Raw genomic sequence first — 144179 nt, forward strand, 5'->3', positions numbered from 1 at the left:
GTTTCTCTGCTACACTTTTCTTTAACCCTGTCATCAAATATGTTTACCAAACATAAAATAAACAACATAAAAAGAAACCACAGGGGGGAAAAATACCACGCTTGTGACACACAGTCAATTAAACTCAGACGAGTACAGCAGTGAGCATTTGGGGCATGCTACCCACATACGCTTTGCCATGAGCACACAGATTATAGTCGGTTATGCCAGTTCTACCTGTCTGCATCTGTAATAACAGCTAATATTATATAGGGCATACTGGGTGTTAGCAGGTTAGAACCAGACCAACCACCTCCATGCATCATGCCAAACTCAGAACTGGAAGAACTACTTCCAGTTCCAACTGTGAATGTCTTAGGACTCACATAAGCCCTCCCCTCTGCTCTCTCTCTCTCTAAAAAACAAGCAAAAGAAATAATAATAATAAAAAAATTTTAAAGCAAAAAAATAAACAATAAAAATAAAAAAATATGAAAAAGAAAAGGACTCACATAAACACTTACATCTTCGTTCAGAACCAGAGTCAATCCCCACACTAAGAAACCAATCAATCCAAAGACTTTCCCCACTTTTGATATTTCAAGATCAACCACTGAACAAGAAAAATTATGCAGTCATTTTCCCTGATGTTTCAGAATTGAAATGTATTCTCTTGGGTCTGTAAGTTATGAAGTTCATTTGTTTATATCATAATACTATTTTTTTTTTAATGTGAGAAGCAGGCTTGTCCACAGTTTAGAAAACCCAACAAGGTTCAGCTGCTACCAGCCAGGACCCTTGAGCCAAACGGCTTTGGCGTGCATATCTGAGGGCCCTGTACACCTCTTCTGTTTGCAATTCCTGCCTTATAGTGGAGAGATAAATCATATTCTGGGTCTAAGATATGATTTCATTGAAGCTTCCAAGCACTGAATTTGATTTTTTCCTGAGAAAATTATATTTGACTGATATCTTTGGACTTTCTGATTAGACTTCTGTCACTAAAGGATCTTGGTCTTCATCCAAACTCAACTTTATCTTGTTCTGTCATCTCATAAATATTATTTGTCAATAATAGGAAAAACAATAGAGAATGATCCACAGATGGAGCCCTAATAAATCAAAGTCCATGACAAAAAGTAGCCCACCAAATTTGTGCTTATGGCCAAGATGAAGTCGTAAGAACAGATTTACCCTCTTGCCTGAAACAACCAACACAAAAGGACGAAATAGATGAAACAACATATTTTAGGTTACTAGGTATCCGGCAGCAATAAACACCGATTGCTGGCAGATGGGAAACAAATAAGGCGTGCGATGGTTGCCTCGGCTTTGGCCCGCAGCGCAGAAAACAGAACCGAAGAAGAGCTTCGAAGCATCCCTGAGTTGAGGAGATGGAGCTGAGAATCTGGAGAAGACAAAGTAGCTAGACTTTACAGGACAGAGTACCGAACACTGTTGCGGGGAAGGACCCATCCAAAATAATTAGAGCTAATAATAGTTGGTACTGACACAGGATGGGGAATAGTGCCCACTCCCACTAGTCAAAATTGACAAAGCATTTGGTAAAGCGTCTTGCCTTAGTTGTGAAGAATAATTAACCCTGCCCTAAGACCAATGAACAAATCTTAAAAGTAAGCCATGAAAGGATCAGACTGTGTTCAACTAATTTAACTACATCCCCAAAAAATGCTCAATAATCTATTATTATTATTATTTAATATTTTCTATTTCAATAGCTTTTGGGGTACAAATGGTTTTTGGTTATATTGATGAATTGCATAGTGGTAGAGTCTGAGATTTTTGTGTACCCATCGTCCAAGTATTATACATTTACCCAATATGTAATTTGTTATTCCTCATCCCACTTCTGCCCTCCTTTTTCTGACTCTGCAAAGTCCTATTATACCACTCTGTCTGCCTTTGTGTACCCATAACTTAGCTCTCACTTATAAGACAGAACATATTGTATTTGGTTTTCCATTCCTGAGTTACTTCACTTAGAATAGTGGACTCCAGCTCTATCCAGTTGCCGCAAAGACGATTTCATTCCATTTTATCACTGGGTAGTATTCCATGGCATATAGCCCACATTTTCTCTATTTACTCAGCGGTCAGTGGGTGCTTTAGTTGGTTCCATGTCTTCGCAATTGTGAACTGTGCTTCAATAAACATACCTTGTTGTATTAACATACAAGGTATCTTTTTGGTATAATGGCTTCTTTTCCTTCGGGTAAATACACAGTAATGGGATTGCTGGATCGAATGGTAGATCAACTTTGATTTATTTAAGAAATCTGGCCAGGCACAGTGGCTCACATCTGTAATCCCAGCACTTTGGGAGGCCAAGGTAGGTGGATCATGAGGTCAGGAGTTCAAGACCAGACTGGCTAACATGGTGAAATCTCACCTCTACTAAAAAAAAAAAAAAAAAAAAAAAATTAGTCGCACTGGGTGGCAGGCACCTGTAATCACAGCTACTTGAATGGCTGAGGCAGGAGAATCTCTTGAACCTGGGAAGTGGAAGTTGCAATGAGCTGAGATCATGCAACTGCGGTCCAGCCTGGGTAACAGAGCAAGGTTTTTTCTCAAAAAGGAAGGAAGGAAGACAGGGAGAAAGAGAGAGAAAGAGAGAGGGAGGGAAGGAAGGGAAGGAAGAAAGGGAGGCAGGCAGGCAGGCAAGAAGGAAGGAAGGGAGGGAGGGAGGGAAGGAAGAAGGAAGGAATCCCCATAGAGGTTGTACTAATTTATATTCTGACCAGCAGTTTATAATTGTTCCCTTTTCCCCACATCCTTGCCAACATCTATTGTTTTTTGACTTTTTAATAAGGGCCATTGTTGCAGTAATGATGTTGTATCTCATTGTGGCTTTAATCTGAATTTCTCTGATGATTAGTGATGTTGAGCATTTTTCATGCTTTTTGACCATTTTATATCTTCTTTTAAGAAATGTGTATTCATTAAAAAAATGTCTATTCACATTATTTGCCTATTTTTTGATGGGATTTTTTTTTTTAATTGCTGGTTTGTTTGAGGTCCTTGTAGGTTTTAGATATTAGTCCTTTGCTTAATGCATAGTTTGCAAATATTTTCTCTTATTCTGTGTTGTCTGGTAACTCTCATGAGTATTTATTTTGCTGTACAGAAGCTTTTTCATTTAATTAGGTCCCATATATTTATTTTTGTTTTTGTTGCATTTGCTTTTGGGATCTTGCTGGGCATGGTGGCTCACGCCTGTAATCCCAGCATTTTGGGAGGCCGAGGTGGGAGGATCACCTGGGGTCAGGAGTTTGACATTAGCATGACCAACATGGAGAAACCCCGTCCATACTAAAAATACAAAATCAGCTGGGCATGGAGGCACATGCCTGTATTCCCACCTACTCAGAAGGCTGAGGCAGGAGAATTGCTTGAACCCGGAAGGTGAAGGCTGTGGTGAACTGAGATTGCACCATTGCACTCCAGCCTGGGCAACAAGAGCAAAACTCCATGTCAAAATAAAATAAAATAAAATAAGGAAAGAAAGAAAGAAGGAAATTCTTTGCCTGTTTCAATGTACAGAAGTTTTTTTAGGTGGTCTTCTAGAATTTTTATGGTTTCAGATCTTAGATTTAAGTCTTTAATCCATCTTGAGTTGATTTTTGTGTAAGATGAGAGACAGGGGTCTTGTTTCATTATTCTGCATGTGAGTATCCAGGTATCCAGTTTTCCCAGCATCATTTATTAGTGAGGGTGTCCTTTCCCCAATTTATATTTTTGTATGCTTTGGCAAAGATCAGTTGACTATAAGTATTTGGCTTTATTTCTGAATTCTCTTTTCGGTTCCATTGGCCTATGTGTCTACTTTTATGCCAGTAACCATAACTTTGTAATGTAATTTGAAGTCAGTTAGTGTGATACATCCAGGTTTGTTCTTTTTTTTAGGGTTGCTTTAGCTATATGGGCTCTTTTTTTATTCTATGTGAATTTTAGGATTGTTTCTTCTAATTCTGTGAAAAATGATGCTGGTTTATTGATAGGAATTGCACTGAATCTGTAGATTGCTTGGGGCAGTATGTTCATTTTCATGATATTGATTCTTCCAATTTATGAACATGGGATGTGTTTCCATTTCTTTGTGTCACCTATGATTTATTTCAGTAGTATTTTGTAGTTCTTATTGTACTGAATTAACTTATCAATTAAATTTGGAGAGGTCTTTAGGGTTTTCTAGGCATACAATCATATCAACAGCAAACAGTGATAGGCTGACTTCCTCTTTTCCAATGTGGATGCTCTTCATTTCTCTCTCTTTCCTGATTGCTCTGGCTAGGACTTCCAGTATTATGTTGAATGGAAGTGGAAATTCTTGTCTCGTTCCCGTTTTCAGTGGGAATGCTTTCAACTTTTCCCTATTTAGTATGATGCTGGCTGTGGGATACATGGCTTTTGTTTTTTTGAAGTAAGTCCCTTCTATGCCAAGTTTGTTGAAGGTTTGATCATAAAAGGATACTGGATTTTATCAAATGCTTTTTTTCTATATATTGAGACGGTCACATGGTTTTTGGTTTTAATCCTGTTTATGTGATGTATCACGTCTATTGACTTGCATATATTAAACCATCCCTGCATTCCTGGGGCGAAACCCACTTGAACATGATGTATTATCTTTTTGATGTGCTGTTGGACTCAGTTAGTACTTTCTTGAGGAGTTTTACATCTATGTTCATCAGGGATATTGGACTATAGTTTTCTTTTTTTGTTATATCCTTACGTGGTTTGGACATCAGGGTAATCCTGGCTTCAAAGAATGAGTTAGGTAGGATTCCTTCCTTCCCTATTGGAATAACTTCAGTAGGATTGGTACCAATTCTTTGAATGACTGGTAAAATTCAGCTGCGAGTCCATCTTGCCCTGAGTTTTTTTTTGTTGGCAAATTTTTTACAACTGATTCAACCTCTCTGCTTGTTACTAGTCTGTTCAAGGTTTCTATTTCTTCCTGATTTAATCTAGGAAGATTAAATATGTATGTTTCCAGGAATGTATCTATTTCCTCTAGATTTTCTAATTTGTGTGCATAGAGGTGTTCATAGTAGTCTTGAATGATCTTTTGTATTTCTGTGGTGTCAATTATAATGTCTTCATTTTCATTTACAATTGAGCTTACTTGAATCTTCCCTCCTCATGGTTAAATGGTTAATCTTGCTAATGATCTATCAATTTTGTTTATCTTTTCAAAGAATCAACTTTTTGTTTCATTGATCTTTTGTATTTTTTTTCTTTGTTTCAATTTCATTTATGTCTGCGCTGATCTTTGCTATTTTTTCCCTCTACTCTAGCTTTGGATTTGGTTGGTTTGTTCTTGTTTATCTGGTTACTTGAGGTATGATGTTAGATTGTCAATTTTTGATCCTTCAGATTTTTTTATATAGGCATTTAGCATTATAAAGTTTCCTCTTAGCACTTCTTTTGCTATATCTCAGGGATTTTGATAACTAGTGTCATCATTATTATTCATTTCAAAAAATTTTTAAATTTCCACCTTGATTTTGTTGTTAACCTTGAAATCATTGGGGCATATTGTTTCATTTCCATGTGTTTGTATAGTTTTGAGGGCTCCTTTTGAAGTTGATTTCTAGTTTTATTCCACTGTAGTCTGTGCAGATAATTGATATGATTTCAATTTTTAAAAATTTACTAAGAATTCTTTTATGGCCTATCCTATGGTCTGTCTTGAAGAATGTTCCATGCATTGATGAGAAGAATGAATATACTTCAGTTCTTCTATAGAATGCTGTATCTGTTAGATTCATTTGTTCTAGAGTAGTTTAAGTCCATTGTTTCCTTGTTGACTTTCTATCTCAATTTCTCTAGTGCTAGCAATAGAGTGTTAAAGTTTCCCACAATGATTGTGTTGCTGTCTGTCTCATTTATTAGGTCCAGTAGAAAATGTTTTAGGAATCTGGGAACTCCAGATTTAGGTGCATATATATTTAAGATTGTAATTGCTTGTTGGATTGATCCTTTTACCATTATTTAATTATTTACTGTTGTTGCTTTAAATTCTGTTTCATTTGCTATAAGAATAGCTACACCTGGCTGGGCATGGTGGCTCATGCCTGTAATCCTAGCACTTTGGGAGGCCAAGGCGGGCAGATCACCTGAGGTCAGGAGTTTGAAACCAGCCTGGCCAACATGGCAAAATCCCATCTCTACTAAAAACTCAAAAAAAAAAAATTTTAGCCAGGCATGGTGGCAGGCGCTTGTAGTCCCAGCTGCTTGGGAGGCTGAGGCAGGAGGATTGTTTGAACCCAGGAGGTGGAGGGTTGCAGTAAGCCAAGATCACACCACTGCACTCCAGCCTGGGCAGCAGAGTAAGACTCTGTCTCCAAAACTTTTGGTTTCCATTTGCATGGAATATCTTTTTCCATCCATTTAATGTAAGTTTCTATGAATCCTTATGTGTTAGGTGAGTCGCTCTAAGACAAGAGATATGTGGTATGTGATTTTCTATCCATTTTGCCAATCTGTGATTGTTTTGTTTTGCTTTTTTTTTTGCAAAGTCTTGCTCTGTGACTCAAGCTGGAGTGCAGTGGCACAATCTCAGGCCACTGCAACCACTGCCTCCTGAATTCAAGCAATTCTCATGTCTCAGCCTCCTGAGTAGCTGGGCCCACAAGCGTGCACCACAATGCCTGGCTAATGTTTTATATTTTTAGTAGAGACAGGGTTTTGCCATGTTGGCAAGGCTGGTCTCAAACTCCTGCCCTTAAGTAATCCACCCACCTCCACCTCCCAAAGTATTGGAATTATAGGCATGAGCCACCAAGCCTGGCCCAATCTCTGTCTTTTAAGTAGAGCATTTAGGCCATTTATGTTCAACATTAATATTGAGATGTGAGGTATAATTCCAGTCATTAAGTTGATTGTTACCTAGGTATTTTGTTTTCTTTGTTGTGTTATTTTTTTATAGGCCCTGTAACTGTTATGCTTTTAGGATGTGCATATCAATGTTTTGTTTCAAGAGTTAGAACTCCTTTTAACATTTCTTGTAGAACCAGTTGGGTTAAGTGACAACTTCACTCAGCATTTGCTTGTCTGAAAATACTTTATTTTTCCTTCATTTATGAAACTTAGTTTTTGAGGATACAAAATACTTCTTTCATGACAGTGTTTTCTGTTTAAAGAGATTAAAGACAGGCCCCTGATCCCTTCTGGCTTGTAAAGTTTCTACTGTGAAGTCTGCTATTAGTTTGTTAAGTTTTCCTTTATTAGTTACCTGAGGCTTTTTCTCACTGCTCTTAGAATTCTTTTCTTCACATTGACTTTGGATAGCCCGATGGTTATAGGCCTTGGTGATGTCCTTTTTGCAATGAATCTCCCAGGAGTTCTTTGGAAGTTTTTCCCAATTATTCTCTCAAATAAGTCCATTTTACATAATCCCATATTTCTTAGAGACTTTGTTAATTTCTTTTGATTATTTTTTTAAAAAATTTTTGTCTGATTGGGCTAATTCGAAAACCTTATCTTGAAGCTCTGAAATTCTTTTTTCTACTTGGTCTAGTCTATTGTTAAAGCTTTCCGCTACATTCTATCATTCCCCAAATGTGTCTTTCATTTCCACATTTGGTTTTTCTAACTGGTTTTTCTTTAAAGTATCTATTTAGAATTTTTTTAATTCAGCTGGGTGCAGTGGCTCAAGCCTGTAATCCCAGCACTTTGGGAGGCTGAGGTGGGTGGATCACGAGGTCAGGAGTTCAAGACCAGCCTGACCAGCATGGTGAAACTCTGTCTCTAGTACAAATACAACAATTATCGGGGCTTGATGGCACATGCCTGTAATCCCAGCTACTCAGGAGGCTGAGGCAGGAGAATCACTTGAACCCGGGAGGCAGAGGTTGCAGTGAGCCAAGATTGTGCCACTGCACTCCAGCCTGAGCAACAGCATGAGACTGTCTCAAAAAAAAAAAAGAAAAATTTTAAATTCATATCCTGAATTAAAAAAAAATTATTTATGTTGATTTTCACCTTTCTCTTGTATCTCCTTGAGTAGCTTAATAGTAAACTTTTTGAAAAGCTATTTCAAAGAGTTTACCTTAGTTTTGATCCATTGCTGGAGAGCTTGTGTGATTTTTTGGTAGAGGACGGTGTTATAGAACATGGTTTTGTCATATTGCCAGAATTTTTTTTCTGGTTTCTTCTCATTTGGGTAGACTATTTCTTGTAATTATTATTGAATTTATTTTTGATTTTACTCTTTTTTAAAATTTCTCCCCCACCCCCGATTAGCAATATGACTTTAATGTTTATAGTTTACTGTAGCCTAATATGGCTCTTGGTGCTTCAGGGATGAAGACTCTGTTCCTTGGTTATATAGAGTCTTTGTATGATAGCCTTCTCAGATGCTGGTTATGGTAGCAGTGTGCTTATGTGAGCAAGTTCACTGTCTCCTATGAAGTTGGAATGGCAGAGGTCTCCTGAGGCTTTCTCATTCCCCCATGGTGTGCACTTTTAAAATTCATTTTTTACTCCAGTATTTTATTTACTGGATTGAATAGTTCAGGCTTCAGGCCAGTAGAGGAGGTGTCTCTGGGTAGAAACTGGTTATGGCTAAAGCAAGTAGGTAAATGCAATACCCAGTAGTGGGTAGAGGTTTCAGCTTTGGCAGAGGTGGCTGGGGTAGCTCTCAGTGAAATGCACTGAGGTCTTATCAGGGGGAAGAGCAGGAGCCACCTCAGCTCGACTGCAGGGCCAGCAGGAAAGCCATTCACCTCCCAATCACACTCCTGATCCAGTGTTTCAAACATTCAAATCAGGCAGATACCTCTTTTCATCTGCAGGAATGTTGATGTTCCAAGTAGACAGACTTTGTAACTCTACCTCTCATGCAAGCCTGAACCTCATGGGTACTCTTCCTGTAGTGATGCAGTCACCCTGAAGTTTTCTAGAAAGGCTGTCTATAGGTGCACCCATGCTAAGCTCCCATGGGAGAAGACCCAGATGTGTCTGCATTGATGGACTAGGGGGAAAAGAAATCCCCTTCTCCAAGATCTTTCACAAGTGCCAGGGCTGCCTGACTACGGGGGGAAAGCTGTAGACATCCCCCCTGAGCCCAGCACTGCACCTGTGCCTTTCTGAAAGAAACTTCTTGCCAGCAGAGAATTCTGGAACTCAAGGCCTGCTGTCTGAATTATTTTGTCCCACAGGGTGTTTTCTTGTTGTGATACACTCCCTTTTCTCCCAGAGGCAGAGGTCTCTGAGAGTCAGACTACTGTGAATGCTGTTGCTCCTCTGGGTCTAGCCACCCAATGGGGCTGCCACACTCCAGGCTGGTGTGGGGGCATGTCTGCAAGGGATCCAGTGATATAATCTGTCCTTAAGTCTCCCAGCAGTGGGTACCAGCACCAGCTCTGATGGGGATGGGCAGGGGAGTGACATAGATTGTGAGATTCCTTGGTTATAAATAGGCTTAGTGTGTTGACTTTTTCTCAAATGCTAATGTAGTAGTAATAATAATGAATTGGTCACGTGGACAAACTCAGAACCTCCTGGTTAACCAGGGTGCTGCAGGCAATGGTGATAGCTGAGGTCACACACAAATTTTCTCCATCCTAGGCTCTGTATTATTCTACCTGAGAACGCTGTAATCCAGCCAGGAGGTCATGTTTGCAAAAGAATGTCAGCTGTGGTAGTAGTGGATGGGATTTGTACTTGCCTTATGTCACTCAGGAGAGGTATTCTAGAATCTCAGGCAATAGGTGGGTCCATAAAGCTCCCAAAAGTTTGTATCCCTCATGTTAAGCTGCCAGGGTGGGTGGTGGAGCAAAGCCAGGTGGGAGCTGGGTCAGGCAGGTCCATGCTCTGGCTCTCCACATGCAGGGCAAGTAACCCCAGTAATGGCTGGGGGCCAGTTCTCTGGCTGCTCAGGTAATGTTCCAGGAAGAAGTGGAGCTGCCTGTGTTGCACAGAAGAGTTTGACAGCAAGTGGGGAATAGCAGGCAACAGTAAGCTGACCCACCTCCCACACGCTTAGAAAGGCAGGTCTCAGGCCAGTTACAGTGGCTCACACCTGTAATCCCAACACTTTGGGAGGCTGAGGTGGGCAAATCACTTGAGGTCATTAGTTTGAGACCAGCCTGGCCAACATGGTGAAGCCCCCATCTCTACTAAAAATGCAAAAATTAGCTGGGCATGGTGGCACATGCCTGTAGTCCCAGCTGAAGCAGGAGAATTGCTTAAACCCAGGAGGCGGAGGTTGCAGTGAGCCAAGATCACTCCACTGCACTCTAGCCTGGAAGACAGGGACTCCAACTCAAAAAAAAAAAAAAGGAAAGAAAAGAAAGTCCGGTCTCTCATACCTACAGTGTTACACTAGTAGCAGCTAGCTAAGTTCCAGGCAATCTGCACTTAAAACTCAAAACTGCCCCAGGCCATAAACCTTCCCTGTGGAGACAGCAACAGCGGCTTTCAGGCCATGCTCCTCCCAGTCCCAGCTCCTATACTTGTGGCTGTAGCATACTTCCCACTTGCCCCCAGTTCTGGCCAAGGGAATCTGTCCCCACTTGAAATTATATCATGAATTTCAGCTGGGAGCTATTCTCCACCTGCACCCACCACTTGAGTTAGTTGGCAGACTTCTGGGAGGTCCCTTGTGAGGTAGGACCAAAAATGACTTCCCTTAGTCTGTGCTGAAGACTGGGAGTGCACACAAGGCTCTTCCCACTGCTGGTCCTACTTTTATCCTCCCCATCACTCCCTAAATCAATTCCAGCACTCAGTAGGGTTATGCCCTTCCCCCATGGCCTGGATTAACTGGTTCCCCAGTGGGAGTGTATAACCTGGAGGCAGTTTATTTGCCTCTCAGATTCTGTAGACTTAGTTTTCCATCTGACTCATGGTGTAGGCTGCAACCCACCACTTCTTTCAGAGGGCCTGTGGTTTCTTTCAGTTTTTCTGTTTAGTTCCTGTGTTGCTTCTTGGAGAAAAGTTCACAGTGTGAAACATTACATGCTATTGTGTCTTTCCATTGGGGAGGAGCATGCTAACAATGTCTCCAATCTACCATCCAAGAAGAGACCCAGAGTCTTTTTAGGAATATAAAACTATCCAGCACCAAACAAGGAAAAAATCTAAAAATGTCCAGCATTCAATCAAGGATTACCATACATTAGGATCTCAAATCTAATAAAACACAACTTAAAGAAAGAAAAGATTACCAGTCATGAAGGAAACAAAACACCACCCTTAATGAAGAGAAAAGTCAGTCAATTGAAAACAACCTGGATATTAGAATTAGAAGACAAGGACATTAAGACACTTTTTGTAACTGTGTTTCATATGATCAAAATTTAAGTAAAGATATGGAAGATACAGAAGAGACCTAAATCAAACTGTAGTGATGAAAACTTTAGAAATGAGATGAAAAATTCATTGGATAAAATTAGGAGTAAATTAAATGTTTCACAACAATGTGATTATACTTAACTCTGCTGAACAGTACACTTAAAAATGGATAAAACGGCAAATTTTATGTAGTGTCTTTTACCACAATAATTTTTTTTTTTGAGATAAGGCTTCACTCTGTCACCCAGGCTGGACTATAGTGGCACAACCACGGCTTACTGCAGCCTCTACCTCCCAAGCTCAAACAATCATCCCACCTCAACCTCCCATGTAGCTGGCACCACAGACACATGCCACTATGCCAACCTAATTAAAAAAAATTGTAGGCTGGGCATGGTGGCTCAACACTTTGAGAAGCCAAAGTGGGTGGATCACCTGAGGTCAGGAGTTCGAGACCAGCCTGGCCAACCCTGTCTCTACTAAAATACAAAAATTAGCCCGGCATGGTGGCATGCGCCTGTAATTCCAGCTACTCAGGAGGCCAAGGCAGGATACTTACTTGAACCTGGGAGGTGGAGGTTGCAGTGAGCCAAGTTTGTGCCACTATATTCCAGCCTGGGTGACAAAGCAAGACTCTGTCTCCACAAAAATAACTAATTAACTAACTAAATAAATGTTCTCTCTCTACATATATCTATATCTATCTATCTATCTTTATATATTTCTTAGTCAGTCTAGCTAAAGATTGACCAATTTTACTGATCTTCTCAAAAAGATAATCTTCCTAACCTTAATAAAAGAAAGCTGTAGTGACTATTACAATCAGACATGATAGATTTCACAGCAAAGAATATTGTATGGAATTTTTCAAGTTTATTTCATAATGATAAAATGGTTAATTCATAAGGTAGTCATAAACAAATCTAAACATTTATATGCCTAACAGTAAAATACATTAAGCAAAAACTGACAGAACTACAAGAGAGGCAGACAAATTATGGTTGGAGATTTAAATATTCTTCTCTTAGTGGAAATGATCTACAAACTAATGGAAAACTGATTTTCAACATAGATGCAAAGGAGAAAGGATAATCTTTTAACAAATTATGCTGAAATAATTGGATATCCATATGCAAAATATGAACTTTTGTATATGTCTCACCGTATACAAAAATTAACTCAGGCTGGGCGCGGTGGCTCACGCTTGTAATCTCAGCACTTTGGGAGGCCAAGGCAGGTGAATTACCTGAGGTCAGGAGTTCGACACCAGCCTGGCAAGGTGGCGAAACTGCGTCTCTACTAAAAATGCAAAAATTAGTTGGGCGTGGTGGCCGCCTGTAATCCCAGCTACTTGGGAGGCTGAGGTAGGAGAACTGCTTGAACCCAGGAGACGAAGGTTGCGGTGAGCCAAGATTGTGCCACTGCTCTCCAACCTGGGAGAAAGAGTGAGACTCTGTCTCAAAAAAAAAAAAAAAAATTAACTCAAATGCAAATGGATAAGACCTAAATATAAATGTTACAATTATGTAGCTTGAACAAGAAAATATAGAGAAAAATCTTTATGAACTTAGGCAGAGGTTTCTTTGGTATAACCCCAAAAGTATAAAGCATTAAATAGATATTCAAGACATTCTGCTCTTTGAAAGACACTGTTAAGAGAATGAAAAGAGAAGCCACAGACTGGAAGAAACCGTAAAGCACATTTCTGATAAAGGACTTGTGTTCAGATTATACAAAGTACTCCCTTAACAACCCAGTTTAAAAGTGGACATAAGACTCAATTGAACAGACATGTCACCAAAGAAGATATATAGATGGCAAATGAGCTCCAAAGGATGTTCAATATCATTAGTCATTAGAGAAACACAAATTAAACCACAATATGATACCACACACCTGTTAAGGTGACTAAACTTAACAGATAGGCCTTGAAAGTGTTGACAAGAATGCGGAGGAATTAGAGCTCTTATACACTCTCAAACCCTGCTGATGAAAATATAAAATGGTATAACCACTTTGAAAAACAGCTTGACAATTTATTTTCTTCTTCTTCTCCTTCTTTTCTTTTAAAACAAAGTTAAACAGTAAAACAAAACTTGACAAGGCTCCCTGTCCACCCCGGCCTCCCTCCCCTGCCCACAATCCTTGGCACTGCCTTCTTTCCTTCACCCCACCCACACAGAAACAGGGTATCCAACTGAGAAAGAAAAACTGTTCTTAGTACATGGAAACATGGGGAAGGGAGGAGGTGAATTGTGTCCACATGCAGGATTAAACTGAGTGACTCTGCATTTTCTGGATTCTGGGTCGTTGCCCTTCATTAGCCAATTGACGAAAGAAACTCCTTGGACCAGATGCTTCAAAGCTGAAGCCCCCAGGACCGCGGAAGAATACCTTGAAGATACTGTTTGCATCAAAATCACCCAATTTCATGTCCTCCTTATCCAGGTCCTATCCACTGTGATAATGAGTCATTTTCTTGGGATCAAAGAGAATGGTTAAGACCTTGCCGCTTCCTTGATCTTCTCCTCCTTCTGAACCCCAGCACCGGCCTCAGCATGCCGATGTGGATGGTACATCAAGGCCTGTTTCCAATATGCTTTCTTGATCTTGTCCTCAGAGGCATTCTTGTCCACTCCCAGAACCTTGCAGTAATTTTGCCTCTTACTCTTCCTCAGTTCCACCTGTGCATTTTTTAGGAGCTGTTTGCATTCTTTTGTATTCCCCATCTGACATACGTTTCCATAGCCTTGCACTGTTTCTTCATACTGTTCTGTGTCCATGGAACACTGTGCTCTTCTCAAGTAGGCTTTTAAATAAGTGTCGTGAGCTTCACTGCAATTGTGCAGGAATCTATTGCATCATCTAGTTTCCTAAGCTTGGAATTAACCGTATCCCGGTTACAGTAGAGTTTGGCAATTGTTTCTATGTTGTCGGGGGTCTATCCTGGGGTTTCTGTGCACAGTTCATCAGCTAGTTTGTAATTACTTTCCCTAAATGCTATTCCAGTCTTCTTTCTTTGTGTTAAGTGGTCTGGCATTTCTGCAAGCAAGGCAAGCCTTCTTATGGTCAGGAGTCATTCTGAGAGCCTGAGCACAAAACTGAACTGCCTACTCAATACAGTCTTCATAAGGAAGGCAAAGACCGCATGGCACGTACATACCGAGCATCCACACTGGTAGAATCCATTTATAAAGTGTCACTGACCACAGACTGTGCTTCTGGGTAAAGACCCAGCATTGCTAAACATTCTGCTTTGAGCATATTGAAATGATAACAGTTGGGGCAAATTCTAGGGCACAGTCCATGCAGAAAACAACCTTCTGAAAAGCTCACTTCTCAAAACCTGTTTCTGTGATTTTCTGCTATTCCATGACTGCATTAGCATTTGTGAACTCCTGCTGTGAATGAGCATTGTTGTGATCCGGTTTTAAGGCTCTCTGAAAACTACAGTGGGGTGCCATTGCATTCCCTGGAGAGAGGTGGCCCCTGTCCTCTTGTAGATGTCCCCAGAAGAAACAATCATCCAATTTCACTGACTGTTGTGCATCTCCAAGCGCTTCCCAGAACCTTCCACGCATCATCAATGTGACTGCTCTCTTACCATACTAACTAGCGTTTTAGGACACATATCTGTGTCTTTTGTGTAATAGTTTTAAGCTTCATCGTAATCTTTCTTGGCATAGCATGCATTTCCTTGTTGCTTCAAAGACTCTGCTTCAGCATTTTAAGTTACAAACTGGCAAAAATATCCTCCTTTTGTTAAGGTGACCCTACCTTCTTGTTCTTTTCCATCACTGGCAAGCCCTCTTCACTTCCTCTTCACGGAGCAGCTCTGCCTTGGTTGCCGCCATTACCACATTGCACTTTAGGGTGACTGACAGTTTCTTAAAAGGCTAATTATACCCCTGCCATATGATGCAGCAATTCCACTCCTAGGTATTTACTCAAAGGAAAACAAGCATATATCTATAAGCACACAAACTTATAGATGAATATTTATAGCAGCTTTCTTTATAACAGCAGAAACATGGGGAAAAAGCGTCAATGTTTATGTTCAGGTGAGTGGATAATTTTTGGTATGCCCATATAACAGAATACAAATCAATGTGAAAAGTGAACTATTGACTCACATACCACATGGAAGAATCTCAAAATAATTATGCTGAGTGAAAAAAGATGTATTTTTTTCTCAAAATGCATACTATAGTCCATGTATATAAAATTCTAGAACGCCAACTAATGTACAGTGTTAAAGAACAGATCCGTGACTAATTGGGAACTCAGAGTTATGGGGATCAGGGAGATGGAGGTATTACCAAGAGGCAGGAGGAAACTTATGATGTGTATTTTCATTATCGCGATTTTTATGTTGGGTGCATAGAAATGTCAAAAATTTTCAAGGCTTATATTTTAATTATGTGCATTTTACTGTGTATCAATTTTATTGTATGTTAATTTACTGTATGGCAGTTTAACCTCAATAAAGCTGTTAATAAACATTTTGTCAAGCTGATGTTCCCCAGTAAATGAAATTTACTTCACGTTACCAACCAAAAACCCTACAAGGTTTATTTTTCCTCTGTTCTGTGTTTACAGCTCAGAATTAATATAAGAGACACAATCTCCAAAAATTCCATCTGCTGAGGGGCACAAATTATCAAGCGTCTTGTCAAGAGTGGCCAACCACTGGTTAGGGACTCAAGACACAAGAGGCGGAACCAACACCTGCAACTAACTATGATCGTTTCTCCAGGGGTAGTCTCAGTTCAAGTGTGCGCTTCTGCCAGTCCAGACACCTGCGTCTTTGTTATCATCCAAATGCTTGCACACATCCCACAGACTGGCACTATTTCACCAGTGATGATTTGGAATTACAGTGGCCACTTTGGGAGAATTCTGCATATTTCCAAAATTGTCCATCTTACAGTGTTCTTAGAGCAAATGAAGTAGCTCTTCATTAGGACAGTAAGGTCCTAACATTGAATGTATTGTCTTTATTAAGATAAATAAACTTCTAAATAAAATTCCAATTCTATAATAGCTTTAATTACAAGGAAAGCACCCAAAATCCATAGCTTATTACAGCCTCTCCTTTGATCCTGTCGCAAAGGCCTACCTTGCCTCAAGGCTACAGCAGCCACTGCCAAATTCACGGCCGCTTCTCCTGGCACAATTCCAGGGGCTTCCTGGGAGCTACACAATTTTGGCACTTAACTGAAAATGCGTATTTCCAGAAAGCTGGTTTACCCCCGTAGGATTGTCTTACCTCTTTGCAAATTACTAGTCATTATCATGACACTTTATACCTTGCTGCTTTCATTCTCAGAAAAAGAAGAAATGCATATAAGTTGGGGTTGCCTAATTCATGACACCTCCCTAAAGTTAGATGCCACTTGGGTGAATTGAAATTTGGGGGAAGAAGCCTAAATTGAATGATTTTCCTCTGAAATAATGTCTTAAAAATCCTAATTTGACTAGGTTTATCCTGAATTAGAAGAATTAAATTTGTTGTTACTAGGTAGAAATTTAGCATTTATGACAGAGATTAAATTTGATTATAGAAAAATTTTAAAAATCTCTATTTCATGCATAATTAAGTCACTGATTGATCCACTTACATCCACCAAAAAAGCATCCACCCTACTAAGAGGAGGATCCAGCCTCCTGGTCTATCTCATTTGGGTAATGATGGAATGAATCATGTAAGCTCCCAGACAAGGGTCTCAACTAGAATTTAAAATAATTCCACTACAAGGATAAAGGAGATTATAGACTAGATCGGGACAGAAATGAGTAGGCTAAGCCAGCATTCACACAGAAGTTCATTTGAATCTAAACCCAAGTTTTTTTTTGTTTGTTTGTTTTTTCTGATGAGATGGTTCAGAGTTTTGAGTTTCAACTCACTAGCTTAGGGTCCGAGCATTATTGTCTCTTACATAAAAGAGGGGTTATAACGACTTGAAAGGGTGAGAGAGCCTCTGTAAATGCCTGACACTAGTGGTTGACTCATCTTATTTAAAATTATAACTCTTTGTGTAGCAGAATGTCAGGTGATGTTGTGGAGAACCTGAGGAACCAATTTAAAAAAATGTTATATACCAAATGATAAGTTTTCTGGCCAGAGAGAGTTTGTATTGAAATTGGCAAGAAAGCAGCAGCAGGATTTTTGAACTGCCTGTATATAATTCAGTGAAAGTCAGAGGGAGTCAGAAGAGAAATTATACCTGCTTTCAAAGTCCCATTCTACAGCATTCTTGTATCACAAAAAGCTTGCAAGTGCTTTGTTCAGACCAGTTCTAAATGCCTGAAGAAGTAACGGCCCCACCTTTTGGAGATTATTATTTTGCCTAACTCTAATGGGAGAAAAGGTAATAGAACTTCCCATTAAGAGTATTTCTGGATCCTAAATTTACTTATTTTCCTCTGTAGTCTGATTCCATTTCCTTTTATTGTTACCAATGTTCAGAGATGTTGCTTTGACTTATTGTTGCTGTTGACGTTGATTCATGCTTTCAGGCTATTCTATTCACCATCTACCTTTCCCTAGTTCTTCTCTGTCCCCTCCCCAAAACAATTCCAAGAAACCTTTCTGAGAGTACGTTTCTAAGTAACAGCCCTGCCTGTATGTTACAACCTGTAAGATGATGAAATCAACACTGATATGCTTCTTTTGAGACAGATTTCATCATCACAGCAGTAAAAGAAACACAAGATGATTTTTGAGGGTGATTTTTTTTAAGATGAAGATGACTAGGAGATGTCTGTTGGATGGAAGATGAGTCACATTTGGCAAAGGATTAAATGAAGCAGCAAGATTGATAAATCTGTTCGAGGCTTAAGAATATTCAGACAACTTTTCTTCCCAAGAAAATCCCCACACATCTCTTTTAGAACAAAGACTTCTCTACAATGATTCCAGATGATTCAGACATAACTTCCTGCATCTGCCACCAAAGGAATTTCTTCACTTTTAGTAAGAGCATTAGCCAGCTTGCCAAATTTTTCAGCATAACAAAATTATATGTCATTTCTCTCTTGGGCATGCTGAAATGGTGAAAATTTCCCAGAGAAAATGGAAACTCCGATAATTGATTTTCTTACTGTTTTCAAAAGACCCAAACCTTTCTCTTACTAAATCAAATCTTTCAGGATGAACACAGTCAAAACCATGGGGAATACCTCTATATTCTTAGAACACTTTCTCGCTAAAGTTTACAGATGATATTTCTTCTATACAGAGATTTAGAATTAAATTATTTTTCTGAAACAGAGCTCTTCTCTCTGAGCTTATGCAGAATCAGCCAATTCGACTATGTGATTTACTTTGTCCTTGTTATCTAAGGTCCAAGAATTAACGATTTAAAAAAAACCCGGGTAAATATTGACCGTAAAACAAATCCTCGTGTAATAAACTTGATGCTGAAAAGTAAATCTCTCTCCTCATTAGTAAGCCACTTGAGGTAGAGACTGTTGACAAAATGGCCGAAACGCAGGACCTCTATATTCCTCATAAAATATAGTTTCAAATGATTGGATAATACTGTCAATATGAATATGTGGTATATATATTTCCAAATCAAGATGCTTTGTCGTTGTCCATAAGATGCAGATGGGTTGCATGATACCACTGTTAGCTACATATGTGAGAAAACATAATGAACACTGAAGAACATTTTTTTTTTTTCTTTTTGAGACAGAGTCTCACTCTGTCGCCCAGGCTAGAGTACAGTGGCACAATCTTGGCTCACTGCAACCTTCGCCTCCCGGGTTCAAGAGATTATCGTGCCTCAGCCTCCTGAATAGCTGGGGCTACAGGCACGTGCCACCACACCTGGCTAATTTTTTCATTTTTAGTAGAGACGGTGTTTCACCATGTTGTTCAGGCTGGTCTCGAACTCCTGACCTCAGGTGATCCACCCACCTCGGCCTCCCAAAGTGTTAGGATTATGAGCATGAGCCACTGTGTCTGGCTGAATATTTTACATTTTAAAGTTCTTCCAATAGAAACACTTGATGACCATTTCTAGAATAACTCTTTATGTAGCAAAAGAATATCTGGGCTATGAAGACAAGTTCTTTGAATCATTCATTTCCTGGACATAATTGTATTAGTCTGCTTGGGGTATATAATAAACTAGAGGTGGGGTAACTTAAATCAGAGACATTTATTTCTCACAGCTCTGGAGGGTGGGAAGTCCAAGATCAAGGTGCCAATAGAGTCAGTGTCTGGTGAGGGTCCACTGCCTGGCTTGTGGTCAACTGCCTTCTCCTGGTTCCTTTACATGACAGAGTAAAAGTTCTTCCTCTTCCATTTCTTAAAAAGCCACTAATCCTGGCTGGGCGCAGTGTCTCATGCCTGTAATCCCAGCATTTTGGGAGGCTGAGGTGGGCACATCACGAGGTCAAGAAATGGAGACCATCCTGGCCAACATGGTGAAACCTCGTCTCTACTAAAAATACAAAAAAATTAGCTGAGTGTGGTGATGCACACCGGTATTCCCAGCTACTCAGGAGGGAGGCAGGAGAATTGCTTGAACCCGGGAGGTGGAGGTTGCAGTGAGCCAAGATCTTGCCAGTGTACTCCAGCCTGGGCAACAGAGCAAGACTTGATAAAAAAAAAAAAAAAAGCCACTAATCCCACTCTCATGACGTCATCTAATCCTAATTACCTCCAAATCCTCACCTATAAATTCTATCATATTGGGGGTTAGAGCTTCATCATATGAATAAGGATGACAGGACAGATAATGTAATTTAGTCTATAGCATTAATATGACAATAACGTCTCAACTAATATAAATGCCCTTCTTTTCTAAAGTTCTATATCAGAAAAAAGAATTTCATGAAGAGCCCAAGAGATGGTTGACCTCGAGTTCTGACCAGCTCTGCTGCTGCAACATCTGAGTTCTATCTTAGGTGAATATTTGTTCTTTTTGCCCTGGGCATGCACTCTTCCTTATGATGGTAAAATACCCCAGTTTTGCTTAGGATGAACAACTGCACCTCCAATTCACATGCTTGGGAAAAGGTGACTCCTCTTTACTTTGAGGTGGAGCCTAATCGAAGGAGCTCACCTGGCCACCATCCTCCCACCCAGCCCCCAGCCATATGATTGTTTAAAGGATGGGATGAGCACATTGACCCAATCTGAGCCAGAGAGAAAGAGTGCGGAAATCTCTAGAATTACAAAGAAGCTGCAGGAGGCAATTCTCCCTCTGCAGAGCTTGAAAGTAGAATAATGTAAATTCGAATGTGCTATGGGACACAGTGCAGAGCCTAGAAACAAATCCCGGTGGTATTGTCTAAGCACAGAATCAAGCAGTATCTAAAACTAGCTCTCTTCCTGGATGAATTCATTTAATCCAAAAGAGCATCAAATATTAAGTCAGAGTTCAATTTTTAAATGGCTGCAATTTAAAAAATTCAAATTGGCATTTGAACTTCTCTACTATTCAAGAAGTAACATTTTATGTCTTAATTAAATTATTGTTAAAGACAAGTTTTTGGTTGAGCATGGTGGCTCTTGCCTGTAATCCCAGCACTTTGGGAGGCCGAGGTGGGCGGATCACAAGGTCAGGAGATTGAGACCATCCTGGTTAACATGGTGAAACCCCGTCTCTACTAAAAATACAAAAAAGTAGCCAGACATGGTGGCATGAGCCTGTAGTCCCAGCTACTCGAGAGGCTGAGGCAGGAGAGGTGCTTGAACCTGGGAGGCGGAGGTTCAGCTGAGACTGTACCACTGCACTCCAGCCTGAGCAACAGAGAGAGACTCCGTCTAAAAAAAAAAAAGACAAGTTTCTGTGTTTTCTTTTTTGTTTGTTTGTTTTGTTTTTTTGAGACAGAGGCTCGCTCTTGTTGCCCAGGCTGGCAGTGCCATGGCACGATCTCAGCTCACTACAACCTCAGCCTCCCGGGTGCAAGCAATTCTCCTGCCTCAGCCTCCCAAGTACCTGAGATTACAGGCATGTGCCACCAGGTCTGGCTAATTTTATATTTTTAGTAGAGACGGGGTTTTGTCATGTTGGTCAAGCTGTTCTCGAGCTCCTGACCTCAGGTGATTCACCCTCCTTGGCCTCTCAAAGTGCTGGGATTACAGGCGTGAGCCACCAAGCCCGGCCTAAAGACAAGTTTTCGGAAGGAACTTATCTGAGAAAAAACAAAACAGCTTGAAGGCATCGATACATATCTGTGTGTGCAATTTATAAATTATATAGATGACTATCAATTTTATAGTTAAATTAAAATGTATTAAATTTAGATATTTGATCTACATTTTCCTCAAAAAGAACTAGAAAGAAAAGTCTTGAATACAGAGAATAGAATCAGTAATGAGTATAGATTTGGGGACATGGTTGCCTAGGCTGTGGCTTTTACAAGAGCACCATGAAAGCACAAATTCCAATTCTGACCTGCTGAGCTATTCTACTCAACTTCCCAGGCTCACAACAATCTCTGCTTATTGCATAACTCCAAGAACTCTTCCCACGCAATAATTTATTGGAACAAACATTTATAGTTAGATGATGGTATCTACTCAGTCACCTGAAAAGGACTAGAGACTCAAGAGACAGTCTGTCTACAATTCTTTAGAAACTGCCCTGAGTGGCAAATCTCAATCCCGATCACCTGTTCACTCTCTTTAATATTTTAGGTAGTTTCTTCAAATTGGATTCTGTGTAGCCTCAATCCCCGCAAAAAAATAACTCCGTTGTTCCTCTAAGTTACAAATGCACACATCTGTTCTCTCTTCCTTTGAAAGTGTAGGACAGATTTCAGACTTCAGGTCTGGATTTCTCAATCTTTTACAAGGGGAAAATAAAACATGAAACACAACCATCTGATCACTGGACACTTTTATTTTTCCTTTCAGTCTCACGCAGTAGTCAAATTAATGTCATAATCATGTTAGCATTCACACATTTTTACTGTGTGTTTTTTTTTCTTTCCATGTGTAGGATCTTGGTATAGAAACCAGCCCTCGAATTTTTTTTCCAGCTGGTATCTGAGATTCTCGCAGGATGAGAACGAATAAGAGTGACATTGTGACAGACAGCATTTTAATTTTAAGTGTTTTAGAACTTGAGTATATTTTAGTCTTTTCAACTTATACGTGTATATGTGCATGTGTAAAAGATAGTATTGAGATCTTAGTTAAACATAAGTATTCCTATCTTCTGAGTAGGAAGATGTTTTAGTTAGACGTTTAGTTAGGTATATGTTGGTTGCATGTAACAGAAAAATGAACCTAAATTGGCCTAAACAAAAATGATATTTCTCCAAACATGGTTGGATTCAGGGTTCAAAAGCTGTCATCAAGCTGTCTTTTTACTTAGACTTCCCCTGCACAGCTCTCTGTCTTTGGCTTTTCATGGAAGCAAAACAGGGCAGCCGCTCTCAACCTTCCATTTCACGAGGCTTCTTGTTCAGCTGGGAAGCAGACCTTTTCCCAGAAGTCAGTAAATGTCAGCACACCTGCTTGACTCAAATTGGGTGGCTGGACAGTGTCTGAACCAATCAGAGAACGCAACGTGGAGATTGGTTCCACAAATTCCTGTTGCCACAATGATGCATGAATGATAGGAAGCCAGAAAAACAACCTTCTTCTGTGAAAAGTTCATTATAGGACATAAGAATTTTCTTTCATTTTTGAAGTATTTGTGGTAAAATCCATGAGGGCAGTTAGAAAGCAGCTGCACTATCTACTTACGGTCTGAAGATTCAGCTTAGGATAAGCTGTCTTAAAATATTTTGGGACGTATTTCAAATCTACAGGGAAAATTAATTAAAAACTCCACTTAATAGGTCAGTTTATGGTGCAGGTATTGATATATTTTGCAAATAATTCTCAGAATGTAATTATAATCAAAATTAGATTTGAGTAATGCCCTACTTAACCTAAGTTGGAAACTTGAGTATGAGACATAGGGGAAATAAGTTTTTCTGTTTCATTTTCATTCTATTACTATGCATGATATTTAATAAGGACATGTTGACCTCTATTTGTTTCTTCTTTTTTTTTTCCTTGAGCTGGAGTCTTGCTCTGTCACTGGAGTGCGATGGTGTGATCTCAGCTCACTGCAACCTCCACCACCAGGGTTCAAGCGATTTTCCTGCCTCAGCCTCCTGAGTAGCTGGAATTACAGGCACATGCCACCGTGCCTAGTTAATTTTTGTATTTTCAGTAGAAACGGGGTTTCACTATGTTGACCAGGCTGGTCTCAAACTCCTGACCTCAGGTCATCCGCCCGCCTCAGCCTCCCAAAGTGCTGGGATTACAGGCGTGAGCCACCGCACTGTCTATTTGTCTCTTTTCTTAATAAACTTTGCCTTTCTTTTAGACTAATTCACCAGAAAGCAACGTGAATATACTATCTTAACTCTTCACTGAATGCCTGCATGAAAGTTTAATATTATCCTCTTGGAATCCACCAAAGGTTAATGCAAAAATGGCCATTCATAGACCTTTTTAAAAAATTTCATCTTACTTTAAGCTCTGGGATACATATGCAGAACGTGCAGGTTTGTTACATAGGTACACCCATGCCATGGTGGTTTGCTGCACCCATCAACCCATCATCTAGGTTTTAATACCTGCATGCATTACGTATTTGTCCTAATGCTCTCCCTCCCCTCATCCCCCACCCCCAACAGGCCCTAGTGTGTGATGTTCCCTTCCCTCTGTCCATGTGTTCTCATTGTTCAACTCCCATTTATGAGTGAGAACATGCAGTGTTTGGTTTTCTGTTCCTGCATTAGTTTGCTGAGAATGATGGCTTCCAGCTCCATCCATGTCCCTGCAAAAGGCATGATCTCATTCTTTTTTATGGCCGCATAGTATTCCATAGTGTATATATGTCACATTTTCTTTATCCTCATAGACCTTTTTGCACCAACCTAATATCTTCCATAAAACAATATTTAAAGGTACTGCTTACTGTGTTATCAATTGCTTCCCTGCTCTCTATGAATCCATGCAAGGAATTCCTCCTGGAACAGAATTCCTGCCTGGCACACAATGTTAGGAATACTGAGGGGTTTTGTTTGTTGTTTGTATGTTTCTTTTATAATATCTAAAGGGACCTCTAGAACCCATTATGTTTTCTTTTAGGTCTTGTCTACAAGGAAACTAAAATATTTATCTATATTGCTAAATTTATGTTAAATCTAAATCATACTTACATATAAAGTTACATTAATGATTCAACATTAAAGTTGTTTTTTTTTTTTTTTTTTTTTTTGAGACAGAGTCTTACTCTGTTGCCCAGGCTGGAGTGCAGTGGTGTGATTGCAGCTCACTGCAACCTCTACCTCCCTGGTTCAAGCAATTCTTCAGCCTCAGCCTCCCAAGTAGCTGGGATTAGAGGCACATGCCACCATGCCCGGATACTTTTTTGTATTTTTAGTAGACAGGGTTTCACCATGTTGGCCAGAATGGTCTCAAACTCCTGGCCTCAGTTGATCCACTCACCTCAGCCTGCCAAAGCATTGGGATTACAGGCGTCAGCCAGGGTGCCTGGCCTCAACATTAGATTTCTGTAGTAATCAATTTTCTTTTCTTAAAAGTCTAACTATTGCTTTAATCTTTACATGAACTTACTTGTCTGATGTTTGAAAAATGTGTTAGTATTATGACAGTGGCCTCAAATTTTACTTGGAAGTAAAAGTATGATAATAAATTTTAAATATACATTAATTTCTGAATTCACACATAGTTAAAGTTGAAGAAAAGTTATATACACAAAGTTTTTCATGCTAAAGCCAAAAGCATTGTGGAAATGGAGAGTACTGGGAAGGTTCACAAATCATAAAGCATAGGTTTAAACTTTTTTCTAAAAACTGATGAGGAAACACAGCTCCCAATTAAGTAATGATTAATAGCAAGTGAGATAACCGGAAATGAAATGCCACTTGATATTGATACTCTAAATTTTTCTCCAATGTATCCATTGCTTAATTTATATTGTATCTATACTGCCATCCAAACAAACAAACAAAAAAACACTTTTAACCTACATCGAGCTGTTCAGTCATTTATTCATTCTATTTATTCAGTCACTAATTCATTCATTCAACAGATATTTATTAAGCACTCACTAGGTACGAGGCAGTAAATTTTCAACCCCATTCTTATGAAACTTCCAGCCAAATGAAGGAGACAAGCAAGAAATAGTCAACTAACTATATAGTGATAAGATAATTAGTGCTATGCCGAATTCAAAAACAGAGTGTTAGTAGGGAAACAGGGGAGATCATTTATGTCAGAGCATCACAGAAAGCAACTCTGAGGAACTGACATTTAGGCTGAATTCTGAAAGAATGGTGAGAGTTAGCTAAGCCAAGGAGGGCAAGAGAGAAAACGTCCAAGCTGAGGAACAAGCAGCCAGAAGAGCCAGAGGCAAGAAAGAGGCTGGGACGTTTGCGGAACTGAAAGGCCAGTATGGCTGCAGCTTGAGGAGTGAGGGGGAGGTGGCAGAAACACGGTCTAGAAATGAACACCTGTTTAAACTGCCAGATCAGTCAAATAAAGCCAGCAGTGGCGTAGGCAGTACAGGGGCTACAAGGGTGAACAAGAGAAAAGCATAACAAATGTGTTTGATCGTAGCTTTAGGTAACATGAGAGCCTTTGGGATGAAGACCCAAAAATACGGGGGAAATTATCTATTTTTATGCTTAGGTTGGACAAAAAACGGATGGCTATGTAGAAATATGATTGGACCAAAGGGTTTCCCCCAAAGACTAATGTGATGAACTGAAGGGAATCCCAGGAAGGCCTGCAGACTCAGATTCTTGGCTTCTCTGTGTGGCATTCCTTCCGCCAGGTATGGGGCAGGACCCCTCTGGAATGAGTCTTAATTTCTTTCTTTCTTTCTTTCTTTTCTTTTTTTTTTTTTTTGAGGCAGAGTCTCACTCTGTCACTCAGGCTGGAGTGCAGTGGCATGATCTCAGCTCACTGTAACCTTCACCTCCCAGGTTCAAGCGATTCTCCTGCCTCAGCCTCCCGAATAGCTGAGACTACATGTGTGCACCGCTACGCCTGACTAATTTTTTTATTTTTACTAAAGAGGGGCTTTCTCCATGTTGGTCAGGCTGGTGTCGAACTCCTGACCTCAGGTAATCTACCTGTCTCGGCCTCCCAAAGTGCTGGGATTACAGGTGTGAGCCACGGCACCTGGCCGGGTCTTCATTTCTTTATGGCCAGCTGTTACACAGAAAGGTGGGAGAAGGTTAGAGTAACATTTTTAGTCTTTATGCTTGCTTTGGGGAAAGGGAGTTCTGGTTTCTATAACCCACCATGAGGGAGAGAAATTCTAGTTTCTTCTAGTTTCTATGACTTGCCTCAGTGGACTATGAAGGATGAGAGACAGGAGGGCAAGAGAAGGTCAGAGAGAAACTTTGCTTCTGAGGCCTTCTTTCTGAGGTATCATTTTCTGAGCTCCTACAAGAGCAATAGATATGGTGAAGCAATTACCCTTAGACTCTCATTGTTAGACTACTGCATGAGAAATTAATATATGAGCCTATGGTGCTGATTTTTTTTAAGTGCATTTTAATAAGAGAAAAAAAATACATGACTGCTTGCTGCTAATTTATGGTGAATTATTCCCTCATTTAAAAATCATTTATTGAGCACCTACTTGGTACTGGGTATACAAAGGTGAATAAGAGAGACACCTCTCCTGCCTTCATGAAGCCTGGAGTCTAAGGCAAATAAAGACCAACACATGGGACTTATTCACAGGTCAGAGTGGGAGTAGAGGCAGCCACTCCACAGAAGGAAGGGAGAAAGTAAAGGCAGACAGTGGCCACAGCAGTGTGGGTAAGGAAAGCAGTGGTGAAGACTGAGCAGGAGCCCAAAGTGCTGTGGCACAGGAAATATTCCCCAGCCAAGAGACACGGACCCAGGCTGACCCCCCTCACTTTAGCCAGCTGTTGGGCAGGAGCTGTTTTGGTGTCACCACGTCAGCGTTGTCAGGAGCAATTCTGTCCTAATTCTTGATTATTCATGGATGATTGATTTTATTTCCTTCATAAAATGAAGGTACTACTGACTTGGAGAAACAGGAAGCTTAGAGGTTGGGTTTTTAAAAGAAAATGATTTATGTTTTCTAACTACAGTGTAAAATAGTTGACAAATGTCAAATTATTTGACTGTGTGCTTGCATTTGAGAAAAATTGTAGCCATCAGCATGCATAAAATTAACACCCCTTGAAAAATGAGGAAGTAACGATTGCAGTTAGTAAATTGTTTCCCTTTCTGACCACAGAAGCAGAGGCTGGCAACAAATTTGATTTACAGAGTAAATATAATTTCTACAGTTGGGCTGAGCCTGTTGTTTTCTTAAAGGAAATATATTTTCGTTTGCTCTATGAAAAACACAGATTAGCATTTTTCAGAACATTAGGAACCAAACACAATATTATAAAAGCAGAGGAAAAAAAGGAACTAATTTTATCTTCCCGTCACAGATGACGTTCAGAATCAAAATGGCATGTGACTAATACTCAGATATCAAATTAGCGCGGCTCTGCTCTTAACCACGTATGACTACATCTCTGTTTCTTTATGGCAGCAGAAGACAAGACTCCTGCAGTGGTTCAGCTGAACAATGGAATATGAATATTCCAGAACTTTCTCTATGCCAGATGATTGAGAACAACAGTCTCTTACTATTACCTGGCTTGGAAAAGTGTTGGCATACATTTGAACCAAACTTAAGATTAAAAAAAAAAATCTAATCTTTTAAAGAAAATTATTTCTGCATTCAAGTTAAAACCATTGAATGTAGCCCCATGGGCCCCCGTCCTGGGAAAACCACTATTCAGTTAGCAACTGTTTATAGGGGATTCAACAGGGAGAAAAACTAACAAAAATTCCTGCCCCCCTGCAACATACAGGTGAGAGGAGAAGGCAGAATAAACAAGGAAATAAAACTTCCCTTTCCAGAAACAATGTCAGACAAAAAAGGGATTTTATAAAAATGTCATCACTAGTCAGAGTAAATATATGTGTGTGTGTGTGTATATACACATATATACATATATATTCAATGTAGATATATCCATCTACGTGTGTATGTGTGTGTGTGTGTGTATGTAGATAGATAGATAGATACTGATATATCAACATCGAGTACACTTCACAGAAGAGGAGGCTCCTCTCTGTCCCCAAAGCTTGGAAGGAAGCTAGAAGGTTCAGGCAGAGGATCCTGAAAACAAAGCTAAGCTCAAGCATCAATGGGCTGCATGTTTAACATTTAGGGCTAAGATAAGGTGGGCAGAGATGGGAATCGTAAAACAATGTCAGTATCCCAGAACACTTTTCAGAAGTCAAAGTGCAGTTGAAACATTTAAGCAGACAGTCATCTGAATAAACAGGAACCCGTTTCTATGGCGATGGCAAGAGGGGAGGGGCGTGACTCCCCTCTACCTTCCCTGCTCCAAGCTTCTGGGGGCATGTTTTGCTTTAGGGGACCCTTTCCAAACCCTGACCACAGCAGACAGGACAGGGGTGAGCACTGACTGGAGCAATCTGTGGACTGTCCCCTGTTGGAAACCAGAGCTGCCTAATTTTGAGAAACAGGCTGAGCCATCAGATGTAGGAGAAAGAAAGCTGATGCCAACGGAAGCCCGGAGGTAGACTAAGGCCCCGGAAAAACGAAGAGGAAACAGAAACTATGAGTAAGCAGCGGAAGTTGGTAAGTAAGCCTAGGGAAGACAATGGAGCAGATGTGCAGAGACAAACCATGTGCCTCGTGATTCTTGGTGACTTTCCTGCTTGTCCCCAGCCCAGGTCCACATGTTTCTTTATTATTATATAAGTAAGTAAAAAAAAAAACTAAACGAGGCCTGGAGTGGTGGCTCACGCCTGTAATCCCAACACTTTGGGAGGCTGAGGTGGGCGGATCACTTGAGGTCAGGAGTTCGAGACCAGCCCTGGCCAACATGGTGAAACCCTGTCTCTACTAAAAATACAAAAAATTAGACGGTCATGGTGGCAGGCGCCTGTAGTCCCAGCTACTCGGGAGGCTGAGGCAGGAGAATCCCTTGAACCCGGGAGGCAGAGGTTGCAGTGAGCCGAGATCATGCCACTGCACTCCAGCCTGGGAGACAGAGTGAAACTCCGTCTCAAAAAACAAACAAACAAAAAAAAACAACTAAACCAATTTTCTTGGGGTCACTATAATACATCTCTAGATGGTTCTTGCAAACAAAAGAGCCCTAACCACACACTGACCCCCATCCCTTCTTCTTGTGCGGAGCAGAAATGTCAACACCAAGAAAATGAGTTCCTATGTATTTAAGGAAGGATAATCATAGTCACTGGTCCAAAATGAAGCTTCTTGCTGAAATAACAATTGAAATTATTCCCAGTGGTTCACAGAAATGCTAGTTTCTCGTTTTACAGTGAGGACAGAACCAGAAGAGATAAACGGATTTAGGGAAATGGACAGTTTAAAAAGTGATAGCCTTTGGGCCTCTGTCCTGGTGAAGGCGCTATTCAATTATCAACTGTTTATAGGGGATTCAGCAGCGGGGAAAACCTAACGAAAATGCGTGCTCCCCTGTAGCATGCAGGCGAGAGGAGGAGGCATAGAATAAGCAAAGCAAGTAAATAAAAGGTACAGAAAATATGCAGTGTGTTTTTTTCTAAAGAGAAAGAATGAACAATGGGGCCATAAAGCTGGGCTGGGGAGGGGCCGATATTTTAGGGGCGTGGCCAGGAAAGCAGTGGTCACTAAGATAACTGGGATGAGAGGTGGTTGAATCCTGCCCTGTATTGAGGATGGGGCTGATGGAACTTTTGTGTTGGATCAGATGCGGGACGGAAAAGAGAGGAGTCCAGCATGACTCCAGATTTTTGATCTGAGTAACTGAAGGATGGAGTTGCCATTTTCTACTGTGGGGAAGACTGGAGGAGGAGTTTCTCTGGAGGGGAGGTGTGGGCTGATGCGAGGTGTTTCATTCATGAAGGCTCTGCTTTTATGAATGGATTAATAACGGATTAATGTCACTATGAAAAGATCTGGCAGGAGTGGGTTCGCTCTCTTCTTCCAATGTGAGGACACGATACTTGTCCCCACAACCGTTGCCTTTCTACCTTCCGCCATGTGAGGATGCAGCAGGGAGGCCCTCATCAGAGGCCAAGGCCTTGATCTTGGTCTTCTCAGCCCCCAGAACAGTGTGAAATAAATTCCTGTTCTGTATAAGTTAACCAGTCTGCAGTATTCTGTTACAGCGGTGCAGAACAACGGTGGGAATGCGGAAGTAGATGTCAGTCGGCTGTGGAAGCCAGGCACGGTGCTGCACCTGTAGCCGCAACTCCTCGGATGGCTGACGTAGGAGGGTTGCTGGCGGCCAGGAGGTCAAGGTTTAATGTGCTGTGTTGGTGCCTGTGAATAGCTACTGCACTCCGGCCTGGGCAATTTAGTAAGACTCCGCCTCTAGAAAAGTAAAGTAAAAAGCTAATGAATCTGTAGTTCAAGGGAGTAGTCTGGGCTAAAGGCATAAATGTAAAAGTCTTCAGAAGTCTCTATAGATGAAGTCGCCATAGATTGAAAAAAAAGAGAGGGATCTGTCATAGCCCTTTTGGGCTGCTATAACAAAGTACCACAGACTGGGTATTTTAAAAACAATAGAAATGTGCTTCTCATACTTCCGGAGCCTGGAAAACCCAAGATCAAGGCATCAGCGGATTCAGTATCTGGTGAGGGCCCATTTTCTGATTCACAGATGGTGACATCTCACTTTATCTTCACATGCTGGAAGGCACAAGGCCACTCTCTGGAGCCTCTTTTATAAGGGCACTAATCCCATTCATGAAGGCTCCACCTTCATGACACATTCACCTCCAAAAAACCCCAACTCCTAATGCCACCATCTTGGTGGTTAGACTTACAACACTCAGATTTTGTAGGGGACACCAACAGTCAGACGATACAAGGTCCAGTGACGGAACCCTGGGACACTGCTGCACTGACAGGCTATATATCAGTTACGATTCAATCCACTGGATAAGGTAGAAAATCCAAATAATACTGTTTGAAAGAACGTGGAAGTCTGGAGGTATTTCAGGCCTAGATGACATTAACAGGGGTCGAGGTTCCTTGTACTTCTCATCTCTGCTATCCCAAACCCATGGCGTTCATCTTCACAGTTGCCTTAGAGGTGGAATATAGCCACTGTAGCGCCAACAAATACATCTGCTTCAGGTAGGAAGAAGGAGAAAGTGGGAAAGGGTAGAAGAGCTCTCTTAGGAGTATTACCCAGTGACCTGTGCCTACGTAGCATGAGAGGAGAGATACAGACTCGGAAGTTACCTTGTCGAGTGAGAATCCTGTCTCTACCAGTGTATAGCATATGTAAGCCTTGAGCAAGTTGATAACTTGTCTCTGCCACAGATTTTTTTTTTTGAAAATGGAAACAATCATACTGCTCACCTCTAGGTTGGTGAAAAAATAAGATTATATGCTTAGAAAATTTTCTGCCCACAGAAAATGCCCCAAAAGTGGAGTTGTAAGAGTTAAGTAAACAATAATCAAAATAAAAAGGAACCCATTTGATTTCTAGTGTCTCATCTCCAACCCAGTCCCCTGAGTTTGGACTGTCACCCAGGCTGGAGTGCAATTGCATGGTCATGGCTCGCTGTAGCTTGAAAGGACAACCCACAAAGAATGTGAGGTTTACCTCAATGCATGTCCCTTGACTCCAGAATTTGTACAGCATTAATTGCAATAGTCTTAGATGTTTTCAGATGTCTCCAACGGTTGTTTTTTAAAAATACTTTTTACTGGCTTTTTTGTTATTCTTATGTTAAAGAAAAGATCGTTCAGTGATACTTGTTAAAGCACAGTAAGGAAGACGTTACTCAAGATCAGCAGCATATGTTTAGGGACCACTGCAAAGGGGTCTTATAGTATGAAAGATTGGGGTCAATTCCAAAGACAGCCTGGGCAAGCGGGAATTTATAGCTAAGGAACAGGGTGAGGGGTCTATGATTAAAAAAAAAATTACTAGCAAGAAACATCAGGGGTAAGGGAATTCTGACTAAACCAACCTCACAGGATTCTTGTTGAAGACAGGCCAGGTTGATGAAACCTTACCTGGGGTGGGAGGGGAGAAGATAAGAAACCTGATCACATATCAAGGGTGATCAGATATTAAAGGTGGGGGGTTCTTGGTAAAATGACTTAATAGTGTTCTTTACTAAAGCTGGGTTTTATAAAAAAGTGCACAGGTGGGTCTAAGTGAAGGTTCAGAACCCTGACTAAAGGTTAGTCAAGCAAAGAATCTTTGTCCCTTGTCAGAGAAGAGGCGTTAGACCAGTATAACCTACCGCATCACAGATCAAAGTGGAAATTTCCTAACAAGATTCTGGCCTTCATTGTATATTCTTACCAAGTACTTTTTCTCTCTGTCATTTTTTTCACTTATTATTTATACTTAATGAAATTTTACTATTATCACTATATTATATAATTTAGTTTTCACATTTTTTATTTATTGAAATATATATTACTTTAAATTCTGTTTCTTTTTGGCTTATAACTTGACTTCAGAGTCCAAAGTCTCTTTGTAAGTTCTCTGTGTCTGAAATAACATCCATTCTAAGTCTCTTGATTAAATGACTTTATTTATAAACTTATAAGAAAGTAATTGTGATTTTCTAAAAAGTTGGCCCACAGATCAACTTTTATTCATCTTAGTATACATTCCTTTTCTTCTATCATTTACTTTATTCTCATGAAGAATTTCAAACTCCCTTACCTGAATATTCATCCTTGCCTCTCACAATTTTTATAATGTATTTTACTTAAAGAGAATCTGAAGCTCAAGCTTGTCTGGAATATGATAAATATTCTATTTGTATGAAATCTGTATTCAAATAGTTGTTTCTTCATGACAACCTTCACGTGAGTGCTATTCTCAGCCAGAGGTCTGACATTACACGGATGCAGATTTCATTCAAAGAATGCAGGGATCCATGATTTTTACTCGTAACTTTTTCTCTTTTATGTCAGTAACAAGTGGAGGAAAAAAGGGTAACTGCTCAATGGGTTCACCTTATCCGCAGCCTAGACAGAGATGATTTATCAAGACAGGGCAATTGCAATTGTGAAAGAGTAATTCAGGCAGAGCCACCTGTGTGGGAGACTGGAGCTTTCTTATTACGCAAATCAGCCTCCCTGAACTTTTGGAGATCAGAGTTTTAAAAAGTAATGTGGCAGGTAGGAGCTTGGGAAGTGGGGAGTGCTGATTGGTCAGGTTGGAGATGGAATCATAGGGGCTCGAAATGAGGCTTTCTTGCTGTCTTCTCTTCCTGGGTGGAATGGCAGAAGTGGTTGAGCCAGATTACCGGTCTGGGTGGTGTCAGCTGATCCATCAAGCGAAGGGTCTGCCGAATATCCCAAGCACTGATCTTAGGTCCCTGGGAGCAATTTGGGGAGGTTCAGACTTTTGGAACCAAAGGCTGCATGACCTCTACATTGTAATTTCTCATCTTGTAGCTAATTTGTTAATCCTGCAAAGGCAGACTGGACCCCAGGCAAGAAGGGGGTCTTTTTGGGGAAGGGCTGTTATCAATTTTGTTTCAGAGTTAAACCATGAACTGAATTCCTTCCCAAAGTTAGTTCGGCCTACGCCCAGGAATGAACAAGGACAGCTTAAGGGTTAGAAGCAAAATGGAGTTGGTTAGTTCTGATTTATTTCACTGTGATAATTTCCTCAGTTATAATTTTGCAAAGGTGGTTTCAAAACTACTTAGTATTGTTCCAGATACAAGTAATCACTGTCAATGGAAAAGAGTCAAACTCTGTGGAATATTTGAAAGGACTTATTCCAAGACAAATATGAGTGGCCAAGGCCCAAGGCACAGCCTCTAGAGGTCCTGAAAACATGTGCCCAAGGTGGTTGGAGTTACAGCTTGGTTTTATAGAGTGTAGGGAGATACAAGATAGCCATCAATGCAGGTAAGGTACACACTGGCGTCATCCAGAAAGGCAGGACAACTCAAAGCAGGAACTTACCGTTCATAGGTACATTAAAGATTTCTCGATTGGCAATTGGGTGAAAGAGTTAAGCTTAGCCTGAAGAATGGGAGTCAGCAGAAGGAAATGTTTGCAGTTAAGACAAAGCTGGGGTGGGGGGTTGTGGAAGCCAAGGTTCTTGTTACACAGATGAAACTTCCAGGTAATAGGCTTCAGAGGAATGTGTCGTAAATGTCTCTTATCAGACCCTAAAATGTCGCAGACTCTTAGTTAAATCTCTTCTGCATCAGGAAAAGACCTGGAAAAGGAAGGGAATTCTCTACAGAATGTAGATTTTCTCCACAAGAGATAGCTTTGCAGGGCCATTTCAAAATATGTCTAAGCAATATATTTTGGGGTAAAATACTTTGATTTCTTTCAAGGGCTGCTTTCTGTCATGTGATGCTCGACTGGGGTCAGGCTGGAATTTGGTATCTTATTGCTACAAGGAGTTTTCTTTGTCTTTTGCTGTTGTTGTTTTGGTTTGTTTTATGAGACGGAGTTTCACTCTTGTTGCCCAGGCTGGAGTTCAATGGCGTGATCTTGGCTCACTGCAACCTCTGCCTCCGGGGTTCAAGCGATTCTCCTGTCTCAGCCTTCCAAGTAGCTATAATTACAGGCAAGTGCCACTATGCCCAGCTAATTTTGTGTTTTTAGTAGAGACGGGGTTTCTCCGTGTTGGTCAGGCTGGTCTCAAACACCTGACCTCAGGTGATCCACTCATCTTGGCCTCCCAAAGTGCTGGGATTATAGGTGTGAGCCATGGCACCCAGCCCTTTGTCAGGCTTAAGATCTCTGTTTAATATTAATGCTGGTCGGTTGTACCCGAATACCAAAGGGATGAGAGTAGAAAGAGGCACAACTGGACCCCCTCTTTCCATTATGGCCTAAACTAGTTTTAGTTTTTCAGGTTTTCTTTGGAATGCCCTTGGCTGAGAGGAGGGCTCATTCAGTTGGTTGGGGGGTTTAGAATTTTATTTTTGGTTTACATCACAAAGTTTGAAATCCTGTTTTGTGAAAAAAATAAAATCTTATAAACGAATACTGGAGCTGCCTGCCACAGGGTGACTAAAAAGTAATATAGCGGCTCATTTGATAATTACAGTTTACCTTCCCAGCATAGACTCTCCAATAGCAAACTGCCCTCAGTTGTTTCTGAAATCACACAGAGCTCTTTCTCACAGGTGTTCAGCAGCACCTCCTGCACCTGGTTCTTCTGCCCCAAACTCCTGGTCCAGGCATGCTTTTCTTGTCTCCTCACCTGATATACATGCTGAAATTGCTGTGATGCAAGAGCAGCTAAACTCTGGAGGGAAGGGGAACATTTTTTTTTTCTTCCTGCCTTCGTAGGTTCTTGGCTAAAGCCCATGTAACAAAAGATAGATTTAAAAGAGAAAGACAAATAGAAGTTTATGAACACGTACATCACATATATATACATTGGAGGAACTCAGGGATGAGTAACTCAAAGAGGTGGCTAGAATTTGGGCTTAAATACTATCTTCAGTTAAAACAAATGGTGTGCAAGAGGCAAGTTACTGGAAGAAAAGCAAGCCACCCAGCCTGTGGTACTTTGTCATTGTTACCTATGCTGCCCTTCTGCAGCACAGGCAGAGAGGACACAGGCTGGCCTAACCAGCTCCACATTGGAGGCTGGAAAGCTGTGTGTTTGCCTCAGCTCCAGATGACATGACTGACATTTAAGTCACGATTTAATCAATTATTATACCTTAGTGCTTATACACAAACACGATAAGATTTAACAGTTGTGTGGTATTGAAACAGAATGTGCCAGGTTCGATGCTCATGCCTGTAACCCCAGCACTCTGGGACCCCAAGGTGGGTGGATCACCTGAAGTCAAGAGTTCGACATCAGCCTGCCCAACATGAAGTATATGACCCGTAAAAGTAAACAAAAGTAAGATTTGTTGTGCAGACTGAAGTCAGTGCCTTCTTCACTGATACGAGTCTCTCAGGACTTACATTCATCCTTTCCTTAGTACAGAGAGGCAGACACCCTCACATGGATAGTTCCTTTATAAAATGTAAATTTTCCTTACAAAAGGGCAACTTTTTTCAGAGCTTCTCCTGCATATACTATTTCTCAAAGTAATCAGCTTAAAGTAACCCTTATGCCAGAGGCATATTCTGGGGTTCATATTCAGGTCTCCTACAACTCCAAGGATGATGGCCATTGCTAACTCCAATCAGACCTAGGGGTTAGCCTCTTCCCTTCAGTCTACATCATACAGCTAAGTTCGAATTGTAGCACTTAACAAAATTACACTGTTGTTTTGAGGCAAGGACCCCAAATGGAAAGGTGTCTTGCTAACACTGCGAGAGGTGGCAACCCTCACAGTTTAATCTCAACTTAACTTCACAATCCTCATAGGGTTGCCTCCAGCCAACTTAAACAGAGTAAAGATCAGGTTATTCCAACTAACAGGAATTAATTCTTTGATTATAACTGTGCCTAAGAGTCCAGATCACCTAAGACAGGTTGAGAGAAAAAAAGAGATTGATTTTTACCTTTCCTCAAGTCTAAAGTCCTAAGATTGGCTTCTTCTTATTCAAGGAGAAGAGACGTCTCCTTCACAGGAAAGCCTACTCCCTACTCATTGGAGTGTCATGTTGCATCATGACGGCATCAAAACTATGACACCAAAACATAATAGTGTAGTGTTTATCATCTGGGATTATTCACTCTTAATTCACATAGCATATAGGACATATTATGGACTACATGTTTGTGTACCTCCAAAATTCGTATGCTGAAATCCTAACCCCCAGTGACATGGTATTAGGAGGTGGGGCCTTTGGGAGGTGATTAGGTCATGAGGTTATGAGATTAGTGCCCTTATAAGAAGGAGAGAGACCAGAGTTCAGGCTCTCTACCAGATAACACACCGTTTATAAACCAGGAAGTGAGCCTTCACCAAGAACCCGGCCGTCCTAGCCCCGCTGCTCTCGGATTTCCAGAACTGAGAGAAATAAATGTTTGTGGTTTAAGCCACCCAGCCTACGGTACTTTGTTATTGCTGCTGGAGCTGACTAGGACAGGACACAAACAGTCCAGTTCAGGTGACTCTGCAGGCGACGTGGTCCTGTTCCCTTGATTGTTTTCCCTCTACAAGAGGTGAAGTTTCCTTCTGGATGTCCTTCCTTCAGGGTTCTCCAGTTTAGTACATCTCCTGTAAAAACAAAACTAACAACAATAAACTGCTTAAAGCAGAACGTTTGCAGCATCACAAGGTCAGCTAGAGGCTGTTTCAGCAATAGACTCCAAATTCATAATCCGCCCTCCCCGCCCGTCAACACATATACACAACAAAAATCACAAAGTAAAGGAGCAAAGTCTTAGAAGCATGGCTCGGGCTTATGGACAAGTTATAGTTTCACCACCAAATAGAACACTCTGCAGCACAGGTCCTGCGTTCAGATCTGCCCACAGATTCTTCATTTACGTTTGTATAACTAAATTACCCATTCAAGAGGTTTTATGCAAAATAAAAGAACGATGTGGCTCACAGATAAACTGAAGTCTCTATTTTAGCAAGCAGACTTGCTTTCCGCTTTCTGAAAAGTGTCTCCAACCTCCACTGATCAAAATGTCAAAAAGTATTAGGGCCACATTTTCAACCAGCATTTATACAAAGTGCAGCACAGGCAGAGAGGGTATAGGCTGGTCAAACCAGCTCCAGACTGGAGGTTGGAAAGCTTGTGTGTTTGCCTCAGCTCCAGATGAAAGAACTAACATTTAAGTCATTATTTCATCAATTACTATATCCTAGTAATTAAACAGAAACACAGTAAGATTTAACAATGGTGTGGTATTGAAACAGAATAGGCAGGTGCAGTGGCTCATGCCTGTAACCCCAGCACTTTGGGAGACCGAGGTGGGTGGGTCACCTGAGGTCAGGAGTTCAAGATCAGCCTGGCCAACATGGTGAAACCCTATCTCTACTAAAAATACAAAAATTAGCTGAGCGTGGTATCAGGCACCTGTAATCCCAGCTGCTCGGGAGGCTGAGGCAGGAGAATTGTTTGAACCCGGGAGGCTCACTGTTTGCAGTGAACCAGGATGGCACCATTGCACTCCAGCTGGGGCGACAGAGTGAGACTCTATCTCAAAAAAAAAAAACAAAAAAACAAAAAAACAAACCAAATCAAATCAAAACAAAACAAAACAGAATGACATGATAGTCTACAGTGCAACAATATTAAAATTTACCCAAAAGACATATACATGTCATTTTATATAATTAAAACTCTTCTTCCTTAGGTAGCTGGTGCTCTGAACTTAATCCGAAGGCTTCATAATTAGACAGACAGATAGACTAGCTATCCTTAAACTGCCAGAAATTTACTTCTAATAGGTGGTACTGTGTGAATTAAGGAAGAAAACATTTGTATTTAGGATAGATACTTTCTGTTTTGGAAGGTATCACTTAGTGAGTGTATAAAGTTATTCCTTATGATTAGTGATGTTGCATACCTTTTCATACACCTGTTGGCCATTTTATGTCTTCTTTGCAGAAATATCTGCTCAGATCCATTGCCTATTTTTATAAATCAGATTATTTGTTTTTCTGCTATTGAGTTGTAAGAATTCTTTATAAATTTTGGATATTAACCCCTCATCACATAGTGGTTTGCAATTATTTTTTTCCCAGTCTGTAGGTTGCTCTTTCATCCTGTCAGTTGTGGCCTCTGCTGGACAGAAGGTTTTCATTTGATGGAGCCCCATTTATTTACGTTTGTTTTTGTAACCTGAACTCTTGGTGTGTTATCCAAAATACCATTGCCAAGGCCAGTGTCAAGAAGCTTTTCCTTTATGTTCTCGTCTAGAAGCTTTATGGTTTCAGGTCTTACATTTAGGTCTTTTATCTATTTTGAGTTGATTTTTATGTGTGGTGTAAGAAAAAAGTCCAATTTCATTCTTTTGCATATGGCAATCTAGTTTTTCCAGCACCATTTATTGAAGAGACTGTTCTTTCCCCATTGTGTCTTCTTGATGCCCTTTTCAAAAATTAGCTGTCCATGTGTGTTTGATTTTATTTCTGGGTTGCAGGGGCCTTTTTATATTTTTATTTATGTCAATTAATTAATTTATTTACCTAAATAGAGACAAAGTCTCACTATGTTGCCCAAGCTGTTCTCAAACTCCTGGGCTCAAGCAATCCTCCCTCCTCAGTGTCCCAAAGTTTTGGGATTACAGGCATGAGCCACTATGCCTGGCCCTTTTTGTATTTTAACGTCTAGAATCTTTGAGGAGTTAATGAGGAATTCCACTTTACTAAGTGTGTAGTTTGGACAAGAGGCAATATTGACTACTCTCTTTGTACAAGGTCACAAGCTGAGCACCTTTATGCTTATGTTAGTGAGGACAAATAGGCCCCTAAAGGGCCTATAATGCAACTGGGAAAGGTAAGAAGAAAGAAAAGAAATTAACATTTAACATGCATCTGCAAAGGCCTGTGATATGTACTTGGTGGGTGTGCACAAGATGTACTATTCAGAGATCGTGTTGCAAACAAGAGAAACTGATTTGGGCATATTTAAACAGAAAGAGAATTCATAGCTAGCCTACCAAATCTAAGAAATATAACAAATCAGGTTTGGGAAATGGTAAGGAGTCAAATAAATCTAAGCAGAAGAGTCCTGGCCCAGAAATACTATGATTAACATTTGCTGCTGAAACCTCTTCCCATAGTACTGGAGCTGCTGGAAACTCTCCACCCCACTGGACACTCACCAATGCCCCAGGAAATAATCTCTACTCCCTGCATCACTGCATAACTGCCCAGCTGGAAGTGTGATTGGACAAGGCTAGGCCATATGCTCCTCCTAGCTGTCAAATAGAGAATGGAATGTATGCCCCTCTTTACCTTTCACAAGGGTAGACAGAACCCTGCCCATCACCAAGACTTATCCTTAATCAAGGTTTGAAATGGAAAGAAGACTTGGACGCTGGGCAGCCAACACAATGGCAAGCATTCACTGTTGTTTTGCTACTTTGGTTTCCTAATTTCTATATTTGTCACTTGCCCTTTATGGTATAAATTTGCATGTTAAAATAAATGTTCCTGTTTTAACATAGTATGATGACTCATTACCTAGTGGAAAATTTACACACCTCCTCAAAGGGAAATGACCCAACGTCTCAATAGTTTCTGCCTTCAATTCCAATCTAAGATCTCTGGGTGATACTCATTTCTCCTCCAGTGACCATAGAAACCCATCTCCATGTAATGTAAGTATGGACTAAATTGAAAAGTAAACTAACAACATAGTCCATACACAACATACCAAAAACTTTTAAAAGAAGTATTAGTTGGAATACATAGCGAAACAAGGAAGTGAACACAAATAAAGGCTACAGTAGTCCTATCTGTAACTCTCACAAGGTATTTATGATGTGTGTAGTATTTACAACTTCCCTCTTCCACTATCTACTGTGTCTTGTCTTTGCTTTCAGACAGCATCTGAGCTGGTCAGGGTTTGGCTTTGGAAGTCCTTCCAATATAATGATGCAATGGTCTTCATTAATTTCTGCAGCCAGGCAGGTAGCTGTATCGCTTAAGTTCCATCCATACTTTCCTCTGTCCTTCCAATATAGCAATAACCCAATATGCCCATGGTAGCCAGAGTCAGTGACTCCAAGCAGTTTCTTGACAACCATCAGCCCTAATGCTCTGCCTATTTGCCTCTTCGTTTAATAGCACCTAGAGCTCTAAGGAGCTAGGTGTCCAGTTAGGTTTCATTTTAAAAGAGCCATTGCAGCCGTGTGGAAGCGTTGATCACTTGGCTTCTGAAATCTTGAACACAAAAGAACCCAGGTGTCAATGTGATCCCCCACTTCCACTCTGGGTTCCTAGACCCATGCGTTTTAATTAATCAGGAGCAAATTTGTGTTAAAACACGTCTGGATAAAAATCAATTTAGCAAAATTGTTTTTAAGATATTTAAACAGATAAAATTATATAATTATTTCTTAGTCTTTCGTAATGAAGCCAACATTTAAGAATAAATTCAATATTGCCTTTAAAACATCATTTGTTTAGATATCCAAAGAATACCCAATACTATGTTGAACAAGAATGAATAGGAGAGGAAAAAAAATGAATGGGAATAATAAGGTTGTTCTGGAAATCTCTATACAGGCCAGAAAACTATCATTTGGAAAAGTATGTTGCATTCTCTTATGAAAATAATTGAAAGGGCATAAGCTCACCTGAGTATGTTACTATAGACAAAAACTATGAGGTTGGTATAAGTAGAATTTTGGGGGAACAATTCTTAAAAGTGAATGGAAAAGGTAATTAAAAATATTTAATTTACACTGAATTCATGATGATGATTTCAAATTGCTATTTCGTAATATTTCATATTTTTCTCAGCCAAATTTATGATTTAATTCATAAATATGTGTTGAGGCCAGGAACAGTGGCTCATTCCTGTAATCCCAGCAGTTTGAGAAGCTGAGGAAGGAGGATGACTAGAGGCCAGGAGTTGGAAACCAGAGTGAGCAACACAGCAAGACCTTGTTTCTATAAAAAGAAAAATCGGCCAGGCGTGGTGGCATACACCTGTAGTTCCAGCTACTCAAGAAGCTGAGGCAGGAGGATTGCTTGAGCCAGGTCTGAAGCTGTAATGACCTATGATTGTGCCAGCCTGGGCAGCAAAGCGAGACCCTCTTTCTAAAAAACAAACAAAAAACCCCAATCATTTGTTGAGAACTAGTAGTGTGCTCTGGGCTCTCTGTTCAACCTGTCTTGATCAATACTTTTATCAGTGAAGATGTGGCAATAGGCTTATCAAAAGTATAGGTGGCAACAGGGTGAGATTTAAAACATTTAATAGTAGAATCATGATTCCAAAATGTCACAATAAGCTGGAATAATGATCCAAATAGAGATACCAGTTAAATTATTAGGTTCAAAATAGCAATTACATAAGCACAGAATTATAGAATCGTGTTTTTAAAACATCACGGAAAGAGGGCCGGGTGTGGTGGCTCATGCCTGCAATCCCAGCACTTCGAGAGACCGAGGCGGGTGGATCAAGAGGTCAGGAGTTCAAGACCAGCCTGGCCAAGATGGTGAAACCCCATCTCTAGTAAAAATACAAAAACATTAGCAGGGCATGGTGGTGGGTGCCTGTAATCCCAGTTACTCGAGAGGCTGAGGCGGAGAATTGCTTGAACCCAGGAGTCAGAGGTTGCAGTGAGCCGAGATCACACCACTGCACTCCAGCCTGGGTGACAAAAGCGAGACTCCGTCTCAAAAAAAAAAAAAAAATCACAGAAAAACAATAACGTAAAGCAGAACACAGGGATTTGAGTTGGCTGCAAGTATGGTGAGAGTCAAGAACATGATAAGGCCACCAGGTAGACTATGGCTGTTGGCTGCTGTGGAAACACAGTGCCCGGAAGCGGAGGAGGGTCCCCTGCTGCCTACCTTGGTCAGCCTACATCCCACATGCTGTGCTCACTTCTGCATCTTTGCAACAACACAGGGATGAACTGAAGCAGGAAAATCAGGCTGAGGAAAGGTTTGGAGGCTACGTCCTATGAGGAACAATTGAAGAAAGCGGGAATATTTAGATCAAAGGCCCATATCGTTTTCAAACATTCAAAGGGCAGTCACGAGGAAGTGGTTTGAAATATCTTATCTGTGACTCCTGATTACAAATGCTTAGGCCGAATCTGAAAGAAAAACGGTCTGCTTGCCTCGACCATGTGCCATCAAGCTCAGTTGCTGGCAGGCACATTATGTATAGCACATCCTTTCACAGAGAATGTCAAGGGCCATGTCCCTGGAGCATCCCAGAAGTTTGACCCTTTCCATCTGTGAGCATGCCCTGGAATAAACATCAAAAACATTAGAGAAAACTTTTCCTCTGTCTCTACTACATTCTGATGCGGCTGCAGGAGGGAGCCTTCAAAAATAGGGGCAGCTCAGTAGGACTGGAGGAGGCAGACTTTTCTCTGATCTCTGTGGAAGGAGACACTGATGGAAACCAAATCTCATTACAACCTTAAGGACCTCATGCATTCATTTATAGTCACTGGGAACTGACTCTGGGCCAGGCACTGTGTTGAGTATACTGAGATAAAATAAACCATTCTTATTCCCAAGGAACTCACAGTTTTTTGGGGATGTAGGCAAATACATCATTGCAATGAAAATTGATGAAATGCTACAATCAGGGCTATTTTCCTAGGTAGATCTAGTTCCCCACTTGACACAAATATTAATAAATTATTTTGATTCTTTTAAATTGTTCTATACTTAATTCCAAATCTTCTGAGGATTAAAAAATGCATATTCATTAAGGAGGATGAATATCTTCTTAATTAATTGAGATTATTTACTATCAGAGACAGATGGAGGGTCAGGATCCCTTCCCAAGGCCTAATGATACATGCGAAAGCCTACTTAAGTTATTATATTAATAATTCCACAACTCTGATAGAAGCTATCAGTCAGCCCACTTCCTTGGACTCACATTATACATAGCGCCTAATTCTTCCGTCTTCTTGTAGAAATCGACGGCTCCTGTTCAGGATGGTCCATTCAACGTGTTTGGGATTTTAAAAATATATGAATATCTTTCTGACTGTAACAATTTATAAACTGATAACATTGTAAAAGATTTAGATGCCTTCTCATTGAACTGTTTTTTATAAGTGAGACTTTGTTCCATAGTCAATATACAGATGTTATATAACTATGTGGAGGCAATTCTTAATACAAATACCAAAAAATTGTAAATGCATATAGTTACAATCCATAGCAATTTTTCTGCTGCCTTCCTTTCTATCTTAAAACTTGCAGGCAAATTGTCCTTAAACAGATGACTGTAAATACAGATATTTTAAAATGTTGGTAAGCTATTAGATCTACTTTCCCTCCAATTTATGACTTAATCCTTACACATCACATGCTCAAACATTTCCAATCTTTCACAACAATCAAGTAATAAGAAAAACTGGACCACCACAACCAAGATGTCAAAGTTTCAGTGGGAGAGTTACAAACAATGGGGAGGCTTTTGGGGGAACAATTCTACTTAAAAGTGAGTGGAAAAGGTAATTAAAAATGTTTAAGTCACACTGATTTCATGATTATGATTTCAAATTGCTATTTAGTTACATTTCATATTACAGGCTATCAAAATTGCCCTTCTGCAGGCTGTGGGACGTTAAGTTGACACACAAGACAATTATTTACCTCTTTAAAAACATAATTTACACACAGAAAAGCACCCACCTAAAATCTTTTTATTTTATTTTATTTTTATTTTTTTTGAGATGGCGTCTCACTCTGTTGCCAGGCTGGAGTGCAGTGGCGCAATCTTGGCTCACTGCAATCTCTGCTTCCTGGGTGCAAGCGATTCCCCTGCCTGAGGCTCCCAAGTAGCTGGGATTACAGGAGCTCACCACCACACCCAGGTAATTTTTTGTATTTTAGTAGAGATGGTGTTTCCCATGTTGGCCAAGATGATCTCGATCTCCTGACCTCGTGATCCGCCCTCCGTGGCCTCCCAAAGTGCTGGGATTACAGGCATGAGCCACCACGTCTGGCCTAAAAAAAAAAAAAAAAAAATGGACTGAGGTAGTATCTTCTCCTTTCAATTGTTTTCCTAGAGCTACCAAAAACTTGCATTTATGAAAGAGTGGACACAAATACCTCTAGATGGATACAAAGAGATATACGGAGACCAGCGGTGAGAGTTGGTGTATGACACTAATTGGACTTTGCTTCTTTTTCATTTGCCTTCATTAGAGGCTGGACTCTTCGTTGTTGGTTTCTCTGGTTTCTGCAGAGGAGTCTTAGGTTCTTGGATAACCACCTCTGCCTGTTTTATCTTTGTTTGCCTATTCTGTTTTGTTTGCACTCATTTTTGTCTGAAGGTTGGTTCCGTTCTGTTGCCTGTTGTCACTTATTTCAACTTGCATGAGCAGGCTTGGATGATAACCTTGCTCATCACCTCTTGCGCCTTACTGCTCTTTTAGAGGAAATGACCCCCTTTTGTGCATCATGGTGGTGACTGCTTTTTCCAATATCTCTAAAGACATCTGTACGGGATACATTTCTTCTTATTCTTTGCATCATTTAAAAACGGATATAATCGAATTTTGGATACTTTCCATGCCTTTGTCTGTCACAAATTATGGAGTCTTTCCACTGATAGTCTCACCTTGTGTCAGAAAATGCCTTTAACTGTTATGTTTAGAGCACGATTCATTTCTGTATTCTTTATGGATACAATAGATGAGCCAATAATGCCAAATAAATAACAAAGCTCAGCAGTAATAACTTCTTCACCTTCTTTTCAAAGACTTCATGTTATTTATTTATTGTTCATTGCTAGGGAATCATGGCCGTCTAATAGATTTAATAGATTTCAGTTGACTGGAGGATTTGTTATAATTTTTCATGACACAACTTTGGCTAGTGGTAGCTTCTTTTAGGTGGGTTCTCATGTCTTTTTGACATTACTTTAGAAAGTTTTCTTGCTTTCTAGCACAAGGCGATTTAAGCTATCTTGTGCATCTCTGGGCCAAGCAAAGACTGAGATGTTTCTCTTACGAATCCTTAGTTTCTTTTAGTTAAAAAAAAAAAAAAGATCAGGAACTGGATGGTTGGGTGCAACATGGATTGATGTCATTCCTAGATTATTTGTGTCAAAACTACAAATATTTTCTTTTAAATTTTGTATTTATATTGATACTTCTAATTCTGTTCTAAAATTACAACATTCCTCCTTAATTTGAGAAATTCTACAATTGTAGCACATTTTCTCTTATGTAAGAATACTTACTTATATTTACTTTATATAAATGTTCAGTAATTTATCATTACTTATATTCTTCATTTGCCTAAAAGTGCCAAGATGCTAACACCAATGTCAGTGTGTACAATAAAGTACTGAGTTAAGTTTAACCTTTTCTGCACAGTTACTTTTGTTTTTAGGTTTTCCAGAAAAAACGTGCATTCCACCCTAGTACTCTGTTCTAGGTTAGTTCTTCAGCCTTCATTCTCCGAGTTATGTAGGTGCTTATTTGACAAACAGTTTGTTTTACTTGTTTAAATCAATTTTGAGTCTGAGATCTTTGGCATCCTCACAGCTGCTAGTTCTGCACTCTCATTAGGTGGAGGCATAGGGCTACTCCTTTTGCTCGCATTAACAGCTAATAGAAGAGCGTCCAAGAGCCAGTCTGTCCTCTTTGAGAGGACAGAATGAGTGTGCTTGTGGCCCACAATAACGTACTGCACAACTAAAAGTACAAGTTCATTTATACAAGTTGATGCTAGGCAAATTGATTCTTCCCACTCCTCTTTAACTTCTAGTAATTTTTTTTTTTTTTTTGAGACGGAGTCTTGCTTTGTCACCCAGGCTGTAGTACAGTGATGCCATCTTGGCTCACTGCAACCTCTGCCTCTCAGGTTCAAGCAATTCTCCTGCCTCAGCCTCCTGAGTAGCTGGGACAACAGACACTTGTCACCACATCTGGCTAATTTTTTTTTTTTTTTTTTTTTTTAGTAGAGATGAGGTTTCACTATGTTAGCCAGGATGGTCTTGATATCCTGACCTTGTGATCTGCCCACCTGGGCCTCACAAAGTGCTGGGATTACAGGCATGAGCCACCGTGCCTAGCCAATTTCTAGTAATTTCTATTTCACACATTTAATTAAATTTTGGTTCTCCTAAATTTTGTCTTTATCTCAAAAAATTTTAAATGTATCTTGCTCCCTTTCCTGAGCCATAAACATTCCCATGTATATAGCATGCAGTATTTCCTTATTCTCTCAGGAACCTAATATATCATGGAATGTTTTATTTGCATTTCATAAATTCAAGTGATTTGCCCAGTGAGTACTATGTATATGTGTACTTCTAGCCAGTGCCAGGCCGGTTCAAAGTGTTTCATTTTCTTGCAGGAAGATCAAGGAAAGACTTTGTAAGCAAATAACATTATATGCAAACTCAGGCTTTTGAGGTTTAGACTGAAAGTCACTTCTTTGGCCCGGGATCCAAAATTCATATATTTTAAATACGTTATCTGATGAATTATCACCTATCAAAACACATTAGTTAATTACCAATGACACTACTATAGAACTCCAATTTTTCAGTTCTTTGGATAAAGCAATATATCTATTACTTTAAGATTTTATGAATTCAAACTTTCAAAAACCATTTTAGAGTATCAGAAAATAAGCAGAATGTGTCAAAATAAGACAGTTAATAGAAATATTACATGCATTTACATAAGGTAATTGCATACTTCTCTGTCAACTTTTATGCAGAAATCTGAATTTGTGTCACTTATCCTTCTACAGAAAAACCACAAAATCATGTTAATTTTTCAGTTTTATTACACAATATAGATGTAGTTACCTTTCAAAGCTTAACAGGTTTTATTTGTTTGGTTTTTTTTGAGATGGAGTTTCGCTCTTATTGCCCAGACTAGACTGCAATGGCTTGATCTCTCTAATGGAATCATCAAGAGAATCAAATTGCACTTTTTATTTTATTTACTTATTTATTTATTTTTGAGATGGAGCGTTGCTCTTGTTGTCCAGGCTGGAGTGCCGTGGCGTGATTTCAGCTCACTGCAACCTCTGCCTCCCGGGTGCAAGTGATTCTCTTGCCTCAGTCTCCCAGGTAGCTGGAATTATAGGCATGCATTACAACACCCAGCTAATTTTGTATTTTTAGTAGAGACAGGGTTTCTCCATGTTGGTCAAGCTGGACTTGGAACTCCTCAGGAGATCTGCCCGCCTCGGCCTCCCAAAGTGCTGGTATTACAGTCATGAGCCACCACGCCCGGCATTAAAGAGTATTTTTTAAAGCTGCTTAATTCACATAATATTCAACTTTATATACTACATGTATACTATCATTCTATTTTTAGCTAAATATGCAAAAATTCAAAATACATTTTTATCAAATGCTTTCATCCAATAAAGCATCATAGTTTCAATTAAGCGTATATATATATATATTATATATATGTTTGTTTGTTTGTTTGCTTCACCCCCAAAAAAGACATTCATTCTTTAGATCCTAAGATCTCTGAATTTAAAATTTTGAATTCTAAGAAACTGTAATATGTTAGCAGCCTGTCAAAGGTTGCTTGCTTTGCTTTGTTTTTGTTTTGTTTTGTTTCAGGGGAAGGGACAAGACTTTTTTTCATTAATACACACAGAGTTGTTTGCTAAGTACTAAATAAATACTAAAATATGTACCTTGGTCAGGGGGTGGGGATTCGTTCATTTTAATCTATATTAAGTTACCTTGAAAGTAAGGTTTAGGCAGCGGGAGCCCTGATTTCTGTGCACACTCTGCCGGGGGCGCATTGCCCCTTTCGGTGTGGGGCACTAGAGTACGGCACTTTCTTTGGTGAGGACTCTGATCATTCCAAACCCATCCTATCTTGGGTGTGCACTTCTAACCCATGGAAGACTTAGTGATCACACCTCAAGGGCTTACTCTTTTTTCCAGACCATCTATAGAAGATTTCCTGGCAGCACTGGAGGAAATATATATATGGAGGTTTATGGGTTCCTCATAGAAAGGCAGCTTTGGAACTCAGGGCAAAACAATGGAGGTTGCAGGGGTTTACGCAGACATTCACATCCCCAGTAGCAGGTATAATAGTAATACCTACTTTTATACTACTACTACTTTTAATAATAGTAATATTTACACCCCAACAAGGTCGTCTAAGATGTCATCTTTTGTATTTAGTGGCGCTATACAGATACCCAAGGAAATTTCCCTGTGATTTTTCCTTCATATTTGTTAATGATTTTGCAACCTCTCTTGGGTGTGTATGAGAAAGGCAACTAGGAGTTTGCCCTTCCCACAGAGACCATGATTTCATCTAGCCATAGTTTCTGGTATCAACGTCCCAAGCTGAGTCTAGGAACACCATGTTCCACAAGCCCAGGGGTCCCACACCTATTCTGTTTGAACAGTGACCTCTGGAGTAGGTAACAAGGCATCTCAGCCAGGATCCAACTACAATTTGGGCTCCTAACTGGCACAATTCCAAATTTATACAGGACAGGGTCCCTGGAACAGTTCAAAGAAGAATGGAAGAGATGTGGCGCTTCCTTTGCAGTCTTTGAGCTTGAAATAAGGAACAACACAAGGGAAGTTATTCTTTTTCATTTTTTTTTCATTTTATTTTTTGAGACCGAGTCTCGCTCTGTTGCCAAGGCTGGAGTGCAGTGGCACAATCTCAGCTCACTGCAACCTCCGCCTCCCAGGTTCATTCATTCTTTAGATCCTAAGATCTCTGAATTTAAAATTTTGAATTCTAAGAACGTTTAATATACTAGCAGCAATTCTCTTGCCTCAGCCCCGAGTAGCTGGATTACAGGCGCGTGCCACAACGCCGGCTAATTTTTGTATTTTTAGTAGAGACAGGGTTTCATCATGGTGGTCATACCGGTCTCAAATTCCTGACCTTATTGTCCACCCATGTCGGCCTCCCAAAGTGCTGGGATTACAGGTGTGAGCCACCACGTCCGGCCGAAATTCTTCTCTTCTGAGGACAAACCAGTCATATTAGAGATATTAGGAGCAGAAAGGCTCTGAAAGCCTTTAGAAAGTCAGATAGGTTCAGGTAATAGGCTCTCTTTAGGACAATGAAGCCTATCAATGGACAGTTAGACTAGGCATCCCCTCACCGTGAAAGGGAGGCAAAAAAGAGACATAACTGGGAAGATAAAGGGGCAAGGTAGGAGGAGTCTAAGCATTTGCTCACTCGGTCCCAAGCCTGCTGACGATCTCTGCCATTCCCAAGATTTGTGTTGTTCTAGATCCTATCAAAGCCACACCAAATGATTACAGAGGAAAAAGACCATACACAGAATTTAAAAGTTAGTCCATGATCTTTGATAAGACCTGCATTGCAAGAAGGAAGGAGTGTCCACCAGCTCAGAACTAGGTGACCACCACACACTTGTTTTCTGTCACATCAGAATGACAGGTTTTCCTTTCAAAACAAGTTCAACCTTAGACCCCTCCTGAAAATTGCTTTGTGATCAGCAGGGGAGGAGGGGCTTCGTAACACTCACATAGGGGAAAGACGAACTCCTGACCCTTAGAGAGGGGAATCAAAAGAACCTATGATACTACACAGGGAAGAGAAAAATGAACTTTGTACTTAGTTAGAAAACCTCAAAAAGGCTATTTGAAAGGGATGTTTTATCAAACCTTTGAAAGGAGTCTCACTCCTTGTATGGTAAAACAACATGGATCTATTATCTTGAGATACTTAACTATTGGCAAGTGGTGCTGTTTTATTGAACAGAGCCGATTATTTTTTTCATCAAATGTCATCTACCTAAGGACGGATCAGGGTGGCTCTAGACAGGACCTCTGAGTCTGAGGGAGGTGGGGAGATGATCTGTGAGGTCCCTTCCCTCACCAAAATTCTGCAGACTCCATGATAGCTGGCAAACCCCAGGACAAGGAGGAATGAGAAGAGGGGAGGGAGGGAAGAAATATCCCTGTCCAGGAGGTCGCAGTCCAAAACCATGGGTAGCTTCAGGACTTCAATGCTGGGATGATTAGCATGTGACATATCAGTTCATCTGCATCATTGCCTCCTTCTTGTCATTAATGAGGTGTATTTGGGTATCTTGTGGCCAGAGCTCTTTCAGGTGGGACATATTTCCCAAATTTCCTATAGGGAACATGAGCCAAAGGAAGCAGGATGCCACAAAAAGGTGACCTGAGCCCTTAGGGTTCAGCAACTTTTTCCCTCAGGGTCGTCGAGTATTTACATGCCAGCTGGGCTCTCCTACCCACGCGCAGCAACAAGGCGATGCCTCTCCAGGAGCAGCCGGGGGCAAGCCAATTGGGGCAAGCCAATGGCGACAGAGATTGTCTTAGTCTGTTTGTGCTGCAATAAAGGGACACCTGAGGCTGGGTTACTTATCAAAAAAGAAAAGATATTCATTTGGTTCACAGTTCTGAAGGCTATACAAGAAGCATGGTGCCAGCATGTCCTTCTGGGGAGGGTTTCAGGAAGCTTCCACTCATGGTGGAAGGTGAAGGGGAACAGGCATCACATGGCAAGAGGGAGGAAGAAGGAGAGAGAGGGGAGGAAGGTACCAGGTTCTTTTTAGCAATCAGTTCTTGTGGAAATTAATAGAGCAAGAACTCAATCCCAGGAGAATGGCACCCAGCTATTCATGAGACATCCGCCTCCATGACCCAAACGCCTCCCACTGGGCTCCACCTCCAACACTGGGGATCAAAGTTCAACATGAGACTCTGAGGAAACAAATATCCAAACTGTCACATATTTTAATCAGGACCAATCACTTGACCCTCAAGCCCTCTTTCTAGTATGCAGGGGTTGGAAGAGTGGAGTCTGCTTTAGGGGAATGTCATTGCTACAGCCCATAGTAGCCACTAAATACAACTGTACCCTCAGTGGACACTCTGGATGAACAAGTCAACATACCGTCCTATGCTTCCGAATCTCTACTACATCCAGCAAGAGGATAAGGAGGAGCTCTTCAAAGATGGGGAGGTCTAATATTCCTGCCACAGAACACACCTTATTCTGATCTTCCTTGACAAAAATATTGGCATGAGCCAAACATCCCCTGTAGAATGCATGCAGCAATGTCTTATTAATTTGAATTCAACAGAGAATTGGTATAAAGAAGCCTATCCTAGAATCTGTCTGCGTTATTTATAAAAAGACTTCCACAATGAAATTGCTAATATAAAAATGTAAGAGTAATAAGGCTACTTTAGAAGTGGAGCTCTTTACAAGTGTAGCACCCAATATTTATATAAATTTCAAGCTGTTTATTTTATTTGTGAAAGTTAGTCCACTCTACTCTTTACTAGAAATAATCTTTGCTTGCCTAATTTTGCTGAAAAGTGATCAAACCAAAGTCTTTCACAGGGTGGGAATCATATTTTACTTCTAGAGATCAACTGTAAACCCCTAGTACAAATGAAAGAGTTGTCACTGTGGAAATTGATTATTGTAACTTGCTGTTTGGTTTTGTATTTGGATTCATATGAAATAATCTCTGTTTATTACAAGCTCACATTTCCCTTCTTTTTCAAAAGACAAAGGTGATGTCTGCTAAGTAAAAGCAATGTAAAGCGATGTGCCCCCACCACCCCAAGCCAGATCTAGCCTAGATCAAGAATATAAATACCACAGCCAAGAGATGATACAATAGATTCCTTCAGCTTGGTTCTAGGCAGTAACAATTCAAAAATGTTATTAATGTAGAAAATATTATTTCCCTGATGGGCGCAGTGGCTCACACCTGTAATCCTGGCACTTTGGGAAGCCAAGGCAGGTGGATCACAAGGTCAAGAGACGGAGACCATCCTGGCCAACATGGTGAAAACCCGTCTGCCTAAAAATAAAAAAAATTAGCTGAGCATGGTGGCGCACACCTGTAGTCCCAGGTACTCGGAAGGCTGTGGCAGAAGAATCGCTTGAACCTGGGAGGCGGAGGTTGCAGTGAGCCGAGATCACGCCACTGTGCTTCAGCCTGGCGATGGAGTGAGACTCTGCCTCAAAAAAAAAAAAAAAAAAAAAAGAGAAGAAAATATTAATTCCCATTCACAAGCTTGATTTAAACACATGATTATTGAAATTAGTCAACAAAGATTATGTGTTTATATTAGACCACATTTACTGTGTTAATTTCATAACAATCATGTACAATAGGTAGTTCCCATTCCATGAAGTAGGACATTGAAGCTAAAGAAATTAAAATATAGCATAAGTAAAAGACAGATCTGGAATTCACATGGAAGCCATTTGATTTTGAGGCTCATGATCTTAATTATTTAATGATTTCTGCTTCCCTTCAGCCCGTGGTAGAATTAAAGTACAGATTTATAAACTTGTATACTTGCAAAAGACCTTAAATGAGTCATTTAGTTTGTCCCTACCCCCTTTCCAGACGTTTCTTCATTAGTATTCCTGAAAGAAAGAACAACCAAGTCTCTACTGGGTACTTCCAATGCTGACACTTTTTATTTTGAAGGATAGGTCATTTCATTACTGGACTGCTATAATTGTTAAACACATCTTCATGGTAATGAAGACAATTCTGACCTCTTTCTCCTATAAAATTCACCAGTAAACAAGCAGAACAAAAAGCAAAAAAAAGGGAAGCTCTAATGTTAGGGAAGCCAGAAGAATTGAATCCGTAAACCCCAAACCACAATGGATGAGGACTAGAACACAATAAACAGTGGTAAATGATTCAACAGGAAGTGCGCTTCATATGGATGGGGCTGGATGTAAGTGAGACAGGCTAGCAGTGAGAGGCAAGCTAGTTTGCCTGGTAGACTGAAAAGACTAAGGAATTTGAGGTTAATATTCTGCAAGTGGAGATACAATTGAAAGTGGCAGTAAAGCCGGAGCCTATAAATACTAAGATGGTTTGATGGCTGTTGGGTTTGTTTGTTTTCAGAGTTGGGGGTCTTATTGTGTTGCTCAGGCTGGGTTTGAACTGCTGCATGCAAATGATCCTCTCGACCAGTCTTCCAAGTATCTGGGACTACCAGGAGCACACCATCATACCTGGCTTGTTTGTTTGTTTTCAGTTAGGAGAAGGAACAATTAGAAGAAAGGGTCCTCAATGCCACCATTCAAAATCAAGTCCCTTTCAGGATACCTGAGGATTGTTCTCTGAAGTTTAACCAGAAAGGCTCTGAACTGAGGGATATGAGGCTAAGAGGCGGATGAGAGTGAGCAACAATGACAAAAAAGAAAACAAGTTAAATATTTGGGTCTCCAGACTTTAAAACCCAGTAGGCATCCAAAATAATAAATGAATAAAAAAGATCCACATCAAATTTAATCTTTGTGAAACTTCAGAACATCTTGGTAAAGAGAAGATGCCAAAGGGTTCCAGAGATATATCCAAAGGATAAGGAATAAGAATAACCTTGCATTTTTAAGAAAACTATTAAAAACTAAAAGACAGGGGAAAATTAAGATTTTTGATAAAAATTATTTTCAACCTAAAAGATTACATCTAGCCAAACTATCAATCAAGTAACTATAAGGGTATCAAAAAGACATTTCAGGCACATACACAGTCACCCGTAAGTGCTTTCTCAGGAAGTCACTAGAGGATATGTTTTCCTAAATGAGGAATTAAACCAAGAAAGAGGAAGAATGGGAGCCAGAAAACAGCAGAGAGGTAAAGGGAATTCCCAGAATGACAGCCGGGGAAGTGCCAGGACCACAGCTGTGTAGCAAGCGTAGAAGCCACCAGCCCAGTTTAGAGAAGAGGAGTCAAGGTTCTGAGGGTGTTTGTATGTGGGGATAGTATCTCCAAAAAAAAATCTCAGAACACATAAATTATTTGACAGATTTGACCTTGGGAATACTGTATAAAGAGATTTAGAGGTCTCTTATACTATTTGGGAAGACAGAGTATTCCCAATACTAGGCAAATGAAAAAAAAAGGAAATTATCAACTCCAGGAAAAACAGAAAGTTGCATATGAATAGAACTATAATCACAATGCTCTACCTGGTTAAACAGTAAACATTATTTGAATAAAGACAATATAGAATATGAATTAAACTTTGATATGCTAATTTTATGGGGAAAATGAAAAGAGCAGAAGAAAGGGAGTGTAAATAATGAAAATCTTCATCTACCGTTATGAGAAGGCAATAAGTAATGTCAAAAATGAATAAGTTGACAGATAGCAATCAAGGCATTTTATTTACAAATGATAAAGTAAATCCCAGAATAAAAAACATCTACTTGTGGAAGGTAGAGGAATAAGGAGTTATTGTTTCTTGGGATAAGCTTTTTAGCATCATTTGAATTTTCAAATTATTTTCCTGTAATATTTGCATAAAAATTTAAATGTATTTTCAAAAAAAAACCGTATTCTTTACAATAGCTTAAAGCCTTAGATGTGTAATTTGTGTTCTCTTAAGGTTGATGAACAACAAAACACTGTGCTCTATTAATTTGCTGTCTTTCCTAACCTATCCCAGTTTTTTGGGCCCCTATCAGGCCACAGGCAAATTCTTGGGAGTCACAGTTTTGCATGTTTGTATTCATTTCAATTATAATTGAAAATGCATACATCTATTTTGGTTCTGGGTAACCACTGTGTAAGTGTCATTTTGATACCTCCACTATCATGTGTGTACATATTCAAGTTAGAGCCAATTAGCACTACTCTAATAATTGCAGGACAATGACAAAGAATACGATTTCATCTATACAGGCTGCTATACCAAAATGCCATAAACGGAGTGGCTTATAAACAATGGAATTTTTTTTTTTTTTTGAGACAGAGTCCCGCTCTGTCGCCCAGGCTGGAGTGCAGTGGTGCAATCTCGGCTCACTGAAACCTCTGCCTCCCAGATTCAAGTGATTCTCCTGCCTCTGCCTCCCAAGTGGCTGGGAATACAGGCATGTGCCACCATGCCCGGTTAATTTTTGTATTTTTAGTAGAGACGGGGTTTCACCATGATGGCCAGGCTGGTCTCAAACTCCTGACCTCGAGTGATCCACCTGCCTTGGCCTCCTAAAGTGCTGGGATTATAGGTGTAAGCCAGCATGCTGGGCCAAGAATAGAAATTTATTTCTCATAGTTTTGTAGGCTGGAAGGTCTAAGATCAAGGTACAGGAAAATTCTGTGTCTGGTGACCTCCTCATACAAGGCCATCTTCTCTCTGAAACCTCAGATGGTAGAGGGGTAAGGGGGTTTCTCTCAGACTTCTTTCTTTTTTTTTTTTTTTTTTTTTTTTGAGATGGAGTCTTGCACTGTTGCCCAGGCTGGAGTGCAATGGCACGATCTTGGCTCACTCCAACCTTCACCTCCTGGGTTCAAGCAATTCTCCTGCCTGAGCCTCCAGAGTAGCTGGGAATACAGGCATGCACCACCATGCTCAACTAATTTTTTTTATTTTTAGTAGAGACGGGGTTTCACTATGTTGACCAAGATGGTCTCAATCTCCTGACCTCGTGATCCGCCTGCCTTGGCCTCCCAAAGTGCTGGGATTACAGGCATGAGCCACTGCATCCAGCCTCTCAGACCTCTTTTATAAGAACACAAATTCCATTCATAAAAGCTTTACCCTCAAAATCCAACTGCTTCCCAAAAGCCCCACCTCTTCATACCATCACCTTGTGGTTTATGATTTCAACACATTAATTTTGGAGTGACACAAACATTCAGACCATAGCAAGCAGTAAATGATGCAGTTGTACATCAAATGAAAATTATAGCACATGAAATCCTAGCAGGCCCATGAATAAAAACTATGTAATGGGCCAGGCGTAGTGGCTCAGGCCTGAAATCCCAGCACTTTGGGAAGCCGAGATGGGCAGATCACCCGAGGTCAGAAGTTCAAGACCAGCCCAACAAACAGGGAGAAACCCCATCTCTACTAAAAATACAAAATTAGCTGGGCGTGGTGGCGCAGGCTCGTAATCCCAGCTACTCGGTAAGCTGAGGCAGAAGAATCACTTGAACCCACGAGGTGGAGGTTGTGGTGAGCTGAGATTGCGCCATTGCACTCCAGCATGGGGAGCAAGAGTGAAACTTTGTTTCAAGCAAAAACAAAAACAAAATAAAAACCAAAAAACCTATGTAATAATTTGAATAAATCAAGTGTTGAGGAAATTCCCAAACCCCATTGTAGAAGCGCACCAGAAACTCAAAAATACCCAGTAGTCAATATAATATTCATGTTGCAAAGTAGCAATTTAAGTTCAGCAAAACAATATCTGTCACATAAAAGTAGTGTTATTAATTTGAATTACATTTATTGATTTTAAATGTAGGCTTTAAAATATATACATTTAAAAATTTATATTATATAACTACTGTAAGCATAAGGAGTCTATCCCATTTTCATATTAGTACATATGGGTTCAAATAATAACACTAATAATACAATCCTTCAAATAATTTCCACATTATTTAAGTTATTCTGCTAAGTGAATCTGTACATTATTTAAATTTGAGAAGCACTGATTTGTTTATATTTACTGAGAGATCTGATCGGGTCAGTTTGCTACAATCCAGGATGGAATGTCACCCAATTTGTGGCACTCACCAAGTATTCATTAACTTAGAAGAAAGTACTTTTCTCTTTCATCAATTTTAATTCTCCACCTTAATTAATATTTAATATAATAAAGAGAATCATTGTTTTTATTACTCCATGGAATTTCTTTCCTTTTTTTTTTTTTTTTTTTTTTTGAGACAGAGTCTTGCTCCATTGCCAGGCACCAGACTGGAGTGCAGTGGCACAATCTTGGCTCACTGCAAGCAACCTCTGCCTCCCAGGTTCAAGCAATTCTCCTGCCTCAGTCTCCCGAGTAGCTGGGACTACAGGTGCACACCACCACGCCCAGCTAATTTTTGTATTCTTAGTAGAGACGGGGTTTCACCATGTTGGCCAGGATGGTCTCTATCTCTTGACCTTGTGATCCGCCCGTGTTGGCCTCCCAAAGTGTTGGAATTACAGGCGTGAGCCACCGCGCCCTGCCAGCATTGGCATTTCTTTATCCTGACTTCTGCTTGTTGGGTGAGCTCATTAATATATAACTTATGCCTCCCCTAAACTCAGAGAAATAAGTAGGAAAATATTGGCGGGTGGGATGTTTTCATTTCCTTTTGCTGCCATAACATCTTATCACAAATTTAGCATCTTAAGAACAACCTAAGTTTGTTATTTTATATTTCTGGAGGTCAGAAATCCAAAAGGAATTTCACTGGGCTAAAATCAACATCACAGGATTGCATCCCTCTGGACGCTCTAGAATCTGTTTCCTTGCCTTTCCCAGCTTCTAGAAGCTTCCTGTCCTATGCTGAGGTCATCAAATCTCTTTTTCTGCCTGCAATCCTATTGTCTTCCTTGGTCATGTATAAAAACCCTTGTGATTACATTGAGCCCACCCAGATAGTTCAAGATAATCTCCCTACATCAGGGTCCTTAATCACATATGAAGCCTCTTTTGTCATGTAAAGTAACATACTCAGGTTCCAGGAAGTGGGTCAGATCTTTTGGGTGGCATTATTCTGCTTACCGAAAGGGATGCCACTATGTCCAGCCTGTCCCCAGAGCAGAAACTGATGGAGGAATTTGCTTTGGAAGTATGAGAACACAAGCTCAGAAAGAAAAAGAAAACAGGAATGGATGGAAATTAACAGAGAGGCATTTCATGGTGAATCAGAAAGAGGTTCTTTTTCTGAGGAGGATCAAGAAACATGTTGAGGATTTACAAAGCCCGGGAAAGCCACAAACTAAGGAAGAAAAAGCAGACTGCTTCCCTACGGGTTTGTTTGAACATAGTTACCTGGGAAAGACTTTGCTGCTAGGTCACACCAATTACCACATGCATGAAGATTATACTCAGTTCGGTTCCAAAATCACCATCTACATTTTTATTTCAAACTTTGCAGACAAACCAAACAGTGACATCAGAATTAAAATGGTTCCACCACCTCCCTGTTCGTATGCCATTGTTTTTCTTTTTCCATGATTCCTATAAGAAACCTAACACTAATTAAGCTAGCGCAAGAGGAAGCGGGAAAAAAAAGAAGATGAATCATCCACCACTCTGGAGATAAACCAAGAAGTAAGAAAAACTGATCTCTACCCAAAAGGATAACGGTGAAAGATTGCATTCGCAAAGGGGGTGATATACTCAGAGCTTAAATTTCCAAAAAGACGAACAAAGCACGGAGAGTCGGATGAGATCTACCAGCTGCTTTTCTCTGCTAAGACGGTTCCCCTGGCGACAGCTAGGGAAGCTTGGGTGTATTTTCCCCTTGCTGTGTCATACGATGTGCCTTTCCCTACCCCCACCTCCTCCAGACTGCTGCCTCCAACAGTGCCTGTGGCGTGCGTGTGTTTGTGTGTGTGCGTGCGCGTGTATGTGTGTGTATTGGGTTTCTCTCTCCCTTGTAAGAACACCACCAGCCCGCCCCTCCTGCTGTTGCTGCAGCTCTGACTTGCTTTTTCCTGCCTCTTTCCTCTCCTCTCTCTTCTTGCTTAGCTCCTTGCCTTCTGGTAAGTATGACAAACACTCCCCCAAGCCCTGTGAGAAGAAGTAGTGTGCGGTTTGTGGTGTTCGGAACTTGCAACTTTGAGATTGCCAGTGAACTGTTGGAGAACTTTTCATTGTTGTATTTACAAATAAAATGTGTTCCTCAGGGAGGGATGTGTCTGTGATAGTCATCTGGAATAGCCAACACAAGTGAAAAGTTCTCTCCCTGGGGAGGGGAAAATAAGGCAATTAAGTTTTTTTAAGATAAAAAATAGAAATATTTTCTTTGCTACATAATATAAAATGGATGATTTAAAAGTAACAAAGTTCTTTGACTTTGTTGATTTGCTTTCCCCCTCTTGTGAACTTGTCTCGAGGCTACTTTTAGAAATTGAGGTGTCCTGGGGTTTATAATGACGATTCTGTTTTAAAGTAAATGTGGAACAGGAGTTTAAAGTATAGCCATGGAATTAAGAATTAAAAACATTAATGACTGTGGCATCTGATAAAGAATAAATCAAATACAAACAACCACTTGGATTTACTCTAACCAAAGTAAACTCCTATGGACAGTCTACTTTCAATTATTTTGAAGTTCACTTACTTGAGATTTTATTTCTTCCTAAGGTGGTCTCCCCAACATTAAAACCCACGTGCGGATTTAAGCCAGTATATGTTTACTGTTTTCAATTTGATTGAAAAATTATTCTCTTGATTTTCAAGGATGAAGTGCTAAATGCCATGACTCATTTTAGAATAGCTTAAAATAACTTCTGGCTGGACAGCAGGTGCCATGTGTCTTTCTCTGAGTTTGGGGTCGGGGCGGGGGATAAGTTATATATAGATGAGCGCAATCAACAAGTAGAGGTCAGGGTGAGAAAATCCCAGCGACGAAGATAATGAAACTGTGTGCTGCCCTATTTGATAATCGAGTTGGTGAATTCAAATCAGTGAAAGAAAAAAGTACTTCCTCCAAGTTATGAGTGCTTGGTGAGCATCACAAGTCGGTGGCAACGTCTCTATGTTGAGTTTTCTGTTCTTGTTGGTGTCTGAGCATCTGATTGACATCCACTGCCCCGAGAACAGGAAAAGGAAGCTGTGCAGTTTGTAGAACAGTATGTTTTTGTTTTCACTTTCATGTTACCACAACAGCAAAACCTGCGAGTTATGAGGATCTTGCCATATTTTTATGTTGCTAATTGGCAGCATCACTGCTAAATATTATTTACAAATAAAATGCACCACAACTTAAAGGGCTAAACCGAATCTATTGCAACCCTAGAAGTCATAATAGTCAGAAACCCTGGAATCTCTGACTCATTTCCATCTCTAGCCCTTTCCTAAGAGCCCTTATTATTGCTGAATTATTTCTCCAGTTGGTTTCCTCCTTGTTTATGAAACATTGCTACTTCTTAAAAATTATTAAGTTTTCCTAGAGCTTCCTGACTTAGAAGAGAAAATTGTAATCTGCTTTTTCTTTTAAAAAGTTGGTTTATGTATTGCAATAAAAGAGTATTATAGAAATTTAAGGAATTGTTGGTATAAGCATCACCATGTTTCTTTTCTTTCTCTCTGTTTCTTTCTTCTTCTTCTTCTTTTTTTGAGATGAAATCTTGCTCTGTCTTGCCCAGGCTGGAGTGCAGTGTCGCAGTCTTGGCTCACTATAACCTCCACTTCCCAGGTTCAAGCAATTCTCATGCCTTAGCCTCCCAAGTAGCTGGGAATACCAGTGCCCACCACCATACCCAGCTAATTTTTGTATTTTTTGTAAAGATGGGGTTTCACCATGTTGGCCAGGCTGGTCTCCTGGCCTCAAGTGATCCACCCATCTCGGCCTCCCAAAGTGCTGGGATTATAGACATGAGCCCCCATGCCTAGCCCATGATTACATACTACTTGGTTTATTTATTTATGTCTTCCTTTATTCCCTGTTTTATTCCAAAAATGATGCCAGTTCTAAGCTCAGAAAAAGTATTCGTGTTGCTTTTCTGAAAAAGAAAATGCCAGAAAAGTGAGAAATGGCTCTTGTATCCAGTGTAATAATGCATTTACATCAAAATATTCATACTAAGCAAAATATTGAATTATGTATCAAATAGAGCTTAGAGATGTTATGAATCATTTAAATAAATTCAATGGGTCTTCTATTAAATATTTTAACTTTGAAAGAAAACTAATGCCATTTTAGATTTAAATATATTAAATATATACGGTCATGTATCTCCAGTGATTATTAATCTATAGAATTATAAAGAAAAATTATAACACAAACTGGCTAGTGTAAGCAAAATGGCAAAATGCGGTCACAAAAAAACAACAGAATGAATTAATTTCTTAATGTGAATAATAAGGAATACCACTGAAAATTGAAGATCAAAACCAAAAATATGCCAGTAGTATTACTTGATTTGGTAAAAAGAACTTTCCACTGTTCCTACTTTAATAATTGTAACATGAATGGTTTGTGAAAGGACATTCACTCTATGGTAGAAACCATAACTAGTTGGTATTCACTTGGGGAATTCCCTGCCATTGAAATGTAGCATTGATACTCAGCAACTAGGTTAGCTACATAAAGTCTAACTGTGCTTACCACTAGATACTACTCCCAAGATGGAGGCTAATCACTCTGAACAGCTTACAGCTGAACAACAGTCAACACCTCCAGGGGACAGCTCATCATTACCCAGTCACAATGGTCTGGAGAAGGAACATGGCCAGGATTCTTCAACCCCAGTCCAACCACCAGAGAAAGAGGCAAGTGCACACCCCGATATCTCTGAAGAGCTGAATCGACAGCTGGAAGACATCATTAACACTTACGGGTCTGCTGCCGGCACAGCAGGGAAAGAGGGCTCCACTAGGGCCAGTGAGCAGCCTGAGAATGTGGAGTCACCTGACAACGAGGATGGGGATGGTGAAGAAACAACTGAAGAGGCTGGAAGAGAACCTGTTGCTTCTGGAGAGCCACCTGCTGTGAAAGAGCCTGTCAGCAATAAAGAGCAAAAATTGGAAAAGAAAATCCTAAAAGGATTAGGCAAGTAGTTATGTTCAAATATGTGACTTTTCTGTGTAGTATTACTAAAAAAGGGGCACGTCTTTCAACCTTCACTAAAAGCCACAATTAATATTTGGATTACTATAGTAGTTACACTTTAATAATTGTAACATCAATGGCTTGCAAAAGGACATTCACTCTATGGTAGAAACCATCATTAGTTGGTATTCACTTGGGGGATATCCCTACCATTGAAATGCAGCATTGATACGTAGCAACTAGGTTAGCTACATAAAGCCTAAATGTAGATTACTACATTTTCCCTTGCTGTATTCGTCCCTAGCCCTTTCCCCTCAATAGAGCTCACGTGAAATTTTCAGCGTGTTACCCATCTACCCTCTGTTCCATGGCTTCCTATTGCTCTTAGGATGAAGGCCACAATCTTTAACGTGTTCTCTAAGATCCTAATGGTCTAACTCCAACCAGTCTTACTTTTATCTCACATTACTCTAACCCACAACATCACCTTCCTGAACACTCTGCCTGCATTACTACCACCACCACTACTGCCTAATAGCTAGTCGTTCTGATCTTGTCTTTTGGGTCTTTGAATATGCTATACTCCATCTCCCACAAGGCCTGTGCACATCCTAGTTTCTTTACCTAGGAATCTCTACCTATCCTCAAGTGCCCAGTGAGTGTTTATTAATGCCTAGTCTTTGTGAGGCACTGTGTAGGTGCACAAAGATAAATAAGTCACGGCCCCTTGGTCAAGGAGCTCTAGGTGTAGAGAAAACAAAAGACATGGAAACTAATTATATAGGAGAAGTGCAAAAACAGGAACAGGAAACTATTTTAGGAGAGCATGGGAGATTGGTAACACCAATGACGGCTGTGAAAAAAGGGTGAGAATGTTAATTTTTTTACACTATGAGTGAAAGCATGTTACTGTACATAGGAAAGTCCCTCGGCTGGTCTTTCCTGGTGGAAACACTCACTACAAATACCCCCTCCTATGTGATACTTTCCCTGACATGCCCAGGCAGAGTTAGCATCACCTTCCTTAGTTTTCCATTAAACTTTCAGCAGCAATCATTTGTTTATATACCATGCTAGATGGAGAATCTATCAAGGGCAGAGACCACATCTTATTTGTTTCTGGAAGACTGTGTGGTAAAGTGAAAGATCATGAGCATTGGAATCAGAACTGGGTTCAAACTCAGTAACCAGATTATCTATAAACCCAAAAATATGCCTATACTGAAGTAGAATTTTGTCTGCAGTGAGCAAGTATATACAAACCTACCCACAAAGGCCAAGGGAGCTGAAGGCCATAAAAAGAGGCTGAAAAATCCAGTTTCTCAGAAAGAAATATTTCATAGGGTCTTACAAACAGTAGTTTTATCTTGGGCAGCAGTGAGACAGTGGATGCCTGCATCCCCCCTCCAGAAAGCATCTTTTATATAGCAAGCTTTCAGGGTAAAGTCAAGTGCAGCTGGTCACATCTCAGACTTTCTTGCAAAAACTCATGACCACTGGGTACATTAGATAAGCATCTTTCTGAGGGGTTATCTATGCTACAGGCATTGTTTAATGACCTTGCTACAGAACAGCGGTCAACCTTTTTGGCACCAGGGAAGACAGTTTTTCCATGCACTAGGAAGGGATGGTTTCAGGATGATTAAAGCACATTACATTTATTGTGTGCTTTATTTCATTATTATTACATTGCAACATACAATGAAATGATTCTCACCATAATGTGAGAATCAATGGGAGTCCTGAGCTTGTTTTCCTACAACTAGACAGTCCCATCTGGGGATGATGGGAGACAGCGACACAGTGACAGATCACCAGGCGTTAGATTCTCACAGGGACACGCAACCTACATCCCTTACTTGCGCAGTTCACAATAGGGTTCATGCTCCTATGAGAATCTAATGCCGCTCCTGATCTAACAGGAGGTGGAGCTTAGGTGGTAATGCAGGTGATGGGGAGCAGCTGTAAATCAGATGAAGCTTTGCTCCATCGCCTGCCACTCATCTCCTGCTGTGCAGCCCAGTTCCTAACAGGCCATGGACCGGCACCAATCTCCAGGGTTGGAGATCCCTGCCGTAGAACACCTTGGCATGGAGGAGTCAAACATTAGTCATCATCATTAGTCGTCATGGCAGGTTTGCTTCAAGATGGTGGCAATCTTGCCAAACCACAGGCTGTTTTCCTACAGATATTGCTATGATGCTAAAACCCATTGCTACAATGCTTTCAAGAAGGGCTAAATGACACATTCAGGAAGCATACTTGACCCAACTAGTATAAAATTAAAAGAACCCAGATAAGAACTTTAAAGTATCTTCAAGTTCCAAAGTGCAGGGTTGGAATCACTCTAGTGTTCTGGAACATGGAAAAACATAATAAAATTGCTCTGTGTTACAGAGCAATTTTTTCTTCTCTGACCAAACATCTCAAATGTGTCCCTTTGCAAAGTTAGTTATTATTCAAGTTTCCATAAGACAATAACAAACTTTCATTCCAGAGGTAAACAACTTCAGGTGTTTATAACCAGAAATGTTATTTTTAAATCACCCTAAAGCTTTTACATAGCAGTGTGTGTGTGTGTGTGTGTGTGTGTGTGTGTGTGTGTGTGTATTGTACTGTATTGAGGGGAAAGATATGAAGAAAGTAGGGACAAAGTTAAATTTGGGTTTCTACTTTCTTGCATGAGTTATTTCTTAATCTGCATTAACCTTAAAATTATCAAATAATCAGGATTATGTTTTTAAAAATTCCAGCTCTCTAATTCTGCCGCTATTTACAAATTACAAAATTCCAACTGTGTTTTACCAAAATCAACTGTTGTGGATTACAGTATCTAGGTGTGTCCACTGTAACTGAGCGTGTGTGGGCTCGTGAGCTTTCTGTGCCTTCCCACTCAGCATCATTAGCATATTATTGTAAACACTGTACAATTTAACAGCTGCATTATGCATGAAAATGACATTTTAGGGTAACCTCAACTTGTAACCACCATTTTAAACTTTCCGTTGTCTGCAAGTAGCTGTGGCAGCCTTCTTAGCTACTTTTCAGTTAAATGGTACTATGCTATTGTTTAGATCAATGGTTTTCCACCTTAACTGTTTATTAGAATCAGTTGCAAAATCTGTGAAAAATGCTGCTTCTGAGCTTCCACACACAGATATTTGGCCTTTATAGGCCTGGAGTGAAGCCTGATCTGGTCTCTCAGCTCTTTGACCATGCTATGCTCCATCTCCCACAAGGCCTGTGCACATTCTAGTTTTTTTTACCTAGAAATTTCTACCTATCCTTAAATCCCCAATGAGTTTTTATTAATGCCTCGTCTTTATGAGGCACTGTGCTAGGTGCACAAAGATAAATAAGTCATGGCCCTTTGGTCAAGGATATCTAGGTAGAGAGGAAAAGGAAGACACACAAGTGAATTGTCATATAGGATAAGTGCAAGACCAGGAAGAGGAACATTTTTAGGAGAGCATGAGAGATGTTCATCCTGGTCAATTTTGACACAAACAGACTGTGGGAGCAATGGTTATGATTCTTCACAAAGTGTTTTCTCCACTGATTTGGAGAGAACATAAAAATCTGGCTGTGGTCTCCTTTTATAACCTATTTGGAACTTCCATAGAATTTTAATAAATCATTCAACCCATATCTGAAGATATATTCTTAGATTTTGCTTATATACTTGATCAAAGATGTCTTTAATCAATGAATTTATCAGATGCTATTTGTTTTACTGGTACATCTGAGATGCTAAAATGTTTTAACTCTCTACTCCAACATTTTCCAAAGTATGTCCACTTTGGGATGTTTGGGATTTCACAAAGTTAAACAATTCCTTTACTGCCAGAATTTTCTGACCTTTAATGCATACATAATGAAAATCTAATAGAGTGATGGGCATAGTTTCCATCACTTCCAAAACTTATTGGGTCAGTGAGAGCCATTTTTATACAGCACATGTTGAATATTGGGAAATGTCTCTACAACTCAAGCACCCAGGACTTATTTTTCCTTTTGAGGTTGCATATTCTCCTACAATAAACACACTACATACCAGAGCAGCTGGGGAAATATTTAAAAATCTCTCTAGCAGGTAAAGTCACTTTCCCCTTGGCATCTGAAATGAAAGAAATGAAAACAGATTTCCCATTATGCAGCACCATGCCACGTTCACATCTGAAGTATCCCCTTGTTCTCCGACTCGCATCCTCCACGTTGAGGTATCTCTCATTTATCACTTCTTTGACAACATCACATGGGCTGAGGGGAAAACAAAGCTCATTTATGGGGCTATTCTGAGCTCTGAATCCATCTAATCAACCTACTAATTTTATAGACAGAGAAACTGAAGCCTAGGGAGTTTCAGAGTCTGCCAAACAGTGTTACTCATCTAGTTGATGTGATTGTGAGATTAGTCATAAAGCAAGGGACGGATCTTGTGTCACTGACATCACAGGACCAAAAGTGTACAGAGTAAGCATCATATTGGTTAAGGAGCATTTATTACAGCTCAGTTAATAAATTTTGTCTTTCTAGTTACAATGAGCTTCAGTGGTAGCTTCTGAGAGGCCCCTGACTAGGACATCAGTATTCTGAAATGTCTTCAGACACCCATTTACATAGTATTCCTTTTAGAGAAGGAGTCTTGCCCTGTCACCCAGGCTAGAGTACAGTGGTACGAGCTCAGCTCACTGCAACTGCAACCTCCACCTCCCAGGTTCAAGCAATTCTCCTGCCTCGGCCTCCCATATAGCTGGGATTACAGCTGTGTACCACCATGCATGGCTAATTCTTGTATTTTTAGTAGACACAGGGTTTCACTATGTGGGCTAGGCTGGTCTCGAACTCCTGACCTCAAGTGATTTGCCCACCTCGACCTCCCAAAGTGCTGGGTGACAGAGCAAGGCTCCATCTCTCAAAAACAAACAAACATATATACAAACAAACAAAACCAAAAACAAAATTATGCCTTTTCTCTTCCAAAATTATTTTATTTTTAGAACTTCGGGGTTAAATTTAGTCATGAATATGTACTTGTGTACCTCTCTACCCACCTTCCTGATTTCCATGTATTGTGGCACAGACTTAAAGCCGGAAATGCTATGGATGTCCTTTTCCCAAACGTTAGACCTATATTCGTATTTCACTGTTAGTTGTGTTTTTTCTAATATGATTTCTAAGAATAGGCATGAGATAAATCCTAAGCATCTATAGGTATCTTTTAAGGGAAGTAAGATTTAGGTATGCATAAATTCACACTGGACTAAGAATAGGAGACCTGGGTTCCAGAGCTGACTCGCCATCCACTAGTTGAGTGATTTTTTTTTTTTGTAGACTCTCAAACTCTCTGGTTTAATTACCCTGTCTATAAAATTAGTGGCTTGACTAAATGGATTCTGAGTTCAGCTGTTAAGATTTGGTCATTTCACAACTAAAATAGCTTTCATCATTTTTAGCTTGATTTAGATAACAACAAAAACAAATGCAACATTATTTGGATGGCATATTGGTTATCTTAGACTATTATGGCCCACTTTTTAAATTTACAAAGATTCTCTTACTCCTCACTGTCACCTCTCATTGTTTCATTTGGTTTTAAGGCCTCTATCAGTTTTGAAAATACCACCCAGCCTATGTTTTCTTGTGAGATTTTTTTCTATTTGGCTGACATTTTATCTCTCTTATCTTTTAGTGGCCTTGTCATATTTATATGGAATTTTGGCCTCTACTCAGTAGGAGAGTGGATCTGGAGTTCTTATTAGGTCAACTGATGATGTGTATACACTATTAGCAATAACAAAAATAAATTATTAGAAAAACAGTAAAATATTCATCTATCCAATCCCTACCTTGGTTAGAAGAGAGTACTGCAACCTCTGCCTCTCGGGTTCAAGCTCTGAGTCTCCTGCCTCAGCTTCCCAAGTAGCTGGAACTACAGGCATGCACCACCACATCCAGGTAATTTTTGTATTTTTTAGTAGGGACAGGGTTTCACTATATGTTGGCCAGGCTGGTCTCAAACTCCTGACCTCTGGTGATCTGCCCACCTCAGCAAGAGCTGGGATTACAGGCGTGAGCCACAGCACCCGGCCAGAAAAGGCATAGTTTTGAACACATTAAATCTGCATAAGTTGTCATCAAACTTAGTATAAACAATCATTACTATGCTAAAAGGTTCAGAAAAATCCTGGTCCACATTTCTGCAGCTGGCTTAGTTGCCTTTAATTTCAGGTTCTTTGTTTCTTTGATGTAAAAATAATTGCTCCATCTTCCAATAAAACTGTGCCAGTGACCACAGCCATATGCGACAGCGCTGTGTCTGCTACACAGGTGGTTCCACTTTCATGTTGACTTCCTACCATGCTGAGCATTTCGGAGTGTGGTAGCTACATGCCTATATGCCTTCTTAGCTTTAATGAGGAGGAAATGAAGCTTGCTTTGGAAGGACACGTTAGGGAGAAGGCAGGTGATTCCCTCCTGATAAAACGTCCCTGAATAAAGTCAGTTTTTCCTCTTGTATTTGACACTGTCATCAAATGACCTTATTTCCGATGACAAGCAATTTTTGTAGATGACGAGCAATTCTCTCTCTTCCCTGCCTCCATGATTACTCCACATAGCACCCTAGTCCAACAAAACCAATGGAAGTTGAAGAACTGAGGTCAGTGATGTCGTAAATTTATGAATTCTGCACATGCCCATCTTCAGTTCCCTGGATATTTTGTTGAAGGGAAGAATAAGTTTTGAAGGCACATTGATGCACCTGAATGTTAACCTTCTATGCAAAATAACAGGCTAGAGCAGAAAGAGACGTCAGTAAGTGTGAAGATTAAAAAACTAAACAAACAAACAAAAACAAAAAGAAAGCTCGTCTCACAGTTACAGAAAACAAAACCTAAGGAGAGAAGATACTTAATGTAGGAAGAAAGTGAGAACCTTTGGACTCCCTTGTTTCTCTCTCTCCCAAACAAGACATGCAATGGTTTTATATGTCAGTCCATATAGCACACTACTCGAGTGCTATCCCAGCAGACGTAAAACATCACGGGTGAGGGGAAGACCTGTCTTTCCGCTAGTCGGTCACAGAAAGTAGTTTTCATGACAGTGTTTATTTGATTCACATGATACCAGTTTGGTCTAGTTGGCTTTGTTTCTATTATTATTGCCGTTTACTGAGCACTCACCGTGGGCCAAACACTGTTTTACGTCCTGGGCCAAGAATGGTCAGGAGCAGCCTCTTGACTTACAATAGGTGACACTCTAACTTGGTGTAGTGGTCTTCATGTGGTGGGCACCTTTCCTGGACTGAAGACAGGGGTGAAGGGACGGCCCGACCGATGCAAATCCATCCCTGTCACTAGAGAAAAAACTCAAAGCACAGGTTTGGCAGGGCTGAGGCAGCAGCGATTCTCTGCTGCAAAGGGCAGCATGGATTGCCACAGGCCATATTGAAAAGCTGGACGGGACCCTACTCACACCCACCTTCCCCTGTCTTGGGCGGTGTCTCTAATCTGAGCTGACTCACTGAGCAAAGATAGACAAAACTAACTGTTGGGAATGAGGTCAGTTTTTCAACAACAACAACAACAAAGTTTCCTTCTGTTCCTCAAGGTTTCTCTGGTATCAGAATTCCACGTGAGAGTGGAGTGACTTAGGACAAGTAAGCCAGCCTTGGACTCAAACCTTGGCTCTGCCAGCACTAATCATGTAACTTTGGATATTTCTGGGCCTGAAATACTAAAATCCATAAAATTAACCAGTTAGTCTGGATGCTCTTTGAAATTCCTTCTAGATCTAAGATTTCTTGATTCCATGTAAGGTTGCCAGGTTTAGCAAAGGAAAATACAGGATGCCCAGAAAAACTTGAATTTCAGGTAAACAATGAATCATTTTTTAGTACAAGTATGCCCCATGTCCTATATTTCATCTGGCAACCCTAATTTCATGACGTATATGCCTCTCCAGGATGAAAGGAAGTACTCCAAGGGCAAATGTCTGTTCTTGGGGGAAAGGTTGTCAAAGTTGTTAATATTCTTAAGCAGGCCGGGTGCGGTGGCTCACACCTGTAATCCCAGCACTTTGGGGGGCCGAGGCGGGCGGATTACCTTAGGCTGGGAGTTCAAGACCAGCCTGACCAACACAGAAAAATCTATCTCTACTAAAAATACAAAATTAGCCAGGCGTGGTGGCACATGCTTGTAATCCCAGTCACTCGGGAGGCTGAGGCAGGAGAATGGCTTGAACCCAGGAGGCGGAGTCTGCGGTGAGCCGAGCTCAGTGAGCCGAGATTGCGCCACTGCATTTCAGCCTGGGCAACAAGAGTGAGACTCCGTCTCAAAAAATATATATATCTATTCTTAGGCAGATTTGTATCAGGAAACGTGGGCTTTGTTGTGTGACTTGACCACCCTACTCTGATTAAACAGAGTGGTTTTCATAGATAGATAGGGATGGGAAAATGCCCCACCTTGCTTGGACTGTTGGAAGAGATAATTAGTGGCAAATGTGGGCCTCAGCTTCCCACCCACTTCCTCTCCCAGCTCAGCTCAACGGTGGCTTGAAGACAAAATTTCCAGGCACCACAAAAGGGCAAATGGGCCCTTTGAGCATAAGAAGACAAAAGCAAGAGCAAAAGGAAAAGAGAAGGAAGAACCTGAGGCTCCCTGTTAAATAATCATGAACAGATTAATTGTTTTAATGTAACATAAACTCCAACTGGAAACAAAATGAAACTGTCAAGGATATGAAGGCCTAGGTGGGAGAGAGGAAGGCCCAGAAGGCTGAGTCCATTATCACAGAGACACAAAAAGGCTTGTGGAAAGCCCTCTGTGTCTTTGCTTGGTTTTCTTTCTATATTGATTTTATTCTGTTTGGTAGGAAAGAGGATCAGAGTTATTCCCACTCCAACCCCAGGGAATGGGTTTATGTACAAAAAAGAGAGAGTTGGCTCCCCCTAAAAGAGGGGAAAGGGGGACCAAAAGAACAAAATCACAGGGGAAAAAATGGGCAGACTACTTCATCTCTGCTTTTGGCTGGAATCCTAGCAACTTCGCGTTGCTGTTTCGTACTAGTCATAAATTTCGATTGGCTGTCTGCTTCCTTTTCGTTAATTCCAGTTGGAAAACAGGTGCTGTATTCTTCCAGAAAGTCAGTATTTTTGATGCATAAAATCTTTTGATTCTGAAGAATACAAGGAGGAGGGATAAGAATGGATTCTTGTGATGAAAACTGGGGGACTTCTGTTAGAGCAAACATTTATTGAGAGTCTGCCATGAACCTCACACCGTAACACACATTCACAAACTTCCCAACTGATGTCCACTCCATAAGATAGGTGTCATCCTTTCCATAGGAAAGAAATTATAGCTGATAAGATGAATGGCTTGGCCAAGGTTGGGAATAATTAGCAAGTGGCAGTCTGAGAAATCCAGCCCCTATCACCTGACGGCAAATTCAACACTAATTTTTTCATGACTTTTTTATGTATATATAAGTATACGTAATAACAGTATCTTATTTATGACATATTACAGGTACGCTGTTAAAGTTGCACACTTTCTTCATGTATACATTAACATATTTCTAAGAATATATGAAATGCTTTCATTTCATGTCTTTTCTTTAAGGCAAAGAAGCCAACCTGCTAATGCAAAATCTGAACAAGTTGCAAACACCTGAAGAAAAGTTTGATTTTTTATTCAAGAAGTATGCTGAATTGGTAAGATCTCTGATTAGCTTCTTTGTTTGTTGGGTTTTTAATTGCATTTTAGGTTTTGGGGTACATGTGAAGAACATGCAAGATTGTTGCATAGGTACACACGTGGCAGTGTGATTTGCTGCCTTCCTCCCCTTCACTTTGATTAGCTTCTTTTGTCAGAATGATTCAGGCTCTGGTTAGAGCTCAGAAAAGGAGACTTAGTTTTTCGTGTACATCATTAAAGAGCATGGCTGGTCACTTTGAACAAGCCTGAGCTAGGATTCATAAAAGAAGAATTTCTTAAGGAAAAAAAAGAAAGAAATGCTGAGAAATAACAGCAAGAGGGAGAAAGAGGCTAGAATTGGAGTTCCTCTACCTCCAATTATGGTGTAATTTTGGGGATAGGAGACTGAAGTATACGTGATTGAAAATTGTAGCTATTTTAAAGTTCTTTTTAGCTTTGTAACAAAACTGTATTACATTGAGAAATATACTCAATGCAAAGATAAACAGGCCAGGTGCAGTGGCTCACACCTGTAATCCCAACACCTTGGGAGGCCAGGATGGGAGGATTGCCTGCGCCCAGGAGTTCGAGACCAACCTGGATAACATAGTGAGCCCCCATCTCTACGAAAAGTTTTTAAAATTAGCTGCACATAGTAATATGCACCTGTAGTCCTAGCTTCTCAGGAGGCTGTGGAAGGAGGATTGCTTGAACCCAGGAGTTTGAGGTTACAATGAGCTCTGATTGTGTCGCTGCACTCCAGGCTGGTGACAGCAAGACCCTGTCTCTAAATATAAATAAATAAATAAATAATAGCTAGCTAGCTAGCTAGCTCGATAATACATCTTCACTTTTATTCAGTTCTCCTACCTAGGGTTTTTGAGAGCCACAAAGGGAACACAGTAGGGGGTTGAGTCAATGCCACCCTTCAGTTCATGGCACATTCTAGTCTGGTCCATTTCTGCATTTATTATCTTTGATCCTCATTCTTCTACCCCTTGCCTACAATAGCAAAGCATTGCATGTGGATTGTTTTGTACCTGGTTCTAGGTGCTCCTAGGCAGCCCCGTTCTCAATAAATTGGAGCCCCTAGGAGCATAGGAAGCCATAGGAAGCCACTCCCAACCATCAGAGAATCCTCACAGTGGTCTGTCTCCTCACCAATAACTCTAGAATTGGCCAGCTGGAGAAAAGGGGAAGGTTTAGTAAGCCCAGTTCTCTAGTTTCAAGGAACAACAAACACCTGCCAATCTGAGAATGAATTGTAAACATCAGCATCTGAGGTCTTTGTGCTAACCCTGCAGATTATGAGACCCACAGCTAAGATGTGGCATCCTCTCTAGTAAAGCTAGGCAGTGGTCTTCTCCTTTATTTCTGCTTCTTTTCTTAAAAAAATTATTTTGAAGGAATGGCCATCAGAATCTCTATCTGTTCCACTTGGTTATCCAAATCAGGGAAGGCAGATAAACCATATCATCCAATCCCAGTGACATACCTCTTCCTGAAATGCATTGTGACGAGAATCAGTGGGTTAATTCCCACATGTTAGCACCTCACTAGCTCCTTTTGATTGTGTAGGTGTCATGTTGATAATAAAGTAAAATAAATCTTACTATACATTAAAAGTTCACACTAATAGTAGTGAAGTTAGATGGACCAAACAATCAAACTTATTTTTATAGAAGTTGTTGAGAATAATCTTTCTTAAAATGTATATATATGCATTTTAGATATATTGACATAGTTTGGGAAACTTTATTAAAGTTAGTCAGTTTTCTGAGTTTTTAATATTGGACTGGGCATTTATATATTGTGCATCAATTCTGTTGGCTATCAGAACACTATAGGAGTAGACAAGGTGTTCTAGCAACTTTGAGCATGTACTATATGGGGCATATGTAAGTTGTTTATACACAAGGAAATCTATTTTATGTCGTTGTTGAAGAATTGCATGAAATCACGTAGTTGCATATAAAAAGTAGTTTGAGGCAAAACAAAAATTCTTTCACTTATTTCTTTTGAAGAAACAGTGACAGGAGAATGAAACTTAAGACTACATATAGCAAAAAAATTCATCCAGGCAGTAGGTTGAACTGCCCCAACAGTAGATTTACCATTGCAGCTAAAAAAGCTTAAACTTCATGGCATCTCACTTACATGGGTACCTTGAGGCCCAGGCCTAATTCTCTTTAATTTTTTTTTAAAAGAGAGCCTCCAAAACTGAATAAACTTCAGGCCCACAAACTCTTCATCCCTGTTGATGGAGTACACTTGAGTGAGTGACTTGTTTTCTTTGCTTTTCACTCTGAATCTTGTCCTGTAATCTTACCATCCTTCTACCTGATGCATCCTGTTATGCTGAATTATTATGCAATAGATCCAGAAAAATTCTGAAACTCTAAGTGACTGGCTGATTGCTTAACTCTGCCAACAATATTTTAAAATTATTTTTTAGACACACAAACTACATCATGAAGATACCTAATGCTGAATACACAAAATAAACAAAAATATCTCTAATCCATCATGTAAAATACAAACTTTGTTTTATGCATATTCTTTTCCTGTTCTGTGTATGCAGAGATACTTTTTATTATAATTACAGTCATAATGTACATGTAAATTGATATCTGGTTTTCTTACATGATAGGCATTTTTTCCATATAACATATAGTCTTCATAAATATATTTTGTAAAAGTTGTATCATATTTCATTAAGTGTCTGTATCTACTGATTCAATAATTTGAAGACAAATTCTTCTCACTATTTTGCTTTACCAAATATTTCTGCAATGAATATCATCATGCATTAGCTTTGTTTTTTTCTCCTTCTTTTTTATGATTTTAAGAAAAATTTCCAGAAATAGGATTACTAAATTAAGTAAGATGAGCACTTTCTGGTTTTTCAACTTTATGGCCATATTGCTTTCAAAAAGAACAGTAGAAACTCACAAAGCAAGTATCAGCATATCAGTTTTCTTGCAACTTGTCTTGCATTGGCTACCAACAATTTCAATACATAAAATGAGTTAAATGTCAAAAATAATATTTTCCCCTCAAATCTAGCCCCTACTCTCACCTTTCCATGTGATTCTCACCTATCCATCCTTGCTCTTTTTAGTATTTTCCGAGTCATTTTTCCTTTGCCCCTTCAATTTATCAACTCATGCCAAGGCCATTCATGTTTGATTTCCAGCGCCATGTTCTATACTTAAGGGCACCGGGCAACATTCTAGACTAATACAGGAAGTGATGGATGATGCTGCAGTCCCAAGACAGTACACTGAGGAAGCATCACTTTTCGAGACTCACCAATATTTTCTCCATGAGCCAGGGTTGCTCACCCTGTTCTCAGGGAACTCCCTGTAGCTTCTCATCCTCCCAGCAAAGCAGTCGCCCCCAATAAACAAGAGATTATTTTTCCAGAGACCGTATTCAATTCAAACCTTACTTGCTATACTTTGGCATTTATATCATCTCTTGTACTAAACTTTCAAATCTGAGAGATCATCCTAGAAAAAAATGAATACGAGAAAATTGACCCAAAAAACCTATTACATTTCCTTTTCAGAGAAGAAAAATTACGAGGAATTTCAATTATTTACATGGAGACAAAAGCCTATTTCCTTGCTCACTGATTTGGATATTAATATAGAAAATGTCTGAAATATAAGTGTTCACAAGGAATAAATCATCAAATTCAAAGCTGTGAATCAAACTGCCACTCTAGCTCACTCATCCTTGCAGAGTCTAAATCCTGTAATATTATCTGACATTGTATTCATTAATAAATAAGGATAAGCTCATTAATAAATGAGGACACTTCATGGCTAAATTAGGAAATGGCCTGGGAGAAATTTTTTTTTGCAATTTAACTTCCTCAATTCTTATGTAGTTAAGGCAACATCAGTAATAGGATTTTAATTTAGTACTTAGCATTAATTTTGCTTTTTAACTTAGTAAAAAAAGACAAAGAAAACCAGAGAAATTACAGACAAAAATTCTATATGCCTATTACAATTGTACAGAACTATGCCTAAGATAAATCACAAACCCAGTTGACTTGGTTGCAATGTTTGCTTTCATTCATTAAGAAACCCCACGCATTCACATACTTCACATCTACATATGTGAACAAAATTATCCACATACTTCAAAAAAAAAAAAAAAGCCAGAAAGTTAAGGGTTTTTATTTGATAGCAAGGTAAGATAGATCTAACTAAATCCTAAATTTGGATGACCTTGCAGTAAAAGCAAAACATTAAAGGCTGGGCGTGGTGTGGTGGCTCCTACCTGTAATTCTAGCACTTTGGGGAGGCTGAGGCAGGAGGATCACTTGACACCAGGAGTTTGAGACCAGGCTGGGCAACAAAGCAAGACCCTGTGTCTACAAAAACAAAAAAATGTGGAATTAGCTGGGTGTGATGGCGCACGCCTGTTCCCCCATCCGCATTCCCCATTTGTGTTCACCTTCCTTTGCACGTGCCAGGACCCTCTGCCTTGAGGGAATATCTGCTTCTCCCCTATTCCTTCAACCTGATGTTTAGATTAGACTTACAGGACTCGTTCAGATGTTACCTCCTCTTGGAAGTTCTCTAGAATATTCCAGCGCTGGTTAGTAACCCCTTCTCTGCATTGCCTGTCACAGTGCCGTACAGCTGTCTGCTTTCTTGTGCTAGGCAGTAAGAACCTAGAGGGCAGGGAATGTGTATTGTTCATTGTCCCTGATGCCATGAATCACTTGAATATTGACTGAATTACTTGGTTAATAATTTAAAAAATTTTAAATATAAAGGAAAGTTCTGGTGTATTATCTGGCTTAATATTAGAAACAAAATAAACAGACCAAGTGCAGTGGCTTGTGCCTGTAATCCCAGCACTTTGGGAGGCCAAGGCAGGTGGATTGCTTGAGCTCAGGACCTCAAGACGAGCCTGGACAACATGGCGAGAACCCATCTCTACAAAAAAAATTAGCTGGGCATGCTGGCACTCATCTGTAGTCCCAGCTACTCAGGAGGCTGAGGCAGGAGGGTGCCTTAAGCCAGGCGTTTGAGGCTTCAGTGAACTATGAATGATTGTGCCACTGCACTGCAGCTGACGGAAGACTCTGTCTCTAAAAAAATTAAAATTGAAAATCAAAATAAAACATTAAATGGACAATGAGCAAGCACAAATTATTACTCTTTTCAACTTATGAAACACCTGTAGGGTGTTTTCCTCCTGACACTTGATAAAGCCACATTCTCCAGTGTTCCCTAAACAGGGGCAGTTTTGTCCACCAGGTGACAATAGGCATGTCTGTCTGGAGATACTTTGGGGTGTCACAAGTGGGCGGTGCTAGTGGCATATAGCAGGTAGGGGCCAGGGATGGTGCTGAACAACCTACAAGGCATAGGGCAGCCCCAACAACAAAGAATTATCTGGCCCAATATGTCACTTGTACTGGGGTTCAGAAGCCCTGACGTATGGTTTAATCTTCAGAAGGTAAAGTCTAAACCAGAATGGCAATAACAATAGCAATATATAAATTTTTTTTTTTTTTCTTTTTTGAGATGGAGTCTTGCTCTTGTCGTCCAGGCTGGAGTGCAATAATGCAATCTGAGCTCACTGCAACCTCCACCACGGAGGCTCAAGTGATTCTCCTGCCTCAGCCTCCCAAGTAGCTGGGATTACAGGTGCCTGCCATTACACCCGGCTAATTTTTGTATTTTTGATAGAGACAAGGTTTCACTGTTTTGGTCAGTCTGGTCTCGACCTCTTGACTTCAGGTGACCTGCCCTCCTCAGCCTCTCAAAGTGCTGGGATTACAGGCATGAGCCACTGCACCGGGCCTACAGTATAAAAATTTCAAGAGCTGACAATGGTCACTTAAAATCCAAACATAAGTACAAGAAATTTCACCCCTATCTAATAACTATGGTGCAAAATGAAAGGACCACATCTATTCTATGAGCAGCTTTGCATGAGAAATATTTAAAAACAGATTACTTACTTTCCAAGGAGGAATCTGTTTCAATCAATATTTTTAGTAATGTAGGTCTTGTTTTTCCAATGCTAATTTCTACCAGTAGCTAGAAATTGCACGTAAGTATGAAGATAGAATATCATACATACATATCCTTAGCTTTACCTGGCAATAGCTTAAAATGTTTATTTTAGGGTGGCAGGAGGGAGGGAGGAAAGAAAGAGAGCGTGAACTGAAGAAAGTGTGACAGTTGTTCATCTTGCTTAGAAAGAACAACTGCTTTTTAATTTTTATTTTATTTATTTATTTATTTGAGACGGAGTCTCACTCTGTCGCCCAGGCTGGAGTGCAGTAGCATGATCTTGGCTCACTGTAACCTCCGCCTCCCAGGTTCAAGCGATTCTTTGGCCTCCGCCTTCCAAGTAACTGGAATTACAGGCGCGAACCACCATGCCCCACTAATTTTGTATTTTTAGTAGAGATGGCGTTTCGCCATGTTGGCCAGGATGCTCTTGATCTCCTGACCTTGTGATCTGCCCGCTTCAGCCTCCCAAAGTGCTGGGATTACAGGCGTGAGCCACCATGCCCGGCCCCAACGGCTTTTTTAAAATGGGGAAACTGAGGCACGTGTCAGGGCTTATGTGACATCTATATCCATTTGCATTAGGCTCTGTGAGGCACCAGAACACCTGAGGTCCAGAAGTACCAGGGCTTTTCCTTTCCGTTCACCAACAAAGTTGTTATTAGGACTAGTATTTACCTGGCTTAGGCACCCACCATCCAGGCACTACAGGAACTGAGAGGTCAGTGGAGGAGATGGCTCTGGACAAAGGGCCACTGCTTGAATGTGGCCCCAGTGATGGTCGGTCTGAGATTGACACTCTTGAGAGTCCATTGATCTCTCTCTGGAGGCTTCTAAGGTTGATCCCCATACTCCCCACACCAGATCTAGAACTTAATAATAATATTCCCTGATGTAACAAATAAAAATACATTACTCGCAGTTACGTTTACGTTTCAGCAAACAATAGATAATTTTTCAGAAAAAGTATGTCTCATGCAATATATGGAGTATATTAATACCTATGCTAAACATTATTTCTTATTTATTTGAAATTCAAATTGAGCTGGGTGTCCTGCATTTTACTGACAACCCTACTCTAGAAACTTCAGCATCCGAGATGGAAAGTACAGTGGTAAGTTGGTTTCATGTTCCACACCAGTCCTGATACAATACTTTAGTCACGGCTGCTGGAGGAACATGAGAAGAGCTCACCTGGGCTCAGCAGAAACCAGCAAAATGATTTATTTGTTGTAAGCACAGAGCGGGTGCGGGTGGGGTGCAGCAGGTTATGGATATTTGCTATTCATGCTGTTGAATCGTGCAGTAGCTATTTCTGATGCTTTGGTGAAAACCCGTCAATGCTTAGGTAGCGGAAGGGTACTTTCTCTTCTCCTTTCCCACACACAAACAATCCACACTCAGAGCCAAAATTATAAAGAGGACTTCGTTTTCTGTTTACCAGGAGGCTGCTTTTCTATTTCCTATTTTTAAAAATAGTGCTAAAAGCTTGTTTCAAGGAAGAATTATGAGAACTAAATGCAACCCAGGCAGACAGCCTGTTGATCATTGCCTCAGGGCAAGGCATCGTCATGAACTCTGGCAGTTTACAGATTCTGAGACTTGCCTTTCAATGTTGTCTGGCTATCCAATATTGGTTAGATAGACTCAGGAAAAATATTTCTAGGCTATCCAAAAATAGATCCAAGTAAAAAGAGACTAATAACAAAAAACCTATAAATGCTATGCTCTAAAAACTATACCTACAAGTGCTACAAAGGTGACGTTTGTTAATTTCATTTACTTCCAGAGGAAGAGATAATAGGAAAACATGTTTCCAAACAACCATAGAGTAATCTTTAGGTTTGCTATTTTTCTACCGACTCCAAGGAGATTTCTGCCATTTTCTTCCATTTTGTATCTCCATGTGTACAGTTGGATGAACATCGTACTGAGCAAAAGAAGTTAAAGCTCCTCCAAAAGAAACAGATACAAATTCAAAAAGAAAAGGACCAGTTACAAGGTGAACACAGCAGAGCTATCCTTGCTCGAAGCAAATTGGAGAGTCTGTGCCGGGAGCTGCAGAGACACAACAAGACTCTGAAGGTATGTGTCCCCATGATTCAGAATAACATACTTTCTTGCATGGGCCACAGAGACAGGCCTCTGCTCCTCGTGGAAAGAGTGTGAATTTTATTTTATTTTATTTTATTTTAAGATGGAGTTTCGTTCTGTCGCCAGGCTAGAGTGCAGTGGCGCCATCTCGGCTCACTGCAACCTCCGCCTCCCGTGTTGAAACAATTCTCCTGCTTCAGCCTCCCGAGTAGCTGGGACTACAAGCACGCACCACCATGCCCAGCTAATTTTTGTATTTTTAGTAGAGACGGGGTTTCACCATGTTGGCCAGGATGGTCTTGATATCTTGACCTCATGATCCTCCCACCTCAGCCTCCCAAAGGGCTGGGATTACAGGTGTGAGCCACCGCACCCGGCTGAGTGTGAATTTTAGAATCAGAGAGGCTTGGGTTCAAATACTGGCTCTGCCTCTTGCTTGCTTATAGCCTTAAATAATTTTACCTCCTTGAGCTCTTTCCTCATCCGTAAAATGGATATTAGACCAGCTTCACTGTGTGGCTGGGAAAAAATTAGATGAAGTTGAGTATGTAAGGTACCCACATGATACCTGATACAGTGCAGGCCCTAATCAGATGCATGCCATTCCCCTTACCTTTTTATTATGTTGAGTTCGTATCTAAGGTAGGCCTTAGTTCTTTATAAAAAATACATTTGTAAAGATTCAACATTTTTTGCATTATAATGAATTCTGCATGACATGAGATAAATGGACACAAACCCAATTGACAAAATGAAGTCAGATTGAGAGCCAAAATGTCAATAGTCATTTGAAAAAAAAAAAAAAAAAGAAGAAGCTATTGGAAAAAGCACTGAAGCTCTTCAGGCTTAATTATTCAATCTACAAATAATAGACTGATCACTTCATTTGGTCCACCCGGGTTTCATTAATTACAGCATAAGCCCTAGCAGTGTAGTTAATTTGATTACACAGAGACACTAGCTGCATTCAATATAGCAAGATGCAGGGCTCTCCAAGATGATACTGTGCTCAGCCCCAATCCCCTTTCCAGCTGAAGATCCTAAAGCTTTTGACAAACAATAATTAATTAGACACCAATGTTCCCATGAGGTAGTTATGATTATAAGTGTTTAAAAGGAGATACTTCAAGAAACAGAGTACATGAAAATCATTGCTGAATTTGTGCAATTGAGTTAGAAAGAAAAATACAAGAGAATCATGGTTCCTCATACTCCAAATTGTTTTTTGATATCTGGGAAATGGAGAAGTGGGGTGATGAAGTCGAAGTCTCAAATTGCAAGGTTTAGGCGATGGACTACTGGCATCTTGTCAACAATGGCACTGAAGATAGACACCCGGGCTGAATGGTGGCCTGAGGATGGAAGCATTATCTTCAACTCAAAATTTGGATTCAAAGAAGGCACAAATCCCCTGTGTGTCTACATAAATCCCCTGGCTCTCAGTAATGTTACATAGTAAGGAGATAAAAATTAAATCAGATAGGGTGGAATCATTTATCAACAAAGAGATATGAAGAGTGGAATGACATAGTGTGGTCTTCTTGGGTAGTATTGAAAGAAAGATCAGCTGGTCACAGTGGCTCACACCTGTAATCAAAGCATTTTGGGAGGTGAAGGCAGGATGATCACTTGAGCTTGGGAATTTGAGACCAGCCTGGCAACATTTATGATAGTGAGACGTCATCTCTACCAAAAACCAAGAAAATTAGCCGAGTGTGGCACGTCCCTGCAGTCCCAGCTACTTGGGAGGCTGAGGCAGGAGGATCATTTGAGCCCAGAAGTTAGAGCCTGCAGTAAGCTATGATTATACCCTACACTCCAGCCTCAGTGACAGACTAGTGTCTCAGAAAAAAAAAGAGAGACAGAGATCTTATTAATACCATCCAACCAGCTAGAGACCCTTCCCCACTGAGAAAACAGAATGATCAAAGTGGCAAGAGACCTTGTAAGTGTGCCCATATACCCTCAGTAATGGCTTCCCATTATGAACAATGACATTAAGTATCATTATTATGCCAGAAGTTGTGCTAAGTGCTTTATATGCATTATTTTATTTAATCTTCACGATAACCCAGTGAGAGTTAATATCTCCACTTTATTGATAAAGAAACTGACACTCAGCAATCCAAATCGGTTGTCCAAGGTCAAGCGTATTTTAAATGTTAAAATCAGAAATCAAATTCAAAATGTGTTCAGATTTTCTAATTTTTTTTGACCCAGGGATTATTTAGAAGTGTTATTTAATTTTTATAACCTATCATACATGGTCTATCTTGATACCATATGGACTTCAAAAGAATGTTTTTTAGATGTTGGGTGTAGTATTGCATAAGTAACAATTAGCTTTAAATTGTTTATGTCTTTTTTGAATTTTTTATCTATCAGTTGCTGAGGAATGAGAGTTAAAAATCTCCTCGTATAATTGTGGAATTGTCCACTTATTTTAATTATGTCCGTTTCTGCTTTATGTACTTTGAAGCATTAACATTAGGTGTATATACATTTATGATTATGTCCTCCTGATGAATTGGTCATTTTACCGTTATGAAATGTCTCTTAGTAATAATATTTATCTTGATGTCTACATTATCTGACACTAATTGAGTCAATCTAGTTTCTTACTCTCATTGTTTGCATGGTGTATCTCTTTGCACTCATTCACTTTCAGCCTGGGTCTTTATATTTAAAGTGCATGCCCTTAAGATAGCATGTAGCTGAATCTTGCTTCTTTTCATTCCTACAGCGTCTGCCTTTTCATTGCAGTACTAGCCCATTAACATATAATGTACTTATGGATGTGGTTGGATATATGCCTACCATTTTATTATTTGTTTACTATCTGTCACCTCTACTTTCTGCTGCTTCTTTTCTTTTCCTACCTTCCTTTGGATTATTTGAATATTTTAAAATCACATTTTAATTTATCTCTTGTATTTTTAAATTATAACACTTTGCATTATCTTTAGTAGTTGCTCTGTGATTACAATATGCATGCTTAATTGTTCATAGTCTTCCTGAAGTTAATGTTGTCTTATTAGTTCACATAACATGTAGAAACACTGCAACTAAATAGAACAATATACTCCCTCAGCCTTGAAGCTATCATTACTATATATATTATATATACATACTTTTGTAAAGCCAATAAGACATTATTATAAATTTTAATTTAAATAATTATATGTATTTCTTTTTAAATTAAAGGCAAAATCTATCCCTTTTATTTACCCAGATGTTTACCATTCCTGACACTTCTTATTCATTCTGTAGCTTCACATTTCTATCTGATGTCATTTTCCCTCAGCCTGAAGTACCTCCTTCAGTATTTCTTTTTTTCTTTTTCTTTCTTTCTTTCTTTCTTTTTTTTTTTTTTGAGGTGGAGTCTTGCTCTGTCACCAGGCTGGAGTGCAACAGCGCAATCTCAGCTCACTTCAACCCCTGCCTCCTGGGTTCAAGTGATTCTCCTGCCTCAGCCTCCTGAGTAGCTGGGACTACAGGCGTGCACCACCACGCCCAGCTAATTTTTGTATTTTTAGTAGAGTTGGGGTGTCACCATGTTGGCCAGGATGGTCTCGATCTCTTGACCTTGTGATCCTCCCACCTCCCACCTCAGCCTCCCAAAGTTCTGGGATTACAGGCATGAGCCACCATGCCAGGCCTAGTATTTCTTATAGTACAAATTTGCTGGCAATCAATTCTCTTAGTAGCCTTTTATGTTTAAAACATCTTTGTTTTCTTTTAATTGAAGGCTATATCCATTGGATATAGAATTTTGCATGGAGAGAACCTATTCATGGGTTGTTTTTTTTTCCCCCCTTTAGCCTTATATAAATATTCCACTATACTGGCCTTTAAAATTTCTCATGAAAATCAACAATCATTTGAATTATTGTTCCCCCATATGTGATAAGCCCTTTTTCTCTGCCCTTTTCAATGTCTTTCTATTGATCTTTGGTTTTCAGAACTTTTACTGCCTTATGGCCAGGAGTGTTTTTTTCATATGTATCCTACTTGGTATTTGCTAAGCTCTTTTGTATCTGTAATTATATATGTATTTTACCAAATTTGAATTTTTTCAGCCATTATTTCTTCAAATATTTTTTCTGCTCCACTTTCTCTCCATCTTCCTTCCTTCTAAGATACTCTATGTGTGTTACCTCTTTTGATATTGTCCCACAGGTCTTCAAGCCAGTCTTCACATCCTTCACCAATGCTTTTTCTCTTTTGCTTGTAGATTATACCATTTTGATTGGTCTATCTTCACATTCACTGATTCTTTCTCTCTCATTTTCATCCTGTTCTATATTCATCCACTGATTTTTACATTTCAGATTTTGCAATGTTTAATTTCAGAATTTTCATTTTTTTATAGATCATTTCTCTCACCTATTTTCTACCTTTTCATTCATTGAGAGAATATTTTGCTTTACATCATTTACCATAGTTACAGTACATGTTTTTAAATACTTGTCTGCTAATTCCACATTTGCAGCATCGTAGAACAGGCCTACTAGAATTGTCTTTTCTTTTGAGAATAGGCCATGTTTTCTCGGTTGTTCATATGTCAAGCCATTGTCTATCAGATCCTGGGTGTTGTGACTATTATGTTGTGGAGAATCTCGATTCTACTGTATGCTGAATAGTGTTTATTTTTTAAGCTGACAGTTAATTTGGTTAGATGCAAACCAGAAACTCTGTCTCTTGAGCAGCAACTGAAATCTCAGTTCAGTCCTTTTTTACTTAGCTAGGCTACTTTGCAAATGTGTGGCTCAAGGCCAGTCGGATTTGAGGAAAGTTTATTCACAGGATCTGGGCTCTATTTCTCTGACTCTCTCTTTTTTTGGATCATCTCCCCGTCACTGTTGAGGGACTATACTTGTCCAGAGCTCTGTATTCTTATTCCTCCATCATGAAAGATCGTACGTCTTAGATGAGAATTTTGCCCACCTCATGCTCCCATCAACTGCAGTTTTCTCTCAAACTGAAAGCTATAAAAATGGGAAACTTACATACAAGTGCCAACTTCCCTCCAGAGTCTGTCTGATTTTGTTTACCCTTTGGTGTCATCATTGTTTCTTGTGTTTCATCCAGAGTTTTTAGTTGTTATTTGCAGAAGGGTCAACTGGATTTGAGCTTCCTTGGCCATACTAGTGAAACAGCTTAAGTACACCTGAATCTAAAATCCATGTGCTGGGAGCTTGGGAAGACAATGTGTAACTAGGTCTTTCCACCATCACGAATTTTAGCTTTTACTTTTCTTTATTAAAACTGCTTCTTTAATGAGTCAAACACACACAAACACACACACACAGCCTCACAATTTAGGATAATTGAAGAAAGGACTGATGAAAGTCTGAGACATGGGCTTGTTTCAACAAAACGCTACATATATCTGAAGTGATAAATCTCAACCTCAAACTATACTGAAAAAGAACTGCCTACTTAGAGAGGGATAAGTGTCTCAGGGAGCATGATTTTCCCAAAGAAATAAGAAGTGTTTGTTATCAGGGTATCACAGACTTTTAATGTGGAAAGGACTGTAGGAATGATCTAGTCCAAGCTACTCACCTGTCTGTACATAAATTAATAATTCATTGATTCATTAAATAAACATTTACGGAATACCTATGGCTTATGTGCCAGGCACGGCACCAGCTGGAAGATGCACAGTGATGCTTGCAAGGTTTTTTCCTTTGTTGTCTCAGACTTTATCCCTCAATTTTATTGACATTATTTTGACTTCGAATAATGTAGCTGATAAAGAAAAGATCATTTGATCTGAGACACTGTCCAAATGATTGAAAATCCTTTATCAATGGAGTAAAATTTTATAAGATTTTGCTAGATTTCTTTTTGTCTCATTGAAAAACAATATAAGCCAGGCGCAGTGGCTCAATGCCTGTAATTCCGGCACTTCGGGAGGACAAAATGGGCAGATCACCTGAGGTCAGGAGTTTGAGACCAGCCCGGCCAACATGGTGAAACCCCATCTCTACTAAAAATAAAAAAATTTAGCTAGGTGTGGTGATGCCTGCCTGTAATCCCAGCTACTTCGGAGGCTGAGGCAGGAGAATCACTTGAACTTGTGAGGCAGAGGTTGCAGTGAGATGAGATTGCACCACCGCACTCCAGCCTGGGAGACAGAGTGAGACTTAATCTCAAACAACAACAAAAAAACCCAATATAATGTGAAATGCAAAATGCCATTTTTTGGGCTAGGATTGGGGGTTATGATTGTTAGTTTGACATTAACTTAGCGCCATCCTAACATCTGTACCTTCTTTCTATAGCCAGTGCCCAGCAAAAAAACCTCAGACTTGCATGGGATGGTTGATTCATTCATTCACAGAATGTTTATAAATACAAATGGAATTCAAATCATGGTCTGTAGTTCTGATTCCAAACTTGCTGACTTCTAAGCTATTCAGGACCAATGAGGAAACAATCACAATCATACATATGTATTTAGTTGCTCTTAGCTGGTAGCCATAATTATTTTTAGCAAAACACATATAGTAAGGGTTGGTATACAAAGTTCAGGGAAAATAACATCTTGGATAGTTTATTTCTTCAGTTTAGGAAGTACAGATATCTTTAATACCCCTGAGAAGATGTTGCTTAATAAACATTTATAACATGAATAAATTATGATTCTGATATCAGGAGTCACATTAGAATTAGGAAATGTGTTATTATTGTAGATGAAAGAAGAAACCTAATGATAAATTTAAAAATATATATATATATATATCAATTTTTTCTTTTCTTTTTTCTTTTTTTGAGACGAAGTTTTGCACTAATTTGACCAGGCCGGAGTGCAATGGCAAGGTCTACACTCACTGCAACCTCTGCCTCCCGGGTTCAAACAATTCTCTTGCCTCAGCCTTCCAAGTAGCTGGGATCACAGGCGTGTGCCACCATGCCCAGCTAATTTTGTATGTATAGTAGAGGTGGGGTTTCACCACGTTGGCCAGGCTGGTCTTGAACTCCTGACCTCAGGTGATCCGCCTGCCTCAGCCTCCCAAAGTGCTGGGATTACAGGAGTGAGCTGCCGTGCCCAGCAAATTATAATATTTTTAGAGCATATATTTTCAGCATCAGTTTCTATTTTGATCACATTATTCTGTTATGATAAAGGTCTGTACAATTACTTCTGTTAAAAACTATTATTTCTTTTTAAAAGTCCTGTTACATAATTTGAACTTGGTAGGCAATCAAATGCAGTATAATTTTACTTGCCAACAACAAAGCAAGCTTTCATATTAATAATTAATCAGAACCGAAAGGAATCCTAAAATGTCTGTATCATTTGTCAGCCACGTAAGTGTCTCTATCTTTGGTAGGATGTAGCAAGATTAAACCCTTTTCTTTGAAAAGAATGAGAATAACAATCACAAAGCAATTCCCAATATAGATATGAAGGAAATTGGAGCTCATTGTCAGTGGTTAGCAATGAATGGAGAGTTTTGATTTAGGAGAAAAGAGAACAGAAATGATATAAAAGTTAATTTGCAATTCTTCAATGTTAACAAAGCAGAAGAAGGAAAATTAGATGTTTCACTTTAGAGTTAAAGAAGATTTGAAACTTAATATTGCTTTCAGATTCAAAATTTACATTGAACATTTTAATTACCCTTTGTGACACATTTAATGATTGTTCTTTCAAAAACAAAATAATATCTAGTATATTTGGAAAGATTCCCTTTTATCTTCTTGAATGGCTGTAATTGAGCTATGCTATCTTAGTTTCCTTTTTTAAAGCTTTTTGATGAAAGTTTTTTTCTCATGAAGAGAAAATTTTTATTGTGATCACTTATATTTACAAAACTTGGGTAATACAATTATGTGGTTAATATGCCATGTTTTTATAGGGAAATGTAAGATCTATGGTTCTTCCTTTACCAACCCAAAGAAACACATGATCTGTCTCATCAATCAGTAAACTCAAGGGGCCGTTTTCTCAGGCCACAGACAAGAGATCAAAATCATGTGACTGTGTGTTTGTTAGAAATCGCTGCAGTTCATTCACTCAGCAAGAGACCTGTCATCTTTAAAGCAAGTCTATTCATCACCGACTACAAATTCAAGGCCTTCATAGCACCTGCTCTGAGTAACTGTGTGCTCACAGCTGAAACCTTTACTCATACATTTATTTTGGGGCTGAGCAGCTTTAGTTCTAGAAAACGGAGAAAAAAAGAAGTCCCACCTACTCTGCACACTAATCTCCTTTTGGTGGCCTAATCCTGAGTTCTATAAACCCAGGGTGCGTTTAAACAAAATGTTTTGCTTTTTATCTGCAGGAAGAGGCCCTTCAGCGGGCACGTGAGGAAGAAGAGAAAAGGAAGGAAATCACAAGTCATTTCCAGAGTACCCTCACGGACATCCAGGGCCAGATTGAGCAGCAGAGTGAGCGAAATATGAAGCTCTGTCAGGAGAACACAGAGCTTGCAGAAAAGCTGAAAAGCATCATTGATCAGTATGAGCTCAGAGAGGAGGTGAGAACCACATCAAACAACTTAGAACAGTACACAGATCGGGATCTGGGTGGTGAAGGTGGCAGCTTGGTTAATAAGTTACGGCCAGCCCTCTCAACTGATTAATACTTAGGATTGGATTTCCTTGACTAGCCAAAATGAAGACAGATGGTCTTACAAAATACCTGACTGAAAGTCAGATGGGATTTCTTCAAAACTGGCATCACTGCAAAGTAAAGGCAATAAATAGAAAGTGATAGGCTGTGGGCAAAGTTTTCCTTGAAAATAATATTTCTCAGCCTTTTAGAAACCCTCTTGTATAGCCAAAAATAACTCATGCACTCTTAAGAATTGCCATGTCATCTAAATTAAGTCTGTATTCGACGCACCCCAGCAGACCAATAATCGTATAATAATGTAATCATTGTAATAATAATGATGTCATTTATTCAGTGCTTAGTTTGTTATCAGGCAATGTGCTAAGTGCTGTACTTGACATACCATATGGCATTAATTGCGTCAACAATCTTATGTACTAGATAATAATTTATTACCCATATCTTATAGATGGGAAGCAGAAGCTAAGAGATTAAACCACTAACCCATAGTCACAAGAGCCAAAAGCCTTTTACTTGGAATAGGTTATATTAGGGTGACAATCAAGGTCTTTTGTTATCCCAAAATTATATTTTAATATTTAATGTATTTTTAAGATTCCAGATAACTTCTTGGGATTTAGATATACATCCTTCCCTATCCCACCCAAACTTTAAATCTCTACTTTAAAATGTAACATAACATAGTCAAAGCGGCTCTGTTGGCAACATGCTAAGACTTTATCAAGCACAAAACTGAGCCAATAGCATATGGTCGCAGTGGTTAGGTAAATCAAGAAACTCCACTCAGTAAGCCAGAATGCCATGCTACCATTTTATCTTGTCACGAGGATCAATCCAGCTCCAGAATGGAGGTTCCGACTGAAGAGGAAAGGAAGGAGTGAAAGGAGACTGTCCATATGCTTCAGAGAGATCTCAGATGGGAACGGACTGGTATACTGGTTGTATATTCCTGGGACTGGTTCTAGGCAAAGCCTAAGGGTAGAATTCCATGTCCTGTTTCTGACGGGACCTCCCAGTGACCAGGAAGTTGTTCATACTGAAGTAGAGTCGGAGGTTTCTCTTCACCAAACAAGTCCAGAGGTCAAAAGTTGTGGCGAGTTCTGCACACTGGCAAATCAATTTGTCTATGATCCTTGGCTTGTCATCCCCACCAGAGCAACAGAGCAGAATTCAGGGGGCTCAGGCCTCACTAACAGACCTCAGACCACATGCTGGCACCCCAAGGCTTTCTCACGACACTGGAGGCAAGAATGTGGAGAATTCATCATGATAAATTGCACTAATGTTGTGATTCAAAGTGGTTTTATATTCACAGAAAGACCCAAAATACCAAATGATACCACTGCAGCCCCTGTATATTGTATACTGATACATCATTGTCTGTGCTGTCTAGCATAATAAATAGCATCATATCTAACAGTTACATTTAGAAAAATAGTGTATGGATCTTTTGGCATTGATACTGCTGAATTCTGGTGCCTCTACCTTTTGTAGCTACCTTTGTGTGTGTGGTGCAAAGTTGGGGGGCGGGGCGGTTCACCAATCTACAGCTTTAGTGTAAAGCCATAAGTGATGCCAATGCATTTATCCCTCTCTTCTTTTAAATCTTAAAACCTGGAGAATATGTATTAATGTGAATTTGTTTTGTGTTTTTAAGCACCAATAATAAACCAAACTTTCTATGTATACTTTATTTTTCTTAGCATCTGGACAAAATATTTAAGCACAGAGAACTACAGCAGAAGCTGGTGGATGCAAAACTCGAGCAGGCACAAGAAATGATGAAGGAAGCAGAGGAGCAACACAAACGAGAAAAGGAATACGTACTTATCACTTTAGTCACTGTGCATATCTGGTCTACCTCCGTGTCAGAGGCTATTTGAGCAAGTTGTTTTTTGTTGTTGTGTGTTTGTTTGTTTTGAGATGGACTTTCGCTCTGTCGCACAGGCTGGAGTGCAGTGGTGTGACCTTGGCTTAATGCAGTCTCCGCTTCCCAGGTTCAAGCAACTCTCCTGCCTCAACCTCCCGAGTGGCTGGGACTATAGGCATGCACTGCCACGCCCGGCTAATTTTTGTATTTTTAGTAGAGACGGGGTTTCACCATGTTGGTCAGGATGGTCTTGATCTTTTGACCTCGTGATCTGCCACCTTGGCTGCCCAAAGTGCTGGGATTACAGGCGTGAGCCACTGCGCCCGGCCGCAAGTTGTTTTTATGGTGATCAAAGAACACTAGACTGATGGAGAAAGAGCCCCAGCTTCTATGGAGAACTAAATTAGGCACCCAAGTCTAAGGCACTGTATCTACGCTACTTTTTACATAAAATAGTCATTCATCCATTCAACACATGTTTTTCAAGTGCCTGTTATCTGCTAAGCACCATGGGACATAGCTGTGAACAAGACAGAGAAGGGCCATCTCCACTATGGAGATTAGAGTCTAACTGGGAAGAGACAGGCAACAGACAAACAAACAAGGAAAGGTCATTTCGGACAATAATTACTGCTACTAAGGAAATAAGGAGAAACTGAGAAGAGGCCAAAGAAGGGGAGGTACTTTAGACTGAGTGACCAGGAAGGCCTCCTGGAGGGAAGAATGCTTGAACTAAGCCCTGCCCAATGAGGAGCTGCCACTTGGAGCACTGTCTGTCTCCAGCGTCTGCAGCAACAGAGACCCTGGTGTTGGAACCAGTTTGGCGTGCTCCAGAAACAGGAAAAGGTCAGGGAAGCAAGAGCATGGGGAAAGGGTTCAAAATGAAGTTGGAGAGGTAAGCAGGAGCCAAACGGTGTAGCTCTGTAGGGCTGAAAAAGTCATTTGGATTTCATTCTAAATATAATGGGAAAGTAGTGGGTACTTCTGCAAAGGAAGTGATGACACAATCTGCTCTGCATCTGCTAAGACTAATTTGGCTCCTGGGTGGAAAACAGACTGCAGAGGGACAAGAGAGCAAGAAGACAGGAGGCTACTAAAGCAAGCCAGATGAAATATGACAATGACTTGGTTTAGGGACATGGCAGCAGAAAAGAGGGGTGGAGATGGATGAAAGTTGTTTCCAATGTAAAATCAACAGGCAGCGCTGCAGACCTGAGGCTGGTGACAAAGAGAAAAGGAGAAAGTCAAGGATGACGCCTGAGTTTGGGGCTGAGGAAATTGAGAGGTGGTGTTTATTGGTATTTCATTAATCTCAAGCACCCCCGAAAAAACTGTAGGGCCATTCTACGGATGAGATGATTGAGGCTTCAAGAAGAAATGCAACTTGTTAAAGTCACACACTGCTGACTGAGCAAGGTGTGTTTCGATCTTATGTGCCTCTGTTCCCAAAGCCCACATTCTCTCTGACGGTGCATCACACTCAGACGTGTGTTTCAGAGGTATGAGTTGAAGTGTTTATCTGTTGCTGGGATGAGAGAGAGGTAAATCATAGTCCATGGACCAATTGTTCACACTTGGCCATTTCACATTTCGATCTGGAGCTTTTCATTTACCTAAAATCAGACCCGAATCAATTCAATTGGTTAGAATAGTAATTTTAAAATAACTTTTCAAACATGGCAACAAAAAGACAAATTTTGAACAACATAACCTGGTGGACATTGGATAATTTCAAATCAGTAATCATGTTCTCCTAAGAAACAGATTAATTTATTAAATCCATCTACAACCTAGCTCTCAAAGGAAAAAATAAAACATTCAATTATTATTCACAATCCAAGAGAACAGAAATTCCACCACTGGTATAATTACCCTTGGGTAAAACATGCTTCCCATAGGATATCGGTAATTGGTTATACAACATATGAGACGTGACAGAGAAAGAACTAGATAAAGATGCACATGACAGACATTGGAGAGCAGGTTTGAGATGACCCAGCCTTAGCAAGAAACTAGCACCCTGCCCTGGTTCAGCAAAACAGATTTGAGTCAAAGAGAGAGAACTCCCCTCAGTTCTTTGAAGCTCACCACCTACCCGGGTGGCAGCTTGGCACTTCTTTTTGGAAGTGATGAGATATCAAGTCACCCAGGCAGAATAGGCAGCCACCAGCCTCCCTTGAGATCAGGGGTCACCAGTCACAAGGCTGCATAGCCAGCTCACAATAAGCAGGCACAGTGCCACCACTCCTCTCAGATGGCCAGAGGGGACACTGTAAAGCTTCTATTCTATAGCTGCCTCAGTCCCCTCACAGGTAGTCAGTTGCACTTCTATGAGAATCAACCTTCCTTGCACCCTGGGAGGCATAGAGGAACAAATACAACCCATTTTACAAATGGAGAGGTTGGGTCATGGGAAAGAGACAAACTTAGATGAGGAAAAAGATGCTTTCATGATTTTATTGTTCTTTTTGGTTCTGATTACATAAGTAATACATAGACCTCATGGACAGTTTTTACAATAGGGATAAAGTAAAAGTTGAAAATTTAAATCAGCCTATCTCCAACTACAAGAGAAACTTCTTTTTTTATTTTTATTTTTTCTTTTTGAGGCAGAATTTCAATCTTGTTGCCCAGGCTGGAGTGCAATGGTTCAATTTCAGCTCACTGCAACCTCTACCTCCTGGGTTCAAGCGATTTTCCTGTCTCAGCCTCCCCAGTAGCTAGGATTATAGGTGCCCGCCACCACACCTGGCTAATTTTTTATATTTTTAGTAGAGATGGGGTTTCACCATATTGGCCAGGCTGGTCTCGAATTCCTGATCTCAGGTGACCCGCCTGCCTCGGCCTCCCAAAGTGCTGGGATTACAGGCGTGAGCCACCACGCCCGGCCGAGAAACTTCTTAATTGATTGACACCAGACTGACTAGCCAAATTGATTTCTGATGTTCACTATCGTCTCTGTAAAACACACTGACAGATGCCCACAACACGTTGACTCACAGGTCTACCAAGCCACTCTCTGGAAGGGCTACAAATATTTGCTCCAATTTAGTAAGGTGGAGCTTACCAAGAATCAGCTCTTTGCACAAACCTTTCTTTTCCAATTGCACTTGCTTTTGTGTAAATCAACAGGATGTTACATAAACTGATGAAATATATGTATGAAAACAAAAAACTGCTTGTGCAAATTATGCTTGGTGCTTTGAAAGACTAAATGCAAGCAAATGGCAAAAAACAACTGTCAAACTAGGTATGAGTAGCTGTCAAAGACTGGGCGGAAAGTGGAAAACTCTAGAGAATTATCCAGTCAAGCTGCTTCACAAGTATTTTTAGGTTCTAGCACTATTGCTAAACACACACACAGACACACACACAAACACAAACCCAACAGCCTGTGATTTAAAAAAAAAAAAAATAATAAAACAAAACAAAACAAAAAACTCTCTGGACTCCAGTCAGAAAATACGTACCCAAAACAAAGACCACAGCCCTGCCTCAAAATTGATAAGTAAGTGGACATTCATCTTAAGTTAAAATTACACGATTATATATGAGTGTGTCATTTGATGCCCAAATCACCTTCTCAATCTAAGCCATCAGCTCTCAGGGGCCAGGATTTAGACCAATAGGTCAAATTTCTAACCCATGTTTCTCAAAATGTAATCTACAGACCACCAATATCCACACCATCCTGGGTATTTTCTCTAAGCACAGATTTCAGTCACACCCTGTACTTCCTAAATCCTATTGTCTAAGAGGCGTCTGCATTTCAGTATGTTCTGTAGGAGATTCTGATGCACGTTAGAAGCTCTGTGTCAGGAATCAGGGACAAAGACCAAGGACATACATATTTCTTATTATATCACGTGTGCTATGGTAGACAGCAGCGGTGGTCTAGGAGAGTAATTCTGGGTTTACGACAAAGAAACAGTTGTTGGCCGGGCATGGTGGCTCACACCTGTAATCCCAGCACTTTGTGAGGCTGAGGCAGTGGATCACCTGAGGTCAAAAGTTCAAGACCAGCCTAGTCAACATGGCGAAACCCTGTCTCTATTAAAAATTCAAAAATTAGCCAGGCATGGTGACAGGTGCCTGTAATTCCAGCTACTGAGGAGGCTGAAGCAGGTGAATCGCTTGAACCCAGGAGGTAGAGGTTGCAGTGAGCTGAGATCATACCACTGCATTCTAGCCTGGGCGATAAAAGCGAAATCCCAGCACTGTGGGAGGCTGAGGCGGGTGGATCACGAGGTCAAGAGATGGAGACCATCCTGATCAACATGGTGAAACCCCGTCTCTACTAAAAATACAAAAATTAGCTGGGCATGGTGGCGCACGCCTGTAGTCCCAGCTACTCGGGAGGCTGAGGCAGGAGAATTGCTTGAACCCAGGAGGCGGAGGTTGCGGTGAGCCGAGATCGCGCCATTGCACTCCAGCCTGGGTAACGAGCGAAACTCCGTCTCAAAAAAAAAAAAAAAAAGGTTGCTGATAAAAGTGCCGCAAGTGGGGATGTTCTGGAGAGGTCAAGCAGAGGCTGAATGACTGTTGGCCAGGATTGCTAAAGAAGGTTCCAGAATGTGGTGGGAAGTTGAGTTTTGTGTGATTCATACTTGAGTTTCATTAAAACTAATAGTTTATCGTTGAGAATCCAACTTTTTTAGACCAATTGTTTTCTTGGCTTTCTTTTTCTTTCTTTTAGAAATGGAGTCCCACTCTGTTGCCCAGGCTAGAGTGCATCAGTGCCATCAAAGCTCATTGCAACCTGGGATTCCTGGGCTCAAGTAATCCTCCTGCCTCTGCCTCTCGAGTTGCTGGGACTGCAGGCATGCGCCATCGCCCCTTACTAATTTTTGTAGTTGTTTTTTTTTTTAGTGACAAGGTCTCCCTATGTAGTCCAGCTGGTCTCAAACTCCTGGCCTCCAGCAGTCCTCCCAGATTGGCCTCTCAAATTGCTGGGCTCACAGGCATGAGCCACCATGCTGGGCCTGTTTGTTTTGTTTTGTTTTTTAGCTTTCTTAAATTCTTTTCAAAGTTCCCAAAAATTACTTAAGGAGGTTAATGAGCAGGTTAAGTTTTATAGACAAATTACAGCCAAATGGTAATCTAAAAGGCAAATCTGACCATCTTTCCACACACTCTTCTCATAGTTGCTGAACCAGGCGGCAGAGTGGAAACTTCAGGCCAAAGTGCTGAAGGAACAAGAGACAGTCCTGCAGGCTCAGGTGAGCTCAGGGGGACAAGGCATGGGGGCACTGTCCTTACTGTGCCAGATAAAAAGGCTGGGGCCAAAGGTGGTGGCAGAAGGCCCCATCTGTGGCAGGAGATGGGGGATGGGAGTTGGAAATGAAGAACAACTTCACGTTTATTACTATTTTAAAGTAAAAATAAAAGCACAATATTATATCTATGAAAAAGAAACGTTCTGCGCCGGCAGCATCCAGTCAAAGGTTTGCTGACAGACAAAGGATGACAGCACAGTGGTCAGCAGAGTCAGCCGCTGTCCAGGTTCCCACCTAGCGCTCCTTATTTTCCCTCTGTCTCCCTCTCATTGCCCTGTTAAGGTAAAGAAGAAATCTTAAACTGCTCAGATGCACCATCTATGAATGGTGATTCTTAAAATGTCCTCATGTTTTGATATTATTTGTCATAAAAAGAAAATGAGGCCGGGCACAGTGGCTCACACTTGTAATCCCAGCACTTTGGGAGGCCCAGGCAAGAAGATCACCTGAGGTCAGGAGTTTGAGAACAGCCTGGCCCACATGGTAAAACCCTGTCTCTACTTTAAAAATACCAAAATTAGCCAGGTGTGGTGGCACGTGCCTATAATCACAGCTGCCCAAGAGGCTGAGGCAGGAGAATCACTGGAACCCAGGAGGCAGAGGTTGCAGGGAGGCAGAGGTTCCAGTGAGCTGAGATCATGTCACTGCATCTCCAAGCTGGGCGGCAGAGTGAGTCTCTGTCAGAAAGAAAGAAGAGAGACAGAGAGAAAGAGAGAGAGAGGGAGGGAGGGAGGGAAGGAAGGAAGGAAGGAAGGACAGAGGGAGGGAGGGAGGGAAGGAAGGAAGGAAGGAAGGAAGGAAGGAAGGAAGGAAGGAAGGAGAAAAGGAGAAAAATATTCACCACTCAAGTTTCTGTGCCATCAGAGGTTGGCCTTGTCAGTGGTGAATGGGTAGAAGTGGCAGGCAAGTCAGGAAGCATTTTGATTTGGCCGCGTGACACCTTTTATGCGCTTCTATTAGACTCTGGGAGTTCCTATTTCAGACTCAAAAAAAGGAGGGACCATTCTGGACACTCATGCCACAGCTGACTCTGGAAGAAAGCCAGACCCACCTACCTTCCCCCTGCCTTGGGGCTCTGCCCGTCTCTTAAATAATGGTCCCTGTGGGTTCCAGGAGTACCATCCTGCCACAGGCCACAGGAGGGCTCTAGCACCGCTGCCTCGGGAAACACCCAAGTGCTAAAGGGACTGTGAGGTCACAGGGAGAAATTCACTGAAGGCAAAGAAATCAGAAACCTTCCAAGTTGGGCAGCATTAATTTAAGATTTGTAAATGTTTATGTGCTGACAGCTGAGTACTTGTTCATTGTAAACACACACACACACACAGACACACACACAAAACTGTGTTCATTCTAAAAGAAAAAAGCAAATAAGAAACTTAAAATCACAGATTATGCCACTACATAGACAAAAATACAGGGAACATTTTCATATCTAGCCTTCTTAAAGCATATTTCTGCAATGTGTATATAACAATGCAAGAATAAATTATTTTCTCCAGTATGAACTACTCTCTGACAATGAAGAGTTGTTTTAACACACTAAGTACATAGAGGTTAGAACCATAATGTGTCTGAATTAAAGGGCTCAGAGTTACAAATTCAACATCATCCTTGAGGCAGTCATGGAACTCATCACAGCATGGTGCAGGGTGGGTGGCCGACTGCTGGCTGTCTAGCAGAAGGAAAGGGGTGTGACCTCACTGTCTAGGGGTTGGGGGAGCCCAAGGAATCAAGCCAAGGCCTCTAATTCTCTCTCTGCCTCATTTACCGCACAGCACCTTGAGGGAACAATAAACAATACTTGAAGCTGTGTATTATTTACATCATCTGCTACATGCAATCTCTACTCCTCCATGCAAAAGGAAGATAATCAACTTGAACAGAGTAGATTATGTTGTTAAACTCTGGGCTATCCAGGCTACAGAGTGATTCACTCAGCTGGCATTACAATCAGGCCTTTAATGACCTGTACAATAAAAATATAAAGGTTTTGATCTAATTTCCCACCTACGCCCCCTTAAACTTTAAAAAGCATCGACCAGGGGTTCTAGATTCGCTGTTGTTCCTCATTCATCTGTGAGTCCAGGCACTGGGCCAGAGTCCTGGCTTTTTATTTTTTATTTTTTTGAGGTGGAGTCTCATCCTGTGGCCCAGTCTGGAGTGTGGTGGCACAATCCCGACTTACTGCAACCTCCACGACCCAGATTCAGGCAATTCTTTGCCTCAGCCTCCTAAGTAGCTAGGATTACAGGCACTTGCCACCGTGCCCAGCTAATTTTTGTATTTTTAGTAGAGACGGGTTTTCACCATCTTGGCCAGGCTGGTCTTGAACTCCTGACCTCGTGATCCACCTGCCTCGGCCTCCCAAAGTGCTGGGATTACAGGAATGAGCCACCGTGCCCAGTTGAGTCCTGGCTCTTTTCCTGAGAAGCTGTGTGACCCTGTGCAACTCACCTAACCCTCTACGGACCTAAGTTTCCTTGTCTGCAAAATGAAAATGCTATAAGGAATCAATGACCCCAAGCTGGAGGCCTGCAACCCTTGAGAGGCCTGTGACTTTTCAGAGTTTCCAAAACATCAGCACATAAGGTAGCAGCTACTATCTAACATGTAGTTGTTTCTGATATTACGCCAGCTCTTGCTCAGCAACCGTGGATGGAAATTATGCCTATGGTTGTTTTTAAAAGGATGCAGTTAATGCATATGCAATACATAGTTGGTTTTCAAATCATGCATGCAAAGCGTTTTGCTCAGTGTCTGGCCCCAAATAAGCATCATTAATTCAACCACTATTTACTGAGCATCTACTAAGTGCTAGGCGTGGTTCTAGGTTTGGAGATACATTCATCAATAAGAGAGAGAAAAATCTCTGCTTAGTTGAACTCACAATGTAGTGGTAACAATAATGTTAATAAAAGTATGGGCTATTAATTAATGTATGAACTAGTAGTAGTATTTCATAGGTAAAGATTCATATAAGAAAATATGAGACAACAGGAGTCTTGAGTTGCAAAAAAGTTGAAGAACCACTAGAAAAGGTGATCCCAAGATGCTCTTCAGCTCTAGTTCATGAGCATAGAGAACTTCCAGAGGTGAAGAAGTGTGGCCCTAAGCTAAGCTGACCCCGCCTTCTTACCCAGTGCTCACAGTGTTCCACAGTGCAGGCAGCCTCACTAGTTGCAAGAACCCTCCTTTGTCTTTATTTTTGTCTCCAAGTTACCTTTGAAATTCTAATAATTACTTAAACCTCAAGAAGAAAATAGAGGTCTCGAATCCCTATGTGTAATCATGTTTAAACAAGCTCCTCATTAAAAAGCATCAGCATTACATTTTTAAAACTTTGAAAACAAACTCTATCACAGATTCTTTTGCGTAGCACTCCCACACTTCCTTTGGTTTTACACTGTTTTGAAAGAAGTGGGAGTAGCATAAGGCCAAGGCCCCATTTCTAAGTTCTGAGCAAGAGGATTATCAAGGACAGATTGTGTTATTTTCCTAGAGAAGTCACTTTTCAGTCATAAGACAACTGCTCACCAATTGGTGGCAGGCTTCTCACTTAGGGAAGCAATGTCTGGCTTTCAATTATACAAGCCAAGGCAACAGAATAAATGTCAGAGATGATCAATGGGATACAATTGTCACTACAAATAAGAGTGTTCATTGGATCAATAAGGATGAAGACAGCAGTAGATGTGGGAAGTCAGCAATATCTGATGTGGAAACAAAATACTACCCAAGGGGAAAGATCAGTGGGTAATTGCTAAAAGCATGTAATCAGAGTCTTAAAGGTCTGAAATCCTCTCCATGCCTCTGCAGGGTAAGAGGAGAGCACTACTGCACCTATTCTTGTCTTGGACTTACTCCCAAACCAAATCTCACAGGTTTACCAAGACAATTCCTGGATACAGTTGTTTCCCATGCTCTTTGAATGTTTAATTAAAATTTGGTGCTCAGTTAAAAGACTTTGTTTGTCACTTGGCCCATTTAAATCACACCTGTAATCCCAGCACTTTGGGAGGCTGAGGTGGGAGGATCAGGAGATCCGGAGTTCAAGACCAGTCTGGCCAACATGGAGAAACCCTGTCTCTACTAAAAATACAAAAATTAGCTGGGCGTGGCTGCGGGCATCTGTAGTCACAGCTACTTGTGAAGCAGAGACACAAGAAGTGCTTGAACCCGGGAAGCAGAGGTTGCAGTGAGCTGAGATTCCGCCACTGCACTCCAGCCTGGGTGAATGAGTGAAACTCTTGTCTCGAAAAAAAAAAAAAACAAAAAAAAGTGAACTATTGAGGCAATTTTTGTTGTTGTTCTAATCATAGAGAGTTTGTTTCTATTTCTGCCTCTGGCAGGAGAAATGCTATGCATGACCTCTGATGTCCTGCCATGGTTTTCTTAAATACCAAAGTGAGACTGGGAACATGACACATGAAACCAAACATGCATCATGTCAGCATGACGGTGAGAGGGAAGACACTACCAAATAAATATCCTTTCAGTAAACAGGAAGTACAGACGTTTAGTAAGTAGAAGAAGAGAGTGTTAGAGTTATCTGAGAAATCCACAATTTTTGCTACCTGACAGAGAGGTCAAATAGGAAAAAAAGCACAATATTAAAGACTGGTCACTGAAAGGAGAAATGGGGAATTGTTGTTTGATGTGTATAAAGTTTCCATTTTGCAAGATGGAAAAAGTTCTGCAGATTGGTTGCACCACATTGGAAACATACTTAGTTCTGGGCTATACACTTAAAAACGGTTAGGATGGTAACTTTTGTGTTATGTGTATTTTACTACAATCAATTTTTTTTAATTGAGGGGAAACCAAAACTAAATCCATAACTAGAAAAAGCACAGAAGAGCTGGTGATGAATCAAGACACTACTTCTTAGAACTCTGGGTGTGTCTGTCTTCTCCATGCTCATGAGCCAGCAACAAGAAAATGTAAGAAAAGTAAACAAAATCTGCCCAATTAATACGCCAACAAGAACATTCTGTCTTTTTCTTTTTTAAAGCCTTTACTTTGAGACATGATGAAAAAATATAACAGGTACACATGGAAAAGTAAGACATGATGACACTCTTACCCAGTTAAGTGAAGACAATCTAACCTGAGCGCTTTTACTGCCTCTGTTAGCTCATGTTGGGCTGAAGTCCTGGGGGTGGTTGTTCTTGCTGATTCCATCAAGGCTGTATCTGTGAGATGGACCAGACATGTGCTCACTCCTGCACCCATCTGTCTGCAACCTGCAACTACAGGGCTGCAAGAGGGATTGGAAGGATCAGCTCAGGAGACCACAGTATCTGAGGCCTCTATGTAACTCTGCTAGAGTTACTGATTAAGTTGGGAAAAGAACGGGGAGAAATTAAGGAAAAATGTTAATAGAAGGGGTCTGGCTGAAAATACAAATGAAAATATTTTGTGATAGAAGGTGACCAGGATCTGCTGGGGGTAGCTGTTCCCACCCTAGGCCAATGGATGATGTACAGGGTAGGCAGCCAGTCCCAAGAGCTAACCCCAGGGCAGAGTGTCCCAGACTAAAAGGTCTGACCCATTTGTGGGCCCTGAAATCAATTCCAGCCCACAGTGGATTCCAGCCAGTATTTTGAAAAAAATGAAAATGCAATTGAACAGAATATGTCAGAGTGCATTGCACATAATGAGTAAATATTGACTGGGCACAGTGGCTCATGCCTGTAATCACAACATTTTGGGAGGACGAGGCAGGAGGATTGCTTGAGGCCAGGAGTTTGAGACCAGCCTGGGTTAAAAAAAAAATAGCTAGGCATGATGCCATGTGCCCATAGCCTTGATATTCTGGGCTGATGCCGGAGGATCCCTTAAGCCCAGGAGGTCAAGGCTGCAGTGAGCTAGGATCACACAATTGTACTCCACCCTGGGTGACAGAATCAGACTGTCTCTTAAAAAAAAAACAGTAAACATTGTCTTAGGCACCCTATCTCTCTCTGTGTGTGTGTATGTGTGTGTGTGTGTCTGTGTGTGTGTCTGTGTGTGTAAAACCCTAGAGCACCTTCTTGACCACCAATTCCCTGATGCCCCTGTACTCTGTCTTCTTCAATCTGTGTGTTAAGGAATCATGAGAAACAAATTTCGGTTCTGTCACATACTTACAGTACTAATGAGTTATTTCAAAATGATGATCAGCTGTCATTTGACTTCAGATAATCAATATTCTACAGAAATGATTTATGTTATCATTTTGTTATCATTCCTGTCTACTGCAGTAAAATCTCTACTACTCCAAATTATTGGGGAAAACCCATTCTAGATAAGAAATTTTCTGGGCTCTAGAGGTTGTTTGATTCATACATACTCCCTCTCTCCTCCCATTCCCCAAGACTGCGTTTTCCAATCTGCCAGCTGTCATTTAGGGTGCTTTCTGTACTTTAAAAAAGACAGTCTCACTGATAACACCAGCTGGCCAATCGGTGCCTTCTTCCAGCTGATAACCCAGCTTTCCTGGTCTCTCCAGTGCAGCCAGGGCTCTTGTTTGTTGATGGATGCTGCAAGTCTGCTTCTTCATACAAAAAATGTGATATATGAAAATATTGTACCCATTTGAGGACTTGGGACTATTCTGGACACCCAAGAGTACCAAAGATTCATTTGAAAATTGAAGCTTGGCCAACCTGAATCATCCATACTAAATCCTCTCCCATTCAAAACATGCTACCCTAATATTATTTTCAAAGACAAGATTTTATTATTTTCTCACTGTAACTAACAATCAAGTATTTACACACTTTCCTTCACTGTGTTACCCCCATTTCCAACCTGAATGCAAGCACTTGGCAATACAAATGCTCCTCTCCCTGTCTCTCCAGTGAGCCACATACTTGGCAATGCTAATCCATACAATGCTTCTCTGCAAGTTAGAAAAAGCCATCTCTTCCTTAAGACCTATTACTTCCATCTGTGGAAAACTGGTGTAATAAACTGTAGGAAGTAGAAATGTTCCTCTTCAAAGTTTCCCATCTTGTTTAAGAAAAATTCATAAGTGTTAAAATAATAGTTTATTTTAAACACTTTCTTCAAAAGCCTTCTTGCTTTTTGTTAGAAGCCCTATCCTATGTAGCTGTTAGACATGCTTACAGGCACAGAGTACATTCTATGTCTTTGTACATTAACCAAGATACCTGTGCTGGATGTGCTCACAGGCACGTCCCAGCTCATTGCCTATGCCCCTTCCTTATTTGGGCTTCCTTTTCTGTTCTCCATTGCTTTTACCTGTTTAGAAAAGTTTCAAGTTATTAGCCAATTGGGTTTTAGTTTAGATTGTGAGGTCTGGCCCCAGCCAACGGAGATCAGACACATCAGTAAGGACAACCCCAAATGCATAAGAAACAAATATGTCTGCTTTCCTTTGTTCATTTTACTCTCATGGCAAGATTGCTAACAGGGTACCCTTTCTGCAGGAAGTAAAAAGAATTGCTTTGCTAAGAAATCCTTTGTCCCAGTACTAATTTTTTTTTTTTTTTGCGGCACCAAAAAGAAAAATGTTATGTATAACATAAACTGATATTGAGAAAAAGGGACATTTAACTGCTATTGGCTAGAATGCTGTATTCATCGACATACAAAACTCTGATGTCTGAAACAGAAATGGCACCTGCTTAGAGTGGTGTACACCTGCATCATGGCAATGGCCCTTGTCCGTGTCCAGGACACATATCCTTTATCACATCTTTTCATTTGTCTATTTTTACCCTTCCTTCAAGACCAAGTTCAAGGTTCACCTTCTCCATAAACATGCAGCTCACATGATCACCCACTGTCCTTAACTGACTTGACTTTGTAGCCATTGTGCTGTAGTCAAGTTGTCTTTCAAGCTGTCTTCTCATTAGAAGTGTAGGTCCCCCAAACGCAGATCCATGTGTTAAATACTTTTGTACATACAGTCCATGCACATAGTACTCAATAAACGCTGGTAAAAGTTGTAATATAATGAAACAGTAATAACATATTTTCTTTTTTCTTTTTTGAGATAGAGTTTCGCTCTTGTTGCCCAGGCTAGAGTGCAATGGCACTATCCCAGCTCACTGCAACCTCCGACTCCCAGGTTCAAGCAATTCTCCTGCCTCAGTCACCTATGTAGCTGGGATTACAGGCACCCACCACCATGCCCAGCTAATTTCTGTATTTTTAGCAGAGACAGGATTTCACCACGTTGGCCAGGCTCGTCTCAAACACTTGACCTCACCTGGCTTGGCCTCCCAACGTGCTGGGATTACAGGCATGAGCCACCACGCCCGGACTACTTTTTCATTTTTCTTTTTTTTTTTTTTTTTTTTTGAGACGGAGTTTCGCTCTTGTTACCCAGACTGGAGTGCAATGGCGCGATCTCGGCTCACCGCAACCTCCGCCTCCTGGGTTCAGGCAATTCTCCTGCCTCAGCCTCCTGAGTAGCTAGGATTACAGGCACGTGCCACCATGCCCAGCTAATTTTTTTTGTATTTTTAGTAGAGACAGGGTTTCACCATGTTGACCAGGATAGTCTCGATCTCTTGACCTCGTGATCCACCCGCCTCGGCCTCCCAAAGTGCTGGGATTACAGGCTTGAGCCACCGCGCCCGGCCCTCATTTTTCTTTAAAGAAACATTTGAATTAGGCTCACTGACCTAGGTTAACCTTGTAATAAATAAAATAACTAAATATATTACTAATACTATACTGAGAATTCCTTTAAATAATGAACAATGACTTGTTTTCTTCTGGAAGAATTCTGAAGGATCCAGTCTTTCCTCTGTTTACAGCTCACTCTCTACTCAGGACGGTTTGAAGAATTCCAGAGCACACTAACAAAAAGCAACGAAGTGTTTGCCACTTTCAAACAGGAAATGGACAAAGTGAGTATTGCTTATCACCAACAAAATACTGACGTTTTCTGTTTTCACAGGCAAATTTCCTTCAGTTTCCTCTTTCTCTCACTATGATATTTTGGTGCATGTCATGAAGTAGTGAAATATTTATAGGTTAGGAATGAGGTTAGGGCCACATTTTTTAATTGATAAGCATCTAGTGAATGAATCTTAGCAAGAGTCCAAAATTTCTAAGATACACTTTCACTCTGAGGAAGAATAGTTCTTTATCTAACCCCATGGATAACTAAAAAAGAAAAAACAGACCAGAGCTAGCAACTTAACATTATGCTGTATATACTGAAGTCAAAAAATACCCTTGTAAGAATTTTTAAAAAAACAAGAACAACTTTTATACAAATACATAAAAGTAGAATGTTAGAATAGGAAATACCTTCTTATATGAGCCTTCTTAGAAAATAACTTATATGATTTAACTGACAGAGTCTTGAATAAGAAGATGAAAGTCTGAATTCAATTCTGGTGTGTTCTTACTCATCAGGTAGTGTTGGACAATCCACCTAACTTCCGGAAGCTTTTTTTTTTTTTTTTTTTGAGATGGAGTTTTGCTCTTGTTGCCAAGGCTGGAGTGCAATGGCGTGATCTTGGCTCACTGCAACCTCTGCCTCCCAGGTTCAAACAATTCTCCGGCCTCAGCCTCCTGAGTAGCTGGGATTACAGACATGCACCACCATGCCCGGCTAATTTTATATTTTTAATAGAGAACGGGTTTCACCGTGTTGGTCAGGCTGGTCTCAGACTTCTGACCTCATGTGATCCATCCACCTCAGCCTCTCAAAGTGATGGAATTACAGGCATGAGCGACCACACGCAGCCTCTAATTTGTTTTCATCTATGCAAATATTACTTTCCCTGCCTAACTCACAAGACTGTGAAGTTAAATTAATGTATTTTGGAAGGAATTTAACTTTTTACAAATATTTTTCAAATATAAGGTGCCAGTATTATTATCGAATGTAATGTTTAAAGCTGTTCAGTGTTTTCCCAGTACAGAATCAGCATCAGAACTGTGTTTCTGAACAGGGATTGGTATTAACGGTTTTGAAGTGTAGAAAACATCCTTTTAAAATATATTTTTAAAATACTATGATAAATTTTACAATTAAACGAGCAACCTGAATAATACTGACACTAGTTAAATGTTACAGTTTTCCCACTCCAGAATGGAACTATCCATTTTCTTAAATTTTTTTTTTAATTCTAGCATTTTAAAATTGGAATAAATAGAACAGGAAAAAATGTTTTTACTTCAAAATTACATAGTTTTAAGCGTGAAATAAATATTAAATCAGGAGTTCTTAGTCTGATGTCCATTTATGGACTTTATTAGTTGGCCTGAGAACTCCCTAAAAATTAGCACACACAAAAAAATGATGCACATATATACATTTTTTTGAAGTGTGGTCCCATAGATTTTGCCATATCCTGAAAATGACTGATGACCTGGCCAGGCGTGATGGCTCATGCCTGTAATCCCAGCACTCTGGAAACTGAGGCAGGTGTATCAGAAGGTCAGGAGATCAAGACCATCCTGGATAACACAGTGAAACCCCATCTCTACTGAAAATACAACAAATTAGCCAGGCATAGTGGCACACGCCTGTAGTCCCAGCTACTTGGGAGGCTGAGGCAGGAGAATCACTTGAACCCCAGGCAGAGGTTGCAGTGAGCCGAGATCGCGCCACTGCTCTCCACCCCAGACGACAGAGCGAGACTCATCTAAAAAAAAAAAAAAGATTGATGATCTTAAGAAGTTTACAAACAATTGGCCAGATGCAGTGGCTCATACCTGTAATCCCAGCACTTTGGAAGGCTGAGGCAGGCAGATCACTTGAGGTCAGGAGTTCAAGACCACCTGGCCAAAATGGTGAAACCCTGTCTCCACTGAAAATACACTAAAATACACTAAAAATGAGCTGGGCATGTTGGGACATGCCTGGAGTCCCGCTAGTCAGGAGGCTCAGGCAGGAGAATCACGTGAACCCAGGAGGCAGAGGTTGCAGTGAGGCAAGATTGTGTCATTGCACTCCAGCCTGGGTGACAGAGCGAGGCTCAATCTCAAAAAAAAAAAAAAAAACAAAAAAAAAATTTACAAACTACTAACTAGATTAACATATCATCAAAATTAAAAACCTAGCTTTCCTATAGAGCCAGAGGCTGACAGTCTTGGGCCCAGCCTCTGACCTCCATGGGTACCCAACTTCAGCCAGGCTGGCACCAAACAGCAAGTGCCCAGCTATGTTTCATCCAGGAAAACGGCACCTGTGTACATGCCTAGTTCTCCACTTCACCCAGGCAAAGAAGAGATCCTACAACCAAGAACGTGAGTAGTGTCAGGTTCAAAAAAGACAGGTTGAATTTTACTTACTTCTCACTTCCTTGAACCAGGAAATACTGCATATGCTGCCATTCTTTTATTTCATTATTTAAATGAAATAAAAGAATGGCAGCCCCACTCTTCTGTTAATTTACCTCAATATTACTCTACCTCTCAGAACTTTGCTATCCCCATTTATAAAATGGGGGTGAAGGCCAGGTGTGGTGGCTCACACCTGTAATCTCAGCACTTTGGGAGGCTGGGGTGGGCAGGTCACAAGGTCAAGAGATCAAGACCATCCTGACCAATATGCTGAAACCTCGTCTCTACTAAAAATAGAAAAATTAGCTGGGTGTGGTGCTGCATGCCTCTAGTCCCAGCTACTCGGGAGGCTGAGGCAAGAGAATTGCTTTAACCCGGGAGACAGAGGTTACAGTGAGCCAAGATCGCACTAATGCACTCCAGCCTGGTGACACAGCGAGACTTTGTCACAAAAAAATAAAATAAAATGGGGATGAAAATAGAACCTTCCTTGTGGGAGTGCTTCAAGGATCAAACAAATAATACATGTAATCACATTTTGGGAACTCTACCTCACTCTATCTCACTGTAAAGACCCAGAAAATATAGAGGCAGCTTTTGCGCAGCTACTTCTCAGATATGCCCAGATAGTATCAACATTTTAATGGCTAAAAAGGCCATGCTAGCTTTCCCACTATGATAGTCTTCTATTCAGTAAATCTCCTAGGTTGCAGGTGTATTCATGGGACTCAATAAAGATACTCTTCTTTTAAATGAAAGAAAAAACAGTGACAAAACCATGTGCCCCTATGTCATTTCCTTTTCCCTGAATTGGCTCAGGTGCAAATAAGTTTACTTGACGCTGCCCCTAGATGGCTCAGAAATAAATCATGGCTTTGCAGCAATCTTCATTCTTGACACTGAACATTTGTTTGCTTCAGCAGCTGGTAACAAAAGGACTTCTCCTTGTGTCACATATGGAGCTAACAGCTTCCTTGATATTAACTCTTCAAGATTAACACTCACACACTCTAATTTCTGTAGACAACTAAGAAAATGAAGAAGCTGGAAAAGGACACAGCCACGTGGAAAGCCCGGTTTGAGAACTGTAACAAAGCTCTGTTGGACATGATTGAAGAGGTGAGGAAGTTTTTTCCTTAGCTTTAATCCCCTCTGTCTAGTCAAAATATTCATACTCATGATACAATTATTCCCTGATAATAGTATAAATGGCAATGTTTGGAAAGGAGCTAAGTTTGGGGTGGGGGGATGTGACATTTTAAATTGTAACAAATATAGTAAGGGCAAAGATCATTTGGAATCTTGATGAATCCAGACTCATCAAGAGCTTTGTGACCCTAAGTCACAAGCTTAGTTGTTGATTCAATAGCTGTACCCAGAGCACCTGTCCCCTTTAAGGGCTGCGAATTTCTTAAAGGTAGGATGAGTGTCTTACTTTACTTTGAATTTCCCCAGTGCCTGACACATAACAGGTGCTGAATAAATTAATTAGTTGATTTAAATATACTGCAAGAAGACACCAGCCCACGTGTCCAGTTCATGTGCTACTTCATAATATAAATAGATATGGAGATATCTCTTTTGAATTCCTCCAACAAACATTTAAATACTGATCTCATGCTAGGTTCCAAGTAGGTTTTGAGAGTCTAAAGGCAAAGATACACGGCCCCTGATCTCAGAGGTAGGGCTTACAGGTGAAGATCTCTTCATGTATAATGAGTGGGAGAAAAAGGTCTGAAAGGGACAGAGTAGCTCAAAGGTGAGGTGACAGAGTGAGATAATTAGAAACATTTTCATGCACAAATACACCAACATTTCTAGAGAAAAATTAAAACCGTTTGAGCAGCCAGCATCATGAATTAGTATGTGGTGGGTTTCTATGGTTATAATTACTGTTCTAACAATTCTTCCCAAATTGCAACCAATTGCAGTGAAATATACTTATTACTCATCAACATAAATCAAATGGCTGCTGGGATTAGCACATAGCAGTTTATTCATAGAACAGATAAGGAAGGCATTGCTGAGACCCACGTCCCAATCCATCTCATTTATCTTGCCAAAAGTCTTGTTTCTGCCTTCTAAGTCTCAGAAGCAGAAAATTCATCCACTCTAAGATTTGAGAGGTTATGGACCAAAGCAGAAGGAAGCCTCACCATCTTTCTTTCCCAATGAACAGGCTACGATGATTAGAAAGCTACCAGTTGGCCGGGCGTGCTGGCTCACGCCTGTAATCCCAGCACTTTGGGAGGCCGAGGGGTGCGGATCACAAGGTCAGGAGTTCACGACCAGACTAGCCAACATAGTGAAACCCTGACTCTACTAAAAAATACAAAAAGTAGCTGGGCATGGTGGCTCATGCCTGTAATCCCAGCTACTTGGGAGGCTGAGGAAGGAGAACTGCTTGAACAGGGACCCGGAAGGCGGAGGTTGCAGCGAGCTGAGATCGCACCACTGCACTCCAGCCTGGGCTACAGAGCCCCTTGCCACTGCACTCCAGCCTGGGTTACAGAGCCCATCTCAAAAAAAAAAAAAAAAAAAAAAAAAGGAACTGATGTCCATGATCAAGCCACTACTCTGCGGCCAGATCCCAGAGCCTAGTAGAGAAATTCTGGGACAAATGGGTTTGCTTGTTTCCAGAGAGCATCCTGGACATTTTGCTTATCATGTCATTTCATCTGTGTGTGTATGTGTGTGTGTGTGTGTTTTCACATCACAGAAAGCACTGAGAGCTAAAGAATATGAGTGCTTCGTGATGAAAATCGGAAGGCTAGAGAACCTCTGCCGTGCTTTGCAAGAAGAGAGAAACGAGCTCTACAAAAAAATCAGAGAAGCAAAAATATCTGAAAAAGATGACCAGAGTCAGCCTACCTCTGATGAAGAGCCAGAGTCAAATGTCTCTGTGGATCAAGAGATCGACGCAGAGGAAGTTAATAGTGTCCAAAACGCTGTGAAAAATCTGGCCACAGCCTTCATGATAATTCACCATCCAGAGTCAGCCCCGCGCCAGTCCAAAGAAACCCAACCGGAAATGGGCAGAACCCAGTCGGAAATCGGCAGTTCTCAGGAGAGTGGTGACGCCACCCTCAAGGAGCCAGAGCAGGCCCCTCTGAACCCTTCAGGGGTTTCAGAGTCTCCTCTGCCTCCCCTAACTCCTCGGGCGGAAGCCGAAGGAGGCAGTCAGGCTGAACCTCCCTCCAAAGCCAGTAATTCCCCTGTCGGGTTGGGAGCAGAAGCCCAAAGCGAGCGTCTACTGGAGGGCGCACAGGTTGATCAGCAGTCCCGGAAGCCAGAGGCAGAAGCTTCCGGTCAGGCGCCACAGGCTCCCACCGAGGCCTCCCTGCAGGAGATGGAGGCAGATGTGCCTGCTCCAGCTTGCACAGCAGAAGAGCACGTTGCAGCCATGATGCCTGCATGTGAGCCCAGTAGGCAGCCCCCACCAGCAGCAGCAGAGGAGCTGCTAGTAGGGGCCCCAGCTGGGCCCCAGCTGCCCAACGTGGCCGACACCAATCTGGAAGGCGTCGACTAAGCCTCACTATGCCTTCTGAGGCTTCTTCCTGACTCTTTGCATCTTCAGCATAACAGATTGTTTTCTGAAAAAGGCATTAAGGACTAGAGATGTCAAATGAAAGAGAATTAGGATCAAGACATTTTTTAATGTTATGTAGAGCACATTCATTCAGGCTTTGCTATTTGTTCTCAATTTATAACTGATTTAAAGCTTTTCTATTTAACACTGGTTGACAGTATAATTTTCACACAAGGCAACAAAACATACAGATAGCAAATTTATATTACTTTTCCATTAAGATGATAATTAAGTTTCTTAATCACCACTAAGATTTGATGTTTAAAGACTTCCACTGAAATACATAAATACTGAAAATGTGATGTTCTGCTTATTTAGATATATAGTTTAATAAGTTCCATGGTAATTTATGGATGTCCACGTTACATTTCAACTATACATATACATAATATATGTATATTTATGTATATGTACATATGAATATATATAGATGTGTGAATATATACATGTATATATTATATACATGCATATATAAATTCATCATTACACATACATTTCTCTCACCCCTTAATGCATTTTTCTCAATGCAGAATATTTAGATGCTAATCAAAAAAACGATCTCTTACTTGCTCTTGGGATTATGGTAGACTAACGCTTTATAAATCCGAACTGAGTTCAGACTGTAAGTATTTAGGCTATCATTATGTTGGGCAAAAATAAGTAACCCAATGGGAGATAAAGAATTCACCCCGTTGATCAAATGGCAGAAAAGCAATTAGACTACAATCTGTGCAGACAGCATGGACACAAAGATGGCCACAAGGGACCCAAAACAGAAAAGAGAAACACAGGCTCACCCCTTGGCAGCTGCTTCTCCTACGCTTCTCAGCACTTTGCTTTGCCACCCCGTCATGTGCGGAGGCATCCCCTTCCAGGCTTCCTGCAAGGAAAGGGCTGGAGGTGGGAAAGAGAGCTCGGGATTAAGGGGTTAAGGGGCCTCACACTAAGAAGGGGCTGTGCTTTGATCCCCTGCCTCTTGCACTACTAATGTCTCAAGTCAGAATGTTCATCTCTTGCTATCAGATGCAGCCTATTTCTAAAAGCTTCTGCTCCTTCCTTCAAAATTTCTCCTTGGCAGCAGGAAATTACACCTAGCCCTCATCTCAATTAATGCTAAATAAACCTATTGTTTTTCCAAAACAAGTCTACACTGGGTCTCAATATATTTTTTGCCATGAGGATTTCTCTTTAGGCCAGAAGTACAAAACAAACAAACAAACAAAAAATGGATTTTAATCAAAATGATTTCAAATATAGGTGAGGATTCAGGAGAAGGCAAAAGCTAGAAACACCTGGGGTTGTCTATATGAGTATTGCATTAACATTGTTTGATAAGAACCTCTAATGATACTGAAAGCATAAATTACTCTACCCAAGGTAAAGGGTAATTGCAGTAATGAAACAGGAAAGAGAGGGAGAGAGAGGAAAGAGAATGAAAGAAGGAGGGAGAAGGGAAGAAAGAAATAATGTCTAACCCAACCCTATCTTAAAAGTTGAGCTCAAATAGAAAAATGGATAGAAACAAAATTCTCTAGTACTCATCCAGGAAATCATTCTTTAATGCTGCATGTGGCTGTTTGCCAAGGCACACAAAGCGCTTGTAGGCAGCAACCATATGCTACAAGAATTGTAAACTGCATGTAATTTGTTTGAGGTAGACATTGAGGATAATAACAAAGTTGCTAGGCAGGAAAAAAAAATCAGGAAAAAAGTTTGTCGCTATTTGAGAATCTGTGTATTTTTAAAGGCTTAAAATATTGTAACCACAGGGTATCCAGACAAATTCAACATTTCTGCAAGTCTTAGAGATTTAAACATTCATTTGATTCAGAGCTAAATATTCACCATAATCCAGGAGGGTCTCTTTCCCCACTATTTATAAAGGCAGAACATCCAAGAATGGAGTAAGATTAGTCATAGCAAAGTCTTAGTCTGAATGTTTAACAAGACAAACAGGCAGGAAAGGAATCCAAAGGCAGTAAATCAAACGTTCTAAAACCCAAAGTTCATTATTTTCATCCAAAAGACTTTCACAGCGACACATTACTCACAACCATGTATATCTTGGACAGAGTTTCAGATGAAATGACTTGCCTGAAATTTGTAAAGCTTAATCTAGGTTTTGGGGGAATTATTTTAACATTCAAAGAATGTTTTTTTATAGTCCTTTGTGTTAGAATTTAGCATTACTAATTATGACAATAAATCGTAAAGGCCTAAATGCAAAAGGAATATCTGTTCTTTATCAAATTTATGTAACTATTTTTTAGAAATGCCATCTACTTTCTAGAAACACTAAAGTTATTGGTGTCTTCTAAATTAAATAACTGTAAGTTACATATCTATTAAAAAGATACTTCTCTTCCCAAATTCTCTAGTAGTTATTTTATTTTTCTAACTTTCATCTATTTTTATTTTTGTTACTTCTATGTTTCAACAATACCTAATGAAAATTATGGTTTTATTCGGTAGTTAATTGAGTTTTGGGTCACTGAGTAGAATTACATGTAGGCAACACTTTGAAAACATTGGTGTGTGTGTATGAGAGAGAGAGAGAGACAGAGACAGAGAGAGACAGAGAGAGAGAGAAATAATATAATGAAGCTACAGTTAAAAATCACTGAGGCCAGGCATGGTGGCTCACGCCTGTAATCCCAACACTTTGGAAAGCCAAGGTGGGAGGATCACTTGCGCCCGGGAGTTCAAGACCAGCCTAGGCAACACAGTGAAACCCCCATCTCCACAAAAATTAAAAAAAAAAATTAGCCAGGCATAGTGGCACACGCCTGTTCTCCCGGCTACTTGGGAGGCTGAGGCAGGAAGATCACTTGAGCCTGGAAGGTTGAGGCTGCAGTGAACCAAGATCATGCCACTGTACTCCAGCCTGGGTGACAGAGTGAGATCCTGTCTCAAAAAAAGAAAAAATGTCACTGAGGCCTACAAGAGAGAAGCACTGGAAACGGAGTGCCCAGGCTGATAAGAAAACAAAACCCAGACTCCTGCCTGGCCATGCAGCTGTGGGTGGACAGTTCTCACATGGCCAATATGTTTCTCAGTACCAGTCTCCCATGAGACCACATTTCCACAGGCTTCTCTGCTGTTCATCTTCTTGCAGGAAGGGAGGAAGCATAGAGGTGTCAGGGCGCTTTTCCTCTCTCCAGTTCTTTTGACTGCTCCAAGAATATCATCGAACAAGACTCAAAGAGGCCCAGCTGCTCTGCCTTTTGATTGATTCTTCTCTCTCTCAGTCCGCACTGACTTGGGAGGGGCTTCTCAAACACCGCATTTCCTAGCATGCTGTGAGAAGAGACTGTGAGCCAGGGAGGGAGGAAAGGTAAGACCTGCTCATAAGGCTGATTGTGCTCCTTTTGGCCTGGTATTGATGTACACTTTTTAAATACCGCCTTTTTTGAGATTGTAAAAGTAACGTGTGTTTGTTGTAAAACTGATGCTGCTTTTCAATAAGACTAACAAGGAACAGGAGAGGGAGATGGCTTCAGAACAAGTTTCTCAACCCATTCTCCTCTAACCAGTAGTTAAATCCAGTATTTACAGAAAGTAAAATAATTAAAAATGTAAAGAATTTGCTAATGGAAGATATGAAATGAAAATAAGGATTCTGGCCTCCAAAGTTCATTCTCATCATAAACCGGCGAGGAGGGTTTCACAGGCAAGTGGGACATAAGGGTTCAATTTTCACAAGGTTTAAATAATTCCCATTTCTGTATTTTAGAACTTGAAAATTAAAGTTGTCATTACATCAACCATGAGAGCATTCTGTTGGAACAGAAGCTTTCATGTGATGATAACGAAGATTTTTCTCAACCCTATTAAGTTGTATCCTCAATACTAAAGTTAAATCTCTTTGGTGGTATCTCTGGATAGAAGTTCTACAAATGCTAGCTTCTGTCACGTGTGTGTGAATGCACACACACACACACGCCCATAATACAGAGGTATAAAATTTGAACTAAGTTTAATTGTGGTCTCATAGATGAGTATTTACACCAATATTTTCTCTCTCTCTCTCTCTCTCCCTCTTTTTTTTTCTGAGACTGAGTCTCACTCTGTTGTCCAGGCTAGAGTGCAGTGGCACTATCTTGGTTCACTGCAACCTCCACCTCAAGGATTTAAACCATTCTCCTGCCTCAGCCTCTCGAGTAGCTGAGATTACATGCACCTGCCACCATGCCCAGCTAATTTTTGTATTTTTCGTAGAGACCGGGTTTCACCATGTTGGCCAGGCTGGTCTCAAACTCCTGACCTCAAGTGATCCACCCACCTTAGCCTCCCAAAATGCTGGGATTACAGGCATGAGCCACTGTGCCCAGGCTTACACCAGTATTTTCAAAGGATACTTAGTATTAGCTTTTCTGACAAAAACTATAAAAAAGAATGGTTTACTGTGTGGATAAGGATATTTGGTAGAAACATTTAACTAGCAACATAAACTTAGAAATTCACTGATCTATGGCACAAAAATTACTCACAGAAGCTACTTCACCTTGCCAGGAGATAACAAAAGAAATAAATTATTTCAACAGCACAATCAAGCTTGGCTAAATCTAAATGCAAGCCCTTCCTGCTGGATTTTAGAGCCCAAGATTTCTATTCATGCCAGCATCTATCCCACTTTGACTTTTTTTTTTAAGTGATATAATGTTCAATTACCTTATGTCATAACTAAAACATACCGACGTGTAAAACTCATTATTTCAGAACTGACAGTCAATTAATGACATTTTATGTCAAATAACACAAAAACTATTCTTGCTAGAAGCCAAGCATGAAGACATTATGTTACAAGGGGGGGGGGGAAAAAAGAAAACACTTTCAATCTGATAGCTATTGTATCTATTACATATGTGTATATGTTATAGGTAAAATATCTAGAATAGACACATTACATTTTTTTTTTTTTGAGACGGAGTCTCTTGCTCTGTTGCCCCGGCTGGACTGCAATGGCACAATCTTGGCTCACTGCCACCTCCGCCTACTGGGTTCCGGCGATTCTCCTGCCTCAGCCTCCCAAGTAGCTGGGACTACTGATGGTGCCACCATGCCTGGCTAATTTTTTGTATTTTTAGTAGAAATGGGGTATCACCATGTTGGCCAGGATGTTCTCAATCTCCTGACCTCATGATCTGCCCACCTCGGCCCCCCAAAATGCTGGGATTACAGGTGTGAGCCACTGTGCCCGGCCAATACATTGCATGTTTCCAAAAAAATGTGAAAGTGAGAGCTCAAATAAGCTATTATATAGAGGGTAAGACCTTAAGATAAGATATGACATATAAGATAATATCTTAAGACTATTAAGAACAATGAAAGGAAGAGGCATATAAACTGGTGAACCCTTTTGTGGAAGCAGAATAGCAACAAAAAGCCCAATCCATGGTGACCTTAATATGCTTTGACACCACAACTCCAACCTGGGGAATTTTTACGAACATGGTTCTCAGGGTTGCTGCCTTATTTTTAAGAATTCTTATTTGTGTTTCTCTTAGAATAATAAAGGTGATCAGGCACAGTGGCTCAGGCAGGCAGATCAGGGGGATCACTTGAGCTCAGCAGTTGTGGATCAGCCTGGGCAACATGACAAAATGCCATCTCCACAAAAATTACAAAAATTAGCCAGGTATGGTGGAAGGCACCTGTGGTCCCAGTTACTTGGGAGGCTTAGGCAGGAGGATTGCTTGAGACTGTGCATTAGTCTATTTTCTCACTGCTATGAAGAAATACTCAAGACTGGGTAATTTATAAAGGAAAGAAGCTTGACTCACAGTTCTGCATGGCTTGGGAGGCCTCAGGAAACTTACAATCATGGCCAAAGGCAAAGGAGAAGCAGATGCCTTCTTCACAAAGCAGCAGCATGGAGTGAGTGTAAGCAGGGGAAATGCCAGATGCTTATAAAACCATCAGATCTTGTGAGAACTCACTCACTATTGAAATGGGAAATCCCTTATCCCCATCGCAAAGCATGCAATGGAAGTGTGACTGGCCTCTTTGGTGCCCCACTGCTCATACCCCCAGGGGGAGCATGCAGGCAGGCAAGTGGTGGAGAGTGCCAAACCCTCTGCATCTAGGGCTGAGTGTTTACAGCTCCAGAAGCCCCGGTGGGCATGTGTTACAGTGCACTCTTTCAGTTTAACTTGTGTTAATCAGCTCAATTGGACCCTCTGCCTTATCACAAGGACAGAGGGCTTTCTGTCTCCTGGCTTCTTGCCTTAGTGTACCAGAAAAAATGGATCTCATGTGGGCTTAGAGAATAAGTGCAAGGTTTTATGGAGTAGAGGTAGCTCTCAGCAAGGTGAATGGGGAGGCCAAAAGGGGGGTGGAGTGGGGAGGTAGTCTTCCCCTGGAGTTGGCTGCCCAGCATCCGAACTCTCCTCTGACCACCCCTGGCCAAATTCCACATTGTCCCACTGTTGATGGCCTGACAGCTTTTGCTAGTGCCTATCAGTGTGCTCTTCTGCTCCTCTGCTCCTCTCAATGTCCAACTGCCTATGTGTTCTTCCACTGGTATGTTCCTCTTGACATCCAGCCACTGTGTCTGTGCCTGCTAGGGTCTCGTGGTTTGTATAGGCACAGGATTGGGGGATGTGGCGGGCCAGGGTGGTCTTGGAAAATGCAACATTTGGACATGAAAACAGAAGTGCCTGCCCTCACCTAGGTCCATGGGCACAGGCCCAAGGGTGGAGCTCTCACCAGGGACACCGCCTTTCTCTACAAAACACTTCCCTTCCCACATCTCATATCACTCTTATGAGAATATGATGGGGGAAACCAACCCTGTAATCCAATTACCTCCCTCCAGTCCCACCCTTGACACGTAGGGATTATGGGGATTACAATTCAAGGTGAGATTTGGGTGGGGACACAGAGCCTAACCATATTATTCTGCCCCTGGCCCCTCCCAAATCTCATGTCCTCACATTTTAAAACATAATTATGCCTTCCCAACAGTCCCCCAAAGTCTTAATTCATTCCAGCATTAACCCCAAAGTCCAAGTCCAAAGTCTTATACGAGACAAGGCAAGTCCCTTCTGCCTATGAGTCTGTAAAATCAAAAACAAGTTAGTTACTCCCTAGACACAATGTGGATACAGGCATTGCATAAATATACCCATTCCAAATGGGAAAAATTGGCCAAAACAAAGGGGCTACAGGCCCCATGCAAGCCTGAAATCCAATTGGGCAGTCACTAAACCTTAAAGTTCCAAAATGATCTCCTTTGACTCCATGTCTCACATCAAGGTCATGCTGATGCTAGAGGTGGGCTCCCACGGCCTTGGACAGCTCCACTCCTATGGCTTTGCAGGGTGCAGCACCCCTCCCAGCTATTTGCACAGGCTGGCATTGAGTGTCTGTGGCTTTTCCAAGCACACAGTGCAAGCTGTTGGTGATCTACCATTCTGGGGTCTGAGGACAGTGACCTTCTTCTCACAGCTCCTCTAGGCAATGCCTCAGTGGGGACTTTATGTGGGGGGTCTGACCCCACATTTCTCTTCTTTACTGCCCTAGCAGAGGTTCTCCATGAGGGCTCTGCCCCTGAAGCAAATTTCTGCCTGGAAATCCAGGCATTTCCATATATCTTTTGAAATCTTGGCAGAGGTTCCCATACGTTAATTCTTGATTTCTATGTACCCACGGGCCCAACACCACATGGAAGCCATCAAGGCTTGGGGCCTGCACCTTCTGAAGCAATGGCCTGAGCTGTACTTTGGCCCCTTTTAGCCACTGCTGGAGCTGAAGCAGCTGGGTTGCAGAGCACCATGTCCCGAGGCACAGAGAAGTGGGGCCCAGGACTCGGCCCACCAAACCATTTTTTCCTCCAAGGCCTCCAGGCCTGTGATAGGAGGTGCTTCTGTGAAGGTCTCTGACATACCCTGGAGACATTTTCTCTATTGTCCTTGTGATTAACATTCAGCTCCTCATAACTTATGCAAATTTCTGCAGAGTAGGCTTGAATTCTCCCCAGAAAATGGGTTTTTATTTTATTTCATATCATCTGGCTGCAAATTTTTCAAACTTTTATGCTCTGCTTCCTCCTGAATGCTTTGCCTCTTAGAAATTTCTTCTGCTAGATACCCTAAATCATCTCTCCCAAGTTCAAAGTTTCACAGGTCTCCAGGGCAGGGAAAAAAGGCTGCCAGTCTCTTTGCTAAAGCATAGCAAGAGTGACATTTGCTCTAGTTCCCAACGAGTTCCTCATCTCCATCTGAGGCCACCTCAGCCTGGACTTCATTGTCCATATGATTATCAGCAATTTTGGTCAAAGCCATTCAACAAGACTTTAGGAAGTTCCAAACTTTCCCACGTCTTCCAAGCCCTCCAAACTGTTCCAACTTCTGCCTGTTACCCAGTTCGAAAGTCACTTCCACATTTTTGTGTATCCTTATAGCAGCACCCCACTATCTTGGTACCAATTTACTGTATTAGTCCATTCTCACACTGCTGTAAAGAAATACCTGTGACTGGGTAATTTATAAAGGAAAGAGGTTTAATTGACTTATAATTCCGCATGGCTAGGGAGGCCTCAGGAAACTTACAATCATGGCAGAAGTTGATGAAGAAGTAGGCATCTTCTTCATGGAGTGGCAGGACAGAGTGAGTGAGTGCAAGCAGGGGAAACACCAGACATTTATAAAACCATCAGATCCCGTGAGACTTCACTCAGTCCACGAGGTCAAGGCTGCAATGAGCCATGTTTGTGCCACTGTACTCTATCCTGGGTGACAGTGAAACACTATCTCAAAAAAAAAAATACACACACACACACACACACACACACACACATATAGTAAAGGCACTATCTTCTATAAAAGTAATAAAATTATGTAATAAACATTCAGAAAATAGAGAAAACTTACTCATAATTCTGTCACCCTAATTTAACCACTGTCAGCATCCAGTATATAAAATAGTATATTTTAAATTATTTGTGTGTGTGTGTGTGTGTGTGTGTGTTTTCTTGAGACAGAGTCTCACTCTGTCACCAGGCTGGAGTGCAGTGGTGCGATCTCTGCTAACTGCAGCCTCTGCCTCCCAGGTTCAAGCGATTCTCCTGCCTCAGCCTCCTAAGTAGGTGGGACTGCAAGTGCACGCCACCATGCCCAGCTAATTTTTATATTTTTAGTAAAGACAGGGTTTCACCATGTTGGCCAGGATGGTCTTGATCTCTTAACTTTGTGATCCACCTGCCTCAGCCTCCCAAAGTGCTAAGATTACAGGCATGAGCCACAATGCTTGACCTTGAGTGTGTTTTTAAATTATTTGAATGTGTTTTTAAATTTAACATTATGGTAGTTTGGCTTTTAGGGAGGGCACAATAGTATAGGTGAGAATGATAGCTACTAATAGATACCAGATTTGAGTGTTTACACTGTGGTAAAATTTTATATATTTCACTTTGTCATAAAACATGGAAGCATATTACATTATTTATAGAATAAACATGCCTATGTAAGTACACATATGCAGCATTCATGTTTGTTGTTACAAAGCTTTGCCACACATTGTACTTAAACATTCCACCACACATATACAGGTTTCCACATAAACCTCCTGGACTTGGGTAGAGCAAGATATATAAACTCAATACAGCTTAAAAAAATAAATAGGTTGGGCAGGGTGGCTCATGCCTGTAATCCCAGCACTTTGGGAGGCCAAGGCGGGCAGATCACTGGAGTTCAGGAGTCCGAGACCAGCCTGACCAACATGGAGAAACCCTGTCTCTACTGAAAATACAAAAAATTAGCCAGGTATGGTGGCATATGACTGTAATCCCAGCTACTTGGGAGGCTGAGGCAAGAGAATCACTTGAACCCAGAAGGTGGAGGTTGCAGTGAGCTGCAATTGTGCCATTGCACTCCAGCCTGGGCAACAAGAGCGAAACCCCATTGCAAATAAATAAATAACCAACTCAGGAAAAATACAAGTGTGGTAAATAACAAAACAAGAGAAAAAGTCAAACTGTTTATGAAGTGACAGGAAAGATATGATAATGCCATAAATCAGCATTGGCTAAAGGTCAAGGTTCTAAAACAAAAGTAAACATTTCAAAATTGATGAGACAGTTAGTGGTTTTGTTGCTCTAGGGAAATGATGGTCACCAGTATTACATCATATCTATTAATTACAGCAAGAATAAAAACTGTCATGAACCTGAGATTGCTCTAATATACCTACCAGGCAGATATAACAAGCCACGGAGCATTCGGAAATCTCATTTACTAACAAAATTTCAAACTCAGAGTTCAAGTATATAAAACTAGTACAACAGGAATACTTTAATCATATCTTTCTTTTTTTCTTTTTTTTTTTTTTTGAGACAGAGTCTTGCTCTTTTGCTAGGCACCAGGCTGGAGTGCAGTGGCATGATCTTGGCTCACTGCAACCTTTGCCTCCCAGCTTCTAGCAGTTCTCCTGCCTCAGTCTTCCGAGTAGCTGAAGGCACATGCCACCACATCCAGCTAACTTTTGTATTTTAGTAGAGATGGGATTTCACTATGTTGGCCAGGATGGTCTCAATCTCTTGACCTCGTGATTTGCCTGCCTTGGCCTCCTAAAGTTCTGGGATTACATATGTGAGCCGCGCCTGGCTTATTTTAATCATATTTAAAGTCATGAGATTAAATATATATTAGATGAGAGTACTACCAGTATAATATGGTTTGGCTCTGTGTCCCCACCCAAATCTCATCTTGAATTGTTATCCCTGTAATCCCATGTGTTGAGGGAGGGACTGGATGGAAGGTGATTAAATCATGGCAGCAGTTTCTCCTATGCTGTTCTCATGATAGTGAGTTCTTATGAGATCTGATGGGTTGCTTTTTTTTAGAGACAGAGTCTCACTCTGTCACCCAGGCTGGAGTACAGAGACAGGATCTTGGCTCACTGCAACCTCTACCTCCCAGGTTCAAGCAATTCTCCTGCCTCAGCCTCCTGAATAGCTGGGACTACAGGTGAATGCCATCACACCCAACTAATTTTTGTACTTTATTAGTAGAGATTGGGTTTTACCATGTTGGCCAGGTTAGTCTCAATCTCTTGACCTTGTGATCTGCCCACCTTGGCTTCCCAAAGTGCTGGGATTACAGGTGTAAGCCACCGTGCTCGGCCGATCTGATGGTTTTATAAGTGTTTGACAGCTCCTCCTTCGTACATGCTGTCTCTGGCCTGCTGCCATGTAAGATGTGTCTGCTTCCCCTTCTGCCACGATTGTAAGTTTCCTGAGGCCTCCCCATATCCAGTCCCAGCCATGTGGAACAGTGAGTCTTTAAATCTCTTTATAAAGGAAGGAGATTTAATGGGCAGTTCTTTATAGCAGTGTGAGAACAGATTAATACACAGTGTGATACCATAGGCCCGATTTATTAGATTGTAGTAAATGCTCTACCCAAACCAGTATAATTCCTCAGTCAGACTATTGTAATGCTCTGAGTAAAGAAATTCACATTCAGTTCATTTGTCTTCTTACCATTCTTATCAACAAGTTATTCCTGTAATAAAATTATCCAAGTTTAATCAACGATAGTACTCATCCAGGAATCAGGTGATTGAATGCCTAGTCCCTGCTCTGCTGCTAACTAGCTTGGTGACTTTGGACAAATTACTTAACATCTCTGGGCCTCAGTTCACTCACTTATAAAATGAGAACTTTGGACTAGAGATCCCTTACTATATATGTAAGGATTTTGGTGTCTCTGATTAAAATCTCAAGAGATTATGAAGTTCCACCCTTCCAGGGAGGGTTTTATTCTACAAGACCTGCATATCATTTGAATTACTTCTGTTAAGTCAGGCAAGAAAAAGGAGACAAGAAATTACTCATATTACTTTTTTTAAGTTTAAAAATTAAATAGGGAGGATGAAGGATTTATTCCACGTATATTGATGGCCTTCTCTGCATCTGTGCTAGACGCTGGAGTGACAGTGGTTACAAGGCTAAGGAAAGGGTTTCAGGAACCACTACACTTTGACCCTGTCTTCTCTGGATCAGAGCACCTTGTGTGTGACTCAGGCCTGAGGACTCCTCCCACTACCAGTGATAGGAGCTAGGTACCATGGGAAGGGCTTGGAAGAGACTTTGAGCTGTCTCATTCACCGCTAAATGTTCAGCAACTAAAAAACGAGAAGAAAATGTCTGAGAGCATTTTTATGACAAATTATATCCAGATCTCCAAGTAGAAAAGTGTAGGTTCTTGCTAGAGAATAGTGGTTTTATGAAATGTGTGTGTGGTTGTGTGTTCATGTATTTATGTGTCAGTGTGTACTTGTGTGTGAGGGTATGTATATTTGTGTGTAGTATGTGCCAGTAGGTGTAGTTTTGTGGGAGTGCATTGTATGTATGCAGTTCTATGTGAAGGCTTATAGTTGCATGTGACTGTATTTATGCATGATAAAGTGATGCAGCCCATGTAAGGGTGATGGCTACTTGCAAGTTTACAATGTGTGTGTGTTGGGGCTGGGAACTGAAAAGCTGAAACACTGCAGATGTAATTTGAGTCACGTGGCTAGCTACTTTTTCATAGGATCACATCTTGCTGCAGACTTTTGTTTGCTCAACTAATCCTCTTTTGCTTACAATGTCACAAGGCTCACATTTTTTTGGCTTCTGAACAAACAGGCAGGTGTGCGAGGCTGCAAGTATAGTATCAGCTATTCATGAAATAATTGCATGCACCATCAGCCAATACGACAGTCATTATGGACTCACAGCTCCATGGACTCACAGCTCCATCCCCAGGCAAGGCAAGGAGTATGCCTTGAGAAATTCTCCATGCCATTCCTCGCAGAGACCAGCTGCAGAGCTTGGAGCACAAGAAATGGTAGTAAACAGGCTAAATTGATTCTGGCCTGCCTCAGCGGGAGAGGAGCTCTTCACATGGTTACTATCTTTAACTAGGGTGGTGTCCTCGAAGGCAGAGTTCCAGTCTCCTTTTTCTCTGCTATTATCCTGCTGAAATCAAGCCTCTGAATAGTTTCCCTGAACCACAAGCCAAAGAGAAGTAGCATCCGATCCATTTATGTTTTAATCAGTGAGTCAGAAGTTAGCAAACCAGGGCTGATTTCGGGCCCTACTGGCCCATCAGCCATGCCCATAACTCCTTCTTTATGCCAAGAGATTTTTTGCTGTGATACAATTCATCTCCCCAAAATATTTAGCACTGACTAGCCATATAGATGTAGGTGGACCATCTGGCTTTTCCCTTGCCCATTATAAGAAAACCAATATTGAAGTCCTTCAATTCATCTGGGAGTAATTTAAAGCAATACTCAGAGGAGGGAGAATGAGAGCTTTTTTTTTTTTTTTTTTTTTTTTTTTTTAGATAGAGTCTCACTCTGTCACCCAGGCTAGAGTACAGTGGCGCGATCTCAGCTCACTGCAACCTCTGTCTCCTGGGTTCGAGCAATTCTCCTGCCTCAGCCTCCTGAGTAGCTGTGATTACAGGCCTGCACCATCATGCCCAGCTAATTTTTGTATTTTTAGTAGAGACAGGCTTTCACCATGTTGGTCAGGCTGGTCTCGAACTCCTGACGTTGTGATCTGTCTGTCTCAGCCTCCCAAAGTGCTGGAATTATAGGCATGAGCCACTGTGCCTGGCCAGGAGAGCTTTTTATAACAAATTGATTGCCTGGCACACAAGTTAATTAATAATCTTCAGAAGTTAAAGGGAGCAAGTAAACATAAATAAAAGCCAAGGATAGAATGGGAGAATATAGTCACAGTAAATACAACAAAGCATTAATGTCCAGAAAACAAATACTCCAAAGTAATAAAAAAGACAAACAATTCAGAAGAAAGTGGGCAAGGGCAATGGAAGATGGGGTGGGAGGTGCACTGACTATCAGAGAATGTTTAATAGTGATAAAACCAACCACAAGCTTTTACTGTCATCATGCGCAGCAGTACTAAATAATGTGAGGGTAGTTTTTCTTTCTGCTGGAGATGATCACTCCTACTGTGTGTCCCACTCCCATTTGTAAGCCCTCCATTGCATATGAATGGGCAGTTTATAGAAGAAATGCAAATAACTAAAACACATCAGATAAATAAAAAATAAAACAGGCTAGGTGTGGTGGCTCATGCGTGTAATCCCAGCACTTTGGGAGGCTACGTGGGCAGATCACCTGAGGTCAAAAGTTCAAGGCCAGCCTAGCCAACGTGGTGAAGCCCTGTCTCTACTAAAAATACAAAAATTAGCTGGGCGTAGTGACAGGTGCCTGTAATCCTAGCTACTTGGGAGGCTGAGGCAGAAGGATCACTTGAACCCGGGAGGTGATGGCGCATGGCTATAATCCTAGCTGCTTGGGAGGCTGAGGCAGGAGAATCGCTTGAACCCAGGAGGCAGGGTTTGCAGTAAGCCAAGGTCGCACCACTGCACTCCAGCCTGGGCAACAAGAGTGAAACTGCGTCTCAAGAAAAAAAAAAAAAAGAAAGAAACTAACTGATCTAAAATGATCAACATGATCCAGGGGCTCAAATATGGTTACCAGGATTAAGATGTTCATCTTGCAACTCCACTCGCTTCCTTTTGACTTGATTCTACATGCAGGTGATTCCTCTTGGTAGGCAGAATTCCAGCAGGAAAAACTCAGTAGCTAGGTTAGACTGGACCCCACCTTGGCACATGTGGGCACACTGGATTGGAGGGGCTTCAGTTCACACAAACCCCCAGATAAAATATGGATAAAATCAGTGTGAAAGTGCAGCTCCATGACAAGCCAAATCATCTCCTTCCCCACTTTCAACCCAACTGCAGCGCATAAGCCTCTTTTCTATGGCAGTTCTGAAGCTGCCACTGTCTTGAAACTGAGTAATATATCAAGTGTTACGCTGCTTTAGGCCTGTCGATGCCAGGACTGTGTGAGTGGGTAGGGCTCTGTGCTTGATGGCCCCATCCAGACTGCATGTATCCAGGACAAAGTGTTTTTTCCAAGGAAGGGACTCGGGCAGGCAAAGCGATATGTTTACTCTGTGCTAAAACATTTTATTTTTGTGTATTAGGAAAAGATAATCAATACTTCCAAATTGCCCTTTGAATGTTCCTACAAATGTACAAGAAAAGGACAGATGACCCAATACCATACTGACAGTTTGTGAGTTTCCCCATTTGCCCTCATTCTTGCTAATACTGAATATTATCAGTATTAAAGTTTTTTGGGCTAATGAGCAAAAGTGATTGAATGTCATTTAAAAATTTTTTTTGAGATGGAGTTTCACTCTTGTTGCCCAGACTGCAGTGCAATGGTGTAGTCTCAGCTCACAGCAACCTCCGCCTCCTGGGTTCAAGCAATTCTCCTGCCTCAGCCTCCTGAGTAGCTGGGATTATAGGCATGCGCCTCCATAACCAGCTCATTCTTTATTTTTAGTAGAGACAGGGTTTCACCATGTTGACCAGACTGGTCTTGAATGCTTGACCTCAGATAATCCACCTGCCTCGGCCTCCCAAAGGGCTGGGATTACAGGAGGCACTGTGCCCAACCAAATTTTTTTTCTTTTTTGAGAGGGAGGGTTGCTCTGCCGTTCAGGCTGGAGTGAAGTGGCATGATCTCAGCTCACTGCAACCTCTGCCTCCCAGGTTCAAGTGATTCTCCTGCCTCAGCCTTCCCAGTAGCTGGGATTACAGGCGCCCACCACCATGCCTGGCTAATTTTTTTTTTTTTTTGGTAGAGATGGGGTTTCACCATGTTGGCCAAGATGGTCTCGATCTCCTGACCTCATGATTCACCTGCCTTGGCCTCCCAAAGTGCTGGGATTACAGGCATGAGCCACTGCACCCAGCCTAGTTTCCCTTTTCAAGAGGATGTAGTTGTGTTGCTGGTTCAGTTTCTGTCATCTGCATCCAAACAGCAATGAGCAGCAGAGATGAAAAGAAGCATGAATGGCTACACCAAGCTTGCACACCAAAAGAAAGGATCAAAATTATAATAGTTGACTTCTATGGGAATATTTTCAAACTGTCATTTCTCACTTCAGTTTTCAACATATCTTTAAAAACTCTTTACTGCCAAAACAATGACTTATTACAAAGTGAATTTTCTCATGCAACCTATCACCTGGGTCGAGAAATAGAGTGTAGTTAAGCATCCTACAAGTTACCCCTCCCTCCTCCTTAAAGGAAACCACATTTGTTTTGCCTGTGTGTATACATGGGTGTGTGTGCCTGTGTGCATTTGTGTGTATAAGGGAGCTATATTTTTTTTTACTTTGTGAAGGTATCCTTTTATGTCTGGCTTTTTTTGCTCAAAACTATATATATGCAATTCATCCATGTTGTGATTTGTAGGAGGAGTTCATTGATTTTCATTTCACATAGTGATCTATAGTATGAATATACCACAACTTACCTGTTCCAGTGTTGACGGGCACTGGAATTGTTTCCAGTTAGTGTCCACTACAAATAATGTTGCTATGACGTTTCCTATGTGTATACATAGGAGATAAATTGGGGGGTTATGTGGCATGTATCTATGATCTGAATATCTATAGAAGATACTACCAATCAGTTTTCCAAAGAGATTGCAACAATGATTTCATCTACCAGTGTATGAGAGTTCCCACTGCCCTGTGTTCTCCCCACACATAGTGTATCAGTTGTTTTCATTTTAGCCGTTTGGAAGTGTATAGTAATATCTCACTGTAGTTTTTTTGTTTTGTTTTGTTTTGTTTTGAGACAGAGTCTTGCTCTGTCGCCCCAGCTGGAGTTCAGTGGTTCGATCTTGGCTCATGACAACCTCTGCCTCCTGGGCTCCAGCAATGCTCGTGCCTCAGCCTCACGAGTAGCTGGGACTATGGGCATGCACCACCACGCCCGGCTAATTTTTGTATTTTTTGTAGAAACTGGGTTTCGCCATGTTGCTCAGGCTGTTACTGAACTCCTGACCTCAAATGATCCACCTGCCTTGGCCCCCCAAAGTGCTGGGATTACAGGCATAAGCCACACGCCTGACCCTCACTGTAGTTTTAATTGGTCTTTCCCTGATGACTAGCAAGGTTGAACACCTTTTTGTATAATTATTGGTCAAGTGTATAGCCTCTTTTGTGGCATGCATATTCATTTTTTTTCCCACATTTCCTTTTGGCTTATCTGTTTTTTCTTGTTCATTTGTAGTAATGCTTTATATTTCTGGAAAGTAGTACTCTACTACTTAAATATAGTATTTTATTACAACTGCAAATCAGTTCTCCTGTGGTTTGACTTTTTATTCTCTTAATGATATACTTTGATAAAAAGAATTTTTTAATTTTAATAGTGTTCAATCTATTAATCTTTTACTTTTTGACAAATACATTTGTATCCTTTGTCATCTTTGTGCTTAGTCATAAATTGAATGTTCATGCATATGTGTGTCTTTCTCTCTCTCTCTCTTTTTCTTTTCTTTTTTTTTTTTTTTTTTTTTTTTGAGACAGGGTCTCACTCTGTGCCCCAGACTGGACTGCAGCCGTGTGGGGTGATCAGAGCTCTCTGCAGCCCCTGCAGCCCGGGCCCCAGTGATCCTTCCACCCCGGGCTCCAGTGATCCTTCCACCCCGGGCTCCAGTGATCCTTCCACTCCGGGCTCCAGTGATCCTTCCACCCCGGGCCCCAGTGATCCTTCCACCCCGGGCTCCTGAGTAGCTGGGGCAACTAGCACACATCACCAGCCTGGCTAATTTTTGTATTTTTAGTAAAGATAGGATTTCTCCATGTTCCCCAGGTTAGTCTCGAACTCTTCGGCTCTAGCAATCCAAATGCCTCAGCCTCCCAAAGTGCTGGGATGACAGGTGTGAGACACCACACCTGACCTATGTGTGTCTTTTCTCTAAACTTGGTTCTGTTCAGTTGATCTGTTTATCCTTGCAACAATACCATATCATCTTAATTACTGTAGCTTTATAATAAATCTTTATAGCTGATAATGTAAGTCTTCCTACTTTGTCATTCTTCGAAGTAGTCTTAACTTCTTAGCCTTTTTAACTTCAGATATAATTTAGAATTAGCTTGTCAATCTACACACACAAACACACACACACACTGTGGTTTTTCTTGTGGATTGAATTTAATATGTAAATCAATTTGAAGAGATTTGAGGTTTTTACAATATCAAGTTTTCCAATCCAGGAATGTGGCAAATATCTCAATTTATTTGTTCTTCTTTGACTATTTTCAGTAACATTTTATATTGTCTTGGCGTCTGTGTTCATTTTGCGTTAGGTTTAATTCTAGGTGTTTGATGTTTTATGATACAATTGAAAATGACATAGTTATTTACATTTCACTTCCTAATTGTTTGCCGCTGATATACAGAAATATAATTTTTTTTATGTGTTGGCTTTTAGTTAGCAACCTCATCAGATCCACCAGCTAATTACAATAGGCTATTTGTAGATGTTTTTTCGATATTCTAAGCACACAATCATGTCATCTAGAAATAATGGCATTTTTTTCTCCCTTTCCACTCACTGTCTCTTTTATTAATTTTTCTTGCATTATTGTACTTATAAGGACCTCTTGTAGAATTTGAATATTTATGGTGATAGTAGGCTTCTTAGCTTATTCCTGATCTCAAGTGAAAGCTTGCCTGTTTTGCTATCAAATAGAATGTTTACTATATGGCATCTGTAGACATTTTCTATCAGATTAAGGACATTCCCTTTTTAAAAAAAATTTATTTTACTTTATGTGCATACTATATCTGGCATTTCTCCCCACCCTCCCCTCCGTCCTCACCTTCCCCTCCCTCCCCACCCCCCACTGTCTCTCCCCTACCCACCCCGCAACTGTCCCCAGTGTGTGATGCTCCTCTCCTTGAGTCCACGTGTTCTCATTGTTCAACACCCACCTATGAGTGAGAACATACGGTGTTTGGCTTTCTGTTCTTGTGTTAGTTTGCTAAGAATGATGGTTTCCAGATTCTTCCAAGTCCCTACAAAGGACACGAACTCATCGTTTTTTATGGCTGTGTAGTACTCCATGGCGTATATGTACCACATTTTCTTTGGACATTCACTTTTATTCCTGGTTTCCTATGAGTGTTTGTCATAAATAGATGTGAATTTTACCAAGTGCACTTCCTGTATCTATTTAGATAATCATGATTTTTCTCTTCTTCTGTTAACATGGTGGGTTAAGTGATTGATTTTCAAAGGTCAAGCTAAGTTTACTTTTTTGGAAAAAATTCAGGTTGGTAAAGAAGTAATATTCTTTTTACATAACTGGATTTGGTTTACTAGTATTTAGGATTCTTGCATCTATGTTCATGAGAGAGATTATTTGTAATTTTCTTTTTTTAAATAATGTTCTTGTCATAAGTTGGGAAGTATGCCTTATTTTTCTATTTGGGGGAAATGTTTGTATATGTTGAGTGTTCTCCTTAAATATTTAGAATTATTTGGTTATCTAGATCTGGAGTTTTTTTGGAAAGGATTTGAAGTGTGGATTTAATTTTCTTTAATACATTTTCTATTTTCTCTGTCAGTTGTGGTATGCTGTATTTTTCAAGAAATCAACCTATTGCATTTACATTTTCATATTTATTGGCACAAAATCATTGTTTATTATATTCTCTTGATTTTTAAAAATCCTATAATATCTGCAGTATTTTCCACTTCTGATAGTGGTTATGTCTTCTCCCTATGTCTTTTATTAGTCTTATCAGAAAGTTATCAGTCATATTATATTCTTCACAGACCAAATATTGGCCTTTGGTTTTCTCAATTTTATTTTCTCTAGTGTACATTTGTTTTCTATTTCATTCATTGTGTTAATTTCTTAATACTTAATTTGTTATTCTTTTTCTCACTTCTTGAGCTAGAGTATTAGGTCATTAATTTTCTTCCTTCCCCCATCCCAATAAATGCATTTAAGATTGCCTGAGAATGCCTTTAACTGCATCCCACAAGTTTTGATCTATTATATGTATTATCACTCCATTCAAAATATTTTTAAATTTTCTCTGTGACTTCTTCTTTCATATATGTTTAAGAGTATATTAATTCATTTCTAAACATTTGAAATGTTCTACTTATCTTTTAGCTTTGAATTATTAGTTTAATTCTGTTACAGTCATGGACCATACTATATGATATAAATTATTTGAAACATGTTGAAACTATATTTACAGTTTTGCATATAGTCAATTTCGGTAAATGTTCCACCTGCAGTTGCTGAGTACAGGCAATGTTTTATATGTATTAGTTAGGTCATCTTATTAATTCTGTTGTTCAAATCTTCTTTACCCCAACTGATTATTTATTTACTTATTTATTTTTGGTCCATTGACCAAAAAATTTGTTCCTGTCAGTTAAAGCTCTTACTATTATTGTAGTTTTTTGTTTTGTTTTGTTTTGTTTTGAGACAGAATCTCACTTTGTCGCCCAGGCTGGAGTGCAGTGGCGCAATCTCAGCTCACCGCAACCTCCACTTCCTGGGTTCTAAGTGATTCTCTTGCCTCAGCCTCTGGAGTAGCTGGGATTACAGGTACACGCCACCACGCCCAGCTAATTTTGTATTTTTAGTAGAGACAGAGTTTCTCCATGTTGGTCAGGCTGATCTCAAACTACCAACCTCAGGTGATCTGCCCGCCTCAGCCTCCCAAAGTGCTGGGATCACAGGCGTAAGCCACCACATCTGGCCTATTGCAGATTTTTCTATGTCTCCATTTTGTTCTATCAGGTATTGTCTTATTATTATGTGTATAAAAATGTATACTTGTGATATCTTTATGTTGGATTGACCACTTTATTATGAAATATCTATTTTATCTGTAGTATTGTTTATTGCCTTAAAGTCTACCTTGTCTGATATAAATGCAGGTACACACTTTCTTGTGTTTAATATTTTCATGCTGTATCTTTTTCCACACTTTTATTTTCAATTTTCCCAAATTCTTTTAATTTGCAATATGTACTTCTTTACAATATAGTCTTATGTTGTTTGCTTTATCTAGACTGACAATTTTTTCTTCTAATTAGAGATTTTGATTCACATGTATAAAATTAAACTCACCACCTTGCTATTTATTTTATACTTGTGCCATCTGTTTTATGTTTATTTTTATTCCTTTCTTTTTAAATTCTTTTGGACTTTGGATTCTCCGTTTTTATTATTTTTATTATCCTATTCCCTTCGCTGTTAGCTATTTTTAGTTATTCAGCCTTTCCTTAAGCTTTTAGTGGTTACCATAGAAATTTCAACATTCATCTTTGACTTATTAAAGTCTAATGAATAATATTATTTTGCCACTTCCTGGCCAAAGGAAGGCCTTAGAACATTTTAACTCCATCTAATCCTTTTCTCTTATCTTCTGACTCATCATCCAGTTTATGATCATTCTCTCTTCAATCATATCTAAGCCACTGTTATATCAATCCACTGAGTTCTTAATTTCAGATATCATATTTTCCAGTTTTAGACATTAATTTTATTTTTATAGTTTCCAGTTTTCTTGTACGAATCTTGTCTCATCGTTTCATTTGTTGAATGTACAATTCACAATTATTTTAAAGCCCACATCCATTCATTGCAATATCTGGATATCTTAAGTGTTTTTTTTTCTTGGTTTTCAACAATTTTACCTAGAGATATACTAAATACTTTTTGTTTGAATGCAGAGCACTTTCGGTGGCGGGGGTGGAAGAGAAAGAAAAATTGAGATGATTTAAATCTCTGAATATGTTATCTTCCTGAAGAGAGTACTTATTTTTGCTTCCAGCAGGCAGTTAAGATGGAACTAATTATCTTACCCAATCATAAACTGAGGGATTTGAAGTTGAGTGTCAGACTTTTTAGGGAGCATTATTTTCTGTAGTGTAGTCATTTGAGGATCCCAACTAAAAGCCTGGAGTGTTTGCCACAGCCCTAAATCATTAACTATCTCTAAAATCCAATTTTTGTTTCTGACGCCCCATGAAACTGTAGGATGATTTGCTTAGCGTCTGATCCTCTCAGTCACAGGTTGCATATTTGCAAGTGTCTTGAAGGGGAAAACCGGTCTGAATGTTATTTCATTTCTCTTTTTTCTTTTGTTGACCCTTCAAATTTTTGCTGACTAGGTTATCTCTCCAGTGCCTTCCAACAGACATTCTAAGTGTCTTATCAAGTTATCCTAGTTTATTCTTGGATGTAGAGTTACCTTGCAACATCTGATTCTACCCTTACAAGAAGCAGAATTCCCATCCAGCTTGTCTCTTGAGCATCAATTTCATTATGTTGAGATTCTGAAGATGCATCATATTTTCTTTGAGCTCTAGTATTTGGGCTCTATGATTTGGGCTCCTCTGAGTTTCTATTTTATTTAAGAGCTAGCTATGGAGGATCGCGTTGTTATTTTAGCTAAGATTTTGACCTTTATCATTATCTGATAAAATAGGAACATTAAAGGCCAACCACGGTTGAAACTGGGCAAATAAAATTTATCCTATATCCCAGAGTCTGTGTGAGGCCAAAACTGGTCTGGGAGGAAAGTGTATCACGATGTTAATAATGCCAACCCCAGAAGGAGAGGAAGGGACAGCACATATGCCAGGCATTTGTCAGACACAAATATAATGATACACATATGTATCCACCTCTCTGAGGAGTTGCTTTGTATCCACTTAAATGTTAGAGACTCGTGGCTATACCTCACTCCTGCCTCTCTTTGGATGGTATACAAGGATTTGCTAAAATGGCAGATATTCACGCCATAAACTAAAGTACCAGCAAAAAACAAATCCCAGTGACTTGTGGTTTTCCACCACTTAGTGTTAGAGTTTGAGAAGTTTGAGTTAAATAGAAAGGGAGGGTACATTGTTGGTTGTCTTTGCCTGTTCAGGCTTCTATAACAAAATGCTATAGACTGGGTGGCTTATAAACAACAGTAATTTATTTCTTGTGGTACTAGAGGATGAGAAGTCCAAGATGAAGACACCAGCAGACTCTGTGTGGGAGGTCTGCTTCTCCAGTCACTGTCTCCCCACCGTGACCTCACATGGCAGAAGGGGCAAAAGACCTCTCTGAGGTTTCTTCTATAAGGGCACTAATCCCGTTCATGAGGGGTCCACCCCCATGATCTAATTATCACCCAAAGGCCCCACTTCCTAATACCATCAGTTTGAGAGTAAGCATTTCAACATAGGATTTTGAGGGGGACACAGTCAGTCTATAATATCAGTTGAGATTCAGCTTTCAGGAAATGAAGGGTAATTATGGTGACCATATTTTCTAAACCACAAGTTGAGATCCTATTGGACGAAGCCTAATACTCTTCTATGAGCAAAAAAACCAGAACGTTAGAAATCCAGACTGACCAGGAAAAGCCAGCTCATAGGTATAACAAATATAATTCTGCCACCAGTTCAAGAGATTTTTGCTGACTTGGTTCCAAGACAGGGCTTTAGAGAGCTGGCCATGTTGAGATTTTCCAGACCAGAGTTAGAAGAAGGAAAGGCCTGCCTGCCCTTTCAGCCTTCCAGCTGCTCCCAGACACATGTGTGGGGAACCAGATAACTGACTCCTAACCTGCTTATTTGAGCCCCGTGGCTTCGCTTCTTGACGTCTTCAGTCTCATGGTCACATTCCAAAGGCCCTCACTCTGAAACTACCTGCAAGCAGGGACAAACAGCAGCAGCTGCCACCGCACTGATAATGGGTTTGTGCTGCTGCTTGCCCAGAAAGGCTGCTTCGAGCTGATGATTTGCATTCCTGCTTGCCCAAACAGACAGCCTCCCTGTGGCCGCCAGCTTTTGCACAGAGAGAACAGCAGTGCCACCTACTGAACTGCTGGAGGTGTAGCCAGTGACTCAGTCAGCCCAGGCCTGCTTGTCAGTAAATCTGGCAGGACTGTGTACCCAGCAACCCGACTGAAAACCACCTTTGTACAGTGATTAGGTAGGCCTCCTCTTCTGCCAACTTGAGTGATTGTTTGCCACCATTAGGCGAACAAAGTCTCAAGGAAGTTTATTTTTCTCTGAACAAATGAAACCGAATTGCAGTTGGGATCCAGGCTATATCCCACTTCAGTGAGAACTGGGCGAGCCAGCAGTTGTGGAGTTGAACACTGAATACAGTTAGTGAGTACTTACCCTGTGCTAGACACTAGGGGAGGCACTAGGGATAGAAGCATGAATGAACTACACTAGAGAAGCAATAGAAAAATAATGAACCTATACCAGTATTCCACAATTGACAAAATACGCTCAAAGAACACAGCCACAATTTACTCCACAGAGAGCATGTCTCCAAGGATAGAATTTGGGGGAACCAGATTTCTATTCTCCTGTGGGTTCCATTGCTGCTGTCACCAAGCTGAGATCCAGAAGTCATGATGACTTCTTCACTGGTTTTTTAAAACTCATCAGTTAACAAATAATATATTTGGAGTCTTCTTTTTTTTCTTTCTCTTTCTCTTTCTTTCTTTCTTTTTTTTTTTTTTGAGACAGAGTTTTGCTCTGCTGCCCAGTTTGGAGTGCAGCGGTGCAATCTTAGCTTACTGCAACCTCTGCCTCCCAGGTTCAAGTGATTCTCCTGCCTCAGCCTCCCAAGTGGCTGGGATTACAGGCATGTACCACCAAGCCTAGCTAATTTTTTGTATTTAGTAGAGATAGGGTTTCACCATGTTGGTCAGGCTGGTCTTGAACTCCTAACCTCAGGTGATCCACCCATCTTGGCCTCCTAAAGAGCTGGGATTACAGGTGTGAGCCACCCTGCCTGGCATATATTTGGAATATTTTTCACAAAATTGCTGCTTTGCAGATGCCCTAAGTATCTACTTTGCCTGCCTCTTGGAAGATCTTGCCAGGACAGCTCTCAAAGTGCTAAATCTTTTCAAGGTATTGACAAACTCATCTATATGTTAATAGCACATTTCTGATAATTATTAATAAAATATAGTTTATATGTTTTCAATATCTAATGACATCAGAAAACCTTACTTAAATATCTACATACATACAAACATGCTTGTACTTACTTATATAAGTTAGTAATTAAGCATCCTATTAAGTCAGGAACACAACACACACTGAATTTGTCACACATTTGCTGCTGAGCAACAGGAGCTGAACACCCTGAAGGGAACCCTACCCTACTGAAAGACACTAATGCTTCAGCCACCATGTAGAGCTGCCATTCAAGCACACTCTAATGAGTTATATAGGTGTGACTCCTCCTCTAAAAGGAGAGACCAGGTAAATACAAATTATTGGAAATGGGCAAAGCAGTGTCATGTTGGACATAATATTCATAGTTTTAAGACTGATTAAACTAAGCTAAAATTTCTTTTTTCTTTTTTTTTTTTTTTTTTTTTTTTTTGAGACGGAGTCTCACTCTGTCACCCAGGCTGGAGTGCAGTGGTGTGATCTCGACTCACCGCAACCTCCACCTCCCAGATTCAAGCGATTCTCTTGCCTCAGTCTCCTGAGTAGCTGGGACTACAGCCGTGTGCAACCATATCCAGCTAATTTTTGTAATTTTTAGTAAAGATGGGGTTTCACTGTGTTAGCCAGGAGGACTTGATTTCCTGACCTCATGATCTGCCTGCCCTGGCCTCCCAAAGTGCTTGGATTACACGAATGAGCCAACGCAGCCGGCTTAAGCTAAAATTTTTAAAGCTACTACCGTGAAAATTATATGCGAAGTAGGATGAGGCAGACGTTAATTCTGCTAAAGTTTCTGGTATTTTACTATGATTTTACTTTTGAACACAGTCCAGGTGGGAAATAATTTAAATATTATGCATTAAATATTTATATTAGCTTTTATTTTCACCCATAAATATTCAGTTATGTTTCCTACCCATCCCCATGCCCTTCTTTTTGCAAGCTTCTGTGCAAAGTGGCTTTGCAAACATGTTTCCACTCAATCTTTCAGATGCTGACTTCATAGACTTTTCTTTTTTCTGAGACAGAGTCTGGCTCTGTTGCCCAGGCTGGAGTGTAGTGTTGCAATCTTGGCTCAACTCAGTTCTCTGCTGCAACTTCCACCTCCTGGGTTCAAGAGATTCTTCTGCTTCAGCCTCCCGAGCAGCTGGAATTACAGGCACCCACCACCACACCCAGCGAATTTTTTTTGTATTTTTAGTAGAGGCAGGGTTTCACCATATTGGCCAGGCTGGCCTTGAACTCCTGACCTTGTGATACACAGCCTCAGCCTCCCAAAGTGCTGAGATTACAGGTGTTAGCCACCATGCCTGGCCAGATTTTTCTTATATGACTTATTCTTTAATTCTCATGATGTAGTCAAAAGGGAGGTCTTCAAGTACTAAATGTATAAGTGCTAGGCTGCTGTCCGCTGCTGCAAGTCCACATTTAGCCATTAAGTGTGTTGCTAGGAGAACAGGCACATACCACCCTGGACATCTCTCAGAACCTTCTGCAAAATTCTGAGGCCACTCCAAGCCTCATCCTCGCCAAAATATCTGCCCTGTTCTAAGGACAGGCATTGTAGCTTATCTAAGTCCCTTTGTTTTAATTTTTATTTTATTTCAATAGTTTTTGGGGTACAGGTGGTTGTTACATGGATAAGTTCTTTACTGGTGATTTCTGAGATTTTGGTGTACCTGTCACTTCAGCAGTACACACTGTACCCAATATGTGTACCCAAAATTTGGAATCTTTTTTTTTTTGAGAGAGAGTTTCAAATGTTCATTGGCTGTTTGTGTATCTTCTTGCTGATTTGTTTGAGTTCCTAGTAGACTCTGGATATTAGTCCTTTGTCAGATGCATAGTTTATGAATATTTTCTCCCATTCTTTCAGTTGTCTGTTTACAATACTGAATATGTAGTCTTTTATCCCTCTAATATGTAGTCCTTTATCTCTCACCCCACTCCCATTCTTCCCTGTAACTCCCCAAAGTCCATTATATCATTCTCATGCCTTTGCATCCTTATAGCTTAGCTCACACTTATAAATGAGAACATATGATAATTGGTTTTTCATTCCTGAGTTACTTCACTGAGAATAATGGCCTCCAGCTCCACCCAAGTTGCTGCAAAGGCCATTATTTCATTCCGTTTTATGACTGAATAGTATTCCATGGTGTCCAATTACCACATTTTCTTTATCCACTTATTGGTTGATGGGCATGTAGGTTTTTGCAATTGTGAATTGTGCTGCTATAAACATGTGTGTGCATGTGTCTTTTTCATATAATGACTTCTTTTCCTTTGGGTAGATATCCAGTAGTAGGGTTGCTAGACTGGATGGTAGTTCTACTTTTTGTTCTTTAAGGAATCGCCATACTGTTTTCCATAGTGGTTGAACTGGTTTACATTCCCACCAGCAGCATAAAAGTGTTCCCTCTCACCACACACACTCCACCATCTGTTTTTTTTTTTTAATTTTTATTTATGGCCACACAGTGAGATTAAGTGGTATCTCACTGTGGTTTTAATTTGCATTTTCCTGGTTATTAGTAATGTTGAGCATTTATTCATTCTTTTTTTTTTTTTTTTTTTGGCTGTTTGTATATCTTCCTTTGACAATTGTCTATTCATGTCCTTTGCCTGCTTTTTGGTAGTAATATTTTTTTCTTGCTGATTTCAGTTCCTTGTGGATTCTGGATATTAGTCCTTTGTCAGATGTATAGTTTACAAATATTTCTCCCATTCTGTGGGCTGTTTACAATACTGAATATTTATTTTTCTGTGCAAAATCTTTTTGGTTTAATTAGGTCCCATTTTATTTGTTTTTGTTGCATTTGCTCTTGAGTTCTTAGTCATGAATTCTTTGCCTATGCCAATATCTAAAAGAGTTTTTCCAATGTTATCTTCTAGAATTTTTATGGTTTCAGGTCTTACATCTAAGTCTTTGATCCATCCTGAGTTGATTTTTGTATAAGGTGAGAGATGATGATCCGGTTTCTTTCTTCTACATGTAGCTTGCCAGTTTTCCCAGCACTTTTTATTGAATAGGGTATCGTTTACCCACTTTATCTTTTTGTAAACTTTGTCAAAGATCAACTGGCTATTAGTATATGGCTTTATTTCTGGATTCTCTATTCTGTTCTATTGGTCTATGTATCTGATTTGTTCTTTTCGTTTAGTCTTGCTTTGGCTAGATGGGCTCTTTTTTGGTTCCAAATGAATTTTAGGTGTGCTTCTCCTAGTTCTGTGAAATATGATGATAGTATTTTGATGGGAATTGCATTGAATCTGTAGATTGCTTTTGGCAGTATGATCATTTTCATAATATTGATTCTACCCATCCATGAACATGGGATATGTTTCCATTTGTTCATGCCATCTATGATTTCTTTCAGTAGTGTTTTGTAGTTTTCCTTGTAGAGATCTTTCACCTCCTTGATTAGGTATATTCCTAAGTTTTTGTTTGTTTTTTGCAGCTGTTGTAAAAGAGGTTGAGTTCTTGATTTGATTCTCATCTTGGTCATTGTTGGTGTATAGGAGGGTTACTGGTTTGTGTACATTAATTTTCTATCCTGAAATGTTTCTGAATTCATTTACCAGTTCTAGGAGCTTTATGAATGAGTTGTTAGGGTTTCTAGATATATGATCATGTCATCGGCAAACAGCTACAGTTTGACTTTCTCTTTACAGATTTGGATGTCCTTTATTTCCTTCTCTTGTCTGATTACTCTGGCTAGGACTTCCAGTACTATGTTTATAGAAGCGGTGAAAGTGGGCATCCTTATCTTGTTCCAGTTCTCAAGGGGAATGTTTTCAACTTTTCCCCATTCAGTATAATATTGGCTGTGGGTTGTCATATATGGCTGTTACTACCTTCAGCTATGTCCCTTCTATGCCAATTTTGCTGAAGGTTTTTATAATAAAGGAATGCCGGATTTTGTCAAATGCTTTTTCTGTGTCTATTGAGATGATCATATGATTTTTGTTTTTAATTATGATTATGTGATGTATCACATTTACTGACTTGTATATGTTAAACCATTCCTGTATCCTGGGTATGAAACCTATGGTGATCATGGTGGATTATCTTTTTGAAGGGCTGTTGAATTTGGTTAGCTAGTATTTTGTTGAGGATTTTTACGTCTATGTTCATCAGGGATATTGGTCTGCAATTTTCTTTTTTTTTTTATGTCCTTTCCTGGGTTTGGTATTAGGGTGATATTGGCTTCATAGAATAACTTAAGAAGGATTCACTCTTTCTCTCTTTTGGAATAGTTTAGTAAGATTGGCACTAATTCTTTTTTAAACGTCTGGTAGAAATTAGCTGTGAATCCATCTGGTCCTATACTGTTTTTGTTGGTAATTTTTAAAATTACTGATTCAATCTAATTGCTTGTTATTGCTTTATTTAGAGTTTCCATTTTTCCTGATTTAATCTAGAAGTGTTGTATATTTTTCAATTTTTCAGGAATTTATCCATCTCCTCTAGATTTCCTAGTTTGTGCGCATAAAGGTGTTCATAGTAGGCTTGAATTATCTTTTGTATTTCTGTGGTATCAGTTGCAATATCTTCCATTTCTTTCTTTTTTTTTTTTTTATTTTTGAGACAGTCTCACTCTGTCACCCAGGCTGGAGGGCAGTGGTGCAATCTCAGCTCACTGCAACATCAACCTGCCAGGCTCAAGCAATTCTTGTACCTCAGCCTCGTGGATAGCTGGGATTACAGGTGCGCACCACCATGCCTGGCTAATTTTTGTATTTTTAGTGGAAATAGGGTTTTGTCATGTCGGCTAGGCTGGTCTCAAATTCCTGGCCTCAAGCGATCTGCCCACCTCAGTCTCCCAAAATGCTGGAATTGCAGATGTGAGCCACTGGCCCCATTTCATTTCTAACTGAACTTGTTTGAATCTTCTCTCTTCTTTTCTCAGTTAGTCTGACTAATGGTCTATCGATTTTGTTGATCTTTTCAAAGAACCAGCTTTTTGTTTCACTTATTGTTTGTAGTTCTCTTTTTTCAATTTTATTTCGGTCTGCTATGATCTTTGCTATTTCTTTTCTTCTGCTGGGCTTGTATTCAGTTTGTTCTTGTTTCTCTAGTTACTTGAGGTGTGAGGTTGAGTTGTCTATTTGTGCTCTTTCAAACTTTTTGATGCATTTAATACCTTTGCTGTATCCCAGAGGTTTTGATAAGTTGTGTCACTATTATCACTCATTTCAAAGAACTGTTTAAGTTCCATCTTGATTTCATTATTAACCCAAAGATCATTCAAGAGCAGATTATTTAATTTCCATGTATTGGTATAGTTTTGAAGGTCCTTTTGGAGTTAACTTCTACTTTTATTCCATTATGGTCTGAGATGATCCTTGATATAATTTTGATTTTCCTAAAGGTATTAAGACTTGTTTTGTGGCCTATCATATGGTCTATCTTGGAGAATGTTCCATGTGGTGATGAGAATAATGCATATTCTACTGTTATTGGGTAGAATGTTCTGTAAATATCTATTAGATCCATTTGTTCCAGGGTGTAGTTTAAGTATATTTTTCTTTGTTGACTTTCTTTCTTGATATCTATCTAGTTCTGTCAGTGGCGTATTGAAGTCCCACACTGTTAATGTGTTGCTGTCTGTTTCATTTCTTAGGTCTAGTAGTAGTTGTTTTATAAATTTGGGAACCCCAGTGTTAGGCACATAGTACATACATATTTAGGTGCATATGTAGTATCTTCCTGTTGGACTAATCCTTTTATCATTATATAATGTTCTTCTTTGTCTATTTTTACTATTGATTTAAAGTCTGTTTTTTCTGATTTAAGAATAGCTACTCCTGCTTGCTTTTGGTTTCCATTTGTGTGGAATATCTTTTTCCACCACTTTACCTTAAGTTTATGAGAGGCCTTATGTGTTAGGTACGTCTCTTGAAGACAGCAGATACTTGGCTGGTAGGTTTTTTTTTTTAATCCATTCTGCCATTCTGTATCTTTTAAGTGGAGCATTTAGGGCTATTTACATTCAATGTTAGTATTGAGATGTGAGGTACTGTTCTATTCATCATGTTAGTTGTTGCCTAAATACCTTGTTTTTATCATGGTGGTATTATTTTATAGGCCCTGTGAGATTTATGCTTTAAAAAGGCTCTATTTTGGTGAATTTTCAGGTTTTGTTTCAAGACTTAGAACTCCTTTTAGCATTTCTTGTAGTGCTGGCTTGGTACTGGCAAATTCTCTCAGCATTGTTTGTCTGCAAAAGACTATTTCTCCTTCATTTATGAAGCTTAGTTTTACTGGATACAAAATTCTTGGCTGACAGTTATTTTGTTTCAGGAGGTTAAAGATAGGACCTCAATTCCTTGACTTGTAAGATTTCTGCTGAGGAATCTGCTGTTAATCTGATAGGTTTCCCTTTATAGGTTACCTGATGCTTTTGTATCACAGCTCTTTAGAATCTTTCCTTCATCTCGACTTTAGATAACCTGATGACTATATTCCTTGGTGATGGTCTTCTTGCAATGACTCTTCCAGGAGAGCTTCTTATAGTTGGATGTCTAGATTCCTAGCAAAGCCAGGGAAGTTTTTCTCAGTTATTCCCTCAAATAGGTTTTTCCAAACTTACAGATTTCTCTTCTTCATCTACAACACCATATATTCTTATGTTTGGACATTTTACAGAGTCCCATATTTCTTGGAGACTTTTTGTTCTTTTTCCTTTGTCTTTCATTGGGTTAATTCAAAAGCCTTTTCTTTCAGCTCTGAAATTCTTTCTTCTACTTGTTCTAGTCTATTGTAGAGACTTTCTACTGCATTTTGTATTTAACTATGTGTGTCTTTCATTTCCAGAAGTTCTGATTGTTTTTTAATCTATGATATCTATTTCTCTGGAAAATTTTTCACCTATATCCTAGATTGTTTTTTAAATTACTTTAAGTAGTCTGTAATCCCAACACTTTGGGAGGCTGAGGGGGGTGAATCACTCAAGGTCAGGAGTTTGGGACAGCCTGGTCAACATGGTGAAATCTCCTCTCTACTAAAAATACAAAATTAGTCAGGTGTGGTGGTACAGGCCTATAATCCCATTTACTTGGGAGTCTGAGGCAAGACACTTGAACTGGGGAGGCAGATGTTGCGGTAAGCCAAGATTGGACCACTACACTCCAGCCTGGGTGAGATAGTAAAACTATCTCAAAAATAAATAAATAAATAAAAATTAAAAAATCTTTAGGTTTTCATCTTTCTCTTGTATCTCCTTGAGTAGCTTAATAATCAATCTTCTGATTTATCTGGCAATTCAGAGATTTTTTTCTTGGTTTGGATCTATTGCTTGGGAGCTAGTGTGATCTTTTGGGAGTGTTATAGAACACTGTTTTGTCATATTACCAAAATTACTTTTCTGGTTCATTCTCATTTGGGTAGACTATTTCTTCAAATTGTTCTTGATTTTATTTTTGACTGGACTATCTTTTCTTTTTGTGTTTTATTTTTTCCCCTCTTAACAATCAGACTTTAGTGTTCATTTTAGCCTAATTTGATTCTTGGTGCTTTTAGGGGTGAAGACTCTGTATGAGTTCCTTACTGTAGTTATATAAAGTTTTTGTGAACTGGCTTTCCCAGATGCTGCCTGTAATAGTTATGTTCTCGGTGTGGGCAAGTTCACTGTCTCCTATGGGGTTGGAATGGCAGAGATCTCTCCAAGCTTATCTTGTTCTCACATGATGTACACTTTATTTACTTATTTAATTTCCCCCCAATATTTTATTTACTGAGTTGATAATTATGGATTCAGACCAGTAGGGGAGGTATCCCTTCCCTAGACAGGCACCAGTTGTAGCTAAGGCAGGTGGGTAGATGTAATACCCAATGGTGGACCAAGGTCCTAACCTTGATGAGGGTGGCTGAGGGAGTTCTCAATTAGATGTGCTGAAGTTTTATCAGGGTAAAGAGTAGGAGCTACCTCAGCTCCCCTGCCAGGGCAGCAGGAAAGGTATTCATCTCATAGCCTCACTCCTATCCAAGTATTTTGGCTCTCCAGATCAGACAGGCACCTCTTCTCATCTGTAGGAATGTTGATATTCCAAGTAGGGAGGAATTGTGACCCTGCCTCTTGTGCAAGCCTAAATCAAGGGGGTACTCCTCCTGTGGGGCTGCATTCACACCGGATTGTTCCAGGAAGGCTGTCTAAAGGTTCATCCATGCTGTGTTCCTGTGGGGGAAGCTCTGGCTGTGTCTGTGGTGGAGTGCCAGCAGGGAACAAGGACCCCTCTACAAGACTATTCATGAACACAGAGTCTGCATGCCTGTTGGGGTGGAAGTGCAGATTTTCCCTACTGCTCCCAGCACTGCAATTTTGTCTCTGCTATGAGAAACTTCCCATCAGTGAAAAGATCTGGAACGCAAAGCCTGCTGTTCAGATTACTCTGACCCATGGGTTGATCTCTTGTAGTGCTCCCACCGTGTTCTAGGGATGCGGCTTCCTGAGAGTCAGTCTGCAGTGATTGTTATTGT

At 40.4% G+C, this 144179-nt stretch overlaps 1 protein-coding gene, 1 long non-coding RNA gene and 1 pseudogene across 4 annotated transcripts; 2 read left to right on the top strand and 1 right to left on the bottom strand.

Annotated features, from left to right (window-relative positions):
• Window positions 1-13572: 13572 nt before the first annotated feature.
• LOC116549007 lies at window positions 13573-14673 on the bottom strand (annotated as a pseudogene).
• Window positions 14674-28825: 14152 nt separating this feature from the next.
• TXLNB (taxilin beta) lies at window positions 28826-113224 on the top strand. Of its 3 annotated transcripts, none has more exons than XM_032274611.1 (10): window positions 28826-29003; window positions 61985-62422; window positions 72049-72140; window positions 80085-80255; window positions 88565-88759; window positions 90561-90680; window positions 95872-95946; window positions 104778-104870; window positions 108286-108381; window positions 109982-113224. In XM_032274611.1, exons 2-10 carry the CDS (start codon window positions 61999-62001, stop codon window positions 110789-110791), a joined length of 2076 nt encoding a protein of 691 aa, XP_032130502.1. In that variant the 5' UTR covers window positions 28826-29003; window positions 61985-61998; the 3' UTR covers window positions 110792-113224. The 3 variants fall into 3 exon arrangements, with proteins under 3 accessions (XP_032130502.1, XP_032130500.1, XP_032130501.1); XM_032274609.1 differs by lacking the exon at window positions 28826-29003 and adding an exon at window positions 59225-59408; XM_032274610.1 differs by lacking the exon at window positions 28826-29003 and adding an exon at window positions 60226-60375.
• On the top strand, window positions 98338-99641 carry LOC116549206. Its single transcript, XR_004267750.1, has 2 exons — window positions 98338-98679; window positions 99025-99641. It is a non-coding gene; the product is annotated as an uncharacterized LOC116549206 (long non-coding RNA).
• Window positions 113225-144179: the final 30955 nt, after the last annotated feature.

The sequence above is a fragment of the Sapajus apella genome, unplaced genomic scaffold, assembly GCF_009761245.1.
Source record: "Sapajus apella isolate SASKATOON/1434 unplaced genomic scaffold, GSC_monkey_1.0 scaffold6, whole genome shotgun sequence".
Lineage (NCBI taxonomy): Eukaryota > Metazoa > Chordata > Mammalia > Primates > Cebidae > Sapajus > Sapajus apella.

Excerpts from the sequence above, each read along its gene's own strand:
- TXLNB (XM_032274609.1), top strand. The coding sequence starts at position 59,273 with ATGTGTGTGTATTGGGTTTCTCTCTCCCTTGTAAGAACACCACCAGCC. Across the intron at positions 88,760-90,560 it reads AGTATGAGCTCAGAGAGGAG|CATCTGGACAAAATATTTAA; the intron begins GTGAGAACCACA and ends TATTTTTCTTAG. Across the intron at positions 104,871-108,285 it reads TCAAACAGGAAATGGACAAA|ACAACTAAGAAAATGAAGAA; the intron begins GTGAGTATTGCT and ends TAATTTCTGTAG.